At 49.8% G+C, this 137,455-nt stretch overlaps 14 protein-coding genes across 16 annotated transcripts; 6 read left to right on the top strand and 8 right to left on the bottom strand.

Annotated features, from left to right (window-relative positions):
- Positions 1-27,972: 27,972 nt before the first annotated feature.
- LOC112876568 (late embryogenesis abundant protein D-34-like) lies at positions 27,973-29,353 on the bottom strand. Its single transcript, XM_025940703.1, has 3 exons — positions 28,922-29,353; positions 28,485-28,829; positions 27,973-28,387 (listed from the first exon to the last, which is right to left on the bottom strand). The coding sequence occupies exons 1-3, from the start codon at positions 29,270-29,272 to the stop codon at positions 28,214-28,216; spliced, it is 870 nt and encodes a 289-aa protein (XP_025796488.1). The 5' UTR covers positions 29,273-29,353; the 3' UTR covers positions 27,973-28,213.
- A 328-nt stretch (positions 29,354-29,681) lies between these two features.
- On the top strand, positions 29,682-32,688 carry LOC112875871 (pentatricopeptide repeat-containing protein At2g30780-like). 2 transcript variants are annotated; one of them, XR_003225234.1, is made up of 3 exons: positions 29,682-29,979; positions 30,335-31,690; positions 32,633-32,688. XR_003225234.1 is itself a non-coding variant. In XM_025939872.1 (2 exons), exons 1-2 carry the CDS (start codon positions 29,743-29,745, stop codon positions 31,328-31,330), a joined length of 1,233 nt encoding a protein of 410 aa, XP_025795657.1. In that variant the 5' UTR covers positions 29,682-29,742; the 3' UTR covers positions 31,331-31,773. The 2 variants fall into 2 exon arrangements, 1 of the variants encoding a protein (XP_025795657.1); XM_025939872.1 differs by lacking the exon at positions 32,633-32,688 and having other exon boundaries at positions 30,335-31,773.
- A 1,179-nt stretch (positions 32,689-33,867) lies between these two features.
- Positions 33,868-34,912, bottom strand: LOC112875870. The gene has a single exon (XM_025939871.1). The coding sequence runs from the start codon at positions 34,575-34,577 to the stop codon at positions 34,107-34,109; it is 471 nt and encodes a 156-aa protein (XP_025795656.1). The 5' UTR covers positions 34,578-34,912; the 3' UTR covers positions 33,868-34,106.
- Positions 34,913-37,849: 2,937 nt separating this feature from the next.
- LOC112876134 (serine/threonine-protein kinase EDR1-like) lies at positions 37,850-44,988 on the top strand. Its single transcript, XM_025940185.1, has 13 exons — positions 37,850-38,281; positions 39,844-40,266; positions 40,423-40,529; positions 40,738-41,969; positions 42,197-42,237; positions 42,381-42,449; positions 42,569-42,669; positions 42,928-43,006; positions 43,082-43,180; positions 43,260-43,328; positions 43,415-43,464; positions 43,911-44,087; positions 44,205-44,988. The coding sequence occupies exons 1-13, from the start codon at positions 37,850-37,852 to the stop codon at positions 44,338-44,340; spliced, it is 3,015 nt and encodes a 1,004-aa protein (XP_025795970.1). The 3' UTR covers positions 44,341-44,988.
- Positions 44,989-45,812: 824 nt separating this feature from the next.
- LOC112876135 (uncharacterized protein C18G6.09c-like) lies at positions 45,813-48,411 on the top strand. The gene is made up of 4 exons (XM_025940186.1): positions 45,813-46,061; positions 46,166-46,285; positions 46,500-48,032; positions 48,124-48,411. Exon 3 carries the CDS (start codon positions 46,540-46,542, stop codon positions 47,113-47,115), a length of 576 nt encoding a protein of 191 aa, XP_025795971.1. The 5' UTR covers positions 45,813-46,061; positions 46,166-46,285; positions 46,500-46,539; the 3' UTR covers positions 47,116-48,032; positions 48,124-48,411.
- Positions 48,412-49,992: 1,581 nt separating this feature from the next.
- On the bottom strand, positions 49,993-50,913 carry LOC112877536. The gene has a single exon (XM_025941858.1). The coding sequence runs from the start codon at positions 50,790-50,792 to the stop codon at positions 50,340-50,342; it is 453 nt and encodes a 150-aa protein (XP_025797643.1). The 5' UTR covers positions 50,793-50,913; the 3' UTR covers positions 49,993-50,339.
- A 1,859-nt stretch (positions 50,914-52,772) lies between these two features.
- On the bottom strand, positions 52,773-58,587 carry LOC112876375 (probable RNA helicase SDE3). Of its 2 annotated transcripts, none has more exons than XM_025940472.1 (5): positions 57,906-58,582; positions 55,413-56,210; positions 55,178-55,339; positions 53,629-55,080; positions 52,773-53,540 (listed from the first exon to the last, which is right to left on the bottom strand). In XM_025940472.1, exons 2-5 carry the CDS (start codon positions 56,193-56,195, stop codon positions 53,058-53,060), a joined length of 2,880 nt encoding a protein of 959 aa, XP_025796257.1. In that variant the 5' UTR covers positions 56,196-56,210; positions 57,906-58,582; the 3' UTR covers positions 52,773-53,057. The 2 variants fall into 2 exon arrangements, with proteins under 2 accessions (XP_025796257.1, XP_025796258.1); XM_025940473.1 differs by having other exon boundaries at positions 53,058-53,540; positions 55,413-56,203; positions 57,906-58,587.
- Positions 58,588-64,735: 6,148 nt separating this feature from the next.
- Positions 64,736-68,970, bottom strand: LOC112875867 (type I inositol polyphosphate 5-phosphatase 4-like). The gene is made up of 14 exons (XM_025939868.1): positions 68,497-68,970; positions 68,285-68,381; positions 67,957-68,031; positions 67,784-67,871; positions 67,597-67,701; positions 67,004-67,504; positions 66,773-66,908; positions 66,452-66,642; positions 66,257-66,365; positions 65,866-66,014; positions 65,474-65,786; positions 65,311-65,370; positions 65,164-65,211; positions 64,736-65,069 (listed from the first exon to the last, which is right to left on the bottom strand). Exons 1-11 carry the CDS (start codon positions 68,530-68,532, stop codon positions 65,540-65,542), a joined length of 1,734 nt encoding a protein of 577 aa, XP_025795653.1. The 5' UTR covers positions 68,533-68,970; the 3' UTR covers positions 64,736-65,069; positions 65,164-65,211; positions 65,311-65,370; positions 65,474-65,539.
- A 7,112-nt stretch (positions 68,971-76,082) lies between these two features.
- Positions 76,083-81,714, bottom strand: LOC112876777 (sulfate transporter 3.1-like). The gene is made up of 11 exons (XM_025940954.1): positions 81,246-81,714; positions 80,902-81,109; positions 80,370-80,541; positions 79,835-79,900; positions 77,981-78,094; positions 77,761-77,877; positions 77,538-77,664; positions 76,962-77,439; positions 76,772-76,857; positions 76,558-76,634; positions 76,083-76,441 (listed from the first exon to the last, which is right to left on the bottom strand). Exons 1-11 carry the CDS (start codon positions 81,583-81,585, stop codon positions 76,253-76,255), a joined length of 1,974 nt encoding a protein of 657 aa, XP_025796739.1. The 5' UTR covers positions 81,586-81,714; the 3' UTR covers positions 76,083-76,252.
- Positions 81,715-88,831: 7,117 nt separating this feature from the next.
- Positions 88,832-90,922, bottom strand: LOC112876513 (cilia- and flagella-associated protein 91-like). Its single transcript, XM_025940642.1, has 5 exons — positions 90,789-90,922; positions 90,239-90,666; positions 89,921-90,154; positions 89,277-89,831; positions 88,832-89,170 (listed from the first exon to the last, which is right to left on the bottom strand). The coding sequence occupies exons 2-5, from the start codon at positions 90,650-90,652 to the stop codon at positions 89,150-89,152; spliced, it is 1,224 nt and encodes a 407-aa protein (XP_025796427.1). The 5' UTR covers positions 90,653-90,666; positions 90,789-90,922; the 3' UTR covers positions 88,832-89,149.
- Positions 90,923-96,938: 6,016 nt separating this feature from the next.
- Positions 96,939-99,603, top strand: LOC112875782 (protein jagged-1-like). The gene is made up of 6 exons (XM_025939754.1): positions 96,939-97,300; positions 97,384-97,530; positions 98,672-98,755; positions 98,870-98,998; positions 99,089-99,208; positions 99,312-99,603. Exons 1-6 carry the CDS (start codon positions 97,156-97,158, stop codon positions 99,380-99,382), a joined length of 696 nt encoding a protein of 231 aa, XP_025795539.1. The 5' UTR covers positions 96,939-97,155; the 3' UTR covers positions 99,383-99,603.
- Positions 99,604-103,174: 3,571 nt separating this feature from the next.
- On the bottom strand, positions 103,175-104,211 carry LOC112877483 (EPIDERMAL PATTERNING FACTOR-like protein 4). Its single transcript, XM_025941795.1, has 2 exons — positions 104,118-104,211; positions 103,175-104,003 (listed from the first exon to the last, which is right to left on the bottom strand). Exons 1-2 carry the CDS (start codon positions 104,209-104,211, stop codon positions 103,756-103,758), a joined length of 342 nt encoding a protein of 113 aa, XP_025797580.1. The 3' UTR covers positions 103,175-103,755.
- A 12,516-nt stretch (positions 104,212-116,727) lies between these two features.
- LOC112873415 lies at positions 116,728-123,213 on the top strand. Its single transcript, XM_025936373.1, has 9 exons — positions 116,728-116,884; positions 118,412-118,523; positions 118,616-118,710; positions 118,817-118,931; positions 119,048-119,172; positions 119,526-119,596; positions 119,727-119,778; positions 120,523-121,494; positions 122,185-123,213. The coding sequence occupies exons 1-9, from the start codon at positions 116,867-116,869 to the stop codon at positions 123,010-123,012; spliced, it is 2,388 nt and encodes a 795-aa protein (XP_025792158.1). The 5' UTR covers positions 116,728-116,866; the 3' UTR covers positions 123,013-123,213.
- Positions 123,214-128,743: 5,530 nt separating this feature from the next.
- On the top strand, positions 128,744-131,151 carry LOC112873414 (probable indole-3-pyruvate monooxygenase YUCCA4). Its single transcript, XM_025936372.1, has 4 exons — positions 128,744-129,430; positions 129,856-130,104; positions 130,709-130,834; positions 130,939-131,151. The coding sequence occupies exons 1-4, from the start codon at positions 128,744-128,746 to the stop codon at positions 131,149-131,151; spliced, it is 1,275 nt and encodes a 424-aa protein (XP_025792157.1).
- The last annotated feature ends 6,304 nt before the right edge of the window (positions 131,152-137,455 follow it).

Genomic DNA, 137,455 nt, shown 5'->3' with positions numbered 1-137,455 from the left:
GAATTTCCCTATCTGTTTAGAAGTCAGCCGAATCTCGAGGACGAGATTCAATTAAGTGGGGTAGATTTGTGACGCCCTGAAAATCCGCCAATTTAAATCGCGTGTATCGTTTGAAAATGCTCATCGTCAAAACCCTAAAACGACCCTTGCCCCGCAGCGCCCAGCAATCCGACGTCCGCGCAAGATCGCTTCCCGCAATCGGCGCCGACGCAATTCATCTCCCCCGCTTTATCGCGCGCGTGGCCGACCGGCCGCGACCGCCGCCGCGATCGGCGCCGACGCCCCCTTCTCTCTCTCTCCCTCTTTTTCCTCTTTCCTATTTCCCCTCTCATTTCCCTTTTTCTTTTCTTTTCTTTCTCTCTTTCCTTTCTTCCTTTTCCTTTATTTTCTTTCCTTTCTCCCCTTTTTCCCTCCTTCTCCCTTTTTTTTTTCCTTTCCTCCTCCTTCCCTCTTCCTCCCTCCTCCCTTGCCGCGCGCCCGAGCACTGCTTGGCCGCGTGCTTGCTCTGCCGTGCCACGCCGCGACGCACGCGCACGCGCAACGCGTGGCCGTGCGCCGCGCCGCGCCGCCCGTCGCCACGTCCTCGCCCTGGCCCGCGCCGAGGCGCGCCGCACGCGCACGGACGCCGCGACACGCGCCGCCGCAGCCCTTTCCCCGCGCGCGCTCGCTGTGCCCCGCCGCTGACGCCGCACTGTGCCCGCGCGTGCCGAGCCGTCGCGTCGTCCCGGCCTCGCCGCCCGCGCCGCCGCTCCACGACACGGGCACCATTAAGGTGCCCCGCACCGCCCGCCTGCCCCTCCTCACCGGCCACCGCCGCCACCCACCTTGGCCGCCTATAAAAGGGGCCGGGGAGCACCCCGGCACCCCCACGACCGCCACCGCCCGCCTAAGCCCTCGCCTCCCCCGCTCCAACGCCGCCCCGACGAGCCGCCCTGCGCCGCCGCTCCTGCCCCCGTGGGCACGCCCTCTCACCGCGCCCCAAGCCGAGGTAAGGACGGGGATGGGTCCCCCGCACCTCCCTCCCCCTTTTCCCCCACCCGCTGGGCCGCCATCGAGCCCGGGCCGCCGGGGACGGCTGGCGCCGGAGCTCCCCTCCCCTCTCCCTTGTTTCCAGTAAGGGGAGGAGGAAGAAGGCGGCTCTTTTATGCAAAACCCCCTGGCCTTCTCTGTTTTTCCGAAAAGAATCCCCTTTTATGTGGCAGGAGCCCCTGCTCTTGGTTATTTAGAAAATAACCCCCCCCCACCGTGTAAACCAATGTCAAATAAACCCCTACGCCTTCCTAACACACCCCAAATAGTCCAGGAAATTACAATCAAGTCCTTTCTATAGCAAAACTAATTACGAACGAGTCCCTGGACCCTGTTTAACTCCTGAAACCACCTTTAACCCGTCATTTTATGTGCGAAACGACCTCCGATCGACCCGAAACTTTACCACTCCGTTTCTAGTATAGTTTTGGCCATGCCATTAAGAAACCACCCAAAGATATCACCCCTAACTCCGTAACTAAATTATTTCCGATTCAAGCCCAACGATAAAAGCTTTTAGTTCTTTCGCTTGATTGTGCGTCTGTTTGTTTGCGTCGTAGGACACGGAGTGAACGACGAGAGTTCCGACCGCGACCAAGCAACTGAGGACCAGTTCTGCGACCCCGAACCCGAAGGACAGTGCTTCGATCAGGACTTCCCGCAAGGGTTTGACGATGGCAAGTTCAATTCCACCCTTTGATGCATGTTTCTGTCCTAGTTTTTATAAACACAACCCAGAGGCCTGTTTTATAAAATTGCATGGTTTTGCTTGCTGAAAATATGGTAGGATAGCCACCCTTGTTTGTGATAACCATACCTTGACCACTTGGTTTTATAAAGAAAATGCGTGTGTTTGGGAAGGGATAAAATGTGGTTTTGAAAAGTGAGTTAGACGGGATGGATGGCAATTCTGTGTGAATTGCCGTTGGTGTGCTCGTACCTGTGTGGTTGAGCGTGGAAGGGAGATATCCATCTTGTCACCCCTAAGGACCGAGTTGATGTGACATCTCACCTAGCTTCTTGTCGTGCGAGCCACTTGACCGTTGTATGGGCAACGGCTTGGCCTAGCCCCACTAGTTAGTCTGATAGCCATCAGGAGAGCTGGGAGCAACGGGTGATCAAGGAGACGGGATAAGCTCTGTGTGACTTATGCCCTGGTTAAACCTCGGTGGTAGGTCGAATGACCCCTTGATAAATCCCGTGGTGGCTAGTAAGGTCTAGCTAAGGTGGGTAAGGGCTTCGATGGGATCTGCACCGGCACTAAGGTGTTCGTGCTGTGGTACCCCACCTGTGGGTAAAGTTGCACACCTCTGCAGAGTTTAAAATCTATTCGAATAGCCGTGCCCACGGTACTGGGCAAGTTACGGTGTGGTCACATAACTAGTGTTTATCTTGGGAATGGATGGGCTAGTGTGAGTTGTTTGGAAAGTGTCCGGCAGTTGTGCCGTGTGCTACGGCGGACGGGGAGTCCGGTAGCAGTTTAAAACTGGGATCCTGTGTGGATCAACATCGTGTGCTCCTTGGTATTGGAAAAACTTGTTTTGAAAAGTGTTTTCAAAATGAACCCCTGCATATAACCGAGTTTTTCCGCAAACAAACCCTAACCGTAACCTTGGATTGTCCTTTGCATTAATTTCTATACCCCCTCCGTGGGTGTGATTGGACTTGCTGAGTACGTTTGTACTCACCCCATTCCTATTTTTACAGTGGAAGACCCAGACTACGTCCCCGAAGACAACGAGTAGGGTTTCGTCCTGCACCCAGTCTTGCCTGTGGGTGAGGTCACCGTTGGAGCTCCGCATGGCGCAAGACTCTGATGATCCCCTGTTCGTAGTTAGTGTAGTAGTATGGGTTTTTGTTGTAATCCTCGCGATAGTGGCGCTTCACTGCCCATTACCGCGAAGAGTTGTACGGTGATGCACCATCTGATGTAATAAAAATGTTATCAGCCTCCTGGGACTGATAAAGTAACACTTTTAAGTCTTCCCTGATGGGGGGACGCTTCACATTCTCCATGTCAAACTTCTTCAACATATCTTTGGTATACTTGGTTTGACAAATAAAGGTTCCTTCCTTGAGTTGCTTGATTTGAAAGCCAAGAAAGAATGTCAACTCTCCCATCATGGACATCTCGAATCTCTTCGTCATGATCCTACTAAAATCCTCGCACCAAGATTGATTAGTAGAACCAAATATAATGTCATCGATATATATTTGGCACACAAAAATTTCTTTGTCAACCTTGCGAGTGAAAAGAGTAGGATCGGCTTTTCCTATCTCAAAGCCTTTCCTTAAGAGAAAATCCTTAAAACATTCATACCATGCTCTAGGAGCTTGCTTAAGCCCATAGAGCGCCTTATGGAGCTTGTAGACGTGATTAGGTAGCTTAAGATCTTCAAAACCTGGTGGTTGCTCAACATATACCAATTCGGAGATTGGTCCATTAAGAAAAGCACTCTTCACATCCATTTGGTATAGCTTGAAATCATGGTGAGTTGCAAAGTCAAGCAAGATACGAATTGACTCAAGCCTAGCTACGGGTGCATAAGTCTCACCAAAATCCAAACCTTCGATTTGTGTGAAGCCTTGAGCAACCAACCTTGCCTTGTTTCTTGTTACCACGCCATGTTCGTCTTGTTTGTTTCGAAAGACCCACTTCGTTCCAATGACGTTTTGCTTGGGTCTTTCTACCAAGGACCAGACTTCATTCCGTGTGAAGTTGTTCAATTCTTCTTGCATGGCCATCACCCAATCCGGATCATCCAGAGCTTCTTCAACCTTAAGTGGTTCCAAAGAAGAAACAAACGAGTAATGTTCACAAAAGGTTGCTAAACGAGAACGAGTAGTTACCCCTTTGTTTATGCTTCCAAGGATGTTATCTACGGGATGATCCTTTTGGATAATTTCATGAATTCTTGGATGAGTAATTTGAGCTTCATGTTGTATAGGCTGGACTTCTCGTTCACCCTGAGGTTGATCTTGATGTGGAGATGACGGTTCATCTTCTGTAACCCGGATACTCCGGCACTCTGTCCGGATACTCCGGATAGGGGATCCGGAGACTCCGGACATATTACCGGAGTTTCCGGGTTGCGCCGCGGAAGTCGATGTAGATGACCCTTTGAACATCAACACATCATCATCGTCTTGATCCTCTTGTTCTTGTGGCTTTATTTCACCAGTGGCAAGCTTCTTGATCACCTTGTTTGGTGATTCTTCCATGCCTACAACATCATCGACTTGCTCTTCTTGAGAGCCATTAGATTCATCAAATGTCACGTCACACGCAACTTCAACACAACCGGAGGTTTTGTTGAAGACACGATATCCATGAGCATTTGAAGCATAACCAAGAAGAAAACCTTCATCAACTTTAGATGCAAATTTAGAGTTCTTGGGTTTCTTATTAAGAATGAAGCACTTACTTCCAAAAACTCTAAAATATGACACGTTAGGCTTTTTACCAAGTAGAAGCTCGTAGGCCGTCTTGTTCAAGATGTTGTGAAGATAAAGACGGTTGATAGCGTGGCATGCCGTGTTGATTGCTTCCACCCAAAATTGATCCGAGACCTTGTATTCATCAAGCATTGTTCTTGCGGCTTCAATGAGAGTTCTATTTTTCCTTTCAACAATTCCATTTTGTTGTGCAGTATATGGAACGGAGCTCATGCCCAATGCCCTCTTCTTCCAAGAATTCTTCAATGTTGGTGTTCTTGAATTCGGTGCCATTGTCACTTCTCACTTTCTTGATCTTGGTCTCGAATTCATTTTGAGCTCTTTTTGCAAATTTCTTGAAGGTCTCTTGCACTGCACTTTTGTCATGCAAAAAGAATACCCAAATGAAACGAGAATAATCATCAACAATGACAAGTCCGTATTTGTTACCACCAATGCTTATATAAGCCACCGGGCCAAAAAGATCCATGTGTAGTAGTTCAAATGGCTTGACGGTGGTGATGATGCTTTTTGACGGATGAGGAACACCAACTTGCTTTCCGGCTTGACAAGCACTACAAATACGATCTTTCTCAAAAGAAACATTTGTTAGTCCTAGAATGTGATCCCCCTTTAGGAGCTTGTTGAGATTTCTCATCCCAACATGAGCTAGTCGGCGATGCCATAACCAACCCAAGCTAGACTTTGCCACCAAGCATGTATCAAGTTGAGCCTTTTCTTGTGAAAAATTCACTAGATAAAGCTTTCCCTTAAGTACACCCTTGAAGGCAACGGAGCCATCGCTTCTCCTAATGACGGTCACACCTTCGTTAGTGAATAAACAATTGAAACCCGATGCACAAAGTTGTGATATGGATAACAAGTTATACCCAAGAGATTCGACTAAGAGAACTTTTGAAAGAGAGAATTTTGAGTTTAGATCAATATTACCGGTACCAAGCACTTTTCCCTTTTGATTTCCGGCAAACGTAATGTAATGATCATCATTTGATTTTTTTCAAACTCTCAAATATGCTTCCTTCTCCGGTCATATGATTTGTGCATCCGCTATCAATCACCCATGTTGATCCACCGGAGAGGTACTCCTACAAAACAAGATTATTCCTTTCTTTTAGGTACCCAACAATACTTGGGTCCTTGAGTGTTAGTCAAAAGCACTTTGGGTACCCACACATGGCTTTTCACCTTAGTGTTCCATGAGCGGTGACCCACAAATCTAGCAACCACTTTACCATGGTGGTTCCTAGTTAAAACATAATCCGCATAAAATGACATTTGAGATAATGTCTTTGGTGTCTTGGGTGCTTGGAATTTGTCTTGCTTCAAAGAGGATGCAATAATTTTGGCACCTTCATCACACGTTGTGCCTCTCTTGATAAACTTGATTTAACTTAACCCTTGTTTCTCACTACTTCTCCTATGGATGGGAGTTGTCATGTTCACTAGGCCTCCTCTTACCCCTAAGGCGGCTTTCTTGTTATTCTTGACATAAGGAATGGTTTGAGAAGTACCATCTTCATTCTTTCCTAGTCCCTTACCTTTCTTAAATCCATATTTGCTTAAGTACCTTGAACCAAACCCCTTGGTATGCTTCTCAAACTCACCTATCCTAGGTAAGGGATTTGTCTTGAGTACTTCCTTGTGAGATGGTGCCTCTTCTTGCACCAATTGGGTGAGTCTACTAATCTCTTTCTTCATAGATTGCACTTCGGCATGGTTAGTCACACAAGTTTGAATATCAACATTAAAGCATCGTGCACAACCATTACTAGTTGAAGGACTAGATGACTTTGATGCCTTACAAGTGTTAGAGGAACTTACTAAGAGAGTGCTAACTTTAACTTCAAGTGCCGTGTTCATGGTTTGCAAGCTTGTTAAACTTTCTTGAAGTTTATCATTGTCTCTCTTTAAGTTAGCATGAGTGTCTTCAACTAAAAAAAGTTCTTTAGTTAAGTCATCCACTTTTCTCCTTTCACTAGTAAATGACTCTTCTACCTCAAGAAGCATGTTATCCTTGGCTTTTAGAGATTCTCCAAGCCTCTTGTTTTCCTTCCTTTTATAGGTAAGGTGCTTTTCAAGAGTTTCGGATTTTTATCTCTCAAGCCTAAACAATTCCTCTTGTGATTCAAGAGTCTCATCTAGATCATCTAGTTTCATTATTAATTTCATTATTCTAGTTGCCGCACTCTTGCCATATTGTTTAATAAGACTAGCAACTTCATCATCATCATCTATTTCATCATCCGATGAGTTCGGAGATATTACCTTTGAGTTCTTTGCCATCAAGCACATACTTAGATCTTGATCTTCATCATCAGTGAGATCTTCAAACAAGCTTGATTGATGTGAAGATAAAGTCTTGAATGCCATGGTTGCAATATCTTCATTGTCGGAGTTGTTTTCTTCATTTGAATCCCATTCTTGACCAAGATGAGCTTCACCAACATGCTTTTTATATCTTGGCTTATCTCTCTTGGATGAACTCTCCTTGGCATTCTTGTTCTTCTTCTTTTCTTCCGGACAATCCGCAATGAAATGCCCGATTTTCTTGCAACCGAAGCATGGCTTGCTTGATCTTCTTCTTGATTCATTCTTGTTCTTGCTAAAGTTTTGAAAGTTGCCCTTCCTTAGAACTCTTCTAAAGTTCTTGATGAAAAAGGCCATTTGCTCATCATCAAGCTCATCATCTTCACTATCACTAGAGTCATCCATCTTTAAGGGTTGGGTTGCTTTTTCCTTGCCTTTCAACTTAGCTTGAAGAGCCAACCCATTATTCTTTGCAGCTTGCTCTTGTAGATCGGCCAAATCTTGATTTATTTTGACTCTCTTCAATTGATCATGATGAGCCTCAATTCTTCCAAGAACATTCTCGGCGGTGAAATGCTTGAAACCCCTTTCCGCTCTTATCAAACTAGGTAATGTGACATCCCTAGCCATGTAGACGGTTAAGAGCTTATCCACTATCTCACGATCACCCCATTTGTCTCCACCAAGAGACTTGATTTGATTGGTGATCTTTTTCATGCGGTTATACATCTCCTTAACGGTTTCATCTTTCTTCATGGAGAATAGACTTAGTTCATCTTCCAAAGTCTTGATTCTTGATTCTCGGACTTTTCTTGACCCTTGATGATTTACTTGGAGTGTGTCCCAAGCATCCTTGGCGGTAGAAGAATCTTCAATTTTGTCAAACTCTTCCGGACTCACGGAAGACTGAAGAATGTTCAATGATTGATAATTTCTTTGTAAGACATATGCTTGAACGGGTGTTGTGGCTTCTCCATCTTCCGGGATCTCACACCCAACTTCAATGATTTTCCAAAGATCCTTGTGAATTGCACTCAAATAACCAAACATTTTGGTCTTCCACTGATTATACCCCGTTCCATCAAAATAAGAGGGCTTTCCCATGTGAATTGAAGCATTGTGATCACTAGGAATTTGAAATGTATAGTCATGACCAACTTGGTGATAGTCGGCTCTTTTCTTCACCTTTGAAGAGCTTGAAGATCTTCTCTTGTAGTCATTGTCCGAGTCATCACTTGACTCGATTATAACTTTAGTGCTTGATTTCTCTTTCTTTCTTTGCAATTTCTTCTTCCTCCTCCAAGCCTTCCATTCTTGAAATGACAACTCATCGTCGGTTGTTTCCAAATCTTCTTCCTCATCTTGTAGCCTGTTCTTTTTCTTATCTTCTGATTTTTCAAATGACTTCTCCTTCTGAACCTCAACCATTGGATCGGCTTGACCCTTGGATGAAGCGTCACTCGACATCTTGACTCTCCAAGCGGTTAAGCTTCAAATATGGAGAACCTCGCTCTGATACCAATTGAAAGGACCTCAAGATGCCTAGAGGGGGGTGAATAGGCTAATCTGAAACTTAAAAACACTCCGAGCACGGTTAGCAACACAAGTGTCCGGATACTCTGGATATATGTCCGGATACTTCGGATACAGTGTCCGGAGTCTCCGGAGATAATGTCCGGACTATCCGGGTATGAAAGAAAATGCTACTAATCATAGATAGAGATGCTGTAAATTGAATCCAATAAATTTAGAGGGACAAGTGGTACCTTTGAAGTGTTTCTCACCAGTTGTCTTACTCCTGAGACTTGTACAATGATAGATCGCACTCAAACCCTAAAAGGTTAGTCTCACAAGCAAACAAATGCAAATGTACACTAAAGTTACGAGAGAGACACAGAATTTGTTTCCCGAAGTTCACTCCCAAAGGAGCTACGTCTCCGTTGAGGAAGAATTCAAGAGACGGTGCTCAAGAACTCCTATGCTTCTCTCCCAAGGGTGAGACCAACGCTCAAACCCTAGGGTCACTTACTATGAATTCCTCGGAGAGGAATGAAGATTACAAACCAGCTGTGATGCTCACAAATCAATCACGCAATCACAAGTGACGCCTAGCCATCTAGGAGCTTGGAGCTCCAAGAGTAATAAACTTGAATCCACAGGCTAGACTTGGATTGATGTGCTCAAGAGATGAAATCAAGGCTTACTTGCACAATCTTAGCTCTTGCAACAATCTCACTTCAAACCCCAAAGAAAATCACTCAAGAATGGAGCAAAAGGGGAGTGAGAGGGCTCTCTTTTGGTTTTCTGCAGTTCTGGTCGAAAAAGAGCAAGAGAGAGAGAGTGAGAGGGGGTATGGGGGTATTTATACCCCCTCTCCTAGAAACTAGCCGTTGGGAGAGCGGTACCCGGAAACTCCGGGTATATGTCCGGATACTCCGGACGTAGGGGTCCGGAGACTCCTGACCAAACTTGTTTTGCAGACCGGAAACAGTAATCCGGACACTCCGGGTATACGTCCGGATACTCCGGACTTTCTGTCCGGACATTCCGGACTTGTACCCGGACACTCCGGGTTAGACACTGAATTTCACATTTAAGTCCCTTTTGAGTGTTGAGATGGTTTCTTATAATTTTTGCGGGTTCTCTTGAGCACAACTACCATGTCTACACTAGTGGATCACAGTTCCCCTTGATAGTACGGCGTTCCTATACTCAATTTCAAAAATAAAATCTAGTCTTTAAGAATACTTGAGGACGCCGTTTTTCATATCCTTTTTGAGGGTTCACGCTTCTCTAAAAGCTTTGCTTAGTCACCATTAGCACCTGCACACATGCTCAATAACACGATTAAATATACATGTGCTTTGTCATATATCACCAAAACCCACTTAGGGGCCTAGATATCTTTCAAGGTGTATGATTCAGGAGCTTATGGGGCTGGGTTTGATTGGGCCTAAGGCGGTGTCTGGACCGTCTGAGTTGAAGCTGGAGCTTGTGCCAAATGATGTGAAGCTAGAAGGCAGCAAGAATTACTTGAGTTGGTCTAGGAAAGTGAGGATACTTCTAGCCGGAAAGGGGGTGGAAGACTATCTGGAGGAGGATTGTGTCGAGCCAGATGACAAACTCAGTTCTGAATGGAGAATTTGGCACACCACTAATTCAATTATAGTGACATGGTTGCTGTCATCTATGTCCTCGTCTGTGAGTAAGATGGTTGAAGCTATGCGTACTGCAGCACAGATTTCGAAGACCTTGAGTAATATGTACTCAAGAAAAGGAAATGTGATGATGATGATGATGGAAATTCAAAATAAGGCAGATGCGGTGAAACAAGCAGGAAGATCTGTTGAGCGGTATGCTAGTGAACTTGAATACTTGTGGGGTGAGCTACATCATTATGCTCCACTTCACATGGAGTGTTCCAGAGATGCTGGGGCTGTTCATAAATGGGTAGAGGATAGGAGAGTAACCCATTTCTTAAAAAATTTGGATCCTTAATTTGAAAGTAGGAGGGCAGCCATCTGCCATCAAGAGAGCCTTCCTACTATGGAGGAGGCCATTTCGGCCATGCTTAATGAGGAAAGTAGACTTAAGGTGATGGTTGGTAATGATCCAATCAAGTCGGCATACAGTGCTGTTGATGATAGAGATTGCTATAACTATGGAGAGAAAGGACACTTGAGCTACAACTATCCTTATCCGAGAGGGAGTGGTGCTCGCGGTGGTGGTGCCCGCGGAGCACGTGGGGGTGCTCGTGGTGGTCATGGTGGTTATGGAGGAGGTCGTGGAAGCCGTGGTGGAGGACGTGGTAGAGGTTGTGGTGGCCCTAGAGCCAATGTGGCTGTTGCAGTAGAAACACCATCTGTCACTTTGACTGGAGAACAAGCTAAGATGTGGGAACAGTGGCAGAAGAGCAAAGAGTCAGAGAACTCAGCTAGTACTCCACCTGATTCTACTGCAACCACTACCGTTCAACACTTCGGTAACTTCGCCAACTACGCCCACTCGGGCGAAGGTACTCAGACGCAGGCACTTGCATCCTCATATAGAAATCATGTAGACTGGGTCATAGATTCAAGGAAATCAAGACATGTCACAGGCTTATCTCATACCTTTAAGACATACATCCCACATGCTCATTCTGAAACTGTTCAAATTGCTGATGGCACCTCACAACGCATTCATGGTGTAGGGTCCGTAGAATGCACACCATCTATTAGGTTATCATCTGTTTTGCATGTTCCCTCTTTCCCAGTCAATCTCCTTTCTGTTAGCTCCATCATTGATCAATTCAAATGCATAGTAATATTTGATGAACAATATTGTGTGTTTCAGGAGAAGAGCACTGGGAGGAGGATTGGGACTGGAGTCAGGCATAATGGACTGTGGTTCATTAGTCATGAGGAGGCAGCACTAGCAGCAACAACGGAAGGAGATGAGAAAGCAATCATTTTGCTCCACCGCCGGTTAGGCCCATATACCTTTTGAGAACCTAAACAAGTTGTATCCCGAAGTGTTTAAGAGTCTAGATAAGAGTAAACTCGTATGTGATGCTTGTGAACTTGCTAAGCATACAAGAGCAACTTATTCTAGTATTGGTCTTCGGAGTTGTGAACCTTTTATGCTTATACATTCAGATGTTTGGGGCCCTTGTTCAACTACTTCTGTGAGTGGTTTTAAGTGGTTTGTTACCTTTATTGATTGTCACACCCGCATGACATGGATTTATATGCTTAAGCACAAGGGTGAGGTTCTTCATTGTTTCAAAGATTTTCATAAAATGGTCACTAATCAATTTGGTGCCAAGGTTAAGATCATCCGGAGTGATAATGGGACAGAGTATGTGAACAATGAGTTTGCCTCATATTGTTCTGATCAAGGGATCATTCATCAGACAACATGTCCTGGTACACCACCACAGAATGGTGTAGCTGAGAGGAAGAATAGACATTTGTTGGAGGTAGCAAGGTCCTTGATGTTTCAAATGAACGTGCCTAAGTATCTTTGGAGTGAGGCGGTCATGACGGTTGCATATCTGATTAATCGCATGCCATCCAGAATACTTGGTATGAAATCACCAGCTGAATTACTGTTGGGGCAAAGGGATTTTAAATTTGCACCTAAAGTGTTTGGTTGTGTGTGCTTTGTGTGGATCCACAAGCCATTAAATGTGTATTTGTTGGTTATGCTTCTACACAGAAGGGATACAAGTGTTGGGATCCTATTGGAAGGAGATTGTTTGTGAGTATGGATGTCACATTTAGAGAATTTGAACCATACTACAAAGCACGAGGTGATCTTGACCAATTCTTGGAAGAGTTCTCTTCAGTCACCGATGGTGACAGTAGAGAGGGGGAGAATGCTGATGTGATAACTAATGATAGTAGAAAGGGGGAGGAGAATGGTAAAGAAGAAGTGATTATTGGAACAATTCCGTGTCAAGTTGGAGTGAAGCATGATGATGAGATTGGAAGAAATAATTGTCAAGGAGATGCAGAAACAAATGATGAGATTGGAGCACATGGGGATCATGAGAATAATGAAGAGGACAATGATGATGATGAAGTGGTGGTTGTCGGAACGATTCCATGTCCAAGGGTGGATAAGACACCAATTGTGTATCAAAGAAGGAGGCTTAAAAGACAGGGGGAGCAAGTCAAGCAACCACAGTCACAGCAGTCTGAATCTCCAGTCCCAGACCCTTCTTCAGGCTCCTCTCCATCAAGCTCCTTGCCTTCTCCAGAGATAAGTAATTATATCCCTCATACTTTTGATCATATAGAGTTGTCCCTTGCACAATGTAGAGAGCCTAGAATTAATGCTGGAAAACCTCCTTCTCGTTATAGCTATGAGCATGATATTGCTAACTTCATTTTATATGCACATGTCTCTCCTGCATATAGAACATTCATTACATCTCTACGGACAGTGCCTATTCCGAAGGATTGGAGGTGTGCAAAACAGCATCCTAGGTGGAAAGAGGCTATGAAAGAAGATATGCATGCTCTCATGCTCTAGAAAAGAACAAAACTTGGGAGCTTGTCCAACTCCCAGAAGGGAAGAAAGCGGTTGGCTGTAAGTGGATCTTCACTGTGAAGCACACCCCTGAAGGAAAGGTAGAAAGGTACAAGGCAAGATTGGTTGCAAAAGGATACAGTCAGACGTATGGAATTGACTATGATGAGACCTTTGCTCCTGTTGCAAAGATGGGAACAGTTAGAACTTTAATCTCTTGTGCAGTCAATTTCGGATGGACTTTTCATCAATTAGATGTGAAGAATGCATTTCTTCATGGTGATCTACAAGAAGAAGTTTATATGGAGATCCCACATGGATTTGAAAACAGTCTGACTGTTGGGAAGGTGTGTAGGTTGAAGAAGTCACTATATGGTTTGAAACAATCACCACGTGCATGGTTTGATAGATTTCGACGTGCTGTGTGTGATATGGGTTACTCTCAATGCAATGCGGACCACACAGTCTTCTTCAAACATAGAGAGTCATCCATCACTATATTGGCTGTTTATGTTGATGATATTGTAATCACAGGAGATGATATAGAGGAGATCAAGTGTCTGAAGGAGAAGCTTGGGAAAGCATTTGAGGTAAAGGATCTTGGACCACTTCGTTACTTCCTAGGGATTGAGATTGCTCGGTCATCGAGAGGGATTGTTCTCTCTCGAAGGAAGTATGTCCTTGATCTGCTAACGGAAACAGGAATGCTTGGGTGTCGACCTTGCAACTCACCTATTGACAAGAATCATCAAATATGTGCTGTCGGAGGAATTCTCCAGCCGGGTGGCGGAAAGCACCCGCCTAATCCTAGTTAAGGATGGGTTTGGAGGAGACTAGGAGCGCTCGATCGGCGAACAGATGAACGCAGGAAGGCCACAGAGATTTAGAGTGGTTCGGGCCGCCGAAGCGTAACACCCTACGTCCACTTTGGTGTTGTTTTGCTTGAAGAAGCCTGGATGAAGCCTAGCATACAGCTTGTGCTTATGCAACCTGGAACTTAGAACGTCTAGCGTGAGTGTTTTTGATCCCGTGTTCTAACGAGTGCATTCTCCCTTTTATAGTCCAAGGGGGATGCTTACACTGAGCGGGACCCCGACATGTGGGTCCGGCCAACAGGAGCTTGCTCTAAGAGAGATATGGAGATCTTCATCTCCAGCTCCTCTCCGTAGTCCTCTCGTTCGGGGAGTTGATGTGCGTATCCATAGTCGGGATACGGCCGTGTACAGCCTTGTCTTGTACAGTGTTCGGTGTCAGCGTTGCCCAACAGTGTAGCCGTGCTGTCACTGTTGGGATGGAACCTCCAGTCAGGGGGTGAGCCAGCGCTGACTCGTGCCATGCGCACTGTTACAGCGCAAGCCTTAGCACGCCTATTACAGACCATCATCACACGCGCAGCGCCGTGACGGGACTGCACACAGTCCGCGCACTGTGCGCGGTGATACGACGCGCCGCCTTCAGATCAGGCGGGCTTACCGTGGTGTCAGCTTACCTGCCCCGTGTTTCAGTGGCAGGCCGCACCTTTTGACCTTGGCGCGCCCAACTCACCTACCGCATTGAATGCTGGTAGGTGGAGAGGCGACCCGTAAGGGGCCTCCGGCCGCAGGCACGCGGCGGGGTCAGCCCCGCTCCTCCCGCCGGGCAGCACATGGCGGCACCGGACCCCTTCCCGGGGGAAAGAGGGGTCCGGGGCCCCCGTGGCCGGCCGGAGCGGGCTGACCTGTGATGGTCTGGCCATCACATGCGGCGGCCCCGGACCTCCCAGGGGAGGCCGGGTCCGCAGGGGTTACCCGAGAGCTCTCCCGCCCACATGGGTGTGCAACGGCCCCGGACCTCACGGAGCTCGGGGAGAGTCCGGAGACCGTGGTCCCAGCAGTCAGGCCCGGAGGCCGTATGCCACGTGGCCCAGAGGCGAGGGGGAGCGTGGATTATGAGAAGTACCAGGGCCTGGACACCCTAGCAGAAGGTACCCCTATCTGTATGTACCGACAGAGGCCCCCGGGCCCACCTCGGGAGAGGGATGAACCCGCAGGTGGGGCCAAATCCCAGCATCGCGCCGGGTGTACAGCTCGTTCCCGCCAGGCGAGGGCACGGATGTCCTTTCGCCCGTAGCGGGAACCCCGAGGGACCCGTCCTCCGCGCGCATCGTGCGCGTCAGACGGTTCAGATTCTTGTCTCATTCGAACCCGCCGCGCGGCTCGGGCGGTTCGGATTCCGCCCTTCCCACGATCCTCCAGCGCCCACGCCAATGACTGGTAGACCCGAGCCCACCGGTCATTGAGTGTGAGGGTAGGGGAAGGCGGCGCTGGCGACCGCTCGGCTTCCCCTCGGTCGCCGCGGGACACAAAGGGAGGAGCAGTCTTTTGCATAAAAGGTATGCGCCGAAGGGAACGGCTACCTTTTCGCTCTCGCCAACAACAGACGCCGTAGCGCTCCTTCGTCTCCGCATCCCTTCTCGCGATCAGCTTCCTTGCGCCCGGCACCTCTCTCTACCCTGCTCCTTCGCGATCCACCCCAACAATTTCCATGGCTTCACTTCCTTTCCCGCGCCGCTTCCAGACCCAGGATCAGCTGGACGCGGTGCGGTGCCTTCTAGGGTGGACCGCGCCGGCGAATGTCGGGAAGGTCAAGGCCGGCGAGGTCCCCCTCCGCGAGCTTGCCGTGGGGGAGTTCGTCCTCTTCAACTCGTACATTATGTGCGGGTTGGTTCCTCCGATCTCCTCCTTCTTCCTCCTGCTCCTGGAGGAGTTCGGCCTCCAACTTCATCATCTCACCCCCCACTCCGTTCTCCTCGCGGCGGTCTTCGCCCATTTCATGGAGATGTTCGTGGGGGTGCGCCCCTGCACCACCATCTTCAAGCACTTCTACTCCCTGGTCGGGACCGGGAAGAAGCGCGGCGAGATCGGCGCTTACTACTTCCAACTCCGGCACGGGATGTCGGGCGCCTACATCGCCGCCTTCTCCAGCTCCAAGTGGGAGGACTGGCGTGAAGGCTGGGTCATTGTGGTGACGGACCCCCACGACCGCCTAGAACTGCCGGAAGGGGGCCCCCAGAGCGACCGGAGCACCTGGAAGGCCAGGCCGTCAATTCCGGTAGAGCTCGACCCAGTCCTGAACCGGATCAAGAAGCTGGCAAGGAGCGGCCTGACTTCTATGATGGTGCTGGGCGACTTCCTGAAGCGACGAATCGCCCCCTGCAGCATCGGTCCCGGATGGCCTACGTGTACACGGGGCTAAACGACTGCTGCAGGATCGCGCGGGGGCCCGGCGGCGACTTCACCCGGGCGGAGCTGGAGGCGGCGATCCGGGCGATGACCGGCGAGGCGTTCGTTCCAGAGTCCCTGGTCCTCCCGAGTGGGGTGAAAGCCCTGTGCGAGGACCAGGCTCTGCGGTCAACGGTCCTGGCGTCGATGCCGACCCTGGAAGAGGGCGGCCTGGCGGTCCGGCAACTGGGGGGGACCCCAACCGCGGGCTCCAGATCCCTGGCGCCACACCGGACCGCCAGCAACGCCCCAGCGGAGGTGCCGGGGAGCCGGGACCCAGAGGTCCGGCCCCCGGCGAGAAGGGAAAAGAGAAAGCGCCGGTGCCAGAGCACCGGCAGAAAGACTGTGCGGGTGCTGCCCCGGCCCAAAGGAGCGGCGAGGCTCAGGGGGCGGCACCCGAGCGGCGCAGCCAAGCCGAAGGGAGCAAGTCCCGGAGGCTCCAGCGAGGCGACGGCTCCTTGGTGGGGGAGCCGGCGCCCAAGCGCCAGAAAACCACGGGAGTGGAGGAGCAGAGCGGTGCTGTTCCTCCTCTCCCACAGCACCGGCCTCCACCGGGACGACAGACTCCACCGCCACCACCACCAGGGCCGCGCCCAGCGACACCACCGCCGCCGCCCGAGAACAGACCTCCGTCCCCAACGCCGCCGCCAGGAGGTTCGAAGGCCGGGGACGGCCCCCAAAGGTCCGGGGGGTCCTCGGCAGGGAGGAAGGTCCCCCCGGCCGCCCGGGGCAGATGGGAGTGGTACGACTTCCCGTAAGTGGTCTTATCAAGGTTTTTCATTTTCTTCCTCAGCTTCTGGTGCTTAACCAAACAGGTGGTACGGCAGGCCGCAACCTTCAAATGCTTCAACTGGGGGACCCGGCCCCCAGCCAGCGGGAGTCCTCGGCATCGGCTCCAGCAGGGCCTCCGCCAGGAGCAGCCCCAGAAGCCTCCGGACCCAGTGGTCCGGAGCTGGAGGCTACCATGCCGCCATGTCCAGAAGCCGCCCCCCAGGAGGAGGCGATCAGGCCCACTGCGACGGCAGAGGCCCCGGCCACAGCGCCGGGCGCCGAGGTCGGGCCTTCCCCAGCCGAACCGGCAGCTGAGGGGGTCGCTGCTACGGCGGAGGCTGCTAGGCCAGAGGCAGCGGCGACGGCGGCACCGGAGGCAGCGGAGGTGGCGGCTCCGGAGGCAGCAGAGGCTGCGGCTCCGGAGGCCGCCGAAGTCGCCAGTAGCGCCGCCCCACCAGCGGAGGAGGAGGAACCGGAGGTGGTGCTGGGGAGGCCTCTCCTCCCGAGCACAGCGGAGGTCCCACTCCCCCGGCTCATAGCCAAATGCCAACAAGCTCAACTGGAGCTAGAGGCTGGCATGCGACGGGAGTGGGAGAAGCTGGAGGCGGAGCGCCAGCGGCTCTCCGACTGGGAGGTCCGCCTGGGGGACCGCATCAACACTGTCTCCGCCCGCTACGCCGAAGAGCGCGCCAAGCTCGCACAGGGACGCGAGCTCCTGCGGGAGCAGCTGGAGCAGGCGCGCTATCGAGAGGCAGCAGCGCTCGAGCGGGAGAAAGTAGCCAACCGGCGGGAAAAGGAGGCCCTCGAGGCGCAAATCGTCGCGGAGAGGCTGAAGGAGGCGGCGACAGCCAGGGAGCGGGCCACCCGGGAGCTGGCGGAGGCGGCGAGGGAGGCGTTTACAACGGCCGAGGCGCAACAGGCCTCCCTCGCAGAACAGGTGGCGGCGGCAGCGAAGAAAGAAGAAGAGATGGCCGCCCGAGAGGCAGAGGAGGTGGCCCGGCTGCAGGAGCTCCAGAAGCGGGAAGAGGCCGTAGAGAAGGAGCTGGCAGCCGGGTACCAGAGGCTCCAGGAGCGCGAGGCAGCGCTCCAGGAGAGGGAGGCCAAGGTGGAGGGGCTCCTGGCAGAGCAGCATGCCGGCGCCAACCGATTAACAAGATGGGTTGGCGCGATGAACCCTCTGCTAGAGGCGCTCGGGGTCAACCCCATCTGGGTACCGGAGGCTCCTTCACCATTCGGCGCCGCACTCCAGATGCTGGACACCACCGCCAGGCGGCTACAGGATGCGAAGGCCGGCCTCCAGGACCTCCTGGAGACAGAGGGACGAGCAGTCGCTCGGGGGGTGGCGGAGTACATCCTCACCAGCTTCCGGAGCCATGATCCTGCCGTCCAGCTGACGCCCGTCCTGGTCGGACCCCTCCGGGCGACAGCGGCCGCCGCGCGAGAAGGGGTCCAGGAAGCGGTGGACATGGTCGCGGCCCGCCTCCGGCGACGTCCCGAACCTTCAGAGAGTGGAAGTGCCTCCGGACCGTCAGAACAGTAGTGCTAGTATTTTTTAGTTATTTCTTTTGTAATATAACTTTTGTTATTGTAAGATAACCTTATAATATTACGCGTATTCAACGCAATTTTTGTGAAAAACTTAGCTGTTTTCCTGTTGTCGGTTTGTAAGGTGTTCTTGTGCATACCGAGGTCCCGTGTGGCCCCCTGGGAGGTAGTCGCGATAGGATGGGACTAGCTGCCATAGAACCGAGGTCCTGCACATAACTTACGATCGACGTTTAGTAGACATCCCCACAGGTTCTCGGTCTGGCCAGCAGAGGCCTCCTAAGTTGCGAAGCGAGTCAGAGCTCTAGGACCCATGTTTAAGGGCTAGAAGGGGTCCCGGTCCCCTGGTACATGGTTCAAGGTGCAACGGCGCTCACCCTAGGAGGGCAGGGCGTGTAGGCTTAGGGTGCGGAACCAGGCTAAGCGGCTACACAGCCCTGGACCCTAGCAAAGGGCGAGCGCGTTTCCCTGGAGCCAGTTAACAGGGATCCGGTTCCTTTTTTCCTTTGAAACAGAGGTCCGGGGCAGGAACGTAGCTACACAACTTAAGAAAGGCCTGGGCTATGACACAGACGCGGAGAACATGTGGGGGGTTAGTGTAATCAAGAAGCGAAAAAATGTAGACTCCAAGGACGCATTCGAGAACAAACTTTCCCTTAATGAATTGGTACAGGAGCGTTGTGCGATGTACGCCAGGGGCCGGGTTTACGAGGGCGGACCTCCACCGCCCCGATCCGCACGTTGATGCTACCAATTACAAAGGGAAAATTCCCACTCAATCGGGTCCTAGGGATAGAACTTACGGAGGTGCTCAATGTTCCACGGGTTGGGCAGTTGCATTCCATCCTCCGCAGCCAAACGAACAGATCCGGGTCGGCACACCTTTGTCACCTTAAAGGGCCCCTCCCAGCTGGGGGAAAGCTTGTGCATGCCCTCTCGGTTCAGGATCCGCCTTAGGACTAGGTCCCCGGCCCGGAGCTCCCTACTACGCACGAACCGTTGGTGGTAGCGCCGGAGCGCTTGGTTGTACCGTGCGTTTCGGACTGCTGCTCGCCATCTGCGCTCGTCGACGAGGTCCACATCTTGACGACGCTCCTGTTCCTGCATTCCCTCATCAAAAGACCGGACTCGCAGAGAGCCCATGGTGATCTCCGGGGGAAGGCACGCCTCGGCCCCGTAAACCAAGAAGAAAGGGGTTTCCCCTGTTGCCCGGCTAGGTGTGGTCCGGTTCCCCCATAACACACTTGGGAGTTCTTCAATCCACCTTGCGCCATGCTTCTCAAGGTCACAGTAGGTCCGGATCTTGAGCCCTCTGAGGATCTCAGCGTTGGCCCGCTCAACCTGGCCATTACTCCTGGGGTGCGCCACTGAGGCGAAACAGAGCTGAATGCCCATATCCTCACAGTACTCCTGGAAGTACTGGCTCGTGAACTGGGTCCCATTGTCTGTGATGACGCGGTTCGGGACCCCGAACCGGCACACAATTGACCTGAGAAAAGCAGTTGCTGACGCCTTGGTGATGTTGACCACTGGGGTTGCCTCCGGCCACTTAGTGAATTTGTCAATGGCAACATAGAGGTACCGGTACCCGCCGACGGCCCTAGGGAAAGGTCCCAAGATATCCAACCCCCATACCGCAAAGGGCCAAGAGGGAGGAATCATCTGCAGAGCTTGAGCTGGAGTGTGTATTTGCTTTGCGTGGAACTGACACGCTTTGCAGGACCTTACCAACTCAGCTGCATCCTGGAGTGCTGTCGGCCAGTAAAAGCCATGCCAGAAAGCTTTACCAACCAGCGTGCGGGATGAAGAATGACTTCCGCACTCGCCTCCATGGATCTCCGCAAGCAAGTCGCGGCCCTCTTCCTGGGTGATGCACCGCATGAGGACGCCGTTGGCGCCACGGTGGTAGAGATCCCCTTCTACCACTGTGTATCGCTTAGCCATCCGGACAATGCGCTCAGCAGATGCTTGATCTTCAGGAAGGTAATTATCTTTCAGGTAGTCCCGGACCTTAGAGATCCATGCATCGGGACCTTTCTGAGAAACTGGGCGTGGCTCCCCGAGGTCTCCGGGACCCTCAAGGGAGCTCACGACCCTTGGCGGGCTCCACGGATGGAGCGCCGCCGGGACCGCCAGCTTCGAGGTGCTAGTCCGACCCCCTTCGCCCAGGTCGGCAGGCTGGGCGGAAGGCTTCAGCAGACGTCTCTGGAAGACGCCCTCAGGCACGGGTGCTTGGGTCGATGCGCTCGCGGAGAGTGCATCAGCTGCTGTGTTGCCTTCGCGTGGAACATGTTGCAGTTCCAGCACAACGAAGTCCTTCTCGAGCCTCTTCACATGAATGAGGTAGGCCGCGAGCTGGGGGTTGTTGCAGCAACACTCCCCCGGACTTGCCTGATGATGAGTTGGGAGTCCCCTTTGACCAGAAGCTCTCGGACCCCCAGGGACAGAGCCGCCGTAAGTCCGAAGATTAAGGCCTCATACTCCGCCATGTTGTTGGTGGCCTCAAAATCAAGGTGCACCATGTACTTTAGCTGCTCGCCACGTGGGTCGATGAGGACCACACCAGCCCCGGCCCTCTTGCTGCGGGCGGACCCGTCAAAGAAGAGGGTCCAGTGAGGCCTGGTGAAGACCGGAGCCCTGTCCTCCGGACGCGGGGGGTCCGTCCCTTGGTCCGGTCCCCCGGAGGCGCTTGGTGCCGGCGTCCATTCCGCGATGAAGTCAGCCAGGATCTGGCTCTTGACGGCGTGACGCGGCTGGAAGTCGAGCTGGAACCCCGCGAGCTCTGCAGCCCACTTGGCAATGTTGCCTGTGGCGCTGGAGTTGTGGAGGATGGCTCTCAATGGATAGGCGGTCACCACCACAATCTTGTGGGCCTGAAAGTAGTGGCGGAGCTTCCTGGACGCAACAAGTATAGCATAAAGGAGCTTATGTGTTTCAGGATACCTGGCCTTTGTCTCATGAAGGACCTCACTGACGTAGTAGACCGGCTTCTGGACGGTACTGACTCTGCCAGGTGGACTGGATCCTTCAATTTGGGCTGGGGACCCTTCGGCCCCCAAGCTGCTCAGTGCTTCTCCGGGTCGGAACCTGGCCGGACCCTCCGAAGCAGAGCCGGTTGCTGGAGTGGAGGAGGCCGGACCTCCTTCTCCCGCAGGGGGTCCACAGGGGCCCCCTGCGAGAGAAACTCGGACCTCTCGGTGACCGGCCCCATGCTGATCACTTCGGTCGTTGCTGCAAGATAAAGAAACAGTGTCTCACCTGGGTCCGGAGCGACCAGGACCGGCAAGGAGGTAAGGTACTGCTTCATCTCTTGGAAGGCACGTTCTGCCTCTTCAGTCCATACAAACGGGCCGGACCCCCTCATCAACTTGAAGAAGGGAAGTGCCCTCTCCGCCAGCCTCGAAATGAAATGGCTGAGGGCTGCAAGGGACCCCGCCAACCTCTGTACATCTTTGAGGCGTGCAGGAGGCCTCATTGCCTCGATCGCCCGGACCTTATCCGGGTTGGCCTCGATCCCCCGGTGGGAGACCAGGAAACCAAGGAGCCTTCCCGCCGATACGCCGAAGACGCACTTCTCGGGGTTAAGCTTGGTGGAAGTCGCCCGTAACTTGTCGAAGACTTGAGCTAAGTTTTCTAAGAGAGAATTCGACTCTCTAGTCTTGACAACGATGTCATCAACATACACCTCGACTATATCTCTAACCAAATCACCTAGAGTGATGTTCATCGCTCGAGCAAAGGTGGGTAGAGCATTAAGCAACCCATAAGGCATCACTATATAACAATAAAGACCATCCACTGTTACAAAAGCTGTATGCCTCCTATCATCACTAGCCATCTTGATTTGATGAAAACCAGAATAGGCATCTATGAAGGACAGCAAATCACACCCGGAGGTGGAGTCCACAATCTGATCTATACGCGGGAGTGGATAAGGGTCTTTTGGACATGCCTTGTTAAGATTGGTGTAGTCGATGCACATCCGAAGCTTCCCGTTGGCCTTTGGGACTACAACCGGGTTGGCCAACCATACAGGATGGTAGACCTCCTCGATGAAGCCAGCCTGCAGCAGCTTGCGGACCTCTTCACGGATGAAGTTTTGCCGCTCGATGGACTGCTTGCGTGGCTTCTGCCGGACCGGCCTGGCGTCAGGGTGGATCCTCAGATGATGCTCAATCACCTCCCTAGGGATCCCGGGCATCTGTGACGGTTCCCAAGCGAACACGTCAACATTTGCCCGGAGGAAGGCGATGAGCGCGCTTTCCTATTTCTCTCCCAGGTTACCACCGATGCGGGTGGTCTGGGAGGTCTCCGCTCCGACCTGGACGGTCTTCACAGGGACATCATCCGTGTCGGACGGACGGACCTTCGGTGCTTTGGCCAGGGCCTTGGCACGTGAGGTCGAGGGGTCGGACCCCTGGGTGCCAGCTGCAGGGGTAAGCCCCGTAGCCAGCGCATGGAGCTTTTCGACCGCTACAACAGCGGCGGCCCGATCGCTTTGGACGGTGAGGACGCCCGCCAGAGAGGGCATCTTTAGGACCAGGTACCCGTAGTGGGCAACGGCCATGAACCGGTACAGGGCCGGTCTGCCGATGATAGCGTTGAAGGGGAGGTTAACTTCCGCGACCTCGAACTGCACGTTCTCGGTACGGAAATTGTCCTCCGTCCCGAATGTAACCGGTAAGGTGATGGTCCCTACCGGGTACACGGGATCGGGGCCCACTCCTGAGAATGGGCGTGATGGAGCCAGCTTGGACTCCGGGATCTGCAGGTGCTTGAACGCCGCATAGCTGATGACGTTGAGGCCGGCGCCTCCGTCGATCAGCACATGGTGAAGGCGTACATTGGCGATGGTGGGTGCCGTGATGAGCGGCAGCACCCCTGCACCCGCCATGTTCTCTGGGCAGTCGGATGGCCCAAAGGAGATGGTGATGCCCTTCCACCGCTGGTGGGGCGCCGCCCTCGGCACCCCTGGTTTCACCGAGAGGACCTCCCGGCGAAGGGCCTTCACGTCCCGTCGGGAGACGAGCTCCGAACTGCCACCGTACATAACGTACAGCTTTTTGCGGCGCTCATCCCCGCCGGACTCGGAATCGGACTGCTGGAACAGTCCCTTGAGGTCTTTATTGGGGGTTTGATACCCCAACTCCCTCTCAGTCGCAGCTGCGTCGGCATCAGAGGCTTTCTCCTTGCCGGACCGCCGCGGAGGGGAGGAGCCTTCCTTGGAGGTTTGGTCACGCCTCTTGCTGAGACGCTCCGCGAGCTTCTGGATCTCGCGGCACTCAGCGGCGCTGTGGCGAGCCCCAGGATGGACAGGGCACGACCCTAGGTCGGTGCGCTGTTGTCGTGGGCGCTTGCCACGGGAGTTCTGGCCCCCGGTCGTCGCGGCTGCAACGGCCGGACCCCCAATCCGTGACTTGTCGAAGCCACGGTTCTTCTTGTTCTTCTTTTTGCCGCTGCCCGGCGCAGCGACACTGGGCCCACTCGTTTGAGCAGGTCCCGCCTGGGTTGCAGAGTGCCATGCACGGCCTTCTGCAGCCCGGGCGCACTTGTCTGCCAGAGCGAACAGGGTGGTGACGGCTTCCACCTGGTGGGTCGCCAGCTTCTCTAGCATCTTCTCGTCTCGGACCCCCTGTCGGAAGGCCGTGATAATAGATGCATCGGAGATACGTGGGATGGTTCCACGTACCTTAGTGAAGCGGGAGATGAAGGCCCGGAGGGTTTCCCCGGGTTGTTGCCTCACGGCGTGGAGGTGGGCCTCCACGCCATGCTGCTGGTACGCACTGGCGAAGTTCGCCGTGAACTGTGCGCAGAGTTCACCCCAGGACTGGATGGATCCCGGGGCAAGGTTCATGAGCCAGGTCCGGGCCGGCCCGGTCAAGGCTACATGAAAGTAACTTGCCATGACGGCTTCGTTACCTCCAGCCGCCGTGATGGCGGTGATGTAGACCTGCAGGAACTCTGACGGGTTGGAGGACCCGTCATATTTTTCCGGCAGGTGAGGCCGAAACTTGGACGGCCAAGCGACCACACGAAGGTGGTCTGCGAGCGCTGCACAGCCCACGCCCGATACCGGTACCTGGGTGAGTCCTTGCGGCCTCACCGTAGCCGCATCGAGCTCAGGGGCAAGGTTCCGACCCTCAATGTTGAGCCGTCGGTTACGTGCTCGCTCGATGGAGATCCTGGCATCCTCTCCCGCATGCCTGCGGTTGAGCTCCGCCCGGAGATCCTCGGTCCGTGCACTCCTCACTGATGGTGAGTGCACAGAACCGGATGCGCCGCCTTGACGACGGCGCTGCCTGGACACAGATCTCCCCGCTGAGCCTGGGGAAGCCTGTGCCAGGTTGAGGAGGCGGTCGACGTCGTCACGCCATTGTCTGTGCGCGTCTGGCGACGCCGCCTCGCCAGGGGGTTGCGGAGCAACTCCCTGGCTGCCATGAGGGGCCCGCTCGGTGGGAGCACCGATTGGGCCACGGAGTCCCGCTCCGCTGCGCGTGGTGGAGCAGCACGCGGAGCCACCCTGGAGGCGTGACGGCGCGAGGCGTGTGGCGCTGTCGACGCCACTTCTTCACCGATCAGGAGGTCATGGTGACCATTTTCCTGCGCCATTGAAGTCGCGAAGGTCGACCGAGCGCAAACCAAACCTAAGCCCCCTACCTGGCGCGCCAAATGTCGGAGGAATTCTCCAGCCGGGTGGCGGAAAGCACCCGCCTAATCCTAGTTAAGGATGGGTTTGGAGGAGACTAGGAGCGCTCGATCGGCGAACAGATGAACGCAGGAAGGCCACAGAGATTTAGAGTGGTTCGGGCCGCCGAAGCGTAACACCCTACGTCCACTTTGGTGTTGTTTTGCTTGAAGAAGCCTGGATGAAGCCTAGCATACAGCTTGTGCTTATGCAACCTGGAACTTAGAACGTCTAGCGTGAGTGTTTTTGATCCCGTGTTCTAACGAGTGCATTCTCCCTTTTATAGTCCAAGGGGGATGCTTACACTGAGCGGGACCCCGACATGTGGGTCCGGCCAACAGGAGCTTGCTCTAAGAGAGATATGGAGATCTTCATCTCCAGCTCCTCTCCGTAGTCCTCTCGTTCGGGGAGTTGATGTGCGTATCCATAGTCGGGATACGGCCGTGTACAGCCTTGTCTTGTACAGTGTTCGGTGTCAGCGTTGCCCAACAGTGTAGCCGTGCTGTCACTGTTGGGATGGAACCTCCAGTCAGGGGGTGAGCCAGCGCTGACTCGTGCCATGCGCACTGTTACAGCGCAAGCCTTAGCACGCCTATTACAGACCATCATCACACGCGCAGCGCCGTGACGGGACTGCACACAGTCCGCGCACTGTGCGCGGTGATACGACGCGCCGCCTTCAGATCAGGCGGGCTTACCGTGGTGTCAGCTTACCTGCCCCGTGTGTCAGTGGCAGGCCGCACCTTTTGACCTTGGCGCGCCCAACTCACCTACCGCATTGAATGCTGGTAGGTGGAGAGGCGACCCGTAAGGGGCCGCCGGCCGCAGGCACGCGGCGGGGTCAGCCCCGCTCCTCCCGCCGAGCAGCACATGGCGGCACCGGACCCCTTCCCGGGGGAAAGAGGGGTCCGGGGCCCCCGTGGCCGGCCGGAGCGGGCTGACCTGTGATGGTCTGGCCATCACATGCGGCGGCCCCGGACCTCCCAGGGGAGGCCGGGTCCGCAGGGGTTACCCGAGAGCTCTCCCGCCCACATGGGTGTGCAACGGCCCCGGACCTCACGGAGCTCGGGGAGGGTCCGGAGACCGTGGTCCCAGCAGTCAGGCCCGGAGGCCGTATGCCACGTGGCCCAGAGGCGAGGGGGAGCGTGGATTATGAGAAGTACCAGGGCCTGGACACCCTAGCAGGAGGTACCCCTATCTGTATGTACCGACATGTGCTGAGTCAGGAGACTCTGTTGATAGAGAGACATATCAAAGGATAGTAGGACGGTTGATATACTTATATCACACAAGACCTGATATTTCTTATGCTGTGAGTGTGGTGAGTAGATATGTGCATGATCCCAGGACCGGACATATGGAGATTGTTTATCGGATCCCAAGGTACTTGAAAGGAACACCTGGAAAGGGGTTATGGTTCAGGAAAAATAGGCATTTGAATCTAGAAGGATACTGTGATGCTGATTGGGCTAGTAGCAGGATGATCGAAGGTCCACATCTGGGTATTGTGTGTTCGTCGGAGGTAATCTTGTCTCTTGGAGAAGCAAGAAGCAAGCGGTGGTGGCTAAGTCTACGGCAGAGGCTGAGTATAGAGCAATGGCATTAAGTCTATGTGAAATGATGTGGTTGAAGCGCTTATTGGGGGAGCTTAAGGTGTTAAGGAATGAGACTAAGAGACTTCACTGCGACAATGTGGCTGCAATAAACATTGCAAACAATCCAGTTCAATTTGACCGCACTAAGCATGTGGAGATTGATCGGTTCTTCATCAAGGAGAAAATAGATAGTGGGGTCTTAAAGTTAGAATATGTGAAGTCTTGTAACCAATTAGCTGATTGCTTCACAAAGAGTTTAGGTCCTAATGAGAATGAGTCGATATGTGTCAAGATGGGCATGATTGATATCTTTCGCCCATCTTGAGGGGGAGTGTTGATATAAATAATGTGTAAGATAGAGATCTGTGTGCATATAGAATGTATGAAAAGAAGATGGGTGTGACCAAGAGAAAACACACACCAGTTTTCCCCCAAATTGCAACACTTTCAGTATTGCATTTTACAGTCTCGTTTCACTTCGCATTTTGCAGTTTCAAAGGATAACCTTTGAAGAAGGCGGTGAGAGCTCTTCACATAGTTTGGAGCAGGAACATGCCTTGACGAAAGCAGATGATGTCGTGGTAATGAGCCTGGGCAGTGGTACTGTGCCGGATGAGAAAATCGAGGAGAGTCGCCATGATTTCTAGCCCTGGAACGGCAGCATCACCAGAGGCAGCCTCACACCTGAGCGCTTGCTTGGAATTGACAAATTATCCTTAGATGATGTTCCTGCTAAACATCACCGGAAGATGGCATCGCTGTACGCACTTCTCTCTGCCTGTGTGGCTCTGTATCACAAGAGGAAGAGGACATGAACTCGTCGACTCCCTTCACCACTCAGGAAGGGTTATCTCGGCATCGCGTTCCTCTTCGGTTGCTAGCATAGCAACATGGCCTGACGTCAAGTGGAACGAAAAGGTTTGCACAAGCTGTTCCTTCTCGATGCAGCAGGGTTACAGTGACTGGTGTAGGATTTCAACAAACAAAATGCCCTGAGATCATCCAACTTCTCGTGTTCGCGTATTTTCGTATAGCTCGAGTTCTTCTGCTCATAGGAGCGATTGCTGCAGGATTTTGTGCTCTAGCTCCAACACAGGTACACTAGTGGATCGATTTGCTGCTATGGCTGCTGCAGCAGGATCTGTCGGGCATCCGGCGCGGCGGCCGCCACCGACGCAGGGCAAGAGCCAAGAGGCCGAACTCGTCGGCGTGGAAGAGGAGCGGAGATGGGCTGGGGAGCAGGCTGAGCGACCACCTGATCGTTCTTTGAGCGGAAGCATCTTGGAACTGACCACTTAACACGCACTGGTTATATTACATTGGTCTTGCATTGACGCGTATCTTGCATCGCACGACACCAGGACTAGGCTTATGTCCAGGCAAGCTCCTTTCGAGAGACGCACACACGACACGGGATACAAGAAACAAACAAAAAAAAACTTTCAGCTGCGCGTGGAGCGAGCTGAGCACAGGGCGAACAAAAGAGACTCTCCATTCGACTGGGCTTGTCTTCCTGGACACGTCCTCAGGGCTGCAGTACGACGCGCGCCTCACTGATCCCAGACCGCCTCGTCACGGTTGAGCCGCGCGGCCGCGGCCATGGACGCGGCCACGCCCCCGGGCCTCGCCGTCCCGTCGCCCTTGTTGCGGTTCTCCGCGCCGGCCACCCTCAGCGCGTCGGCGCTCTCCACCGGCTTGTCCGCCACCAGCTTCGCCGTCGCGTTCTGCATCACCACACGTCAAATCGACTGCTTTATTAACCACGTGCAGACGCAAGAACACAAAGAAACGGAAGCGTTGCGTGCATAACATCCAGCGTACCGCGAGGACATCGCCGAGCGTTGTCTTGTCCTCGTCGCGCGCCGCCCACGCGTTGGCCGCGGCGGCCGACTGCGCCTGCGCGGCCAGGCCGCCGGGGACATTCGCGTCCAGCCCGGTGGCCCTTGCTTCCGCCGCCTGGATGGCGGCCGCGTCGCTGCGCTCCACCGGCTCGTCGCCCGCGGCGAGGGCCGTCGCCTCCAGCGCCTCGCCGATCGTCACCTTCGTGTTATCGACCACGCCAGCAGCGGCGCTGCCTCCTCGCGCTGCACCTCCCGCTCCGGCGCCGGCGCCGGCGCCGCCACCAGCTGTGGCATCATCATCCCGCGCGAGGTACTGGCCAACAGCCTGCGCACAACGCAAGGCTTGCTTATATAATTTGTGCTGCTTGCTTGCACGTGCAAACGGACAGACAGAAAGGCGCGTGCCGAATGTTTTACCTGGCCGGCGACGAACTCGGTGACGATGCGTCCGCCGGGGACGCGGGTCTCGGCGACGGTGACGCCCTGCACGGCGGTGGCGTCCGTGGCCTGGTCGTGCCCGACGACGCCCATCCGCTCGTTGGTGGTGGCCGCGGACTGCATGGCAGCGGCGGGCCCGCCCCTGAGCGTCTGGCCGAACACGAGGTTTTCCGCCGACTGCATCGTGGCCGCGTCTTGCGGCGCGACGGGCTTCTCCGCGAGGCCGCCGCTCACCGCCGGAAAGACGTCGCCGTAGCGGACGGCGCCCTGCTCGCCGCCGCCGCCGGCCGCCTGCTGGCCAGACGGCCTCCTCGGCTGCTCCTGGCTCATTCTCGAACACTCTAGTAGCTACCTAAGAGTTGTCTGTAGTGTATCAATATATCACCAACCGGGAACTAAACTGAGTGACGTGCACCGATGTTTGACGGCGGGTGCATCGGCTCGTCCCGGTTATATGCGGCGGCCGTGCAGCCCGAGGAGGGACATGTGTGCGGAGGCCAGAGACGTGGAGGCGAGCAAGAGGAGGCGCGTCACGGCTGCACGGCCATGTGGCGCGTTCCCAAGGGCTGGCCGGCTCGACGAAGCTCGACGCGTGCCAGGCGGTTAGGCTGCAGTGAGGAATGGCCCAATAGCAGTCGGCTTTTACTAGCGGGCCGAACTGCAGTAGAGTCCTAAGATGGGCTCATCTAGAAGTCGGTTCGGTGGCCTCTCCTCTCTCACTCCCACGGCCATACGAGATTACTGGGCCTGCTTAGTACTACACCCGTCAGGCCCGTCACCCACCACCGCCGACCGCGAGCATGGCTATCGCCGCCGCTCGCCGGCGCCTGTGGCGCGGGATGGGGACTGCGGCCGCCGCGGCGGCAACGGGGACGGACGGAACTCTTCTCGTTCGCCTGGTCTCGGAGCCGGAGTGCCGCGTGAAGGCCACCATGGAGGAGGTTGCTGCTTCCGCCACGCAGCACCGTGACGGCGGCTTCTGGGAGCCCCTCGCCGCCGCGCTCCTCCGCGCGTCCTCTCCGACCAAGGCGCACCTCGTGAGTCGCTTCCCTCCTCCTCACTCCTCGGTGTCTTCAGCCAAGCTAGTTTCGGTTCAATTTAGTGCTCGTTTTTAGTGATGCGGGCCTGCGGCGGAAGGAAATTTCTGTTTGCCCACGGGTCAGGATGCAGTCTGCGATGCGTATCACTAGCATTTTTAGCCTATTATATGCGTGTCACGAAATTTCAATTCACATGGTTATATCATGCAATGGTCGAACTTTTGAAATGCCGATATGATCAGTTGGTTTCGCAAATAGGCCCGTCTGAGATTCTTAAGGGTTTTTTGTGCATCTGGAAACAGAGATATGTAATGCCGCCAAATAATATGGTATGTGGTGAAAATTGTATCAGGTATTGGAATGGAAGCTAGAGAAGCTACTGAAGGAAGAGATTCATGATTGTGAGCCCTACTCAACGATAATCCGATTCTGTGCTCAAACAAGGAATGCAGCACTTGCAATGAGAGTCTTTGAATGCGTGGAGGCGCAGGGAATTCGTCTGAACACTGGGATTTTCAATGCCCTTGTTAACACTTTCTTGTCCGTTGGAGATCTCCTGTCTGCAATGACTTCATATGAGACCATGGAAGGCATTGAAGGTTGCAAGCCTGATTCCACTACATATGATGCATTCATATCTGCATTTTCAGTGCTCGGAAGTGGCCATGCGATGATTACCTGGTATATAGCTGCAAAGAATGCTGGGTTTACTCCAAGTATTCAAGTTTTTGAATCATTGATCACTGGGTTCGTTCGGTTGAACATGCTAGATGATGCCAAAATGGCGTTTGAGGATATGATTTCCTTGGGGGTTAAGCCAAGCTCTGCTATTTTGGAGGCCAATCTTGAGGTGCTTTCTAGAAAAAAGGAGGTCAGCACAGTAAGAGACTTTTTAAAACGTGTGAGTGATGGCAATTGGGAGTTGAACAAAGCTACAGTTGAGAGGTTAATGAGAATGTGCCTAGATAAAGGTGACATCGATGAAATGGAGCAGCTGTTTGCCCTAATACAAAAGGGAACACATCTGAGTTCTGCAGCACAACTGCACCAAGGAATTATCAGGTTCTATGCTAAGGCAGATCGGTTGGCAGATTTGGAGGATGCGATTTGTCGGGTGTTGGACAATGGTGCGATGTTTATGTGCCCTGAGGATGTTGAGGTCATAATCTGTTCTTATTTTCGTCACAAGGAATTTGATAGGTTGGATTTGTTCTTAAATCACATTCGAAGTTTCTTGAAGCTGAACAGGTCTACATATGATATATTGGTTGCTGGATATCGAAAGTTTGATTTACATGAAAGACTTGATTCAACCATAAATGATATGAGGCAAGCTGGGTTTGTATGAGCTCACGGAAAGCTATGTGTACATTTTGACTTTCTGCAACAATATTTTCAGAGGCCTTAAGTGTGTCAAGCCAGGAAAATGAAATCCCGGGTTAAATGTTTTTTTCATGCAGTCCAACTCAAAGTTCTTTGACCAGATCCGCGTTTGACATGGTGAAGATCTCGGATTCAGATGAATTATCTTGTCAGACTATTGATGTTGGATGTGGACGCATGAGAAGCATGAAGTTACTTGGATGTTACGCTTAGTATTGCACAAGACATAAGACTCCACTGATCTTAGAGGCTGCTGAGGTTTCAGAAGTTGTTATTTTAGAAAGATCAATGAGACGATAGTTGTATGTGATGTCTAACCGCACAGGTATTAGCCTTTTTTGTTTTTGTTTTGTTTTGTATGAACCTTTTTTCTCCTCCTATAATGAAATGGTACCCAGTTCTATATAATGAATATATACCTTTTTTCCCTCCTATAATGAAATGATACCCAATTTATATAATGAATGTTTTTGTTTTTGCCATATTCCGGAATATGAATAATTTGCTCCGGAATATGAATAATTTGCTTGCATTCTTCTCAGTCCTGTAACAAAAGTATTCAACAAGTCAAATTAACTCTTTGCAATTTTACTGAAGTCGATAAGATACGGCACACTCTGCTACTGTCAAACCCTCTGATTCGTTGACCTGCTAGGAAGATAAAATGGCCATGAGCTGTATGGCTAATATCAATGAAGCAAATCTTATTTCCCTACTCACTCTCTACATTCGGGATACAATGTGTCAGGAGAGGACACTAATATTCACTTTTGGTTTCGAATTTTGATGTGCTGATGGGCACCTTATTTATTCAGTAGCTGGTCCATTCGGTGAATGATTGTGCCATTTCCATGCTGGCTCCATGTGCATATTTATTCAAACTGGTGGCCAGTAGTCTATGTGAAATTAGAACACGATCCTTGATCCACAATCAGGATCAGGTGTATAGAGATGATTCTCATTTTCTCAACTATGTTTTACAAGAGGAAATGGTACTACTGTTCAATAGATTAACCTGTGTAGCAGATGTTTTAGTATATTAGATTTTAGGACCCAATATGTGGGCATCTCACTGTCACTAATTCTTGATAGATTAGGCTGGTGCTCACAACCTATTAGCCTACTCTCATTTGACACTGGGTTTTGTGTGCCCTTGATTCTTATAGTTAAATTTAAATACCCAAATCCATATTTCTATTAAATTGCTAAGTATAGAAACCAATGTGATTTTTCCCACGGCCCATGCACTGATGTACTGATTGTACAGGTAATTGGTGACCGTTTAATGGATTTCATCCTTCTAGAAAGGATCATTATCCCAAAGCAATGTTCAGTGCTTTAGCTTAATACGGATAGATACATAGTTGTATATATGATGCATTGAGCCATAGACCAAAAGCAACATTATGGGTGGTCCATTTGATCTTGATAAGGTTTGTCCACTCTTGTCCATCATGCTATAGACTCTTTACCAAACTGGGTTTCTCTTTTGTTAGGCAGGATTCTTTGAATTAGTAGCATTGCTTATATTCCTTTCCGCCACCTGTTTGGTGTCCTCTGTATTGCGAAACCGTTCCCTTTATTTGCAACTTGAACTGAAATTTGTGAACACATATAGTATCACCAGTGAAAGAAAGATTTGTCAATTGCAAGAGCCTGGTGTATCCATAATCCTCTTGTGAAACTTTGACTTTTGCAGCATGATCGGTTAGTCAACAGTGCAACATGCATTAACTTGCAATGTTGCAAATATTAAATTCAGTTTTTGAATGAAATGTTGGATTATGTTTTGCCCACAGCTGCATGCTTTATCAAAGTAATTTTGGTGCTTTTTTCATAATTTTGTGTGGGGTCATATTTAAGAATTATTTTTTATGTTTATGTATTATGTTGCACGTTTTTTTAAAGACAATGATTAAAAATGATTTTAACTTTGTGGGAGACCCCTGCCATTCATCCAGAGTATTCTGATATTATTGACTGATTGACCTATCATAATTTAACGGTTCAAGTTGCGGATGAAAGCGAGTGGCGAATGTATTGTGTCTGGAACTTACAGAATATCAGGTGATTACAGAATATCTAGGAATATAATATCATACAGAAGAATCGTTGATAGAAGAGTCTTGAAGCACAGGGGAAAAAAAGCAACACTCTTCTTGAACATGGATCGTCAAGTTACAGTACCTTTGGTGTATCAGCAGTATAAAACATATTTCCTGAAGCCACTGATATTGCCATTCAAATGGCCTTATATAAGAATGATATCTTAGGTAGGACTAAGAGACAGCAGGCTGCAAAGCGTGGGCCATCAAAATGGAGAGATTTGATGAATCCATGTGACATGCAGCACCAACCAAGTGGTCCACTTGGACCTGATCTTCTGGAACAGTAACAGTAGCTGACCAGATGTGGTCTAGCTACACATTATGCTCCACCTTACCTTATCTACCACGATAAAATCCAAGTTGCATCAAGCGGGCACACCAAGACAAGGGTATCTCAGAGTCATAGGTCTATCCAGAATTTACATTTGATTTCAAGGAAAGCAAAGAGAATTTACAATAGCTGCTTCTATATGCCTAAGAACCAGCAGGAAGGTAGCTCATGAAACATCTGTTGCTAAAACCAGGCAAGGGAAGTAACATAATAAACAGCCATCTTCAGGAAAAAAACAAAGATGGCAAGACATTACTAGATAGTAGATTAGATGACGACCAACGGCACTATATTCTCTACTACTACTGTACAACCACCAGTCTTCCACTGATCTTTCCTCCACTGCAGCATCTCCAGGTAGCCTCAACTTGACCGGCATCGGCGCCTTCACCGCCATCACGCCCCTTTGGCACCGTCACAACGAGCTGCCCGTCGACGTACCCAGCCACCGCCATCGCCGGACGACTCGCCTCGGGCAACCGGGACCGCCACCTGTCGAACTCCATGTCATCGGCGCCAGCCTCCTCACCGCCTCCTGCCTGCACCACTACCTTGGTAACCCCGGGGTGGATCCTCACGGTGCGCACCTGCACCACGCCGGCTCCACGCGCACCGGCAGCGACGAAGTGGAAGGCGTCGGGGCCTTCGAACACCTCGACGTCGGTGTCCGCCGGGAGCGGCAGCTCGAGCACCTTGCTGTACACGTGTGGCAGCCGGCGGAGGTCCTTCTTGCCGCCGGCGGGAGCTGCTGCTGCTGCTGGGTGGATCCTCATGTGCTCGCAACAAGCCAAGAACTCCAAAGGTGAAGCTTTTTTCCTCTCTCTCGGGACTCGGGTTCCTTTCGTGGTGTCTCTTCTGCTCTCGCTGGTATTTGGACAGGTGAACAGCGGAGGGGAGGATGGGATTTATAGGGTATCAAGAAGCTAAAGGCTGAGTAGGTGTCACAAGGTTCTTGACGTGGAGGGAAGGAAGATAAGCTCGGGGGAGTGACAAGGAGTCGTCGGAAAAAAGATGGGGGATTGGAGACGTGATCGGAGGAGGGAGACCGGCACGGTGCGCGTGTCTGCTCTCTGCCGGTGCCTGCGCCTGTTTGTTGTCTGATCCCAGTGGCTGCTGGCGCGGGGCGGGTGGGCACGTCACGGCGTGGGCTCCGGCGGCCTCTGAAGATAAGGCCCCGGTATTGGCGTTTCCTGGCGATCCTGGCGACGAAACATGGGGCTGCCTCCAACGGTTTCAGAATTCAGAGGCCAATCGCCCGATCCTCTTTGGTGTCCGTGTGTTCCTTTCCAGACAGGGATTCCGGAGACGTCACTTTGCCATTTTGATTGCCGTGGTTGTTAACCACTCATGACCGGGAGTAATAACAGGTCAGGTCAGGGTCAGGTCAGGCCAGGGTACGCGACGCTGGCACGGAAAGCGGCGTGGAAAATAGCTTCACGCGCCTGCAGTAATCCAATCCACTCCTCCCTTGTGGTGCAGACTGCAGAGCAAGCGACTTGTGGTGCAGGCAACGCTTATCCTGCGTGCATGAAAGGTATTTTTGGAGCGTCAGATACGGCTCAGCGCCTTTGCAGGTCAGGCAAGGCACCTGGTCTGTCATCGCGTATGGTGTCGTTAAGGAATGGTGTCCTGTTCCTGTACCAGCTGAAATACTGGGTACTTTCTTTCAAGAATAAAAAAGAAATACTGGCTGGGTACCGGCTGCTGGACAAGGCTCCCCTGCTCATCAGCTCATGTTTCTTCTTCAGTGTGTTCATGTTTGGATGTGCGTCAGTGCGGCGCAGAGCTTATCTGAAGCGCCGCGCCGTACATTGGGTTTGGTGTCGCGTCAGCTCACACTTGTTTAGCTTATCTAGTCTGGATAATATGCATCCGTAATCGCACGAGCGATAAGCTTGATAAGTTTCTTTTTCTTTCCTGGTTTTATAATAAGAGACTGCAGCTTGTGTTGCTACTGGCTGTTCTCTTGCTAGTACTTTGTGCGTCACCATGTACCAGACTCTGATCTCTGTTGCGGAAGGTTCTTCTTCTTGTTCTTTCCGTTTCATCTTTTGAGCTGTGCTGTAAAAGGGTTGTGCGACTGTCGACTTCAACTTGATTTACTGTCACCTTTCCTTTCGCAGTTACTCCACTGCACCGTAACGTTGGTCCATTGTCCTGTGAAATGAATTCTAACGCATGATTGTGTTGTGTTTTCTTAGGTCGTCTCTCGGCATGTCTCCTGGGAGTACATCCATGCATCGTATCATGACGGTGTGTTAAACTGCCAATTAACCAGGGAAAACTCTCTACATATGTAGATTTCACCATCGCACAATCGTTCCTCAGCCTAGATATTCATGGCTTTCATCTTGTTCGGCTTGGGCTCTGACGCTCTGAGACAGAAGAAAAGGAACAGCGAATATAATTTTTGGCCGCCTCTTTGGCTTTGCTAACATGAGAACACCTGTCTCCCAGGTCGTTTTCTTCCGTCTGAAAACCAAAAAAAGAGAAACAAAAATCCGCTTGCCCGTCGACATGGATGCAGCAGCGTCGAGCCGTTAGCTGAGGCTGTCATGTCAGAGGAGTTTTCTCCGATCAAATCTCTCAGTTTCTTCTATGTTTTAGAGCCTATTTAGTTCCTTAGGACTAGATTTTAATTTTAGTCCCGTCATATTAAATGTCGTATTAAATATGGATAATTACAAAAACTCATTGCATAAATGGAGGATAATTCGCGAGACGAATCCATTAAACCTAATTAGTCCACAATTTGATAATATTATGCTACAGTAAATATATGCTAATGATAAATTAATTAGCTTAATAGATTCATCTTGTGAATTAGTTTCTATTTATATAATTAATTTTATAGTTAGTCTATATTTAATATTTCTAATTAATATCAAATATTCGATACTATCCGAAATGGGCGGTTCGCCTCCTGGGTTGTCTTTCACACCGCGATCAGACTCAGACATCCCGCCGCCCCGCCCGGCACGAAGCTTCCGGCCGTCCCACCGCGATAGCTTCGCCTGAACCACCGCTGGCTCCCCCTGTCTCAGGCTAATCAGAGGCTTGGATTTTCCTGATGATGGCCGGATCGCGAAGATCCGGCTGCAGAACAATGCACCTGCACCCGACCTGAACCATTCGACCAAAGTGGAAGGTTTCTCAGCTGGGCAGGGCAGATGCGTTAGCAACCCTGTGTAGTAGTGTACGAACTGACCAACACAATTGGCATGGTTGAAGATTGAAACGCAGGAACTTTAATTTAAGTGCATCAGACTCCGACATGAAGTGCGAAAAGGTTTCCGATTTCTGAACGTCGTCTGATGTTTCCTTGGGCATCATACTCTGGTCAGGCAGCCATCTTATCTAGTACTCGGCCCCATTTTAAGACCCAAATCAAAGCTGACAGAAGCCTGGTATGCAATAAATCCGAGGAAACCGTACCGATCTGACGAAGTAAATGGCACCTAATGAGGGAGACTTGTACGTGGATCGCGAAAGGGAAAGCAGGCCGTCATCTCGCAATCTCTGTGACATTTATTGGATTGAACGTATTAGCAGTTCAATATTTAGCTCTTAAACTTGATTCGAACTGTCGAATTCTCGGGCGAGGCGCGACAGGCCGCGTGCCTTGGAGGACGAGCTGCTGCAGCCCGGCAGCCCCGCCGGGCCCTACCCACGATCGGCGCTCAGTCATCCCCCGCATCCGCGTAAACTAATCCGGTGGTTCCTTCGGTAATTAACACCAAACCCCAGCCCCTTGATTAAACATCACTAGCCCAGCAGCACCGCAGGCCAGGCCGCAAAGGCACGCACTGACCCGACGCGCAGCCCGCAGCCGCGCCGTTTTTGCGGTCACACCCCTCGGCGACTTCACCCTCTTCTCTTCTCTCCTCCTCTTCCCGTTCCCCAGTCCCCACCGGCTCGCCTCCCCCGTTGCTTCCTCGTCACGAGTCGTCGTCTCCTCCTCGCCGACCACACCGCCCGGCACGCGGGAACGCGAACCCTAGATAGCCGGGATCGCGGGGAGCGGGGAGGGTTCGGGGGCGGAGCGATGAAGAACCTGTTCAAGAGCAAGATCAGGTGGCAGCACCGGTCCAACGACCCCGCGTCGTCCTCGGCGGGGCAGCCGCAGCAGGCGCAGACGCAGGGGCAGGGGCAAGGGCAGCCGCCGCCGTCGCCGTCGCCCTCGAGCTCCCCGTCGGGGACGGGGGCGGCGCCGGCGCTCTCGGTCTCGACGGCCTCCTCCTCGCCCCCTTCCGCGGCGGCGACGCCCACGGGGGCGGGAGGAGGGGAGGACTACATATCGTCGGAGGAGGAGTTCCAGATGCAGCTGGCGATGGCGCTCTCGGCGTCCTCCAACGGCGATTGCGTGGGGGACCTGGACGGGGAGCAGATCAGGAAGGCCAAGCTCATGAGCCTCGACCGCTTCGCCGCCCGCCGGGACGAGGGCCACACCGCGGACTCGCTCTCCCGGCGATACTGGGTGAGCCTTCCTCTCGGGATGATGAATAGTATAATACTTGAGTTGAAGCCGTCTCTGCTACACCGAACAACTGTCTAGACTTAGTGTGGACCAAGGATCACAATATCAGTTCATTCTTACCAATTGGGCAATCATCTTCTACCATCCGATTTCTCTATTCATGCACATTTAAATTCTACTAGTTGGTTTCATTAGCTTTTGTGACTCTCTAGTTTGCAATTGAGCTTCACTTCATCTCAAAGCATGGCAAATAATACATTGTGAAGAAATGCTAAGTACCACATTTAAGCTTCATGCTTGCTTCTGAGCATTGGAATTAGAAGATACTTTGTTCTAGGTCGAGCCTTTTGGCTTTGACAATCAATGTCTAAGTTGCACATAGATTGTCAGCACAGGATTGGAGCTTCTAGGTTCATCATAAAAAGTACTCCCTCCGTTCCAAATTATAGGTTGTTTTGGCTTTTCTAGATACATATCATTTGCTATGCACCTAGATACATGTTATGTCTAGATACATACGAAAGAGTATGTATCTAGAAAAGCTAAAATGACCTTTAATTTGGAACGGAGGGAGTACTTTTGTAATATATAGCTCTCTCTATTTAAGATAATATATTTTTGTAGATATCGCAATTAAAGTGTCATATTGGAGACCATGTAGATGTCCTAATGGACTTTTGCAATCAGATAAGTGCTCCTATTTTGTAGGCCATAGAAATATAATGGTCCAGGTTGAGGCTGCTGTGGAAGCCAGCAATTACAGGCTCCATCTCTCATACGTGCTATGTTGATGCCGTTAAAATACTTATTTTCTGAATCATTGCTGATTGCTCTGTATTGTGTGTGCTTGAATGAAGTCATTGTGTTGGGGTAGTACCTTGTGTCTTATTTGCTATTATGATTCACCTCAGTCAAGGACTCCGGAATGATATACGAAGAAATGAAAATGCTACTTACTATTCAGAGGCTGTACGCATGCATGCAAAAAATATTGATGTATTTGGCACAGTGATAAAGGATCGGTTCCTGGTGTGCCAACTACTAGGAAAGAGAGGAATTGTTCCCAGCACCACACTGCTAAAGAAAAAAAAATGGATAACAAAATAAAAGGCATTTTTTCCTGAGAAATGTATGCAAAAAATAGACAGCCTTGTAGGCATGGCCAGGGTGTGAAAAAACTAGGTATATAAAAAGAAAGAAGCTGCATGCTTGCTAGTGTAGCATGGAGGTGGAATATAGTTAGCCAAGAAGGAGATGATCAGGTAGCGGTATTTTATTTTCAGTAAATATAGGGTTGCTTGATCATACCATGTTGTCAAGTTTTGTATGGTGTGTTTAGGCTGGTCAAATATCTGGTGAGCCAATGCAAATCCCTATTTATTGGAGCTCCTCTTGGACATGGAAGACCAGTATTTTTGTTCTGTTGTTTTGTCTTGTTAGCTCGAATACCAATCCTAATACTATACACTGGGCAATTTATCACTGCATGCGAGGGTGGAAGACTGGGGGCTTTCTTTTAACATTCATACTCCATTCTGACTTATGTTTTTAACTTCTTTCAGGACTATAACTTTCTTGATTATCATGAGAAAGTTATTGATGGTTTCTATGACATCGTTGGCTCCTCTATGGAATCCTCTAGGCAGGGGAAGATGCCGTCACTAGCTGATCTCCAAACAGGCATAGGGGACCTGGGCTTTGAAGTCATTGTAATCAACCGTGCCATTGATACTACCTTGCAGGAGATGGAGCAAGTGGCACAGTGCATCCTGTTGGACTTCCCAGTTGCCAATATTACACTCTTAGTGCAAAGAATCGCTGAGCTTGTTACAGATAATATGGGTGGACCTGTAAAAGATGCCAATGACATGCTCACAAGGTGGCTGGAGAAGAGTACTGAGCTGAGAACCTCACTACAAACAAGTTTGTTGCCTATTGGCTGCATCAAGATAGGGCTATCACGTCACCGTGCCCTGCTTTTCAAGGTTCCCTTCCTCAATCCCTCTCCCTTTCCCATGCACATGATGCATGAATGCAAGCAAGAAAGCTAGCTAGGACGTTTCTGAAAAAGTATTGTATTGTTAATTGTTGAGCTGAGAAGCACACACTGATGCAGCTATGTCCTGTATCTCTTCGTGCAGATCCTTGCCGATAGTGTTGGCATTCCATGCAAACTCGTCAAAGGGAGCAATTATACTGGTGGCGATGATGATGATGCTATAAATATAATTAAGATGGACCATGAAAGGTATTTATGTTTTGATCGTTGCACTTTGCTCGTAGCATGGTGCATGGATACTTAGTGAAAGTTACTTCCAAGTGTGTTATCTATGTGCTATTGCTGTAAGTTACTTCCAAGTGTGTTATCTATGTGCTATTGCTGTTTACTGTGTTTCAATTTATTTGTTGCTACTCTATGTTTGCTAAGTAGTTTTATTATTGCGATTTTTCTGTAGGGAGTTTTTGGTTGATCTGATGGCTGCTCCTGGTGCTCTTATTCCAGCAGATATCTTAAGTTGGAAGGGCAATTCATTAAATTCTAATAGAAAACTCGGTCTGAATCAGGCCGCTGGATCATCAAATTCCATTGATGCTAATCTTGATCCTAGTGCATTGCCTCCTGAACCTAAAGGTGGCCAACTGCCTTTGTTTAGCAGTGGTGATTGGATATCAGATAGCAAATCTGGATATGAGACAGATGCAGCAGCAGCATCTTCTCAAACCTCTTCGAGTGGCATATCATCTGTTCCTGCTGGAAGTGTTTTTGACAGTTCATGGACGCTGGTGTCTCATGAGCAATCAGATGGACCTTCAACTTCTGCTGGTACATCATCCCAGCAGAAAGTTGTACTTCAAGGGGAACATCCACAGAATTTAAATCGGCTTCAAGATATGCATGAAAATCCAGAGTCAAGGAACCTTTTTGCTGACCTCAATCCTTTTGGAGGTATTGAGTCCAAGAAAACTTCAGTAGCATTCAAAGGGCCAGATAATAGAAACAATGAGCTGCAAAAGCGCAGAGAGAACGTAGCGCCTAGTGCTGGAAGGCCACAGCAGCGGTTAGTTATGAAGAACTGGTCTCCTTACAATGATGTTTCCAACAACAAACAGTACAATTATGTTCAGGATTCATTTGCACGTAGAAATGTTGGCAATAACGCTGCATCATCATCATCATCCCAGATGCCACGTCCAACCACAAAGAATGCTAATCTTAATGCTGGATTGCGTAATGATACATCATATGCGGCGCAGCCTCATAATCATGGTAACATTATGGTTGGTACCCCTGCCATGAAGATTACTTCTACAGCTGAGACTGGGAAGGTTCCTGAAAGGGTTGTCCATGGTGATTTGGACAAAGCTCTTACAAATTCTAGGTTGGACGATCAGCATGGCCTAGTTCAACCACCACAGGAAAGATTTCCATGGGGTAATCCTGCAGAAGGAAGAGTTCCAATGAATAGAGTTCAGAATCAAGCAAAGCAACGCACGGAAAACCTTGATGTAAAGCAGGAAAATAAGAAATTACTCCCTGACCCAAAAAAATCTCCCCTCGACAGATTCATGGACACGTCAACACCATCAAGAAATATGGATGTCAGGTCACAGAGGCTTGATTTTGATGATGTGTCTGAATGTGAAATTCCTTGGGAAGATCTTGTGATTGGTGAAAGGATTGGCTTAGGTACGTTTTTGCTACCAAGTTTTGATATATGATCTGCTGCCTTTGAACTAACAATCAGGGCTTGTTTTGGAAACTAATCTTAAACATGTTAGACTGTATTTCAAGTTGTTAGCATTGGTGGGTTCTATGCCTTTTCATTGATTGAGTAGGAGTGAGCTGGTTGCAGGAACTTGCATCTTTGTGTTTTCTGTGGGAAAACAATTAATTTAATTGCTTCCTTCCAATAGGTTCATATGGAGAGGTTTACCGCGCTGACTGGAATGGAACAGTAAGCAGTTCATTCCCCCATTTATTGTTTGTATCTTGAGCTTGGCCATTTGTCCAAGATGTTCTGTGAATGAAGTCACAAAGAAACTTTAGATAAGAGAACAAAATATGTTTTAATGCAGTGAAATTTCTGTTTTTTTGCAGGAAGTAGCTGTAAAAAAATTCTTGGATCAAGATTTTTATGGTGATGCTCTGGATGAGTTTAGGAGTGAAGTAGGTGAACTTTTATCTGTTTCTATCTTGGAGTTTACTAAATACACCATTCAATTTTCATATTTACTCAGTCCGCCGCTGCACTGTTTGATAATACTTATGTACTTTTTTTTGACAAGGTACGAATTATGCGTCGGCTGCGCCATCCAAATATTGTTCTCTTTATGGGTGCTGTTACACGTCCGCCGAACTTATCTATTGTATCTGAATATCTTCCAAGGTATATTACTTGGCATTACTATGCAAAGGTGTTTATATTGTGGAATGTGTGAATTAAATATCCTGGTCTAGACAACATGAAAGTTCTTTTAGCAATTTATAATTCTACAGTTGTACATGGTATTAGATGTGAAGGTTCTTGCAATACTGGAGTTGCTAAATTCTACATAATCTTACTCATCCAGTTGATAAAAAAAAATATCTAAAGAGGTTCATGTTTGACGATTCATTGTTGTTTCATGATCATGTCCTTGCTCAGGGGAAGCTTGTATAAGATCCTTCACCGCCCCAATTGCCTTATTGATGAAAAACGGAGGATCAAGATGGCCCTTGATGTGGTATGGATGAATCTCGCATATTTGGTTGATATGTTTGTTCTTCACTGCTCATTCAAATGACTATTTTTTCTTAAGGCCAAAGGCATGAATTGCCTGCACACTAGTGTACCTACAATAGTTCATCGAGATCTGAAATCCCCAAACTTGCTGGTTGACAATAATTGGAATGTAAAGGTATGCGCTCTTGCTCACAATTGATAGTTTAATACTTAGCCACCAATAATCCTTCATATCAATGCATGCAATAAATCAGGTTTGCGACTTTGGACTTTCACGGTTGAAGCACAGTACATTTTTGTCATCCAAATCCACTGCTGGAACAGTAAGTAGCTAGCATCTGGATGCCACAATCATGCTTATTTTTTCTTCTTTATTTCTTAATGGATTTTTTTTGGTACCATCTATCAGCCCGAGTGGATGGCACCTGAGGTTTTGCGGAATGAACAATCAAATGAAAAGTGAGTGGTATTCTGATGCTTTCGTTTAACTGTTAGTTTAAGTTCTATCTTTCTCATGCTGGATGTTCTGTGTGAAGTTATACAGCATTTCCATGGATATAGGAGTCTATCTTCCCGTGGAATATTTGTGCTTGTGTTTTTTTTTATTGTGCTCAAAATTTTGACTCCTTGAGTTGACTGTGATATACTGCTTAGAATTTTTCATGTTTTGGGTCCCTGCATCTATCTAGTCAGGCTCTACATGCTCCAAATAATTTATACCTCATATACACACCATTTGCACAACAGACAGGATCTGTTGTGTTGGTTTAAAAATTAATGTCCACTTCTGTTTGTTCTCTATCAAGACTTTTCTATACTTTACAGAGCTGAAGTATGATAGGATCCTCACTGGTCTCCTTAATTAAAATCAGTAACCATCTTAAACTCATCTGAATTTTGTGCAGGTGCGATGTTTACAGCTTTGGTGTCATATTGTGGGAACTGGCAACACTTAGAATGCCATGGAGTGGGATGAATCCAATGCAAGTCGTGGGGGCAGTTGGCTTCCAGGATAGACGGCTTGATATTCCCAAGGAAGTTGATCCTCTGGTAGCAAGGATCATATACGAATGCTGGCAGAAGTGAGTTCTAATAAATCAGAATGTTTTCTGATTGAAAGTCTTGTGTTTTTGTCATGGCAATCAAAATTTGGCTTTTGATGCTAGATGCACACTAATATGTGGTTTGTCTATTGCCAGGGACCCAAATCTGCGCCCTTCATTTTCACAGTTAACAAGTGCTCTGAAGACTGTTCAAAGGCTAGTGAGCCCTTCTCAGCAGGAGACACAGAGCCCCCCTGTTCATCAAGAAATCTCAGTGAATTCTACCCCTTGAGAAGAAGGGGGCCTTCCACTTCCTGTTGTGCGTAGTTTTTGTTCTTGCCGTTTGTGTTTCTCCAAAAGTCTACAAATGTGGGTGCACCTTGTAGATTGAGCGCCCCAGGTGGTAGACGTCCTGCTGCCGCGACAAGGCCTCCGCGGCAGAATATGTATAGAGCCGTCCTGAAATCGAAACTCCCTCCGTTTCAAATTCTAGATCTTTTGGCAAATTTAGATACATAGTTTTTTCTATGTATCTAGATATACACTATATCTGGATATATAGAAAAAAAACTATGCATCTAAATTTGCTAAAATGACCTACAATTTAAAATGGAAAACGGAGGGAGTATGTAACACCTCATTTTTTATATCGGTGTCAATAGTACATCCAACCGGGTGCGAGCCCTCTGGAAAGCAGTGAGAGCTCATTGTGCTGATTGTGAAGTGTCTGACTGCTCAAATGGATTGCTGGCTTGCTGCGCAAAAGGCAGCAATATTTGAAAGTTGGAATTGCTGTAATTCTGTCCGATCAGAACACGTAAATGTAGGATTCATTATTGTACTGGAAGATTTGTGTCTGTACACATGATTAATTAGTTGTTTGTTAGCCCGTTCCTTGATCAACTGAATAAAGCACACTATCTGATTCATTGTTCGTTTATATGGAGCACTTTTCACCCGTGAGATGTAAAAATGATAATCTCAAATTGCAGGTTGTTTTGGTAAATGTAGATACATAATTTTTGCTATATATATATATATAATGTTTATTTAGGTGCATAGTATCTAAATTTGCTAAAACAACCTACAATTTGGAACGAATAGAGTATGAAATTATGTTACAAATATGCCAATGCAACCATTTTATCTGCATGGTGGCTGCTAAAATCATTTGCTCTTTGGAGTGCATGGAATTTCATGTAAAATAATGTAATCCCCGTTTTGTGTTTTATACGTAGCATCCGAGAATTTGAGATTGGGAAGTAGGGCGTTTTTATTTTCTAAGAGTAGGATCGGTTTTTGTTTCACAAAAATGTCAAGTGATTTGATTTCTAAACGCATTCTCCTTTTCTGCAAAGGAGATTCTGAAAGTGCATTTATTTCACGCAAATGTAGTTTATATCATTCTGTAATCACTTGTGAAAAAGTGAAAAAAAAAATCCACACAGCGTCTTTGCATACTACAGTATTTAAGCCCGGCTGTTACCGAGGCCCAGTGGCATCTTCAGTAGATAGATAACCGCAATCCCTCGGCCCATTCTCCCGCTCCGCGCCTCCCTTATCCACAACACACGCAGACGTCATCTCCCCACCACGCGTCCTCCGGATCACCGCCCACCCGCGCCGACAACCAAGATCCAACGGCCGGAGCCCCCCCACCCCGTACAGGCCGGCCCAGTTCACCCGAAAGGAACGTTGCGTGACGCACGACCCGTGCGACGCGCACGGACTCCACCCGGACCCTTTTAAACCCGGCTCTGAGCCGGCCGTTTCGAGTCCGTCGTCGTGTAGCTCTCGTCCATCGTGATAGACTAGATCCTTCCTTCCACACCACTAACCCCAACCACCGCCAACGCCACCAAATCGTCCATCCGCGCTCTGCTTCCCCTGCGCCGCGAGGGCGGTCTCGCCCCAGATCCGCCCGATCGCGCGCGGATCGATCCTTCCGCGACCTCCCTCCGGTCCGGCGGGTGGTTTTCTCGGAGATTCCCACTGGTTGTGGCGGTCGATTTGGTGAGTTGGGGGCTGGAACCCACTCCCGCGCGCTGATTTCAGGATTTTCATTTGGGAGGGGGTTTGATTGATGGGTGGTGGTGGTTTTGGTTCTGTCGATGCAGTGTCTGCTCGCGTTGCGTGCGGATCTGGTTTGGGACTGAGGAGAGAAGCGTATAGGCGATCGTTTGAGGAGGGACGTCATTAGTGCGGTTCGATCTGTTCGTCGGTTCTAGATCTGGAAGGTATGTATCAGTAGATCCATGTTTCTGCTTCGTATGCTTAGATTTGTCGATCTGTGCACTGGAAGCAACCATTTCTGCATTATGATTCACTTTGTTGCTCATTTCATCGTCTGATTTAAATTTCTGCGCAGATTTTTGGTAGTGCTTGCTAGTTCTGTAATTAAAGTGCAGTGTCTGATATGCTTCTGTGTTTGATTTATCCTTTTGGCGCTAGGGCTTAAGCTGTCTCAGTTAGGGAACCTGCACCTCGACCCATGGCGACGCTCGTCATCTCGGAGCAACGCGGCCACCAGCTCCACCACTCCTCTGGTCGCCGGAAGAAGGCATCATCAGCGTCGCCCCATTTCTCCTCGCCACAGCCTGTGCGCGGCTTCCAAGCCGGCAACTGCCGCGCCTTCCACTCCGGCATCACCACCGGCATCCTGCCGTCCCCTCCCGCGCCAGGGGTGGCACGGACTCGCTCCTCCCCTGAGCCTAAGACGCCGAAGCAGCAGGGGCACCATGGGAAAAAGCGCAGCAGAGCAATCTCCATAAGCCCTTCGACATCCCCTCCCTCTCGCCCTGAGCTCTGGGCTGGCCCGGGGTTCTCCAACTCACCACCTCCCAGCTCCCTGCCGATACCCAAGTTCTCCCTCCACCAGAAGCGCAGTGTCTCACTTGAGTTTCCACCTGCTGACCGGTCAGATGATGAAGTGCTGCCTGTGCATGCCAAGTCAGTGCCTTCATCACCGACTGCAGGCTCAGGTGTTAGCTTCTTTAGTGGTAACGATGCTGCCATTGCAACGGAGAATCTGAGGAGGATCCTTCACTTGAAAATTGAGGATCACTGAATGAGGGGGTTGGCAGTTCTGTGTACATAGGTTAACTACAACTAACCCTGGTAGTCTGTATATGGTAGCTGAGAATAGCCACCGTGCATCTGACGGTGGTTCTTCTTCAACAGTACTGTAGGTGGTTAGCAAGCACAGCTAGAAGGTTAGGCAGTATGAAACTGCAGTGAAGGTGTGGTGGTGGTGGAGATTGGTGGAGATGCATGAGGTCGCTGCAGTTTACGGGTCACCTTTACAGCTTACCTTGTAGTCACCTTTTAGTATCCAATGTTCCTTTTAGGTGTTGGTTTTTTAGGCATTAGATAGGTCATTTGCATCCTTGGTAACTATCATTAGCCAGTAGTGCTAGCCTGCATAATCCTTGCTCCTGTAGTTCATGTCAGGAAGGGCATGTAGGTTAGTATTGTTCAAGTTTTAGATAACTTTAGCTTACATCATGCCATGTTTGTAGTCATCTGTAGGATGGCTGCATCTCATGAAACTTGCATTCTGTCTCAAAGTTGCATCCTCCTGACTCACTCATCTCCCTTCATAACATCTCCTTGTGTTCTGCAAAGCTCGCAAGGATCTCCCCTCTCAAGCACTTCTGTTTTTTGGAATGAAGATGCTGAGAGTTGTTGTTATGAAGTCCCAACTCAATGTTCATTCTCCATGTGTCTCAACTAACTCTCTTTTTTTTCTCCGGTTCTTTGCATCCCTTGCATATCAAATTGCATTCCATGCCATCCAATATCAATTTCATATCCTTGCTCTCAGAGTTGCATCTGGTGGTGGCTTTGCCTTCGTCTAGGCATCTTTGGTACTTCCTTGCCTTTGTTCCTGGAGCATGCCCAGGATATACTCTCCTTCATATATTCTCTTAAAGGACTTCATATGTTGGAGATCTGCAAGTGCTCAAACAGTCAAACCTGTATATGGTAATGATCTGTTTCTTGCTCCTTTACCCACTATCATAGATATAATCTCTTGCTGGTGCTAATGTAATGTCTGGCCTTATTTCTGCTGCAGGTTTGCCTGTCCAATGCACTTCATGGTACCCATACTTGGAGTCTAGAATTTATGAAGTGTCCATCACTTAATTATCTGTTTTCTTCACTGCCCAGTATTGTGCTAGACTGTTGTTTTTATGTAATATTTGATGGGCTAGTTGTTTGTGGTACTGTTTTAATTTTGTTACGCATATATGCCGTCAGTGTATTTCCATGTGGATGCTGTGGCATTCTGTTGCTTTCTTCTTAACAAAACTTTGTTATACCATCATGATAATTTTGGTCCTGTTTCTGTGACTTGTCTGAAGATTTATGTTATGGCTTGGTATTTCCTACAAGAACTGGTGTGAAGATGGATCCATCCTGTTTCTTATGGTCTACCAGTAGATCATTGAGTCACAATGGTGTCCTTTTGAGGATTTATCTGCATTGGGATGCTTGGTGACGTCACTTTGTGTTGGAAAGACAATTGATTTTGATCGTACAAGGAAGAACTTTTTGCTGCCGCTATATTCTGTGGTCTGTTTTCGATGTTTGTAGCTGCTCAAGAACTTTTAGTTGCATATACACGATTGCGGTTTGATTGCTCTGGAGAGAACAAATGTATGTCAGTATCGTTGACGTCGTTAGGCGTTACCTGAGGAGCTGTTAGTCTGTGTTTCTGTAATTTTGTGCTGGCTATTATGGCTAGCTGCTCTCTGCGGGCTGCGTGCTCTCCATTTTCCGTACCTGCCAACATGTTTGATTCAACTAGTGATCCGGCTGTGCTATGCATGACCCTTGGCTGGACGCTCGTCGTCTTGTGCAAGTTGGGCTTGCCGATGGGAACGCCAGCTCTGCGTGTTGCATTTTTGAATTCCCATTTACATTAGCGAGCATTAGGTTATCATCACATGGCACTCTTCGTGTTCTGGAATGACAATACGAAGGTGCCAAAAAAATTTTTTGTCAGGCATGAATTACAATGCGAAACGTATGCAAAACTAGGTGCAAGCGAGATAGCCCACGGATTTGCTACTGCTTGAAGCCCTGAGCTCATCACGAATGGCATCCGGAGAGGTGATGATGAATTGTCACAATGCACGAGCCGCAACAGTGAAGGTAGTTGAGCGTGAATTTCAACTGGTCAGGGGTGCTTGGTCGCTAGGAGCATAGCATCTCAAATTCCCAACTGTTCTAGGCCCTCAGCTGTCGCTGCAGCCAGCAGTGTCCAACATGATGTCGATTAGTTACAATCATGGGACTGCCCAACCGAATCATTCATCGGGTGACGCCAAGCTAACAACCAGCCAGGAATCCTGCTCGACAGGCACCTCTCGCGGTTCGCTCGGCTTATCATTTCCGAGCAAAAGCATCTTCCACCGTACATGCTGGTACTTGGCATATCATATAGGCTGGAGAGCCAGCATGATCATAGGCCCGTCGAAACGAACCCATGCGTATGGTTCTAGAACGGAGTAGTAAGCTGAGCCTAACAACTGCTGTGACCAAGATTAGTATAGCGATGGTCACTGATCAGTGCTCTGTGTGGTCAGTGTAGCAGCTAGTAGGCCTGAGAGGATGCAAAAGACAGAGAGCAGCAGAACAGGTGCAGCTAGCAGCGTAGCAACGGGCAAGCCTGCACTGTAGCCTGAAATAGACGCGTCCATCCTCCATTCCTCCGTTGTTGCTCTCGAAGATTGCGACTAAGCATGAGGCACCTTTGAGGAGGTCGTCACTCCAAGAGCCGAGGCCACAAGGAACGAGGTTGGTTTGATTTCAGAAACAAGTGGTAAGTTCACACTCGCCAGATAGGAGAACGAGAGCCAGAAATGGTCCTCTCACTGTTGCATCTTCACCTTCTCTCACTGAAAGAAATACGCATCGCAGAATCATACACGTAGGACCGTAGTTTAGTAGGTTTCCTTATTGATGAAACAGCTTTGTAGTCTGAAGACCTGAAGAAGTAATGTAGGAACCTTCCAAGCCTAAGACTCCAACTGCTAATGGCACTGATGACTAGTAGCTAAGAAGTAGCAGCGTCCTAGCTTACCCTATAGTACAACGCCTACGAGCCCCTGAATTTAACAGAGATCACTAACACGCCGAACCTGACGTGCCCTTTCGTTCCACAGAATGCTAGCTTACTGCACAGATAATACAATGGCGCGGTGCTCATCTTGTTCGTCTTCTTCAAGACTTGCTAGACGACGCTGACCGGATCGACGGCGCGTCATGCGGTGCGACGCGACGCCGTCACTTGGAGCACCTCCGCAGCATCTGCCGCATGCCGTCGGCGACCCGGAACGCGGGGCTCCGCCTGCACTTGCCGCAGAAGGCCATGTGGTCCCTGAGCGCCTCCTCCAGCCGCGCCGCGGCTGCTGCGGCGGCAGGGCCCCTCTGCTTCGTCGTCGTGCCCCTGGCCGCCTCGTCCCGCACCGCCTCCGAGCAGAGCCCGCAGAGCCACCGCCCGCCGAAGGTGGCGCGCACGCCCAGGATGTAGTCCTGAGTGCAGTCCTCTACCAGCCCGCAGCACTCGCACTTGGCGCACTCTACGGCCGCCTCCATGGCCGCCGAGGTGAGGTGCAGCTGGAACTGGAACTGGAAGAGAGCTTGATCAGAAGCAGAGGTGCAGGTGGAGCTGTGGTTAGCGTGTGGGAGACCGGGTGCTGTATTTAAGCAGTGGAGTCTGTGAGGTTCGCACTGCATGTTGATGCTGCAGTGAGACACACGGTGAGGAACCAGGGGACGGTGTTGTCTGTTTGCATTGTGCAGGGGCTTTAGAGATTACAGCTCTGAAATTTTACTGTGACGCTGATGCGTCAGTTAAAACGTGTCATTTTGTGCTTCAGATGAGAGTGAGCTTAGTGAAGTTTACTTGGAGGTGCTACTGTACTATTGTTCATTCTGTGGATTACACCTAATCTTTGGCTTGGCATCTGAAGAAAACGTTGATCATTATGATTAGCTCAACTGTGGAAATTCTTGCAGAGGTAATCTGACGAATGATGCATTCTGTGAGCTTTGAGAGGTAGCGATGTTACTTATGGACGGTATATTTGGCACTCCGAAGAGATAAGAAAAGGACTGACATGCTAGGATCTTATCACTAAGGATCTTATCTTGGTGATTCTTGGTCTCTACAAGCTCTATAAACTTTTGAACGGAAATCTTATACAACAGCTTAGCTACTGTCGACCTAGGACCACCCGGCAGAATCTCTTCGTCGTTTCTGCTAGATTTCAGTCACTGTTCATGATACGACACACCTGGCCTTGTCGGATCGATCGGTTGTTACGTGGTCGACTCACACTAATGACCCCGTGATTCAGTTGGTCACGAACACAGAATTGCTCGATCAACTGCTACCGCACCAAGTGTTCTCGGGCAGGATCAGTTCCTCTTGGACCTGCACGCATCAGCTGCTATACAACAACACAACACAGAGGCCAGGCCAACTCAACCCAAGTGCCTCGTTTGCATGCTTGCCATTAGTGTAGGACCCTACCATCCGTGCCAAGTGCTGCAATTTTTTTTTTGGGTGACCCTTCTTGGACCGTGCGACTTAACCACGCACATCACACATATATGCCACTTGGTCTAGGGTTTCAAGTGTATATGACAAATGCAAGTCTGTACTCAGCTACTGATTTATGAGCAGCAAAGGTTGGTGATTCCAACTTATTGATCCAAAACCCTTCTCTGTTGCCCACATGTACAGCTGGGGTGTTTGGTCCATGGATGGGAAAAATGGGAGCACCAGCTGTCATACGTGTACAACCATTGCTTATTGTCCTAGGATCAAGAAGCACTTGTACCGTGGAGAAGTACAATAAAGCACACAGACCAAGCCTAGTGCCTCTTCTTTCTCTACAGCGCTCCCTCCCCCTTTTGTCTCTTCCTCATGTCGTAGCCCAACAGTGCATTGAGCTCGTGGTGAACAGTTCTAAATAAGGCTCAGCATGTTTTAAGTGAAGTTTCATGGCATACGTCCCATTCTCATTCAGAGCTTCATTTTGCTCGTTCTCATCCAAACTATGAAGTGGCAGAAATGAATGCGAGAAAGAACAGAGGAGCCCCAAAACTGTGAAGTGCTATTCATTGCCGAGGACCCCCACCTTACAAATCTGCCCCTTCTGAGCTCTGGAGCACCCATACTACTAATAACAAGACAATTCTTGATAAGCTGACATGATATTCTCTTACCATTATGAAACTGTCTGGAGACGGGCGATGGACACGCCTCAATTATGTTGTTTACAAGCGAGTGTCTGTTGCCAGTCCTCCATCAGAACACAACCCATGGAGGCCAAGTTCTTCCGGATACTGATTGCGCTGCGATCCTCCCACATGATCGCCACATGCACCTGTCCGGTTATATCCACCCCCCCCCCCCCCCCGGTGAGTTACTACTTCAGTGAGCCGGCTGCTCGTTTGTGAATGAGACGAAGACACATTAGTCTGTTGGTCAGTTATCGACATCGAACAGACACTAGAAACCTGAGTGAAATGATCAAACTGATGCTAATTTGCTGTGTTAATTTTTCGTTTCTGTGTTTACCGAGCCAACAACCTTACTAGGCCGAGAAAGTTCTTCTGGGCCTTACAAAAGAGCTCCGGCGTGTATGCCATGGCGCCAGCCACCGAAGGCACGAAGCAGGCTGCTGAAGAGGCAATAACACAATAATAGCGCACCGAATGACACCAGCAAATTAACCAACCAAACCATATTGCATGCAGTAAGACAAGTCGAACAGGACACAGGGTCCTCCCATGTTGCCAAAATCAGGTAGACGACGGCCTAAACACATAGATGCATATGCAGCTCACTCACTACAACAATTGTCCAGTGGTGAGTCGACCGAAGGCTTGATGCAAAGGGATACCCTGCCTCTGCCTGGGAGCTAGTTTCACAGGGTCACCAGCCTCCGTTATTCTGTGAATGGCCCCTAGGGCGGGCGGTTGCAGGTCTGATCAGTCGTCCCAGCCAGATGCTGGGATGGCTGAAACGTCGCACCAACCAGGAGGGAAGGTGAACTTCGCAGGGCACTCATCATGTACCTGGTCGTCGCTGGTCCAGCACTTGTTGGGCTGCACATCTCCCTGCTCAACCTGTTCCTCGATGTGCTGCTTCGGCATCTCCTCAGGGTCTACTTCGGCGTTGTTGGATGCCAGGTTCTCATCCTCAGGCAACTCCTCGGACCATTTTGTTCCGTTGTTGGTAGCAGCAGATTGAGCACCACTGCCACGTCTGAGACCGAAGTCAGATGGTTCTTGGTTGTAATTGTAATTGGTAGCTTCTTCTTCTTGGTTGTAGCCCCACCCAGCAGGTCCACCTTGGTCTTTGTTGTACTTGGTTTCATCTGAATAAGAATGAGACTCAGGTGGTGGAAGTGGGCATCCTTGGTAAGAGCCATTATCAGCACAGTATCGCAGGAGCCTGTCCCAGTGCCGATCCTACATTACAGTTGTTGGTTAGGCAAATAATACAAAAATAGTGGATGATATGGGACTACAGGAGGATAAAATGATGCAGCAGCACTACCTTTGTGACAATGTGAGGGTTTCCAACAATTACAAGCAGCGATTTCGCGCGAGTGATTGCAACATTGAACCTTTGATAGTTGCTCAAGAATCCAAGGTTAAAGAATTTGTCAAACTCGTTATGCTTTACAGTTGACCTGACTGTAGAGATGATTATTACTTCCCTCTCTTGGCCCTGGAATTGTTCGACACTTCCGACTTTCAAGTCCGACATTTCAAATGCCTCTAGGGCTTTCTTTATCTTAGCAACTTGCTGACGGTATGGAGTGATTACTCCTATATCAACTTCACTAACAGCACCACCCTTTGTCAGGTTTCTGATGACACTTACTACTTTGCTGACTTCAATTCTATTGAACCATGATGGATTGGTGCCTTCCCTCTCATCGCATCCTTGGATTCCAACAAAAAGAACAGGGAAGGACTTGTTAGGAAGGCCAATGCAATTGTAGACAGATGGTACCTCATCTTCTTTACAGGCGATCAGTTCACCGCCATAGAAAAGCTCTGACGGTAGCTCTAGGATTGCAGGATGGCACCGATAATTCCTCACAAGCTTTGTCACATAGTTTGGATTCCCTGTTCGGTACTGCTCGAAGTCAAAAAACAGCCTTTGCAGATATGATATCCCCAGACCTTCCTTGTCCGCTTGCTTACAAAAAACCACCGGACCTAATTGATTTGGGTCTCCTGCTAACACAACCACAGTGTCTCTTCCACACAACCCTGACAAAGGAACCATCGCCTCTGGTTCAGAGGCTTGACCAGCCTCATCCAAGAAAATGTGTGTGAAATGCCCTCGGCGAATGCCCTCGGCCTGCAGCAGAGATGAACTCATGTAGGTCGATATAATTATCTTGTACCGCATCAATGCTTGTGATGGAGGGCACTTGAATACCCGATCTTCAAAGAAGCAAAACCGGATAAAATCAGCATTGACATCCTCATATTGACGGCTCGGAGCATTTAGCCTAAAGATATCACTTGGCCGGATCAGATAGCTAGCAAGGAGGAGTTTTTCCAGTACATGGTCAGCTGCAGCATTGGAAGCAGCACAAATGAGAATATTTGCCGTCTTCTTGGCTGTATAAAGCTGCAAAATTGCCTCTATAATTGTCATGGTCTTGCCAGTTCCTGGAGGTCCATATATCACATATGGTGGAACACCTCTGCAGCCAAGTATCATAGCAACAGCATCAGCTTGCTCGGTATTTATATGTGGATTCAGAGGCTTAAATGGACACCTTTTCACAGCTCTACAAGGTGACTGACAAGGAAATAAAATGCCAGGTCCCAAACGTTCTGCTTCATGAATCGATTTGTATAGCCTTCTCATATTCACTCTATTATATGTGAAGCTAACATGGTACTGGTTCCTGTCATGGTGATTAAAGTGGAACTGGTTGTCAAATTTTAAGAATATCTCATCAGCTTCAACCTTGTGAATAAAACCCTGGAGAAAAAACCAACATACCATTACACATTGAGAGCATATGAACGTATATAAGAATGCTAACAAAATATTCAATTGCCAAAGAAAGGGGACTAACTTGGTAAGGCTGAGCATCATTCCTAGCATATCTAGCAACTATAAAGTCTCCTTGGACCAGTGATGGCCTTCTTTCTGCCAAACCAGGGACCTCAAGAGACAAAAAGTTCATACCCCTCCTTCTCATGGAGACACCCTCCATATCATATGCTCTCATCTCCTCCTGCAAATGGGAACCTGAAGTTAGCAAACCAGAACAAAGTTTAAAATTTATACTACTACAAGTGTTGGAATACCTCTAAATTAAGTTCTTCCATGACTAAAAGAGTGCTGAAAAATTGTGCATAGTTTATCATGCTCAACTCTTCGGATAGGACGTCAGGTCTCTGTTTACTTTCAATGAGCTCTCGGATGTCTGCAGGTATTGCAAACTGAGGAAGCTTATATTTGAATCCTTGAGCGTGTTGCCGAGTTGGACGGCAACCTGGCACAATTGGAGCAGGCTCAAATTTCTTATTTTGACCACGTCTCCTGGAATAAGGTTTATCTGAAAATAAGGCCTTAGAGATATTGTCATCTGCCAATAGAAAAGCCACACGCTCAATCTTCTCCTCACCGATATCAACATGCACAATTGATGTATGCAAACCAATATCTTTTGGCATACAAGAAAGCCAAATTGTAAGGGTTTGCCCAGGCATAAGTGTACGGTCTTCCACAGAGGTCAAACCAAGAAAAGCCTGCTTTGCCTCCTCATCAGCATCGTTTAGTGGTGGTCTCATCATTGATAACACATAGCTATCTTCCGGATTTGAAGAGAATATTCTAACACTCCACAAATTTACAGGTTCTGGAGAGGTATTCTCAATGATGATGGTGTCAGCCGATGTTTCTCCAACAAGGACTGATTTTGGTTTGCCATCCTCAAAAGGGAAAGGAACTGTAACAACCACAGGTCCATCTTCAGATGCATAATCTTGAATAGTGTCATCATTTTGGTAATCCATGAATTCAACTTCTGGCTTCTCACCAGCCACTGAAAATTCATCATCTGAATAATTCCTCAGATAGGTCCCCATCTTGAATCCTGAGGGCTAAACAAGTTTTACAACAAATTACAACAAGTTCCATCGACCAAAAGTTAACATTCAGAGTGGAGTTTGAAATGAGGGAAAAAAACATTCTAGACATGTGAAGGACCTTTCCCCATGTACAGTAGGCGTACAAGCATACAAAACGATATTGCAACCAAAGACCAAATACAATTTAATCACTATGACTAACTATGGGAAGAAGGAAAGTGTTCGACAGTTTCATGTTTTACTTTTGGTGGAACATCTGGAAAGAGTGGAACGGACAAGCCTTCCAACAAGTATCAAAGCAACCACGGGATGTGGTCTATCTAATTAAGGAAGACATCCAGCAATATGCCAATATCATCGGGTTTTCAGTACTTCCTAGCGTCCTGGACAGCAGGAAAGTTTTGTTTTTGCACTGACATTTTTTGTCGTTTTCTTTCTATGGTAGCTTTTCCATTTTCAACCCCAATAGTGGTGTATTAACTTGCTCTCCATGCATGAAGATGTTTTCCTGTAGTTGTGGTGCACCTCATGTTGAGGCGAGGGCATAGTCGTTTGTTTGGTTCAGTCTGGTCGAGTCGGAAGTCATTTGTATTCTCTCTCTTTTTTTCTTTTCTCGCTACTAATAAATCTTGCATAAAAGATCTTGATGTCCTTTCGGGAAAAAGAAAAACTATGGGAAGGAGACATGGCAATAATTATTTAGACGTATCAGACTGTCCCTAAAGCAGTCACTCTACATATCCCAAATAGTCCATTACTGATTCCCCAAAAGAAGGAAAAACAGACAGGCAAGATCCTTCACAGGTTGGGAAGTGCTTAGACTCTACTTAACTATTATAAATAACTACGGGAAGCAGACATGACCGGCATCGTGTGGCCATCACCCAGCCACCGGCCGGTAAGCCGGTTCACAGATCAATGCATTTTAAGAGTTGCTGTTTTGTTGAGCCCACTTTAAGTTTCTGCATCCCAAACCTAAAAAAAACAAGTTTCTGGATCCCCAAAATAATAAATAAAAAAAATTCCCCTCACATCAACTATTCAGAGGCAATTTGCTACTATATTGCTTTAATTTCCTTCTTTGCACACGACTTAAATGATGAGACAACAAGCAATTAGACATATCAAAGCTAAAGTAACCATTCTACATATCCCCATTAGTCCATTACTGACTCACCTGAACATGAAAAGAAAAAGGTAATATTTCCCCTTCGCACCAACTACTCAGAGGAAATTTGCCACTACATCACTCCAACTCCCTTCTTTGCACACGACTTAAATGATGAAGCAACTGCGCAATTAGACATATCTGAGCTTAAAGTAACCATTCTACATATCCCCCCCCCATTAGTCCAACCGATTGCCCCTGTTGATGAAAACAAGGCAAGAATTTTTCACAGGTTCGCAAGGCTCAACACTTATCAATCAAGAGAGTACAATATCCAGCCGGCTTGGGTTCCTTTACACTGGCCAAACCCTAACTTTATCCCTTTCCCTCCCTTCTCCTGCCCCCTACCGCAGCATAAAATAGAGTTTACAATGATCGGATCAACAAACGGTAACAGGATCGCAACGAAATTTCTACAGTTCTTCAAAAAGAATTCAACGAATCCCTATGCCTCCCAGGCTTCCACAGTAGTCCCCTCCAAATTCGGAATAAAAACAAATTGCAATGCGGCACTAATCAAGAGGGGAATGAAGCATCACCTGTCTCCCGAGGGAAGCACCAGAGAGGCCCAAGAACCGGGCGCCGGCGAGACGATAAGAGAGGCAGGAATAGCAGACGGATTATCACCGCCCCCACGAAGTTGGCGTTGGGAGGGAGAAAGCCTGGGGGTTTTAGGGGAGGAGCACTGGATGGCTCTCCGATGCGCCTGTTCCGTGCGCCGTTGTCGCCTGGTGCCTATCTTTTTAGAGGAGAAGCCGGGAAGCACGAGGAGGAGGAGGTTGGTGATGGCTCTGATGGAGGGACACCAAGAGAATCAAGGGAGCGAGTACCATCATGAAACTGGCATTGATTCTCTGCCTGTTCTTCCGCGGAAGCTGCAAACTCCAGGATGCGGATCTGTGGGACAGTAAAAGGGTGGATATCGAGCCGGCTCGGCTCGGCTCGGCCGTTTGCTAGCTCGAGCTGCCTCGGTTAGCTCGTGAGCCAGCTCGACAACAGAGCTCTCCATGGCAGCAGCCCGCGAGGAGCGGGAGCTCGAGGCGGCGGCCGGCGGGGCCGTAGGTAGTTCGACCGGAGCTAGGCGCGGCGGGCAGGGTGGCTTGGCGCAGGGGCTGTAGGCCATCGAGCAGCCGGAGCTAGGCGCAGGCGCGCGAGGCGACGGGGCCGTAGGCGGCGCGGGGTGCAGCGGAGGCCGCGGTAAGGCGTGCGACTAGACTAGCGGGATGGGGCTGCGTCGAGGCGCGAGCCGCACGGCGGCCTGCTGCCGGCCAGGCACGGGACTCGCGAGTTAGGAGAGTCGGAGGCGAGGAAGGGGAGGTCGGGAGGCGGGCGAGCGGCGCACGACCGCGTGCCGCGTGGGGAATCGGGAGGATTGGGCTGAATTTACATGGGCCGAGTTTTATTTGGGCTATAGGGTATTCGTTTTGGCTCGCCAGCCAGCTCGAGCTGGCTCGTCAGTGGACCGAGCTAAATACTTGGCTCAGCTTGGTTATATTTTCTAACGAGCCGAGCTACAGATGAGCCGCCGAGCGAGCTAGCCACCTGTTTTTTTTTCCAGCCTTAGTAGGACTTTAACAAAAACGAACTCAGCCGCAGGGTTCGATCTCTGCCGCTTCCGGATCCGACGGTCCTCAAGGTTTGATACGTGAAAAGATCATAAGCGTTGATGGATGCCGTCAAGAGGCAGACACAATCCGTATTACGCGCTGCAACAAATACTACCTCCAGCCATTAATACATTATTAAGTTTCTCCATTACTAACCATAGTCATTGGATCATCATATTTCAAATCCAAGGGGTAGTAGGGAATGAAAACCCTTAGACTCCGTTTGGATCCTTGGAATTGAATTCCATTCTAATAATCATAATTTAAATATAAATTAATTAAGCTTATTATAGTTATATGTGTAATATATTTGTATATTATTTTTATCATACGAGAGATATTTATACACTGCACTTTTGTTAGGGAAGCGAATCGAAGAGTGTGCTATAAATTGTATATTAGAAATATAACATAAAGATCTATAGAGCCAATTTCCATCTTCTACCTCCATGAATTTGAGATAAGCTTTTACATATATATATATGCATATATATATAAAGTTGTGGAATGCTATATTTCAAAACAAATAGCCTACTCTATTAAATAAATTCTAATTCTTTAAAATGAAAGAATCCAAACGGTAGCTTAATGAAATAAGAGAGAGGGGGGTTAGAATTAGAATTTTTGGATTAAAGATACCGAATTTGGGGGGGGGGGAGACAGACTTAGAGCTGTCCACGAGCTACGGCTAGTCGAACGGAGAAGGTGGGTGGACAGGCGAGCGAAAGATGTGGAGGAAAGGTAGCGAGCGTGTCGCGCTAGTAGACGGTGGAGGACCCACCTTCGAGAAGCAGGGGCAGACTAAAGGGGGGATAGCCTCCTATCTCTCTAAAATTAATGGATACCTTCCTAAAGCTTTCTTTTATTTTTTGGAACAAATAATGATGAAGAAAAGAGAAGGAAGAAGAAAAGAAGGGGAGTAAGAAGAAGAGAAGGGAGATGAGCCCCTTTCTCACTTTGCTGCTGGATTCGCCACTGTCAAGAAGTTAAGATAGAGAGGATTGATGTAGCTACGACTTTACTTGCCATTACCTTGCAGCAATATGCGCATTGTGCAAGTGTTACTATAAAAAGATGGACTCATGGTAACATCCTCTACGAAGCTATATTAAACACGAGTTATGGTTGCTTATTTTTTTTTTATTTTCTTGTATATTCTATCTACGGTTTCTATGTAAAAACAGTAAGGTATGAGATAGTAATTTGTAGCATCAAATAATAGTTGAAAGATTGGCCGAAGACAGATCCTGAGGGAGGCGGGTTAAAAAATTAAGACAAACTTAGTATTGTTCATTGTGGATTTTCTTTCTTCTTTCGGAACATTCATTGTGGATTTTCGTTTACCTAAAAATTAAAAATTTGCAAGTATCCTGAAATTTGAGGATAGAGAATGATATAACCTGTGTAGGTAGGATACCAAACGCAGTATATTCATGAACATGAGCTATAATTACAAAGATTTCAACCTGCAAAATCTATAAAGCCAGCACCTGCCGACCTTCTTTTTTTTCAAGAAAATTCTTTTTCTTTAAGCAAATTCACTTGCAATCTTTATTTTCGAGGAAATATACGCACCTTCAGTACCCTACTACTTGTCCGTGCTTGTAATGGGGGCATTGATATACCGGTCTATGAACAATTGTATCATTCTTTGTTCGTGGTGGACTGGTGGTTGTATTCGGCCCAGCGCAGCAGCAGGCCGCAGCGCACGCACGGGCCGACCCACGAACTCGCCGTGCACGTAAGTAAGCCGTTGGGCCGTGGCCCAGTACGCGCAGCTCCAACCCCCCTGGGCCGCTCGGCTCCGTCCGTCGCTGGCTCTCCGCTGGCCCGGGCCGGTGCCGGTTGCATACGGCGGCGGCGTGGAAGCTGCTGCCGCCTGCCGCTTGTCGAGCCCATACGGAGCTCTCAACTGCTGCTCGCTCATGCGATTCAATTCGCATGGGCATGAAAACGGCATCGATCTGCCGGCGATCCAGAGGTGTTCTTTGATTCTTGAAGACAACGTCCCGCACATGCCGAGCCATGACTCCATGACTCGAGAGAGAGAGAGAGAGAGAGAGAGAGAGAGAACACATGGCGAAGCCCCAAGCAAGTGCCGGCAGATCAAGTACACGCATGCTTCTTTGGCCGGCCGGCCTCTGGTCTCTGGAGTCTGGACGATGTGACTGTTGGCGTTATCTTCTTGTTCTGTGTGTGGTTCGATCTGGAAGGTAGCGGTAAAAGACTCCCAACCACCGCCAACAAGGCTGCTGCTGCTCTCTCTCCTCTGCATGCCTATCGCCTCATCTACCGCACTCTTCCTATAGTACCCCCACCCCAACCGCACGCACACACGCCCCTGAACGGACACGGTACTCACGTGTAGGCGACGCCGACCGAGTGACCGACAGCATGAGCGATAGATAAGAGTCCCATGCGATTCATGTCAAGGAGAGAACTGGAGAAGTAGAACGTACATGAGCGATAGATAGCGCACGGTTAGTTCATGCATGCTGCATGGCACTGCCTGCCTGTGTGGAGTGGGCTGTGGATGAGTCAGCATTCAGCAAAGAATGCATGCATGCATGCATGGAAGTGAAAGCGAAGGGACGAGAGAGAGAGAGGGGGAAGCAGTGTAGTGTAGTTCTGGTCTCTCTTTCTGACAGCTTCTGCCCTACGCAAAAATGGCCAAAAGGCAAAGGGGTAGTAGGAGAGAGATTCTCTTCCCCACCAGCAGGCAGCAGCTAGCTAGCTCATTTCCAATCCAACCGTCTTTTCCCCTGCACCTGCAGTCCGGCCGCCTCCTCCTCGCAAAGCCAAAGCTTGCTGTGTTGTGCTCAGCTTCAATGCATGCCGGCCGCTGCGTGCCCCATGCCCAAAGTTCCGCTGCAGCCGGCAGATGCTCTCCCTGCCTCTTCTTCTGCCCATGCATCTTCATTCGTTTCCCCCTGCAGGTTGTGTTGATCGTTGCGTTTCTTCTGAACTTTAAACTCACACGTGTACGGGCTCCAAATTAATTATGAACTAGTAGAAGAATATAATATATACACACACAATGTTCATGGCAGAATGAATGCTGATAATAAGGACGGTGCTATTACGAGTAACTTCACGAGAAAAAAAGGAGCAAAATCAGGGATGTAAAACTAGTTCTGCTAAGTTATAAGTATACATTAATACACTTGATCAATCTGCTAATAAAATAAGGCACGTAATCAATCTTGCCAAGCGGTGCCCTATATATATTAATTGCCTGCATCAATAAACCCTATGCTGTGATCTCCCTCCCTCCCTCCCTCCCTCTCTCTCTCTCTCTACCGTCTTGTCTCTTCATGCATGCATGCTTGGTGGTGTTTGTAGCATTATCTGTCACCCGCACACAACCTGGCATGATTGCAGCACGTACGTAGCAGAAAACATGCATATATAAGTAACCGCCCTTTGCTTGCGTTGCTTGAATGGCACGTATGAGCTAGTAGCTTAGTGCGTGACAAGACAATGCAAGGCCACTCTTTAATCTTCGTTCCATCGTCGTGCCCTGATGCAAGCATCGGTTCGTTCTACGAATGATACCAGCCATCGAGCTTTAGACTTTAAGCATCAGGAACAAACCTGTTTCTGTTTCCCCCATGCACGCGCGCAGAGATAGATTGCTCGAGGCAAAAGTGCAGTGTCCACCCGTTACATACATACACACATACCTCGTCGATCCCTGTTTGATACATCTTTTCTCCTGTATATATTCTCTGTGATCTTTTGTGCAAGAACTAATTACCCATAACATGCTGCAGTAGATCCAGGCAAAGGACGATACGCTGGTAATTAAAACACTAGCTAGGAGGTGATTATGCTCAGCACATGTCGATCATGGAGTAAACAAAAAGGCTGCCCACTCTTTGCTAATTCTGGAGCGAACGAATAAATTGCTAGATCGATGTCGTGACGCACACTCTCCTGCACGGCTGCCCCGGACAGTAGCTAGGTTCAGTAGCAGTGGACAGAGGTGGTGGTGGACATGATGGCCATGGTTTTCTGGGTCCTGGGAGGCGAGGGCCATGACATCAGCCATGCTCCTCGAGATCTGAGCCGCATCAACGGCTGCCGCAGCAGGCAATTGATGCTTCTTGCACGTTGCTGCATGCCACGATGTTGGCAAGGCAACCGCCTCACTTCTCACTTCGCATCCATCCCTGCAGCCCTACCCAGGATTATCCATAGATTTGCTACATATTTTTTCCATCACGTACATCATCTATTGAAGGAAGAACTGGAACTCTCATTTCTTTTTTATGAACACTAGCTAGGTCTTAACATGAACAAAATGAGCTGCGGACATGTATGCACAGACACACTTGCATTGTTGCATGCTGCAAAAAGAGCAGCATGCCGTCTAGTCATGGATGATTCATGAGGCACTGCTGCAGCGGCCGATCCAATGATTAGCCGGGCCGGGACGCAACACAATCACCCCAGGGATGCATGCAGAATCCGATCCTCGTCGAGTGGGAGAAATCCGGCCGGCCGGGATCATGAATGAATCTTGACGACCATTGCATTCTTTGCTTGTGTTGGGCACTTGGGCCCAGGCAAAAACCCTCCTCCTCTTCTAGTCTTCTTCACCAAGAAGGCATGAATGCCTCTAGTGCCAGCGAGGGCCGGCCGGCTCCCACCGTCGTGTCCTCTCATGCATAGCCTATGCTTTTCCACCAATCACCTCAACGCCCAAAGGGCGACGATGGCACAGCCATTTTGCTCCATGCTCATGGAGATTCTTTTATTCCCGGCCCGGACCTCAATTGTTACATTCACCCGGCACATGCACACACATGCATGGACGTGGCCCACAGAAACAAAAAGTTTATACTACGTGGCCAGCACATTTGTTTACTGAAATGAAAGCTAAGACAGGTCATGCAGGTAACTTCGATGGTTAGCAGTTCCTACATCTTGATAGTAGATTCAGCTTAGGTTTAGTGAAATTTTACAGTTGTTTCAGACCCACAATGCGGCACAAAAGAAGGTGAAAGATGGCTGTCATTTCCTCCCAACTCGCTCTCCTTTTGAGGCGCTTTCAGGGTTCGCTTGGTTTATCCTCTTAAGGGCTAGGCTAACACACAAATCAAGAATAACTTGTGAAAAGCGATCAGGTTCTTCGGCAGGAAATGAGGTTAAAGCAGCCTAGAACTCTGCATCTTCCCTGTCGAAACACTGGGGTCAGAACGCCGTGATCTGCTAGTTACTAGTTGTCAACCATCACACTTTCTCAGTGGACAAAGATTTGCTTAAGAAAGAGCAATATATGTTAATATAAAATGATTGCATCTTCAGTAACTCAGCAGCTACAACAGTGCCTGAAACCTGAGTTCCTCTGCAGTTCAACAGTTGGTGCCAAAGACTGAATCACCCTACATGCGAGGCCCAATGGGAACGGTCTGCACCACTGATGCATGTTCAGGCTGCACTCAATCTGACCATCATGCGGTGGACACCAACTAGTAGACAAATCATTCCACGCTAGACCTCATCACGGCGTGCTCTTGCACTTGCAAAGTTGCAGCACAAACGAAAAAGAATATCACAGGTGTCTCTGCAGGTTCCAGCAGCATTTTTTTTACCCATAGCCCCTGCCAGGAACAGTGAAAAGAGGGGGGTAGAACACATTTCCCTGCAGGGCGACGGCTGGTGAAAATGTGACAGGTAGCCTTTTTGTCAGCTCAACTGATCCAGACGATGCTCATGAAACAAAAACATGGCAATGATGGCCTACACACCCTTTTTCCATCCATGGAAATGATCATACGAGCAATGCAGGCGTTCATGGGCCTTTTTTACAGCTTTAATACAACCACAGAGAAGTAAACTATGCAAAGGACTGCTTGTCGTTATTGTCTGAAAAATGTTGCCCTACAATGTACAGGTAAAAATATATATATATCTGGTGCACGCTTGCCGTTGGTGTCAGTAGTATCTTTGCTGTGACCAAAGTCTTCTGAGCTTATGATTGAATATCGTACTGTCTGCCCCAAAAACGAACGGTTTTGCTGCAAGTCAGTGAACCACGCCCCTTGCTGCAGTATGTAACTTTCCTCAGAGTTCAGAGAACATGGCCCTCATCTGCAAAAGAGAGGAAATAGGGTTGAGTGACTCGTCAGACCTCTCATGCACCAGAGATGTAGCTCCGCTAACACGATACTGGTCATACTCGTACCTTGTCCCATTTACTTAAATCTTGCATACCATCCGAGCACTTCTGAAGCTGTCCAATGCGCAGATATGCAACGTTACTAAATTTAGCCAGTTCTCAAGTGCTGAGTGAATCAGCTGTATTGACAAATTATACACGAATGGCGCTTACCAACTATCAGAAGCTGAAGCTTAGGTCCGATAATGTTTTGATCTTCATCAACAATACAACCTGACATTGGAAATTATCAGTGCATCTTTTTTATGAAATTATCAGTGCATTAATTCAACATATAAATTTCAAATAAGAATCAAAGTCACTCTCCAAGACCTACCATTTCATCACTACTTATAGGATTCAACATTCAAAGGATGCTGAAGACTGAAATCCTTGAACTCTTTCAGTAGAAGTTTAGGTCAGTGTATCCGTACGGGTTAATGTCAGTGTATCCATATGAGTAAGGCAGCAGTTCTTCGATGTCCAGTTGAGAACTTGAGCAACTCATCTTTTGGATCCGGCTATGATTGATTGATTCCACTTCTGCACTGAAGACGCTGTAGACCGGCCTATGGTCCGAAAAGCGAGATTCACCTCGTACGTATGACAGTTGACCAAGGCCTCTTCCATACCATAAAATACGGTCACACCTGCATCACAAGATTACTGAATTTACTTGACTGTACAAAATTTGACAAAAAAAGGCACTAAATTCTGCAGCTAAAATACCATGCAGGAGTTCTCCTCTTCTCCTTCTGATTCATGTCATCTCCAGCGTACTTGTCAGAATTGTTCGAGTACTTGTATGTCGGGGGAAAATATATATTCCCCTCATTCCACCCAACAAATACTCGTCCACCTCTCTGCTCAATCCTTAGCTGAAAGTGTCAAGTTTTCATGTCTTTCAGACCACAGATTATTTCAAAATCATTTTTATAATGAAAACAATAGCTCTTTTGCTTTTGCCAAGCTACCAGAAATCTCGTAACATGATAAAGTAAAAGAATGACAAGACTAAAGGTTCTGAGTTGCCTGTGGCACAAGAATTTTACTGCTTTCTAGAGCTTCAACGCTACACACACGCACACATTGTGCTCAAGAAGGGTTACCAAGCTCTCACCTGATCTTTCTCCAGCAAAGCTTTCCAATTGCGCATCTCCACGAGGGCCTTCACTGACCGATAGGAAAGCGCGATTCGGTAGTTTAGGTCCCCGAGCCAGATGATTCGACTGCAACGAAAGGCAAAACAAGGGACCCAAAGTCAGAACAAATGCATATGGAGTTTCATAAGTCCACTGTAAGGTTCTTTGCTTACTCATGCTCTAAGATTGTTTCTGGTGATCGCTCATACTGCCCATAGACCATTGGAAACCTGGTCTTTCTGATGATTTCCAGTACATCGGAGTTCCTCCGCAGCTCATCACCTTCCTTCTGTCCTGAAGTCAGGTGGCTGCAGACGAAGCAGAAGCTTGTTTGGTGCAGTGACATGCTAATCGAAATTGAACCCTGGAAAACAAATTTTTTACCATCGAATATTTAAGCTAGCAAGATTCTTGTTTGTTATCAAGTCATATAGGTAGACTGGAAAAGCGATAAAACTAACGTGATTAGGTAGCATTAGAACACTATGACTAACCTTATTCCCGAGGTAGCCCATCAGTCCTCTCCCAACACAAGAAACCTTCAGATTTCTTATGTCATCCCTTATGTCTTTCCGAGCCCAGATCATCAAAAATAATCCCACCATTTGTTTGCTTGCCACCAGACAGTATCTGAACATCCAGCCACCACAAAAATAATTAACTAAATACCATAAATATAGGATTGACTAAGCTTCAGGAATGAAAACTTCCAACTTAAAACTTACCTAGTATGACCAGCTCGTCTCTGACTATCTTCCAGAGATGATGCATTACCATATCCATATGACATTGGTGAATAAATCGTACTCGGAGACTCTCCAGTATTATTCTCATCATCTGATGATCCACCCCACCTGCAGGTGTTTTCATAGTCGCTAGGCCTACGGCCATAGATTGCTCGGTCACAGACACTATACCGACGTTCCAGCCTTGGCTGGGGAGCAAGAATGTCACCCTCCATTCTCAAACTCCGGCTAAGCCCGGCCTGGAAAGACCGACGATGAAAGAATGGTGCATTGTTCTGCCTCGATGACAAACCCTCAAAGTCATCATCTATCTCCACCACTGGGTTAGGTGCCGGAGACGGTGTCCGGAAGCTCCCATTGCCACTAGTGCCTGGCCAATTGTTCAGTGTCCTCCTGACCAGAGACACCCATCTCCTTGCTGGGCCATTGTCCTCTGTCCCAAGAACGTTCCCAGCATTCAGCGGGACGATTTCTTGAAACCTAAACACAACAGCATTGACAAAGTCAGTATTATCTTACCTGTAATCACTGTCACAAGAATTCAGATACTAAAACAGAGGTGTATCAAGTACCCGAGGACGTAGATGTCAGCAGGAGGTGCAGCATGGAGCCAGTCCTCAAGACTCATGTTGTTTGGTGGGGAACGGCCACCAACATTCCATGTAGCAACAAATATCCTACTTCAAGAACAAGAAGAGTTATTTACAGTCCAAATATGCGATTGGGTATGAGCACTAACATTGCAATGCAGAAGTATACCTGTAGTCCAATGTAACTGTAGCTTCAGCGGCGTCAAGGTCAATTTTTCCTCGCCTCGAGTGCCCATTGCTCCTCCTTGAGGACCTCTCTGAATCAACATGCCACGGCAAAGGGAATTATTCAGAAATGTGTCCGTCGAGATAACAACGATGAAGCCTTTGCTAGTTGCTCACCTGTCTTGCTCTTCTTGACTGTGCTAGGCTCCCTCCTGGTGAAGCTGCTGCCCCTCCACTCATCATCGGCCCCTCCTGCAATCGAAGCAGGAAACCGTCGGTCAGGGCAAATAGCTAGTAACAAGAGATTGGGAAAACTGGAAGGTTGGGAGCTTTCTGCGAGTGGCAAGAAAAGAGAAACAAGACAAGGACGGAGGAGAAGCTGAAGAAACAACAAAACTGATCTTCAGGAGACAGAGAAAGATATGGCAAGCTCACTGTTGGAGCAATGGGGAGCAATCAGGCCCACTGATAGAAACACACACAGCGAACTCACTGAAATACGCACCTGTCCTCCCAACCGCAGCTACATCGTCGGCATGGAAGTCACGGGCCTTGCTCCTGATGTTGAACCACTTCCTCACCAAGCTCTTGGACCACGAGAGCTGCAAGTCACAGCAACACATCAAGGAACGCCGCCACATTGAAGCACGGAGAAACAAAACAAAACAATTAATTTCAGAATGCATAGCTCAGTGAAGGTCCAGGGATGGAAGATACCTTGCTCTTCTTGGTGGTGTTGCTGCCATCCCTCATTGTTGCTCCGGGGAACACTCATGCAGCCGAAGAGACTGTTGCTTGCTGCAAAAATGGACGGCCGATGCAGGTAGAAGAAGCCAAGCAGAGGCAGAGACAACTGTTTGTTTTCTATAAACAAAGCTTGTGATTTGATGGAAAGAGAGAGGGAGGGAGTCAGGGAGAGAGAATTGAGGATGAGAACAAAATCTGGATTCTGTTTGGAGGAAAGAGCCCGGTAACACCAATGTCCTAACTGGCTCCTGAAGCAAAGGAAGAACAACAAAATGTGATGCTACTATGCTACCACTAGTCTACAGCCTCACAGGGCTTCTTGTGTGTATGTGTATGTTTGTGTGAGCATGTGTGTGTGGTGACTGGTGGGAGAGCTAGAACAAGGTAAAGTTGGAGGAAGGAAGGAAGGAAGGAAGGAAGGAAGGGAGACTGGACTGGAAGGCTCTGTCTATCTCCTTCAAAAACCTGGGTCTTTGAAGGTAAAATTGTGTGAGTAGCCTAAGTACGTGTGAGGCAGGGAGAGCATAAAGTGTGGAGGAATCTTCTTGCAAAACCAAGAAGGGAAATACGTAGAACTGTAGAATGGCAAACAATGCATACAGGCACAGTAGCCTTCCAGGGAAAAGTACTGCAGTATTTAGCATGTGACGACTCCTTGAAGCAAAAAGGACCACTTACTCAACCACCTTGCTATTGGGCTATTGGCATACTGTGCTGCAGTCATTTAACTCCCAAATTCTACACCAAATACGTACACGATTTTTTTAAAAAAAATCTTCAATGTGTTCTGACACTATTTTATATAAAATATTTATTTTATTTCTCCAAAAGGATATAAGAAATCCTACAGCAGTGCATGTAATGCCAGCTATTTCAAATATTTGGTATCACTTATAGTATTCTGGAGGCTCACCCTAAAAAGGATATCGTGTGCACCAGTGTACTAGTACTGCAGTGCTGGCGTGTACCTTTGATCCCTCCCTCCACTGGCCGCTCACTCGTCAGGCACCACAGCAGAGAAAGAAACCAAGAGCAGTTGAGGTCTTGGGGAGGAGCAGAAAAGATAAAGTCGGAGAGGAGAGACTGCTCACCCTTCACAGAGACCCTTCCTGCTTTTCTCCCTTCCAAGGCGTTTCTCCCTGTGTTTTTCGGCAGCCGATATGATACGGCCCCCTATTTCGTTTGTTTTTCTTTCTTCCTTTCTTTTGATATGCTTTGGTACTTCGGCTCGAGGTGATTGGGTCTTTCCCTCTTTGGCCTGCTGGATTTTGTGTCCCTCACTCCCTTGTACGGCAAGGAGAGTGTGAGTTGGAATTCGAGATGCTTTCATTCAGAGTGCTGTTCTAGACAACTCACATGGAAATTTTTTGTTATCTCAGTGCGAATAAATGGGCAGCATTAACCTGGATCTTCACGGGTACAAGTGTCGTGAGGCTACTTGGAATGGAGCTACCAGTCACAGCCACAGGGATGTGGGAGAAGGACTCTTGTTCCGCGAGTACCTGGGTCACCGGGTGCGTGCCTTTTCAGTTTTGAGAGCGACCCTGGAATCTGAATGGAGGTGATTGCACATTAGTCCCTACTTCCTAGATTTCACTGGGAATGTTGGGCTTGTCAGCACCTTCAGTCCAAGCGATTCGCTCTTCTTTTCATGTGCTCAAGAATCAAGTGCAGATCGTCTTGGTAAAAGGAGAGAGCTTAATTTCTTTTCTGATCCTTCCTTTTCTTTTTTCCTAAGAACCGGTGACCAACCAAATCAGATCGAGATCGAAAGAAATGAACTGAATAAGATACAGCCCTCTTGATGCAAAATCGCCACACCTATATGCTACATCTGTTTGGAGTAGTACCATCTTTGTAAAAATGTTAGCACTATAGTCGTGGTACTTGCAAGGAGATAACACTTGGGACCAACTTTCCACCGGGTAATAAGTCAGCTGCAAAGTACTTACGAAAGGACGCAGACCGGGGGCTCTCAGTACGGACATAGAAATAAGGGAGCTGATCTCAGCAGTAAAACAGCCAGAGGTTGATTCTTCTGCGCCCATTTTGACTGACAAGGTTCGGGTGTCACCTTGGACAGAAGTTACTTACCCCATTCACATGTGCTTTCTTCGTACACTGCCAAAACAGTCATTAGATTGTTTCTGTGTAAATAGTAGCAGTCGCAGTGAGGCTTTCTTGTAGAAAAAACAAAGAGCATTCAGGACAGTGCATGGGCATGAATCATGAATTTTGACAAAGCAGCAATTCTTTACAACTTTGTTCGTAAACATGGTACTATCAAATTTAGCACAGTAGTTTCTTCAAAACTGAGCATGAGATCAACCAGTAATTGGATACAACAAAATAAATGGCAAGAATTATCTTGAGAAGAGGACAGCAAAACCTTTGTGCCAATCACGTGACATCCATTTTCAATGATCATCTGCTCAGATAGTAGGACGGTCTTACCAGAAGTGGCCAATCCGTCTGAACTCTGATCCAGCCAATAATTAACAATTAGCATCATAATCCTGGACCAAGAGATTACGACCAGGGTTACCTCCGTCAAAAGTTGTGCAAAGCCCCATCCTTTCTGATTAGTTTATCCCAGAATTCCCACGGGTGTATGGCAGCTCAGAGAAAGTATACCTGAGTGGAGCAGATTCGTTATTTATCTCTCCATTCCAAGTACATACTGATCATGAGTTAAATAGCATGCTGCCAACAGGATACTTACTGCCCCAATCATGGCGAAGCAAACAACTTTTGTCTTTAACAACTGCGTACACACTAGATTCATATGCACAATACAAACCATATATTATGCGGTGTAGTATATACCAATGCTACATCTACATGCCAGGTATATATGGCATACTGAATGTCTGAATTCATGGTCCCACTGTCATAGAAGATATTGCACGAGTGGGTGGAAAAGATGGTCAGTTTTTAAATGGTCACTTAGTACAGCCCTAAGCATGGGTATAATCTGTGATTAGACTAGTGACTAGGTTGATTAATCAATCAAAAAGTACATCCTTGGCTAGTTGTTGAGCATATTTGCTCCCTTCCCCAAGACAGGGCCAATCTTCTTGAGTTGAGAGCAGACTTGACCAAGAATAAGAACATGGGAACTACTAGCCCTGCAAGCTGTGCAACTGATTGGTAGCCCCACTCAGCAAATTTTATTGTTAGAGAACTCCATAGAGCCTTGTGTAACTTGAAACAGCACAAGAGGGCACTTACACTAACCTATCTAGGAGATTAGGGGCATTAAGCTTGAAATGATTGACTGCATAGAGTACATGTGTCAGGATAATGACAGGGCAAAGCAAGTTTCAGGGTCTAGATTAGCTATAAAGGCCATCTTGGGCACGCATGCTCTTCCCTAATCTCCAGAAATGGGAATCCCTACATCTTCCTTATTCATCGCTGAGGCATTCACATTGGTTTAACTCAGAAAGAATGCAGTAATTCTATCAAGATTTCTGCTCTCACAATATAACTAGGTCATCTAACAATCCGTATACTCACTATATTTGTATAAAACAATGAAAATTCCAAACTGTTTCCCTCAAAAAAAAAATCCAAACTGAATGCTTAATAGGTTACCAATACAGATAATGATTTTACATATGACAGCCAAGTTTTAAATTCTAGTATGTTTTTAGGAGTACTAAACTGTAGTTTATGAGCACGACTCTTGATAATGGATGGTAGAATTGAATAAAATCTAGAAAATTGGGGAAGCAGAAATAGCACCGCTGCAGAACTTGCTTAAACCTCAAAGGAAGTACTCCATACTAATCTAAAGCGCCCTAAATTGCTGAAATAGAAATCAAGAAATGGGAAGGTGTCCCCTGTGAACTGTGGAGTCAGTCGAAACAGGATCCTCGTTCCATGCTTTGGCCAAAGTGCTCCTCTTTGGCTTTTGCTTTTTCAGCTTTGCAGGCCCTCATTTAGTTCTACCCCCCCCCCCCCCCCCCTCCACTCTCTCTCTGGCCAACGGTAACAGAGGAAGTCAGTAAGGTTTGGGCAACATGCTTCAAAAGATTGACATACTGCTGTGAACCTGTTATATTCTTTGCACAAAAGTGCACGCCATTTCTTCCGCAGCTAAGCTAGCAAGATTTAAGTGTCGAAGATCTCCCTTTCAATCTCTCCCTAACACACTTCCCTCGTGTCATAGTCTGAAAGCCTCTAGTTGATAGGGATGTACACGGAGGACAACTCCAAAGCCTCTTTGAAGTGAGGATAGTTGCCGACTTGCTGTTGTTCATCAATCTACCACATACGCTGTCTCTCTCCATTAAACCCAAGCAAGTCATGCACACTATCACTCTCTTTGTCAGCATCCTTTTCCCATGCACACACAGTCGCACACTCTGTCACTCTCTGCTGCCATTCCAACCTTTTGTCCCAATCCCTACAGCTCCATTTCTCTCTCTACCTCTGCATTACCCTGCATACACCGTTTCTGTTGTCGTAAAAGTATCTCTCTCTCTCCAACTGGACCCCCCAGTGGCCCAGTATTGATAAACGCATCAAATGACCATCATTGACAAAACCTTGGAATCTGGCTCACAGTTCATGGCGACATGAGCGTGCCATGAAAGCCCAAAGTGTAGCATGTAGTATGCCCTTTACAACATGTATACTCTCATCACCCCATTTAATTCTAACAGTAAAACAACATGATATTTCAATACATAATAACTAGCAGACCTTATAGAAGTCCGTTCCTACAGTTATGGTGCTGCATAAAACCTACGGGATTTGTAAGCCACATAAGCTAGAATCGCTTACACAGAAAGAATAAAAACTGTTATATGAACTCTATTGAGTCTGCCTATGAATATGATTGCAATTGGCAACCGTAAACTATCAGCACACCTGGTAAGGCCCATACCATATGAACACAGTAGAAATTGTCCTAGCAAATTATCAAGCTGCTGCAACAACGAGAAGAACTTAAACCAAAAACTAAAGATGCAAAATCTGAGCAACGTAGCAAGAGGCCAGGCGACAGTCTTTCCTCACTTAAAGTGCTTCTGCATACGTACAGCCACGCGAGGGCTGGATTCTTGCCATCTCTGAACCTTCCAAAGAAAAACGTCTCGAGTGGTCCATCCAACTTCTGCAGTTGCCATGCTCCTGCTTAAAAGAGAAAACCAAGCCTGCAACAAGCAATGTACGCAAGGACTAGTTACATATGTCGCGCGTGATCAAGATCCAGGACCACATGAATAGTATAGCATTGTAACAAACCTGACCTGTTATAGCATGGACAACTGACCAGAAATCATGTCTCTGAACCGCAGCGATCTTGTGAAAGAGAGTGGGAAGATTTGATTCCCAAACGCGCAACAAGGATTTGTCATCTTTGAATCTTGCGATAACCTGATTTCATCATAAAATGAACTGTTGTCATTCACAATTTTTAACATCACTACAACAGTAGTCAGGACACTAAAAGTAGGTTAAACTAAAAAACAGACTATCTAACATAACATGGGGATCTATGATACTGGGAGATATTTCATTGTGAATCTGTGCTAATGAGATATGAGCACAGTCTTGCCTTAAAAAAACTAGATGCCAATAAAAAATATTCTGTGAGCAGAAGGCCAGATGCCCACCCTCACTGTCAACCATCAGATCGGCCCCGGAGGGCTGAGATTGGTCCAAGGCAGACGTCAAACCTCCAATTTGTTTTTCCAAAACAGAGATAAGCCAAGCAACTGTCCTCACAGAAGGTGCTGAGAGTCCTGTGGATACGGATGATGCTTCTTAAAGAAAAATCCAAGAGATCCATAAGACAAATGACAATTGTTGACCTCTGAAGTTGTACATGAATAATGTACTTTCTAAGCAATAATCTTCTGTTCACAATAATTTGTCCTGTATCGTAGCTAATATTCACTGATATATGATGAAGTACAAGATTGTTGACAGTTGGAAGGGAATAGCAGCATATCTCCCAGGCACACACTTCACTCAGACTGACAAAGTGGTTAGTGAATAACATAGTTGGACCAAATGCAAAATTTATTGAGGAGTATATAATCTTCAAATTTGAGAGGCAGGATGAGTAGATTCAAGGAAATAATGCATTTGGAGAGCTTATCGCACCCTATCAAATGTTGTATGCAAAGATCAGAAAGCTCCCAGCAGCAGTCCTAACTTAAAGAACAATAAGAGCCGGTCCAATAAAATGTAAAGCGACTTGGTCAATTTGCTGACACAAAATTTCTGAGTATACGAGCTTGTCTGCAGGGGACAGAAATAAGAAATCATCGTGTAATCACTTGATTGGTGCTGTCCTTGATACTCACTTGGGCACTGAAAAATAACCATGAATAGGACACCGCTTTACTAACCGTGATCCCTATAGAAGACTAGGCGTTGTTGAATTTTGAGACGTCATATAGAACAGCATGGAAGACCAAGCTAACTTGCTCTTACAATACGATGAATTTCCTAGTTCCTACATTCAGAGATGAAAAAAAAAACTAGAATTTAAGGAAATTATATAAATGCATTTTCCTCCCTGCATGAAAAATACCGCCCTCTGCAGACAAAGCAATTAAACTCCAGAAGAAGAGCTATGGAGAATTACCAATTAGAGTTCAGCAGCAGCAACAATTATCATTTTCGCTACTCAAACTCAAGGCCTGTTGAATGTCTAACAAAGCTATTTCCTCAACGTGACATGTATACCAATCAATGCGAGAAGCATATGGGAGATGAGATGAGTAAACCAGCCGCTGCCATTTACCGTCCAGTAATACTACCATAGCAAGCATCAATCCACCCGCTGCTTGGCGAAATAATTAAATATTTGTCTTGACTTCCACTTCCACCTTGAGAAGACTAATTGGAATGCAGGCCGCTACCGATTCTGCAACCAGCTCCTAGGGCGAGGGAGGCGACGCGCGTGGCAAGTGATGGCGCTGCCGGTCCCCGTTGAGGGGGGGTGTGGAGACACGAGAGGCGTTGCAAGGCCGGGCCAGCGACGGCAAACCCTCGCCGCCGCCCGCCATTGGACTCCTCCAATTTTGTCTCGGCTGACTGCCCTTTCGGCCGAAGAAACGGATCACATGGACCTAGATCGGACTGAGGGCTCTATTGGGCCTCTCTGAAGATCAGAGACGAATTGATACAGTAGGCGCGTGGAGGCCCATTGACAATTCATCCTTTACTATCGCTCTCCTGCTAACTGAAATCTGATGTTCTCAACAATGAGTGCTTTTGCGATGAACTGACATGTGACATGTGATGATCCTACATCCTGCCATGCAGATCAATCATGCAATGCAACATACCCACATCAGGAGATCATTCAGTTTTGGTAGTCACGAAAGATGTCTGTTATCGCTGCCACATAACTGACCGTAGGTCAGCAGCGTGCAGATTATCAGGTAGCAACTACCCTGCGTCTACGCAGGCCAGGCCCAAATGGATTTTTGCGTCAATCTCATCGACAATGCACTCGCATTTGAATTCCTCTCCTGAGTTTGCGTTTGAATTCCTCCTGATTTCGCGTTTGAATTCCTCCAGCGGCCAGCCAGTAGTGAGAATGGATTTGATTGGATTTCTGTGGTTTCCTTGGCAATGCACCAGTACAATACTCGAGATGCTGGTATATATTTATATCTCGGCTTGCTTGCTGACAGCTCGTGTCGTCAGACTCACTCAACTATTACATCTGCACACACCGTGTCGCCGTCGTCCTTCCCGTTCAGACCATGCTCTCGCGGGCGGCCGCACTGTCCATGACCACGCCGGGCTTGTGCGAGTGCAGCACGTAGTCGCACGACGACACGGCCTCCCCCACCGTCGGGAAGATCCACTCGTGGCCGATCAGCTCGAGCACCTTGGAGCTGTCCAGCTTCTTCATGATCTCGCTGCCAGGGTTCGCCAGCACGATCTGAAAAGGGCACGGCGGAAACGAAGAGGACTGAATCAGCCAAGGTTCATGCCATGACATCTCAGAGCTCGCTTCAAGTTCAGAACAAGGCGCGGTGTTACTGCTTTTGCTCTTACCTGCATGCCCCTTCGTTCCAATTTCTTCTTGAGTTCATCCAGCATGCTTGTCCCGCTCGTGTCGATGCTACCGACGGCTGCAGTAACAAGAAAGACAGATACGTGTATCATCAGGCCATGCTCCATGCCACGCATTCGCAGAAAGATGCAATGCTCAGGTGTTTGTTTCTGATGCAGAGTTTCAGAGTTCATCAGACAAAAGGCGACAACTCACCACCCATGTCAAGGACAACGTACTGCACGCCCATCTCGCCCTTGCCCTGGGTGCGCTCTTCCTCCTCGTCGATCCACCGCGAGATCCTGACCATCAGAACACGAGTTTTAGTAAGGTCACCGGATCGTCCTTGTCATCCGTTCTGAGCCGCCTTTTAACTTCTTCAGTTCATCAATCAGTTGCTTATTACCTCTCTCGCAGGTAGCTGGCGTTGGTGAAGTAGATGGGCGCGTCGATACGCAGCACCAGGACGCCGGGCACCGTCTGCGCCGTGGTGTACTGGTCCATCCTCCGGTAGGTCATCGTGTTGGGGACGTTGCCGAGCACCGTCGTCCTCGGCCGCGCGATGAACAGCATCACCCGGAGGATGGATATGGAGACCGCGACGACCAGGCCGATCTCGACGCTGCCGAAGACGACGCCGAGATAGGCGCCCATGCAGACGCAGAAGTCCACCTTGTCGACCTGCCACAGGTGGATGGCGCCCTGGTAGTCGATCAGCCCCAGCATCGCCGAGATGATGATCGCCGACAGCACCACCAGCGGGGTGTAGTGGAACAGCGGGGTCAGGAACAGCAGCGTGAGCATCACCGCCAGCGACATGACCACGTTCGACATGGCCGTCTTGCACCCGGCGTTGTAGTTCACGGCGGACCGCGAGAACGGGCCTGGCATGCACATCATGCAAATGATTTTATTAGCAACAAGGTATTCTGAATCCTGTACTTGTTTCATAATCTGACTGAATCTAGCACCGGAAAATTACCGGTGGTGAGGTAGCAGGATGTGAATGATCCGACGACGTTCATCGTTCCGATGGCGATCATCTCCTTGTTGCCATCAATGTTGTAGTTCTTGAACATTGCGAAGCTCCTCCCTACTGCAATGCCTTCCTGCATTTGACAGTACGAGCAAACCACTGTAAGTACTTGGGCTATCAATGAAACTTCTGAGACATGTAACTAGTGAGACAGGGATAGTAGCCCTACAGCGAGGGCAATGACTCCGGTGATGATCCCGGTCTTCAGCGCGAGCATCATGTAAGGTGGCGAGAACTGCAGGCTTGTCACTGATGGTGGGTTCAGACCCTTCTTCAGGTAACCAATCTAGGAAAAAGGAATCATACATCAGTAACTATTTCTACTGAATGTTCATTTTTTGTTTACGATGCCATGCTTGTATCCGACAGAATTCGGAAGTTGTGCTCACCACTTGGATGCCATGGTTTTCAGCATGAGTGAGGTACACCAGGACACTCCCAAGGACGACCGAAGTCAGTGGCGCCGCCGCGGATATCCAGAACAGTTTGGGCCGCCTCTTGCTCTGTCAAAACAAGATCACATTAACCTTCGCAACTTTACACTTGGAAGTCCTGTGTTAAAATACGCAATAATTTTTAAAATTTAATAAATAATTATTAATCACGCCAAGGAACAAGACGATTGGGAAACTTGGACTAATTAATCAGCCGATATTACACCACTTTTAAGAACAACTTCTGCTTGCGACAATATAGAGGGGTCCAATGTTCTCCAGTGCGGCTTTTCCCTGACGGTTCTTATATGAAAAAGTTGCTACACTAAAAAATGCAGTTTCGCTGGTGGACATTGGCCTTTTGCAATTATTGCTCATTCTTTTCACTACCCATGAACATGAACCTGGATCTTTGAAACTGATGCACACGGAAGTCAAAAGCTTTTTCTAGCAAAAGCTGCTGCGTATGTCTCATGCAATCATGCAACGGCCCCACTGAAGCCGCACGGACAGGGATCCTAATTCCTAAGTTGTACGTTCTAAGCCTGAGTCAAACTCTGTGCCTCCTCTATCATTAGTATCTTGACACGACACGGGTTGTTCTTGTTTTTCAGGCGCAAAGGCAAGCGATAAAAAGAGGTCAAATTGGATTATGCAGGCTAATCTTTTCATTTGGGGGGAAAAAAAGGATGTGCGGGATAGGGAGATGTCCGATAGAAGAAGCCAAACTTGGGCAGATTATCGCGTCGGCGATGCATCTGCACGCTGCTATCCAAAAGGGCCTGATGGAGTGACGGATCGATTCCATTGTCGCCCCCCAGAATCAGGTCACGAGATGGCGTCCTTATGTCAGTCATGTGTGCATGTGGCTCCAAGTCATGACATGACAAACTCCTCTTTGTTGCATCTCTAGCACACGGGCTGTGGCTGTGAGGCAGTGACCACGGCTATACCTGCAGACTGCAGTAGCAGTCACGGATTCACCAGGCTAGAGTCTCGCTTGACTACTCGGACGTTGCTATCTACTCTTTCTGAAACCACACGATTATTTGTTTCTCAATTATTGCTGTGGATGGGATATTTGTTTCTTCAAAACATTGCATAGATTACCAAGCATTTTGTCTGGACAGCTACTTTGTCCTAATAAGGCAAACCGAGCTTATAGCATCTCAACTATCATGTTAGAGGATTTTGAATAAAAAAAGTACTCCAACATATCCTTTTCTTTTTCCAATAATTATTAGGACAAACCAATGCAGTAATCCATCTCAACTCTACCCAAGAGCTGGAGTTGAATATCTAGTTGGATTGGGATGCGTTATTTGAAAATTGTAAAAGCAACTCCCCAAATACCATCAAGCCGGCTATCTCGAGTCACGATCTTGGTACAAAGGGAGGTATTACGTCATGGTCAATTATACATAAAGTAAGGAAAAGAAAAAAAAAGATTCTTTTTTTTTTGAAAGACCATTAGAGACCACCTCAATTATACTAAATGATTCTCCCATGAGAGGCCATTTCAAGTATACGTCATCGCAGTTTCCTCCTACGATTCGTCGATTCTCTCTTGTGGTCCTCCTATAGTGCTGCTTTTAGTATGATTGGACCAGGCATTTCCCAAGGGCTGTCATGCCTAACCTTTCCTACCAAGCAGTTAATGCTAGTATACCCCTCACACTACTTCAGGGGGGAAATTAGGAGGGACTTGAACTCTTCATCTCGAGCAAGAACGGACCACGCAGTTGGGAAAAGGTGCGTGAGGTCTGCTCCATAATAGAGAAAAATGGGAGCTATTACTCCAGCACTTACGATGAAGCGGGTGACGAGGAGGAAGAAGAGGAAGCCGCTGCCGAGCACGACGCTCTCCCACCGCCACTGCAAAACAAAACCCATCGAACAAACCGTCAGGGACACGGAAATTAGTAGGTGAATTGAATTAGCATCCCGATAGCGACGGGGATCAGATCGATTTCGTGTCGCCCGTGTCACTGATGATGAGCTAGCCCTGCCGCAAGCGAGCAAGCGCGGTGACCGGCCAGGAGCGACCCACTGACCGGGGTCATTCATGTCCCTGTCTCCGCCGCAGGGCCCTCTGCAGAGACCTTGCCGGACATGCACGCCACGGCAACGCAACCTTTCTGCAGGGCTAGCTCCAGAGGCTCGTGCGCCGCCGCCGTCGCCGTCGCCGTCGCCGGCGTGTCGTGCACATGGCCACACACGCATGGTGCGTGGTCCATCCGTGTACCGTGCGTGCTTAATTGTCCAGCTGCTTAATTGTCTGGGAGCTGGTTGCTTGATAAGCTAGGCGATCGTCGATCGGCTAGCAGCGGCGTGTGGTAAGTACCTGGTGTGTCTGGGAGAAGACGGAGTCCATGACGGAGACGACGTCGGTGGAGGTGGTGAAGCGCTCGAGGCCCAGGATGCCCTTGAGCTGCTGGAGGCACACCACCGTCGCCGCACCGCCCATGAACCCCACGATCGTCGCGTGCGACAGGAAGTCCACGATGAAGCCCAACCTGTTGTTGCAAGCCCATCACGCGCATGCGTGCAAAGATTAATTAGTCTGCAGTTGTTTGGTTTCACCTAAAAGCTTATTAGCACGCCCTAAATTTCTAATCTTGCCTAAGAACCTACCATACCATCAGTTAACTAACTATAGTTTACTCTGTGCTAGAGACAGAGTGAGTGGTATACTAGAATGGTTACTCTAGAAACTGACTCTGTCTGAACAAGGTAGCTACTGCACTTTTAATTTTTGCCGCGCCTTTCTTTTTACCAATTGCACTAGGAGGTGAGCTAGAGAGGCTGGCGTAATAAGCTTAATCGTCCAGGCCATGAGATGCAGTACAGTACGCTATGTTGTCGTAGTAACATACCTGAGGAGGCCGAGCGAGGCCTGGAAGACGCCGGCGAAGAAGGTGGCGGTTAAGGCGAGGTGCAGGTACAGCGCCGGGTTCTCCGTCGGGGACACCTCGCTGCTGAGCATGGAGCCGATGAGCAGCGACGCCACCGCCACGGTCCCCACGGCCAGGTCCTTGGAGCTCCCCATCAGCGCGTACACCAGCGGCGGCACGAAGCTCGAGTCTGTAACAGCGAAAGCAAGCAGTGGCCGGTCGTCAGCGCTCGCGTCGTCCGATTCGTGTGTGTAGCTCGATGCGGCCGTGCATTCACGAACACTAATCAAATCAATGGCGGCCGAGGAATGGCAGCAGCTGCTTACAGAGCCCGAGGATGGGCGGCAGGTTGGCGAGCTTGGCGTAGCTGATGCCCTGCGGGATGGCGAGGCTGGCGATGGTGATGCCGGCGATGAGGTCGGCCTTGAAGGCGCCCAGCGTGTACGCCGGCGCCCACTCGAAGAACGGGAAGAAGTAGCGCAGCGCGGCCAGCGTCCGCCGCGCGGCCCCGCGCTCCCGCACCACGGAGCGGAACGGGTCGTCCGGGAAGAAGGTCTCCTTGAGGTTCGCCCGGAAAGTGTCCAGGAACGGCCGCGCCGGCGGCACCGGCACCCGCGCCCCCGCCGCCGACCCTCCGCCGTTCGCCTCCGCGCTGCCGCCGCCCATGGCTAGCGGATCGGAACTCGCGCGGGAGAGGTAGGTAGGCAGACCCTTTCGAGCAGAGCGCGGAGCTTTCTCCTTCAGGGGAAGCAGAGCGCCGCGGAGCTCAACTGCTTGCTGTCTGCCCGTTCGGTGGCGATGTCTCGGCGAGGCGTTTGGGGCGGGCTAGGCTATATATAGCGGGCTCAGGATTAGGCGATGAGCTCGGGATCCAGGCGCGATGTGGTGGGTGGTCCCGCCCGGCTGCCGCGTCACCCGATCGCGGGCGTGTTCGGCGCTGGTGGCGGGGCCGGGTCGCGTCGGGCCCCGCTCGCCGGCGAGACGGGGAGGGGGTTGTTTCGTACACGTGGGCGGGGCGCGCACGTGGAGCGCGGCGAGGTGGGCCGGCCGTGACACGGCGGCGCAGGGGGGCGAATCGCCTCGTCTGGTGCGGGTTGGCGGAGGCGGAGGGCTCGGCTCGTGTCGCCGGCGCCGCTGCGGGAACAGTGCCGCTGCTAGCTGGCCGATCGATCGGCCGCCGATTCGTCGACGAGTTCTTGGGTGAAACGCGCGTGCGCGAGGTGCTCCTCCGGCCGTGGCATTTCCGGATTTAGGAAGTAACCGCAGCTAGCCTACCAGCTAGTTGATCCCGTGCTCTTGGAACCGTGACAGTGTGACATTCACCTAAAAAACGAGGCGCGACGAGATTTTTTTTAGCTTGTCGTGACGTCAGGTTTTGTTCTACTTTTTTCTTTTGCGGGTGCGTGACGTCAGGTTTTCTTCCCGCGAGAACTACTTGCATGCACGCTTATGTACGTGAGGGTGAGGCGTTGCCTATTTCTTGCTTGGAGGCATACTCTCACGTGGCACGGCTTTTAGCCGAGATGCGCGCAATACATTACATCTTTTTTTTCTTTTGGTAGACAACGGTACATATGGATTCGTCTACGCTTTAGAACTGACGACGATTTTACGCCATTGATGAGTGATCAAGCCCATTTAGCCGGAGCTGAAAAGAACTAAGGTGGTAGTTACGATGACTAAACACCAGCCAAAGAGAGGAGCAGGCGAGCAAAGATGCGCGTCAACGTCACTTTGACAGCAACCAATTTGCGTGTGCACGAGCATCAACACGTGTTCACCGTTCTGAAACTATGGCACCCCTGGCTGAGTGGCTGAGGGGCTGCTACCCCACCATGCCTCTCCGGATCCTACCACCTCACAGCTCACACACTCGTTCAACGAACGATTCGTAACTTGCTTGGACGCGCGTGATCTGGCTCGATCAGATCGACGGGAAAATCTAGCTATTGGGTAGCTAGCCAGCTGATGCTGATCTGATTTGATCGTCGTCGCGCCGACAACCGACGGATCCGATCATCACTAGCTAGAGCGAGGCGGTCACTGTGCGGACTGGCTAGTGGCTACAGTCGCCGGCCGCACTTGGCCTTGCAGGCGGCCTTGTCTGGACCTCTCACGGATTCATCATAGACCACACGCGCAGTTCCCCGCGTCCTGATCAAATCATTGACCACGCATGCTGCATGCCTCTTGCATTCTGTGTGTGCCCCGTGGGCCCAAGCTACGAAATAATTGAGGGCTGACGACCCGTCTACAGCGCCCATACAGCATCACTGCACGTAGGCGTATGCATGTACAGAAATACGTCGTTTTCGATGTGCTCAGGTGTGGAGCGTCTAGCTTATTCTGCAAGCCACACGCGACGGCGATGTTGATTTAATTTGCGTGAAGGGAGGCGAGATGCCGGCGATGTTGATCGCCCCCTCCCGTCACCGAGAGTAGATGCAGCCAGCGCGTACGCCACCGAGAGGTCATTAGACGCGTATCAGCTTATCAGCGGGGCAAAGATGCACTCAGCCGTTGACCTCTCATTAGTACGAGATGAGTGTGATGCGCACGTGCCATGTCCCATGTGTGCCGGGAACACGCACAGCACCAGTCGCTGCAGATTGAGTCTGAATGTCTGATGCATCCACCACCAAGCAGCAGGCAGTATTATTGATTTGCATTGCTACTTCACCGGGTAAAAACTAGCCAGAATTACAGTTTGGAGAGTAATATAATTGTGCGTCCAGGGTTCACGAGGCTCGGATCAGAGTGGTGTTTTGACAGAGATGTGTGGGTCTTGAGTCTGACTGGTCTTACAGGACCTGCTGCTTAATCACCTAACCAAATGATCTTCCTCCCTGTACAGATTTGGAAGTTTCCCTGCCAACCCTGTCTGACTCTCACCTTCCATTATGCGCTAACTTTCGGCTCGGTACAAATAAAATCTGATGCACGGATGGATGATCAGTGCATGGACGAAGATTCCTGAACTGCTCGTACAGCGACGGGAGACACGGCATCGGTTCAAGGCCGGAGGCTTCCAGAATCCTGATCGGGATGCTACGACGCTACAAGTGCGTCTGCTTGATGGGACGTGCGCATAACAGTGCCGGTGCCGCCACAACGGCAGCCTTGCCAGAAGCAGCGGGGCACTAGTGATGTAGTGATCCAGCTTTGCTTGCCGTGTGGTTAGCTAGGGGTGTACAAGTGCGCGACGGCTTTGCACGCGACTACCGACTGACTCCAGGCCAGCAGATCGAAACGCCGAGTCCAAGTTCCTCTTCAAACCTGCAATCATTCATAGCTGGTGATCGAATTCGGTTCTAATCTTCCTTCTTCTTCTTAATGAAATGCTTGCCCAGGCAAGTTCTTGAAAAGAATTCGGTTTTAATCTCTCCTTCATCAGAGTTCAAACTGCCGGAACCTGACACGCCGTGCGAGCTGAACAAGTGTCCACTTTGACTTGGACCATCTCAGGGAGTAGTACCAGCTGGACGAGCTGCGAGGTGAGCAAGCACGCCAAAACTGTGTTGTGGACTGGAGTCTGCTGCGTTTCTGGCCTCAGAAAATTCAGAGTTTTCCCTGACAAGCAAAAAAAAAATAGGCCATCTTTCTTTGGTCCAATCTCTTCATGCTCCAGATGGATCGGAGTATTAACACATGGTTTCCCCATCATTTTCGACCGATCCTATCTATCCACGAGGCCCACAAGATATTCTCCTCCATGCAAATTCGGACAAGGAGCGCTCCGAGCTGAGATGGATGCATCTCTCGGACGAACAGAAATGGCGCGAAAAAAGTGGCGCGTTATTCAAGCATATCTGGATCGGAATTTCGCGGCCGTTCTTAAACAAGTGCAGGTTCACGTCTCCACGGAGGAGTGGGAACGAGCATGAGGAGGTGATTGTTCAGAAGAATCGAGCCACAGCGATCTATCCGCAAGCACATCAGGGGACTTTATACACACACACACACACACACGATATATCTCCGCTTTCATTCGCTTTACGGATCGACGAGGATTGTTGGGCTGCTATCGCGTCTCTCGGCTTTATTTTGCTGGACGATCATGTGCTCCTGGTGTTGTGGCTTTCAGGTTAACTTCAGAAACATTTTCGCCGGATGCGTTAGGCACGGTGCGCAGATTGGATTCTTTCAATCCCCGGCCGTGCTGCGAGCAGATGTCAGTTTCCAGGGAGAATGCGAATCGTTTGAGATGTTGTCTTGAGTGGCAGAAAAAAAAATGCAAAGGGAGGAACAGTTCTGGCTTCCTGAACGAAAGGAAAAATGGAACACTTTCACTTCGGAGATGTACTTTTGCGTGTACGAATTGCTCCTTGCCACATGTAGGGACAAAACTGTTAGCGTCGCATGAATTTTAGTGTGGACATCCTTTTGAATTTCTGCTCAGATCGTACTATCCTAATACCGGAGTAAGTAGCACAGCGTGGCTATTTCATTTTCACCATGTTGACTTGGCGTGCTATTCTGATTTTTTGTCATGAAAAGTGTCTTGGTACCAAGTGTCGTATTAAAGGTTAAGCATTTTCATCATTTCGTGGCTAACTAGTGGCTACCGCATCTTCAGTTTATCTCTGAGAAAATATCAGCCTGATTGTGAACAATGCATGCAGTTCTGCATATCCATCTTGGCCAGGTACAACCTGCCTCAGACAGATTGTTATGCGGATAAAATACTTCTAGTAAGGACATGTCATCTCAATTATCCTGATCTACATTAAAGCTGCTCCTTAAATAACATCCTCAAGGTGCATGTGTCCCTTCAGACGAAAAGAGCCATCAACGACCAGCCAATGGAGTATTCCTTCACCTACTACAGGCTCAAATTCTACATCGGTTGGCAATGCATGACTCGAGGAGATAAAGGTTATGCCACTGCAAATTTGAGGTCACTATGTGGACAAAATGTTGTCTCCTTCAAACGAAACCATCAACTTTACTTGAATGTTCCATAATGGAAAAGTGAAAGATAGACAGGGAAGTGTTGGAGTAGTAACTAATGAGTGTATAGCCTTCCCCGGATATGCTTGTTGAATGGGAGCGGTTTTCCTTGAAAGTTCAAAAATAAAGGAAACAAAGGAACAAGAGCAGTGACAAAGATGCAGGTTACAATATTTAGTTGAAAAAGAAAAGCAGACATATGCATAGCAATGAGTAGGTGTTTGACATTCATGCAAAAGTGATATTGCTCTGAATATGATTGTTCAGAACTCTAGGACTTGAAACAATGTCAACGTTGTTATTGGCAACCTACAATGCTTGCTCATATGAAGTAAATCAGATAGAGGCTAGCTCTTTTGTTCACTGTATTTAGCAGTGTTCTTCTGAGAACTGAAAGTATTTCCAAACATTCTTGATGTGTTCAGCTGAAATATGTAAGGATTTTAGTTCAGATACGCTGTGCAGCATATCATCAGTGAAGCAACACCTAGTGTCCCGATATTCAGATACGTCTTGAGGAATAAATCTCTGTTTTGGGCTGCATTATTGCAGTTGCCTGCGGATCGTGCCACTGAAAGTGGTTTCTAGCGCAGAGGACGTTCTTCTACAGATTCAGTGGCTCACCAGATTATTCAGAGGTCAGCCCTATAGGAGAAATGGAGAATAGGTCATATCATGCAGTTGCGAAACAGGATCTGGACACTGGGCTCCGGACACAAATAAGCATACCTGGATCGCCTGCAATTGCGTTTGTCGGCTGCATAATTGAGCGAGAAATGATGGATAATCGCTCAGTGGCTACTCCTGTAGCCCCATGCTTTGCGTCAGCACAAGGCGAACGGTTACCTGTTCATCTGGGCCTGAGCGAGTGAGCAACCTGCAGCCTGTGGCAGAGATCTGCACCTCTTTTCTCCACCACTAGAATCTCGTCACTGTTCATCGCGACGGCCATCATTCTTCATCCACGTCTCTGTGCTGCGAATTGGAGCACCTACCATGGACTGAAAATGATACGACATGTGTGCACAGAACAGCTCACAGGTCATTTTCGAGATATAAGCATTGCGATGGAACTTCTCCTTCTGAAATCAAAGTATGTTAAAATCGCAGTAGCATCACAGCAAACATCCATCGATCTTGTTCTTGAGATGGACTAGCAGGCAAGACTGTCACTGGCCCTACGGAAAGAGGAAACTCATGGGCTGTTGTCTGATTATGCAAAACAGTCGAATGCAATGCCTCTCTCTTCAAATTCAGAATCCCTTCCATTTTTGTCAGAACTAGGGAGAAGCAGTGGCGATGGGTTTCTTTGCATTCTAGAGGCAGGAACAGATTCTCCTGCATCCACTCCAAGAGCTTGCGCTAGAGCTCCTGTCACGAAAAAGGGCTGGGGCCTCTTCCCCCGCGTCTGGCTGGCTCAGGTAGGTCCAAGCGGCTGCTACTGAAATCCACAATCAAACAGCTTACGCCACACCGTCGCTGCGTCCTCCGCCACACCAACGCTAGGCCCTGAGCCGCACCGTGGAAAACACATCGGAGCTCATCAGAGCCACATGGACGACGGCGGGGCGTTCTTGACCGCAGCGCCCCGAGGACGAAGACGGACAGACGGGGCAAGCATGTACGTGCAGTCGTGCAGACGTGGCGACGCTGGGAAACTAGAGGCGCGGATCAACATCGCACGCCGAACGCACTCGGCACTGTAGTGTATGGTGGTGGCCGGTGCGCGAGTGGGCGTTGGCACTGTGCCACATGGGAACGACGGCAAACGACTCACCTCCTGAAAGGCTGAAACATCATGGCAACTGTGGCAAGTTTGTTGACTTATGCTGTCAGAAACTAGCCCGGATGATGCCCGGAGGAGGTATCAGAGATGGGCTCTGAGAATCTCTTTCGTCTTCCCAATGGCGGGTCCGGCAGTGACTGATCATTAATCCCACTAGGGCCTGAATTATTGCCCAAAAGGCGTAACGATGCAAGGTCGTCTTCTTCCTTTCAGCTCCTGTTTGCTTGTTCTCACTGAAACTGAAACATCCCGAGTTTGAGGATGGCTATGCAATAGCACTACTGCACTGTGCCGTGGTCCGTGTTGCAGCAGAATGGAGACAATGGCATGATGCGGTTGGCTTGGGAAGAAAAAGGATGGGTTAGTGATCGAGTGGCTGATGCCTATGGAACTTGACTCTTTTCTTTTTTTTTTGCGATGTTTCAGTGGTGATGAAGAATCTTGTAGAGTGTTGGGGCTCAGGCCTTATTTGCATGATTTTTTTTGGGGGGGGGGAGCCTTTATAATAAAACAAAAATTCTCCCATGAGTTGTTTGGTTGTGTCTAAATGTCCAAATCAAGCCACAAGAATGTACAGAAATACTCGCGAAAAATAAACAGAAATGGAAATGGAGGTTCCTGCAATGTGTGCTCGTCCAGACTCCAAACGCTCTTGGAAGCCGGTCCGCTAGGCCCAAGAGTGCGGCCCAACTCTGGCCACCCGGGCCCAGATTGTGCTTTCGGCCGCCGGGAAGACAAACCCACCTCCCCGTCCAAAGGCCCATACCCCCGTATCACACGCCACTGTTTCTGTCTCTGGCTTGCGGAGCCGGAGGAGGGGTCGGGTCCGCCGGGTCGGGCGTCGGGGAGACACCCCAGAACCCTCGCCGAGCCGTCTCCGGCGAACTGCGCCGGCCGTTTCCGCTAATCCTCTCCTTCCTCCCCAACTCCTCCGTTCGTTTACCCTAGGGAATCTCACCAGTTTCTTCTCACTAATCCTGTTAGGGCAATTTTAGTGTTTGATGCAGGTTCTTTTGCTAAGGTCTGGACCCATCAAGAAGGTGTTACCTTGGAATAAGTTGCTCCAACGTATAGTATTGTTTAGCACCCAACGTAGGATCCACGCTATTATTTGTTTAGCACCCAGCAAATCGCAGCATGCCCCCCCTGTGTCTGGAGTTAACACTAGTGAACTCATTTCACATCTAAACAATACTGTATCTTCCACGAGGGTTTGCAATCAAACCTTATTACATTGTGTGTCGTGGTATCCGTTCATACCACCCAATACCATGCAAAACATCACAAGTGGGCTACAAAAATATACAGTTTGAAATTTTACTATGTACTGCTCTGAACCAGCCACGTTCGTTGCTCTCTTGGCACACTGACGAGAGTAATTGCAAACTGATCACAAGCGTCTGCTTGGAGCTCCCGAGGAGGCACCCTGGATCATTGGAAGACCTGAACTCCTGAAGCCACCCCTCCATGGCACACACCAGGGACAGCGAGAGCTCAGTACAGGCCACGTCGCACCTGGAGAAGGAACAGAGGGAAGAAGGCTCTGTCAAGATTACATGGCACGATCGATGATGATCTACACGGGCGCTACGGGACGGGAATCTTGCGATTTTGTTCTCACCTCGAAGCCGACGAGCGACCGTGTCCGGCTGTACACGGTGGCCGCGGTGAGCACGGAGCTGGTGGACCCGCACTCGCTGCCCTTGAGCGACGCGCTCGACGCGTCCAGCCTCAGGCCCGCCGACCACGGCGACGACTGGCCGCCCCCTCGCGGCGCCCCGCCGGCCACCGACGAGGACCGCTGCATCTTGGCGCCCCTCGGTGGGGTCCCCTTCCTCCGGCTCGACTGCAGCTCCAGCGCGTCGGTGCGCTGGCGGGGCGCGCTCTGGGACCGCGCCTTGGCGCGGGACGACTCCGTGTTGGCCATGTAGCTCGGGCACGCCTCCGAGGCCGCCGACCCGTGCTGCGGGCTGCTCCGCGCCGTCGCCACCGAGAGCTCGTCGAAGTGGCCGCTGTACGCCCTCGGGCTCAGCTCCGTCACCGCCGATGGCGCCGGCGAGCACCGGCCGTGGTGCTCGAGGAGGAGATGCCTGTCCTTGGCCGCGTCTCGCCGCGCCGGCTCGCCGATGTCCATCTCCACGATCTTGGCGTTCTCCTCGCACGACCTATCCATCTCCTGGGTTTCCATGCACACCGCGATTAGCCATTGCCAGGGATGAGAGGTGTTGCAGGTGCTGTGTGGCAGTGTCGGTGAAACCAACTTACATAGGATCGGCGGTGCCTCGGGTGCTGCGGCGAGTGCCGTGGCCTGGGCGGCGGCGGCGCCAGGTGGTAGTGCTCCTGGAGGACGCGCATGCGCTGCGCCCGCAGGTGGGACTGCGCCGTGAGCAGCGCCTGCATGCACCGGAGCGTGGCGTTCGCCTGCTTCCTCACCAGCTGGCCCCGCACCAGAGCTTGTAGCTTCACGATGCCCCTCAGCGCGCACAGCGCCGTCCTCGCCTGCCACGCAAGATGAGCTGAATCAATGGTCGAGTTACATTATCCAAATCCTGCCGCGCGCGGTCCTGAGCTGCGGACGCGTACCAGGTAGCCTCTGAAGTTGGCCTGGATCCTGACCGCCGCCCCGTCCTCGATGAGGCTCGCCGGCAGGCGCGCCCTGCGAGAGGACAGGCGCGCCACCGCCGCTGCCGCGTGCGCCGCGGCCACCGCGGCGTCGGCGGCCGCCGCGGTCGCCACCGCGACCGCCACGGCGTGCTTCTTCTGATCGAACTCGATGTCCGTCGCCGACAGGCCGAGGCCCTCGTCCGGCCCGCTGCGCCTCGCCGCCGGGGTCATCGCGGCGGCCTTCCCTTCCTGCCCCGGCCGCCTGAAGCTCCACCGCTTGTCCTTGGGTGCCCCCGTAGCAGGAGGCGTCGCCGCCACGGCCATCGCCTCGGCGCGCGGCCTGTCCTTCTTCCCGGACAGGAAGCTCTTGAGCCACCTCCCCGCCTTCCCCATCGCTCGCTCGATCCCTGCAAGCACCACCACACGAAGACACGATGATCCCACCGCACCGCACGTTCACATCATCTTCAGACTCGCCTACTATACGCATCGTATTTCACGGCGTAGATTATCTACGGTAAGTACCAACCGGAGCGGACGCGACGCGAGTGCGGACGACGCCAGCGGCCAACCACCCCGCGCGGCGACGACCGGCTCAACGCTCCGGTCAACCGCGGCGAGCCGATCCAGCGGCCGGCCACGTGAAGCGGGTGGCCGCCGCGGCCACGGACACGATGGATCCTAGCTAGCAACAGCGCCGCCGCGCGAGCTCTCGGTTGTCAGAATCTTTTTAATACGGGAGCGCAGCGGCATTATTGCAACTGCGGGCGGGGTCCGTCCGTGCCAATCATTCGCCGATCGGTTGCGTTCCGTCCGTCCCCCTGACAATGGCGAAACGTGAGCTGTGCGCGCGCGGTCCATGGCCCTTCCCTGCCTGTCAGCCCGTCCTTTCTGTCCATTGTTCAGGGCTCTCATCTCTGAACCTGAACTTGAATGTTCTCTTCTCGATTCGTTCTGACACTGGTGCTTTGCTGCGCCTGCAAGTTTGACGTGCCGGAGACTGTCAGAGACTCCCTGCAAATGAGCACAAGAAATGATTCCGGGATGATTGACCGCGCCTGGTTTTCAGATTTGGACGCGTCAGATTCGGATTCGATGCGATTACACCCGCTGGCGCCAAGAACTCACATGCTCTGGTCGCCTCTCAGTCAGAGACGCTTTGTTTTCCACTGCGCTTGCGACCCCTGTGCTGGACTGTGACCTGCGAATCCGAGACGGTGACAGGGCACCTGTGCGCGGTACGGCCGGGCCCGGATCCTCCCTGTTCAATTCAAGCCCCGAGCCTCCTGCCTGCCTGCTGCCCCGTCATCAGCTGCAGTTCATCGATGCATCCATCCACCGATCACCTGCCTAGCTGTTGGTGCCAGTGACCGTGACGTGGACATACTGTCCCGTACCGGCGTCCCAGCTGGATGGGGAGCGGCATGATGCCGCATGGATCGCCGCCATGTGGCTTGCCCTGCTCGCCTTTAATAACCGCACGGGTGTGGATTGTGGAGGCTCCTTGCACGCGCACCTGGTCCTCCTGGCGTCGGTCGGTCGGTGCTCGGAAATCTGCTCCTCTGCTCATCATTTTCAGACTTCATTCAGAGGGTAAAAAGAAGATGTAAAGCCCTCTTTGGGCTTGCTCCCAAACATTTTTTTAAAAAAAATGGGCCAAGTTCTGGCTCTATCAAAGGCCCTGTTTGTTGGTTGTTGGGATAATGAGTCTGAAGTCTGAACAGAATAGTAGTTCATCTTCATCGCTTCATCATAATCCATTTAGGGTGTGTTCGTTTCTAATTAGAGCCTTCTAAAAAACTTTAGAGTGTTCCCTCACTCTAAAGAATCGCAGTCTTATTAGAGGCCGAATTAGAGGGCTGTTCGGTGCCGGACCTCTAAAGTTTAGATGTTTCGGGTTTTAGAGGGGTGAAACGAACACACCCTTAGCCAGCCAGTCACCGTGGGTGCTGATGCCTGATGCACTAGCGCTACAAATATCTCCCAGCCAGGTCAACGATCACTTGAACAGTTGAACACGAGCACAAACATAGGAGTAACTACCTAAGTCGTTTGCGGAAGAAGATACACCGATGGGTAGAGGTTCTGTCAGTAATGTGTTACTTCAGAGCAACGAGCTCTGATCAGCCCAGTCCCAACCTAGTTCAGGCACACAATGTATCTGCAAGGCTGCAACAAAACTCTTGATTTCTAATGAAGTCCAACGTCAAAGAACTCCCAACGACTGGGAGTCAAGTCGACCACACGATGGATGGATGAAGTCGCCTGTCCTTACGCTGGATTCATCTCACGGGATTTCTTGATGCAGAACAGCAACCCGCACACCTCGAAGAAGCCCACGTCTATCGGTAAAAGATTCCGATGACTGCAAGCAACGGCGGCAGCATCGTCATCGCTGGAATGGAAAGGACGGCAAATCCACCGACACAGACACAAAGAGAGCTGACCGTAGCCCATCCACCGCAGCGCCGGAGCAAAGAGAGCGACGCGCAGGTAGCAGCCGTAGCCGACCACTACCACGGCGTGCCAGCGGACTCTGGAGAGCTTGCGGCCCTGCACCACCACCAAAGCCGGCACCACGAGCGCCGAGTCGTTGATGCATTGCACCGGGAGCACTCCACCGTCGTGCGGTCGCCCGCGCATTGGCTCCCGAGCGCCGCCGCCGTTCATGTAGAACCAGCCGCGGAACGCGTCCTCGCGGGCGGATGACGTGTTGGTGTCCGCGTAGGACAGGAGGCACACGGCTCTCCAGGCGGCGGCGCGGCGGCTGCCGCGGCACCCGCGGGCGACGTCCTGGGCGGCGTCGGATAGGCACGCGAGGCAATCGCCAGGGAGGAGAAAGGGAGTATATTGAAAAAATTCGGATCAACATTTTACAAATACACCCCCATTTCGGATCGCGACTATTAATTGCGATCCAATTTAGGGGGTATATCGAAAAACTACGATTCGATATTTTACACATATACCCCTATTTCGGATCGCGACTATTAATCGCGATCCAAATTAGGGGGTATATTGCAAAATTTTCCCCAAAAATTTATAGATGAGTCCTCTTCTTTTGTAATGTCCTCCGGCGATCCGCCGTTGCCGGCGGCCTCCGTCAGCGCCAGCGCAAGATCCAACCTATCCGCCTCCGTGCCCGGGAAGTCGCCGAGGGAGGAGAAAGGGGAGCCGCGCCCAGCGCCGAGGCCGAAGCAGGGGCCGCGCGCGAAGGCGCTGTTGCGGCAGCCGTACGGCGTGGCGGCGAAGCCTGTGGGCGCGGCGGCGGCGGCGGCGGAGGGGAGCGCAGCGAGGAGCAACAGCACGTTGGCCCGGAACGCACTGTCGTCATCGTTCCTGGAGAGCGCCGGGGCGCAGTCGAGCAGAGCGGGAAGTGGCTGCTAGTACCGTCCGGCTCCAACTTCAAGGCGACGACGATCCCTGGTCCCGCCGTGACGAGGACGAGCATGAGCAGGGACGAATGGCCGGAGGGCTTCCGGGACGCCATGAGAAGGATTCGACAAGGTTATCAATAAGAAATCGAGAAGAGAATCCGGAGGATTGCACCCTCGATTAGTACTCCGGCCTATCTGCATTACGGCTGAACTTTCAGCGATCTTCCGTGACGACTGCCTTTTGGATGGAGCCGAATTCACACAGTGCGCAAAGAAAACAAGGCTTCAGATGCGGTATGTGTCAGCTTGATTCCAAAGGCTTGCGCAATTGCAGCGCACACGCTGGGATAAGAAGTGCTTAGCGTTTGTTAACCAGCTGATTCTATCCAAGGACGATGGATGTATTGCATATTTCGTGTTTGTTGACATCTATGACGGTAACTGCTCACTGGCTTTCAGACTGCAGCTGAACTCTTGACTGTAATGAAGCCCAATGCTAAACAACCTGCAACCACTGGGAGTCAAGTCATTATGCTTTTGCTGATGGATGGATGAAGCCGCCTGTCCTCACGTTGGATTCATCTCAGACAATCGGCAGCAGCCCTGGAAGAACTCGAGGTCGTGCGGGATATCACTGCCAGAACGCAGCTCACTGAGTCGCCAGATCGCCCGGATAGTCCGCTAATGACAGCGACCCGAGTTCCAGTGCTGCCTTTGCTTGGCGCAACAGAGCCCCGCCACGGGTACAGTTCTTCGCCTGGCTACTCCTCAATGACCGCATACAGTGCAAGGCCCACCTCTACAAGAAGAAGATCGTCACCGACGCAGCATGTGAAACTCACATCATGTTCCACTACTGCCCCTACGCCAAGGCTCAGCAATTAGGGTACTAATCCCTTCCTGACCAATTGGTGGATGATCTCCAACAAATACCGAGACCGGCACTCGTGCATGCCGAACACTCTGACTGCTTCACCATCCTATGCTGCTGGATGTTGTGGAAGCGCAGGAATGGAGTCGTTTTCAAGGACGAACACAAGGACCTGCGCACCCTGCTTCAGAATTGCCGTGACGAAGCTCGCCTATGGGGTTGCAGACTGCCGCGCTCAGCAGTGGGAATTTGTGATGCTTAGTGCTCTACTTTTGTAACCGCTAGTAGTAAGTGCAAGATCCATAACCTGCAAACGCGAAATTCAGTCAGATAACCTGCAACCGGCTGGAGATGGTTGTTCCATGGAGATCCAAATGAACCACGTTATCGCAAGAATGCATCAGCTGCTGGAGAAGATGGACTTGGAAAAAAAATGTTCATTCTCTTAAGAAGATCATTTGCCCAGTTCTAACTTCTAGATGAGTATACTCTTCGAAATTTTAACATTTCTTTGACTCTATCCTTCAAACTTCCTGTACAGGGATGTGACTGCTTGGGCTTCATTAAATATTTTGGTGCACATTTCACAAACTTCACTGGTGGTGTGGAGACGAACTGTATTTGTTTGCATGAGGAGGATCATGGAATCCTTTGCAAACACTATTGGAGATATACGCCTTTCTAGCGCAAGGTATATGTATTGGTGACATTCGTGGAGCACGTCAGCAGTATCACGAGATCTACTCAAAAATAGATCCAGGCTCACTTGAAGCTGCAGAAGCACATGCAAATTTTGAGCGCATATTGGTATGTGGGGGGGAATCAGTTTCTTACTATTTTTTCTTTGTCAATATTCAAGACCTTGGCTTATTTCTCTCGTTTCAGGGTCATCAGTTTATGATTTATGAAGATGCTATAACTGCTGATAGAAAAATGGGCAAAGTCTCAGGTTTGCCTGCTTTGCTTGTCCAGTATGCATCCTTTGGATATGGGGTAGGTCTTTGTGCTCATCTTTTGTTGGGGTTCCAATACATGGTGGTAGTGCGGTTGAATTGGGAAGGAAGAGATGAGTAGCTTGTGGTGAGGGAAATTTAGAAGAACAGCCGCCCATCATCCATGGACCATGCCATACTTTGGGGGGCTCCATGGGATACATGGGGTAGGGGGCTCCCCCCACCCACCAACGCCGGATCCTTTGGCGGCAAAGCGATTTCCGCCATGTCCGTTTACTCGTCTCGCCATGTTCCTTCCGTGATGTGGACGATTCGCTACAGCTAACTCATGGCATGGCCCCCTTCTAGTACTAGTACATTGTGCTTATTTCCGTGGGCGCCAGAAATGTTCGTCATTGGGCATCCATCCTCTCTGGGAATTAAGCATGCTCGTCAATTTTTTTTTTTTTTTGATTTTTGATGTGAAGCATGTTCATCATTTCTGGGTGTTAAGAAATCCGGCTCAGAGCGGCAATGGATGACGAACAGCATGTCTGGGCTTGCTCCCAACGGTTAGAAAAGGGCCCACTCCAGACTTGCCTGATGGGTCCTGTTTAGGCTAGATACCGTGGGCTGTGACAATGCATGCACTGTGGTGATGTAGCCCAATACGAAATTTCATATTTTGCTTGGCTCCTGGATATCAGTTCTGGCGTACTGCATTCATTCCACCAACACGAAACAGAGGAGAGCCCTGAATTTTTTCAGAGGAGAATAATGTCTACTGTATCCCCGTTCTACTTTCGCTCAGGCTAAATCCTCACTAAGTTGACTCACCAACACAAATCCCACGGTACTTAGGCGACGCCTGGCACGTTTCCAGGACATGATCCATCGTTTCACAGAGAGAGAGAGACACGCACGACGAGCAATCAAAAAAAAAAAGAAAAAGAAAAAAACCGTGTACAAGCCGTGTGAAAGAGCACGGAGGCTCCTACGCCGCTTGCATTATCCGACATTCTTTTTTCTTCTACGAGTCGTCCGTCTCAGAGGATGATGCGGCCATGGAGGGCACCGATTCGAGCGTCTTCTCCTTTTCTGGCAGATGAACACTGGCCATTTTATTGTCAACGTCCATTTTCAGGGCGTGCAGGTGGCGACGGTTGGATCAATCGAACACGGGCGCGTTGCTTTCGTGTTTGAAATTGTGGTTCTCCCGGGACGCGCTTAGGGTTCGTTGAGAGGATAAGCATCGCCGTCCGTCGCCTTCCCCGCGGATGCATGAACGCATGAATGTTCGGGGTCCTCGCAACACGTCAAGCAGCGCCTGGCTCGTGAACTTGATTCAGTGAAGAGACAAAAGGAAGGAGCCTTTGCTGGACGCTTGAGTGGAAAAGAAGAAAGCGAGAGGTAGTTCAACATAGTCGCAGTCCAAATTTCTGAATGGTTTCGAATCACTTAAGTATCGTGTTTGAAATTTGTTCACGGGCGGGCGCCATTCCGGAATGCGCTTTGACTTCGCCCGCAGCTGAGCGAGTCAATCCTGGAAGGCCCGCTCCCATAAAAGCCCATCGCCGCCTGCCCCTCAGCCCCTGCCACCCAACTGCCTCGCCCACTTAAACGCAACCGCCGCCCACACGCGGAAAAGTGACGACGAGCGCCACCGCCGCCTCGCGTGCGCGGAGATCGAAGTGCCCGAGGAACCAACCAGAAAAGATGGAGCTCGCGGCAGGGAGGCGAGGGGTCTCCCCGCGCGGCGCGGCGCTCGTGGCGCTCCTCTTCGCCGTCGCCGCCACCGCCGGGGCGTCCGGCGCCGACGACTTCTTTTCCCCTCTCGCCCCGATCTTCGCCCCCGTCATCAGTAAGCCCGCTTTCCGACAGATCCTCTGCCGACGCGTTGGCCGTCATCGGTGTCCCCTGACGATCCGGTACGATCCCGAGCAGACTCGATCTGCAGCACGGTGACCTGCGGGAAGGGGAACTGCACGGTGGCGCCGGGGACGCTGGGCTACCGGTGCGAGTGCGACCCGGGCTGGACGCAGCTCCACGTCGGCGACCACCTCAGGTTCCTGCCATGCGTCATCCCCAACTGTAAGTAAGCCATTCCATCGCTGCTGCTGCTACTTCTTCTTCTTCTTCTTCTTCAATCAGGATAGCAATTTAAATTTAAATTCAAATATGAGTTCCGCTTTGCCAGTGTTCACTGTCGCGTGTTGCGCTGCGTAGTTCGGCAGGTTCACGGGTCGCGGATACCACCCGCCCGTTGCTTGCTTGTCGCGTCAGATTTCGCGCATAACTGCCTGCCTGCCAGCTCCTTTTATCTGGGACACCACTTGATCAACAACTTCGCTTTAGGATATGTGGAATTCAGTATGGTTGTTAGGATACCATCATTGTGCTCCCTGATGGTCTGGGTGCGTACGGGTACTGGGAGTGTGGTAGGCGCTCATTCACTGATCAACAGCAAGGCTAAGACCACACTGTGTATCAAAATTTCCTCATGTACTACTTCTGCCAGCTCAAAGGTTGTTCAGAGTGATTGTCTGAATTTCGGATAGGAAGACTAAATTCCAGGACATAAGACACACTTTAGAAAGCCTGACGCGTGGGACTGTACTAGCACTCTTCATGCATTGTGTGCGTCCAGATGTATTGCGTGGAAACTCTCAAGACTACTGATGTTCTGCAAGTCTTGTTTAGTCAGCTTTTGAAATTATTTTTAGGCAAATATGCAGGAAAAGTCCGAATGCATATAAACTTAATTGGAACGGCTCTACGCTCGTGGCGTTTCAGTTTTGTTGTCAGTCTACTACCCCCTCCACTAGAAGAGAAGACAGTTTCGTGAATTCAGGGCGCGTCTCAATCGGATAGAAAAAGTTTGTTCTTTACTAGGTATTATATAATTTCTTTAGAGTGTTTGGGTCTAGTATCGTTTTCAGAGTTGCTTTATGCTTTTTACGCCACAAGAAACACTGCTGAAAATTATATAATGCATTTATTAGGTTATTCAAACCTGAATACACTAAAATCAGTTTGTAGCTTCATCTGACTTCAGGAGGAATTTTCTGCTGCTTCCTCTGTCTTCCATCCCCACATACATATTTAACCAGATGTCACTTGCAACAATATTCATCAATATGCTTCGAGCAACACTTCTTTTTGCGCTGGCAACAACTCTATCAATATGTGCTCACATCGTTTCAAATGACCGAATAATAATATTTCCTTTCAGGTTCCATTGACAGTTCGTGTTCCAATGGTTCGCCAGCACCCGCACCGACGCCTTTGCCACCACCTAAAAACTTCTCGCTCGACCGTAATTGCCACATCTTGCCATTCCTGAAATCTATATGTTTTTGTTGTAGGCATGATATTTCCATGCCATATGTGTTATTCAATTAATTCTTCCTCTACCATTTTGTTCCTATAGCTTGTGAATTAGCATACTGTGGCACCGGAGGCACATGCAGGAACGGTTCTGGTCTCAGCTACCACTGTGAGTGCAAGGAGGGTTACAGCAACCTTCTCAACATGACCACAATGCCTTGCTTTCATAACTGTAAGATCAAACGCTCCAAGCAATTTACCTTCCAAACACAGACGCTGCCGGATCAATTCCCATAACGGCTAACTCACGGCACCCTTGCAGGCTCCATCGGTGCAGATTGCTCAAGAATTGGGATCCTCCCCTTCTCAAACTCTTCCAGCAAGTCCCCTGCACCACCTGGCTCGGAAAGCATTTCTAACAATGGCAATGTAGCAGCACCAGGTACAAAGTTCTTTTCAGATGTCAAAAAAATGAGGGTAGTCATGTGTGTTTTCATGCAAAGTTTCAGATAACTGATCTACTGGCGTTGCCTATAACTATGCAGGATCCATTTCACAGAGAATTCTACTGCCACTGCTGGTGGTGGTCTCACTGGCCGTCGGTCAGGCAATATAGATCGAGGATTGAGCATCTCACGGTAGCTCTAGACTGTTTTTATCCACGGGACAGGATTGAGTTGATAGCCTGTTACTGTTAGAGATACGCTCTTGGAATGTGCTATACTGGCATACTGCTGCATGGTTACATTTGATAGTTGATTTCCATTGTAGGAGATTTAGAGACTTCATCAGTTTCTGTCGATATGGAATAAAAGTTTCTGTGAATAATGTAGTAAATTGCCTGCTAATGGGATGACTGCATTACTGCGCCTAGCCTGGTCCTGAACATCTCTGATCAGATTCAGATGAGATACTAATCTCTGATCACCTATCCTATTACCTCTCCAGATAATTGTTCTTTAAACAAAAACGAGCATTATAAGCATTATTCACTAGGTTTATTTTTTAAAAAAATTTCTCGCTAGGTGACAGGTCCGAGACCTAGGGTTCCAGCGGGCCCACTTACTGCTGGAACTCTGGAGGCCCAGCGGGCCCACCTGGAACTCTGGATGGCCTAAAACCATGCGTGGATCAAACGGGCGCCCTCCTAGGCAGTGATTTTCTTCAGCCCGTCCAGGCCCACGGTCCTGACCGGTCAGAACCGGTCGGTTGGAGCCTCGGGACGACCAAGGCCTAGATCCGTACTATGGCACTGATCTAAGACGCCAACCGAACTCCGCCACGCACGTATCACTTTCCCCGAGTGACGAGGTCAGGGGTTGGCCGGGCCTCGCACGCTGACCGTCCCCGGGGCTAGATGCTGAGGATAAAGATGGACACACCGGAGTTAACTTGCCGTACATGCCAACCACCCCCTCCATGGGGGTTATGCCATAGTGGGGGGATACTATTCCACCTGCCCGTCCTTGTGAAGGAATGGGACGCAACGTCATCACGACACGGCGGACACGCCTCCATCACAATGGATTGACGATAATGGATTGACGGCACGTAGCACCAAGGATGGAGCGTGATTACCGTACCGTACTTATTGTCGCACGCTCACCCCCAACCGACGGAGCATGATGCATAGGGACAAAATAAGACGGCCACCCCACGACTTAGAACTTGGACGGTGGTCATCGGCAGTCTCGACTGATAGAGCTGGCGACTTCGACCGGCAAAACAAGAACACTCTCTTTCTACCTTACTCTTTCTACCTTTGGTTCCTCTGCAACGAAGACCCCCCTTTGGACTCTAAAAGGGAGGGTCATCCGCCTAAAAAAAGACATCTCGACTGATCTCAATCATACCATATCATCCACTCGCAAGCGTGTAACCCCCTCACTCTCACGAGCACCTCGGATCAACCAATACAACCGACTGACCCCGACTGGACGTAGGGCACGATTGTCTGAACTAGTATAAATCTTGAGTTATTGTGTGCCAGATCACCTCCATCACGATACGCGATACACATTTCGAGTTGGTTTAACTGCCGGCCATTTCCGAAACCGACCCTAGGCTTACTCGGAACTCCTTTGAAGATTTTCTTTTAAAAAAAAAATACAAAATCCCTCCCCGAATCCCGATGTTCCCAGAAGCGAAACACCAAACGGGCCATGGAAAGCTCTTTTTATGGGCCAAGAGCCCAAGAAGGACTAGGCCTGCCTCGTGGTGGGTCCGCTTGTCATGGAATCCCTTCCTTGGGCCACTGTGGCTTTTTACGACCGTCCTTGGGCCTCCGTCCGCTAGATGCTCTTTTTGGGTATGTGTATTTGTTGATAAACAGAATTCAGGAGAAGAAATCATGGATAAATGCTGGGTGACAAGAGGCAATTGGAAGTGGCGAGCAAAAGTTAGGTTAGGCAGCTAAGTTTCAGTGCCTGCCGCAGCTGTTGCATATATTGTGAGGAAAACAATTCTATGAAATGGGTTGCATAATCAAGAAACTGCTAATGTTTATGTTCACCCAACAAGCTGAAATCTTAGGCACAGTTCTAACTTGTAGGCCCAGAAGTAAAGACTCAACGAATGCAAAAGAAAAGGAAAATATCCACAACCCTACTGTTTGCTTTCATCCACTATGAACAATTTTGCACAGTGCGACTGACAATGCTAACACCTGAGTAGTTGCTGTCCATCATGCCATCATGGTTCTCCAAACAGTAGGGCATTCCAGTGCACATTGCACTCCAAGACACGCAGATCACTCCCCTTGTTTCCCAGCTACAGAGGCTCGCCTGTATCACACTCCCCTGTTGACAAAGAAAGATGCTCGATTCTGTTTCTGTGTTACCAGCACTTGGTTCTGTCAGATTGTTACTGCTCCGTGTTCTTGTTCCTTGGTTCTGCGTGGAGGGAATCAGGGAAGTGGTTGCACTACTCAGGAACAGCGTGAGAGCGTTGCTGTGAGAGCAAGCAACCTCACTCCCAAGAACACTGTTAGAAAGAGAACAGGTGAAGCTTTGGCAGGTGCGCCGGCGCAAACTGCGAAGGTGCCCACGCCCTTTTCGTTTCGAGAGAAAAAACTTAGGACCGGCTATAGAACTATGAAGCACTTCCAAGAACACCATTTTTCAGGGGAGCATCATCAGCTGCTCAACCACGGAGATTTTGCTCTCCTACTACTCAGCATAACATCTTTTATTTACCTTCGTAAAAGAGCACCAATTTCAGTAAACCACCCAACACAACTCTTTGTTCTTGTTCCCTCGCAAAAAAGAAAAAGAAAAGAAAAACTCTTTGTTATTGTAATCCATCAGCAACTGTACCCTAGCTGCGAAATGAGAGTGACGCATTAGTACTTGAAGCAAGAGGGCTGTAAGCTTTTTGGTGTCGTAAGCTGTAACCCTTTTTAGGACTCTTGTACCATCCCCGGCCAGCTTCACAGTAGGCTTTTAAAAATGCCCAAGGACAAGCCTCAGCGTCAACCACTGACAGAGTAACCATGCCCAGAAAAATTTTCTTACCCCCTTTCCGATCGGAACCCCAAGAATTATTTAATACATATATAATATTTTCACCAATTTGGCCGCTCGCTAGCCCCAAGCTTGAAGCGTTTTTTTTTCCGAACAAAATACTTGAAGCGTCCAGGGGGAGCAACGAGCAAGTGTCCAAGACGAGGAAGAAAGCCACCATTTTCGCAAAGCTGCGGCTGCTGGCCTCATGGTGCGTGCCTGAATGACACAAAATGCAGGCAGCCTAGCCCTGCGACGGGAGGATTATAATGGAAAGATGATTGAACTAGCTTGCCCTAGGCCTGCAGATAAGCCTAGCTCATGTAAACAAATGCTGTATTCAGAATGCAGCAAAAACAAAAGCATTGGCATCTAAAGTATTTTTTTTTCTCTCGAGCCAGGCCAGGCCTCTCTAGGGAACTTATGCTGATTTGACGTGAGTAAAGCAGGAGCAGCAGTGGCAGTAACATAAATTAGTGCCACTGCCAGAGAAGAGGAAAAGACCAGCGTAGCTCACTGTTCCTTGACAGTGTGTATGCACACAGGCTCGCCTGCCTTTATCTCTAGCCTCTGTAAAAGCTGGGTTCGAGGACTGTATGTCTACAACCTCCTGCTATCCGAGCCACTGTTTCACCTTCTCATCTTTGGGGGGGTTGGCTCGAGCTGCTTTCTGTGGGTTTCTGCGCACTCTCAGATGCTACCTCAATCGATCTCTGCAGCAAACCACATATTCTGTCATGCATCTGCTCCAAAGTTTTGGGTTTTTCATTCGATGGGGAAATTTCAGTGAACTAAAGTTTGTTTGAGTGCTGCCTGACTGCACGGATGCACCGACCACAAGAACACTGATGACAGAGGCAAGAACCTGAACGAAGAAGTGGTTTTCAGGTCTCATCCCCTCAATCCAGAGCAACGAGATGACAGAATTCAGAACAATTTGAGTACAAGATGATCAACGTTATGTCCGGGGGACCAAGGAGTTCACGGCACAGCTGATAATCGCAGGGGAATCACTAGCTAATATCCCAAGAACCGAAAGGAAGTCAAGAACAAACAGCCGCAGGAAGCAAAAGGCGCAAAAGGAAGAACAAAAATGGCGACATCGGCATCGCTCTCTTTGTACACACAACAGACAACCGGTTACTTACAACGGATTACACTCGTATGCATCCAAGAACTCAGCTCAGCGATGTTCTTTCAATCACTAGCTGATAGAATCGAAGCCTCCATCCGCGAGTTGTTTCCCGGGCAAATCTCCTCGTCTCGTCTCCCCTTCTAACCATGTCGCTTCATTCTTCCTTGCTTGCCGTGATCTCTTCCATGTCTCTCTCTCCTCCAGTAGTAGTACTACAGCTAGCTCACATGCGTGCGGTGCAGCCACCAGCCATGGCGACGCAGCAGCCGCCTTGGCGAGCTAGCTAGCTAGCTTCAGTGAGCGAGCGAAGCATTAGGGTTCAGCATGCGCGTAGGAAGAGCTTGGGGCGGTGGGTCAGGGCATGAAGAGCTTGTTGCCGCACTTGCAGCGCCAGGCCTCCGGGTAGTACTCGAGCGGGAAGCTCCGGCCGGGCTGAATGGCCACGTGCACCGGCCGGCACGGGTGGCAGCCCCCGCACCGGCTGCGGCACGTCGGCGGCGACGACCCGGGCCCCACCAGCCCCCGCCGCGCCGCGGCCGTCCCCGGGTCCCACGAGTACCCCTCCTCCGGCGCCACCCGACCCCTCGCCGACGTGCACGTCCCTGCAGAACGCGAGAAAAGACACGCATGTGAGCTGGTAACAATAATGCAAAGAACGCCCGCGGCAGGCGAACGGCCGTAAGGCTCGGCTTCAATGTGCTGTGGGAGTGCAGTACCGAGAGCGGAGAAGTTGAGGAGGAGAAGCAGAAGCAGCAGCACGGTGGCGGAGAGGCCCCGACACCGGCACCGGCCGCTGCCCGGCCAGCCCATGGACGCCGCCCGCGCGCCGGAGAATGCTCGACCAGGACCAGATCTCGCGCGCGCCGCCCGCCGCGCCGGGCTCGGAGCCGGAAGGAGGCACTGTAGCTGACAAGCAAGGCGGCGGGAGAGCTAATGATGGAGAAGAGAGAGCGAGCGGCGTGTGTGCGCGAGTCAATTCGCAGGCATGGACCGTGCCGTGCGTGCACGCACTGAGGGATCCAGAGAGAGAGGCCGAGGCTGGCTGCGGCGCGGCGGGGTGGTGTCTGGGGGCGCGGCGGGCGGGCGTGGTGGCCGCGCTTGCTATTTGGAGCAGCTAGCGTGAGCTGCTGGGCGGAGGAGCAGGAGGGTGTGCTGGGAGGTCTGGCGTGCTGGGAGGGAAGGTCTGCTTTGGTTTTGGTGGCGCTCGGGCGTCGCGGCGTGCGGGCAGGGCTCCCCGCGCCCCCTCGTGCGCCTGGCCTTGGGGCAGCAGGAGGCGCAGCAATTCGGCTCGCGGACTGGGGCGGGTCGGTGGGGTCGCGCGCGGCGCTCGGCCTCGCGATTCGTGAGGGTCCGGACGGCCCGGGGCCTGGCACGGCGTGCTGGCCGGTGCCGTTGCCGTGCCGTGTGCACCGCCTGATCGGTACGTGCGTGCTCAGACTCCCTGGCCAGGCCGGCTTTTTCCAGAACTGAAATATGAGGCCAGTCATGCTGTACATGTAAGATACAGTCGCAGCTGAACTTACGCTGAGTATTGTCGTTACGGTCTAGTCGAGTACATTAAGCACACGTGATCAATGTTATAGGTTGGCTTATATGATGTCATGTACCATTTTTAATTACATGGAGAAGAGGTTTCGCAAAAAGAGAGAGAGAGAGAGAAAAGAGAGAATAAGGTTGTCGTATACTAGTACTATAAATTTTGGAACGAGTACGTAGTTGACCACCCCTATATTGAAACAGTTGTTTGTTAGCATCCAAATAATAAAGTTATTCTTTTCATACACAAACAATAGAGGGATTATAAAGTTACGATCCGTCAATGACACGAATGGATTTGTCCATTTGGATAAAGAGACAAAGGCAAGCACAAACTAGACTAAGATCTCGTTTGGATCCAAATTCTAATAGGTAAAAATACTATATTTTTTACTGGCTCATCCAAACAGAATTACAAATAGTATAAAATAAAATTTAGCTAAAACTTAAAATGTTTAGCATGAGTGCTAATATATATACTTAAAGTTTAGCATTGTACTTCGGACTATCCAAATAGACCTTTAGCCTGAGCATGGTTTGAAAAGCATTTTTACTTGTCCTAATCCCGCTTAGCACCGGCAGCTGGATCTACTACGGAACTGTACCCTCTCCGTCTCAACTCTCCATTTCCGACAAGTTAAAGCTGGAGGAGCACGGGCCATCTACAGTGGCCGGCGATCATCATCCCGAGCTCGCGTTACCCGGATGGAGAAGGACATTTATAGGCTTTACCTAGATTCCTCCTAGCTGCGAAAGCCATCACATCCAAACGCCTCAACCCTCTCCATGCATTCATGTCCGGCGATCGATCGATCGATCGATCGATCCCGCTGGGTTGCCCCAGTGGCGGCTTTCCCCGCGATTAATAAATTCGAAACCTATTAGAGGACAAAGTACACTCACTTGGTGGCACATGCGCGGCTCTGACACCCAGCGTGCCGGCGGTCAGTCCGCAAAGTTGACAACAAGTACTGCTGTTTTCACCTGTAGCCTTTGCGAGACTTTATTTGGGCACAGTTCTGGAGGAAAACAAACGGGGTTTAGCTGACTCGGATTTTAGCTGAGCTGGAGGAAAAAAGAAACAACCAAAACATCCGCGCTAGCGAGTATTCTCTCGCTAGCTCATGGCGCGGCACCCGAGCCACCAGTGGAACCACGCAGGAGTCGAGGTGAAGCTCCTCTCTGCCGCACACCACTCATCCGGACCATGGATGGAGTAAAAAATGCCTAGCAGTGGGTCCCGAGAAAGCGTGAAAATAATTAGACCTGCAGGATTGCGGTGACGTGGAGCTGCCATGTAATTCTAAGAGCCAGCAACCGGCGATAACTGTTGGACATGGCCTAAGATGTTTTCGGACGTTCATGATCATCAGTATAAAAACAGTTTGACTAGCAACAGTTCGTTGTAGATACCGATTTATGTCTTCTTCGATCAGAGATATAGCAGACAGTAGAGAAACTAATGCAGATTAATTTCGAATTCTTCTGTTGTCTCTTCAAATCGTGTGCACGGTGACATGTTTATTACTTCAAATACTTCCCCGTTTCTGCACGCGAGGCTGCAGCCAACCTGAATCATGTATAGAACCGAAAGGCTGGCTGCGTGCATCGATGGGCGATCGATCGGGCCTGATCGAGCGCAGAGCGGGGGGCGCCGTCCTCTGCTGGTGCACGCCGCCGTACGTACGACGTCCTCCGAGACGGGAGCCGTCAGATCAGCTGCCGTGACGCGTCCTAACAACGGCGCCCGGGCCGCAACGTTTTAGGTGAGCCAATCAATGCGCGCGGGCGCCTTGGAAAGGCCAGGTCAGGCCAGGGCCACCATGCTCGCGCACACGGACGATCACCTGTCCGCCCGGCCGGTTGCTCGTCGATCGATCCGAGCCAGGCAACAAGTAGATTCGGTGGTGGTCGAGTAGGACTTTGTAGCTAATCGAAGGTGGCGCCGGTCGACCTCCGTTAGCGAAAGGCGTATGTGAGACATCACGTATGTCGACGCCGCCTGTAGCTACGAAAAAAGCACGGTGCAAAAGGTAATCTTTCAGTTTTTCTTCCTCCTCTCAGGATGATTTGGCTGCTGATATCGGATTCTTTATTAGAATACGCAGCGGAATCTGACCCGACCTGCTACATTCACGAGCCAGCCGTATACCAAGCCTAAGGCCCACCAGAGCCTAACCTACTAAGATCTCTGACCTAACTCAATCCAAAAGACCAGCCTGATGGGTGAGCACTACACCGCCTTATATGTTATACTCCTCCACCATCAATTTCTGATGTGTGACTAAATCTAACTGTCTTGATTCTGGAACTCTTAAAAAGAACATGCATGACACATATATGACGTGATCGTATGCAAATAAAAGGTGAGAAATGGTATCGCATTCTTAAACTCGTGTCGGCTCTTATATATTCGAAGAACGTAGGAACAAACGCGACCTGAGATTAACCTATTTGTACTACAACAACTTGTGAATTTAACGGGTCCCAGCCGGCCGGCCGGCCGGCAATCGGCTCCCATCCGACGGGGGCAACCACCGGTCACATCGGAACAATCAAAGGCAACCATGCATTACGAAACCGCGGCACATGCATGGATCGGTCGCCCTAGCCCTTAGCTACCTGTTGCATCGGGCCAGAAGAGGGGTCAAGCGACCCGTGCCGCGCCGCACGGTTCCCGCCGCAGCCACCGATGGACGGATCGATCGCACACATTGGACGAAGATCCTGGGCTCACCCGGCGGCCCTGCACGTACGAGACCCCGCCGGGCCGGACGTGCACCGGGGGGAGGGGCCAGTGGCCATGCATGATGCGAGCAGTGGAGAGCTAGGGCTCTAGCTTATAGCAGAGCAGCTAGCTAGGCTGTGATTAGAAATAGTGCCCCCCTACTGCGACGTGGGACTAGACTGCCCCTGGGCCCCGCGCCTGCATGCATGCACACACACGCACCCACGTACTGGTGCGTGGGCCCCGCCGTGCGTTGATCGAGTGGCTGTGGATCGGACGGCGCTGTTGGCCCCGTCGCTTGGTGTGATGGACGACGGGACTCGGTGTACGTGCGTGAAGTGTCCGATCCCGCCCACTCCGTCCGTCTGATCCTATCTGTATCGACCGGATCGCTCCTCCGATGCATCCGCCTTTCGCGGCTGCTTTCCTATGCAACCGCAGCCAAATCAACAGCCACAGACGTTTGGTGCTGCCACGTGGCAGTAGCTCCACTTATCACGCGTGGAAGTGTGTGTGCGCGCGTGCCGTGTGCGCTTGGTTCTCCAAGTCGGTCAAGTCAAGCGCGTGTGGTTTCCGATAACGAGTGTGTTGAGCGAGCGACCATCATCTGCTCGTCTTCAGTTAATTCTTCCTACTTCGACGTTGCCGGTTGGATCGGAGGGCCTGAAGTGCTTGGTCTCCAGGAGGGCCGGGCCACGCAGCCACTCCCTTCATTGCAGGATCTTGGTCGCGGGGCCATTAAGGGTTTGTTTAGGACCGCTTCATCTCACCAAATTCGACTTCACTTCGCGAAACTGTAGCCAAACACCATCAGCTTCACCAGCTCAGCATCACCAAAAAATGTGAAGTTGGCCCCAATTTCACGAAATCCATGAAGCAGCCAAAAAGTTACTTCACGAGTAGTCGTTTTGAACTCCATCGTGAAGTTGGGGGAAAATTACCCACCAATACCACTGATTACACACCTGAAACGTTTTTCTTCTATCTCTCCCGTACCCGCGTCCCCCCTCTTCCTCCCTCTGTTCGCTCCCATCCTCTGTCCGCTCCCATCCCTCAAAACCCTAGCTGCAGGCATGACCACGGGCGGCGCGGGGCACGGCGCGGGCGGCACGGTCGTCGCGGCGGGCCACGGCGCGGCGGGCGCGGGTGGTGCGGTCCACGGCGCGGGCGGCGCGGCGGGCCCGGGGGGCGCGGTCCACGGCGCGGGCGGCGCGGCGGGTGACGGCGCGGGCGGCGCGGCCGGCAGGGGCGGCGCGGCCGGCAGGGGCGGCGTGGCCCAGGGCGCGGCCGGCGCGGGAGGAAGCAGGGGAGGCGCTGGGAGGGGCGGCGCAGGAGGCAGTAGGGGTCATGCTCGCATCTCCAGTCTTCCGAAATCGGTATAATTTCTTCGCTCGATTTCTTCTATGGCTGCTGGTCAATTCCATTGCTAGTCAATTACATAATTTGTCTTGTCATGTGTGCTTCAAAATATTGCTCCACATAATTGTTGATTAGGGTGATTCTATGGAATGGACGGATGATTATAATCGCATTGTATGTGAGTTATTCGCTGAACAAGTAAGGAGATGGAATAGGCCAAATATACATTTGAACACTTTAGGTTACACTGAAGTGTCGGGAAGATTTTACCAAATGACCGGAATCGAGTTATCAAAGACACAAATCAAGAACAAGTGGGATAGATTGAAGAATGATTGGTCAATTTGGCAAAAGTTATTGCAGAATCAAACCGGAACCAGTTGGGACAATACAAGAGGAGTAATTAACATGGACAATGAATGGTGGAAAAAAATGAAAGTGGTAAGTATTGTTTTGTTCACAAATTTTAGCTATTCATCTATGTTCACAATACCTTCTTGGGGTTCTGATTACCTTCCTTGTTCAGGATGTGCCGGGTTCTAGAAAATTCAAGAAGAAGGCGCTGCAAAATGAAGACTTTCTTAGAGAAATGTTTGGTGACATTTCTAATGATGAAACTGATCATTGGAACCCGATGAGTGACAATCCTGTTATACCTGAAAGCCAAAAAGACACTGAAAACATAGATGAAGCGGGAGAGGAGGAAGAGGAGGATAATGTGTTGCATGATTGGTCATATAGAGAGGAAGAGGATGAGGAGGTTCAGGAAGTATCTCCTGCTAATGGAAATAAAAAAAGAAGAGCTCGTGTTGTTCTAGAGGTTCTTAAAAAGCAAAAGTCAAGTACAGCTCTTATAATTCAAGAACAAATTACAAAGATTGTTGATTCGGCCGAGTCGTTTACATCAAAAAAGCAAGCTGAAGTCGTTTCTATCAAAGAAGTGATGGATGTTGTCTTGGATTATGAGGCACAATATGGTAGCAATGAGCATGATATTGCTACCCAATTGTTTGTGAAAAAGGAACAAAAAAAATATTCTTGACCCTTCCTACTAGAGAAATTCGTTTGAATTGGCTTACAAGGAGGTACAACGACAAGTATGGGAATTGAAGGCTTCGAGAAATATTTTTGAGTGCTTTTTTTCAGTAGTGCTATTTTTTTATTTTATTTTAGTTTTCAGATTGCTGCTAGGGAGTACCTTGTTGTTGACTACCTGTAATCATGACATTATTACTACTACTACTTGTATCTATGACATCGTTACTATTGCTACTTGTTATTATTTTCAGATGTATGAAAGTGAGAGTGATGGTTCGGAGGAGTCAGATGATGATAGCGCTGAGTTTTGGAACTTGATTTTGTGTGGTGCTAAAGTGGCAGAGAAATATGTTGATCTCTACCTTAACAAAAATCCACCAAGGATAGCGGAACAAAATGGCATGGGCTGGTTACAATATATCTTCAGAACTCCAGATGAATGCCATTCTCAGTTGCGCATGAGCACGGAAATATTCATGGATTTGCATAATTTATTGGTGCCAAAGTATGGACTGCAACCATCTATGCACATGAACACCTATGAGGCTCTTGCAATTTTCTTGTTCATATGTTCTGGAAATGAGTCCAATACGAAATGTCAAAATCGTTTCATTCACTCTGGTGAAACTATTAGTAGCAAATTTACTGAGGTTCTAGAATCTTTGATGGAAATGGAAAAATATTTTATTGTTCCAAAAGACGCAAACTTTGGTACCGTCCACAAAAAGATAGCAGATGATAGAAGGGCATTTCCACACTTCAAAGATTGCATTGGTGCTTTAGATGGGACACACATTAGGGTATCTCTACCCCCTAGTGAACAACTAAGGTATATTGAAAAAATAGGGATACCGACTCAAAATATCCTAGCAATTTGCGACTTTGACATGAGATTCACTTATATTTCTGTGGGGCAGTCGGGTTCTGTGCATGACACCACTGTGTTGTATAATGCAATGAAGTTGGATCGAGAGTTCTTCCCACACCCTCCCAAGGGCAGGTAATTTATAGCTGGTTTCTACATTTCCTATTTTGCAACTCTACTTTTTTATTATTTAAATATACCATATACTTTTTATTTGTAGGTAAGTATTATGTTGTTGATGCCGGATATCCTAATAGACCGAGATACCTAGCACCATACAAGGGTGACAGGTATCACCTACCCAAATGGCATAGAGGTGTAGAACCAAGGTCTTGTAAGGAAAAGTTCAATCGTATTCATGCACGAGTTCGTAGTGTTATTGAGAGGTCATTTGGAGTCTTCAAAATGAAGTGGCAAATTCTCTATAAAATGCCGATGTATCCATTATGGAATCAAAAGATGATACCGATAGGACTCATGGTCATCCATAATTTCATCCGTGAGCATAATAGTGGTGATTTAGTCTTTGAACGTGTGGAGCGTGATGAAAATTATGAGCCTACAATACCGGAAAGGTATAACAAGTATGTAGTGGCCTCGGATGGATCATCTCCAGTACCCAATGCGCCTACTATGGATGTTTTTCGTGATGCATTAGCAACGGCTATTTCTCAAAGTTGGATGTAGTATGAGTAGTAGATTATTAAGACTTGATATGTAATGGAATTATTTTGAAATATTTGTACTTTATTGTCTATTTATTATCTATTTATAATGTACTGTTATTTTTTAATTAAGCGTTTAGATGAAAAATCATAAATGAAATCCTCTCATACATCGTTCAAGGGTACAAGGGACTTTTCCAATCCAAATCTGTTTTTTCTGAAGCTGAAGTTGGTCTGCTAGCCAAACACTTTCAAAAACTCTGCAACTTCAAAGCTGAGCTGCTCTGCTGTAAAGTTTATGAAGCTGAGCTGCGAGTTATGAAGCAGAGCAGTGCTCTGCTGTGAAGTTCATAAAACTGAGCTGTGAGTTGTGAAGCAGAGCAGTCCCAAGCAGACCAAGTACTCCCAGGCCAAATGCATGGATCGCGCCGTGGATCCAGGCCCGGTCGGTCCTGCGCGCCGCGTAGCGTAGCACTACTAGTAGTGTACAGGAGAGGAGAGGACGGGCAGGAGGACGCACTCGTAGTTGCAGGTGCAGTGGTGCCGCCAAAAGGGGCGATGGGTATCCGTGCGGCGGGAGAGAAAACTGAAAAGGGCAAAGGAGCGCTGCGCCCTGCTTTCTCGTGAAAAAAAGGGGGACCCCGCGGGGCCTCGCTGCCACACGTGCAAACCCGCACGGGAGCTCTGCAAGATGTCTGACACGTGCGGGACCATCCAACCCACGCACGCTTTAGACTTTAGCTCCAGCTGCTACTGTAGCTGGCTGCTGTGGCCGTCATCTGCTCGTCTGCACTGTACCTGTTATGTTGGAGTTGATCCTAGCATTATTGTATTGCATTTGTCCCTAACCTGAGCTTCAGTGAGATAGAATCTAGCATTGTGCGCTAGCCATAGGATTATTGATCCCAGCAGGTTAACTGATGGACACGGACGAGAGCAGTGCCGTGACGATGAACTTGCCATCACTATAGTAGACCAGGTCATCGTTTGTGCCCAACACATGCACGCAATGAGATTCCTTTTACACTAATAGTAGTAGGCCACTAGTCATGGGATTTGGACCCTTGCGACCTCGGCGTTTAGCCGAACTGATTCAGGCTAACTCGGTGTGCACGAAGATGTACAGTGATGATGACCTCGTCCAATGTTTTAGCTCAGCTCTGTCAATGTGCAGTAATTCGGTCCAGTTCGCTCTGCATCCTACACGCCCAGATTAAAGGCCAACACAACTGCCCGTACCTAGCAAAGTACAGTACCCTAGCTAGCTAGCAACATTGTTCCTGCCGATCAACCGGCAAACTCAAAAGTGAAAATGCTCTGCTTTATGACCACATACCGCTGCCCAACGCATCATTCTCTGGTGAAACGCTACAGTAGCTGCGGGCTTCTCCTCCCGACTCCCAGGGTCACGTGAGGCGAGCATGGTGTGCGCGTGGAAGCAACAGGTGTGCGTGCACCCATACCCGCTCGTTTCCTTCACTTTTCCAGTGCGTGATTTCGTCCGGGGTGCGGTGAGCTCTCGGAAGGTCGATGGCGCTGGCGCATGCCATGGCCCAACGCCGGAGCTTAGCTGGGGACGACGGTGGAAATGGAGCGCACCGCGCCACCGGCGCCGGCATGCGTTGGACCGGTCAACCGTGAACGGTGATGTGTCCGCCAATCTGACTTTCTCGCGGGACCCACCGGCCACCGGGGAGCCTAGCAGCGGGCCCGGTAGGTACACGTGCGGCACTCCCAAATCCCCCAACTGGGAGCTGGCCACCACCGAGCTCTCCCTCCGCCTCCCATGCAGCAGCCATGCTGACCGACCGTTGACTACAGCATCCAAACCATTCGAGGCCGGTAGCGCTTCGTGGACCGGGTCTATGGATGTGCCGCAGGTACGGCTAGGCCCCGGCCTGATGGCACCGATGGGGGCCCATGAGCGGTCTTGACCGGGCCGAGCGTGCGGTCGCAGGGGGTCCACCACCAGCCAGGCCTGCCCCGGGGACCAGCCCCAGCTGCCCCCGCGCGAGAGCGAGAATCGTCCCCGACACGTGGGCCCTCCATGTGCGTGCCCGGGTCGTTTCCATCACCTCGGCATGGGCCGCACGAGGGGCCGCGCGGCCTCCAGCTGCACCCCTGCCGCGGCGTGGGCCCTGCGCTCGGCGCGCGCCAATCAGCGAGCTCGGTAGACCTCCTCCCCGTGCTCCGCCCAATGGACACCGACTCGCGCCGCGCGGTCCCGTGCGGGGCCCAGCCGTCAGAGCGCGCACGTACGCGCATGCATCTCCGCCGTGTCCGTCCGACCGTCCCTCCCCCGCGCGCCAATCAACGCGCGCGACCCGGTCGGGCCACCGAGCCGCGCGTCGTCGGACGCGTTCAAGCTGGAGTAGAGCCATGGGCGTCTTTCGCGGGACGTGACAAGTTCATGGCCCGATTTGGCCTGGCCGCGCGTGCGCGCGCGCGCGGTGCATGGAAAGACCTGTGCGCGTGTCTCGTACTCTCACGCATCAACTCAAAGCACAGTGCAGCAGGGAGCACAAAGGGGTACAACACTTGGCGCTGGTTTTTGTCACGCTCGCACACAGTGGGAAACCTATTTGGAGCCACGCCCAATAATATCGCCTCCTTGGCCGGTGAGTTCATCGGCGGCGTACGACGCACGGCAAGACGCAGTGCACATCATGATGAGCGGCCACCATACGTACGTGCACACCAGCTAGCTACAAAGTACAAATACGTACGGGAAACAAACAGTAGAACTGTACGCGAGGCACGTGCGCGCGTACACACATACTACTGCAACTTTCGAGGTGACGCGACGGTACAAGTTTGGCCGCCGGCCTTGCCGCCGCGCGGACGCATAGTGCACGGCACTGTACATACGTGCTATACATACTCCAGTCCACGGTCGCAGCGAGCTAGCTACTAGCTTGTTCACCCTCACAGCTTGCTTGCTCGCGCGTGCGTGGCTGTAGCATAGATCGGCTCGGACACGCCACACCGGGCGGGCGCCGTGGTCGGTCAAGTCCCAGCTATGCATCCGCCGCCTCCATCGATGGATCGACGGGTCGATCCTGACAAGAACTGTTGGAGCACTCCGGTGGCGTCGTCGGCTGGATCGACACGCAGGTACTTGAATTGCCTGTGCCGCCACGCCTTCCGGCACCGCTACTCCGATCCATCTTGCTGCCGCTTGCTTCAACCAATGAGTGCGCGCGTGCGTGCCTCCGATCCAGCAAGCGGCTATACAATTACTGAGCTGCAACCACCGCGCCACGGCCGGCCATGCGCGCCTTAATTTCCTCCTCCTTTGCCTGATGCCGGCCCGGCCGGCCAGATGGTCCACACCGCCGGCCGGCGCCTAGGAAGAGAGGAGAAGGGCAAGGCAGGCGCCTGACCGAGTCCTGACGCACGGGCGGAGCGTCTGCGTGCATGCCGGCTGCTCACCGAGTTGCCCGGAATTCATGAGCTTGTCGATCGACGACCCAACACAAATGCAAGAGCAAGCGAGTCAAGCAACTGACCAGGACGGTGCTGCGTGTGCAAGCTTCGAATGAACACACATGCATCCATCAGTAACATAACGGCCGTTCTTCCCGGTCCGTGATATCCCAAGCATGCGTACCGCACGAGTATTCATGAACGTGCCGGGAATAATGTCCGATCCGATCCGTGCGTAGGAGAAAAGGCCGGGTCGGAAAGCGTATGTACATCGTCCGACCTTTTCTTTTTCCTTTTTTTTTAAAAAAAGAATGCACGTTGAGTTGTTAATCCTGCTGCATTCCTCGCAAGCAGTAATAATTGTGCCGATCCTCTGCTCATCACGACGATCCACTGCGCTGGCCTTCACTACAGGCTACAGGCCGCGCCGCGCGAAATCTTACCGGAGATCACCTTGTCAGCGGCAGTGAATCGCCCGCCTGTCCTCTGGGAAGCAAACCTGCATGGCGCAGCCCCAGGCTCGCAGGCACCCGGATCACGCCGCGCGCTCCGACGACGGGGACTGGTCACGCACGCGCGCGCCCCGCCCGGCCGTTCCCGTGTAAGGGCGGCGCTCAGCGGTGGCGGTGTCGGGCGAGGCATTGGCTGGCGGTGCGCTGCTGCCTGCTGCAGGTCTGCAGCCACGGCCAGCCAGGTCGGGTCACCTTCGTTGCCGCCGCATTCAGCGCGCAGCTGCTGCGGTGCCTCTGCGTTTCCATTCACCGACCGGGCACGCACGCGTAGCCGGTTGCCATGGATGTCGGGGAGCCGATTCCGGAAAAAGAACCAAGGGCGCCTGGATTCTCGCATGCGTGCAGGTGGCCTGACTTGCGCCAAGAAAGGCAACCATTTGGGGACCTGCACTTTCTCCGGGCCTAGTAGAGTAGAGTAGCATGGGGGGGCCTATGACGCAGGAGGCCTCCGGAGAACCTGCAGGTGAAGGCCTTTTTTTTTCAGAAAGGCCCGCTAAAAGCCTGCAGCACTGAGATGTTTGGGCTTTTTATCTGGCCCGCTGGGCTGAAAATTTGGAGCTGATGGCGGCGACAGATTTTGCAATGCGCACACGTCACCATTGAATGCATCATGTGACCTCGTGAATCATGGCGAGCGCACCTGCGCTGCACCCATTTTGTATCTTTGTTCAATGTTTGAAAACTTTTGTCTTTACGCATTGAACGCGACAATGATGCCAGCACATCGTCATGGTATTTTTGGGGCATCATGGTTCATGCTGCTAATTAAAATTAGACGCATTTCAATCGTACCCCTGATGCAAACAACAATTGCAGTCATACCCTCTCAGAACCATCCGACTCGAATTGGCGAACTTCGTCATCTGATGATATTGCCAAGACGATACTGACATCTCATGCCGTAATCTCAAACCCGTTCAACGGGTAAAGAACTGTACACAACTACAATTCGAAAATCTGCAGTATCCGATTTAAGTTGGCCAACATTTGGAAATGTTCATTTAAAGTTAGTACGACAACGGTTGGAAATGCCTTTTTTGAAACATGCAAGAAAATCAGGAAAATAGCGTTACGGTATCAAAACACAGTAAACTCATCCGTAAGAGGCAACGTGCACCGAATTCGCATGTCAAATATGAAGACAAGCCAAGCCTAAAAGGGCTTATCCATATAAACTGAAGAACTGCGGGGGCCAATCTACAAAAGTGCGGGTTTGCGTTCAGTCCAAGCTGATCATAACAAACGCAGGCCCCTCGTTTCAGATTCCAGGCTTTCAGGAGGATTCGAGAAGGCGAAGGCAAGGAGCAAGCTGTACTGCTGCGTACAGACTTCGGATATGGAGGACCAGTTCCAGGTACCGGCAATCCTCTCTTCTCTTCGACTAGTCCCTTGGGTGTTCTTGGTCCTGTCCTGAGATGGTGAGAAATTGGGCCACCAGGAAAGACCATATCCTCTTGTCCAGCGAATGTTTCGTCAAGGTTGCTGTTGATGTTGATTGCCCCTGGTTCAAGATTTGGGTGGGAAGAAATCCGCCGGTTTTAATCGGAGCCCGGATAGATGGGACTTGGAATCACTCCCAAATTATTCGAGATGGCTTCGATAGAGTTCAGGACGGAAAGACTATCCGTGTGAAATTAAGTTTAGATTTGATATATCCATTTCAATTAACGGCTTCGCTGATTAGGGCTTTGAGCTTTGCGCCTATGCCAAAGTGGGATCATGGAACAATACTTACCCTTGAATACGGTGTTCTCACCCTGTCTGAGAAATTGTGAAGCAACCCTAAACTTAAATTTATAGTTGTTGCAGTGGTACCTTAGTAAATTAAATGGTCAGAGTAATTGAGATCGTGACAAGTTGTAATTTGTTTACCAGACAAAGCTTTGCACTGTCATCATCATACCCACACGAGTCCTATTTCAGGTACTTCGGTAGCGTCTCTGTTTTCTTCAGTAGAGTCCAGAGCCCCCCTTCCTAGTGTGTTGCCGGCATACTTGATGTAAGTCTTATATAATTAAAAAGTTGTACATAGGTGCTGATTCTATCTTTTTTTTTCTTTTGGCCGTCCAGTTGCTGTGGAACTATGTTTGTTGGGTCCAATTCACACTAGGCTTGTCAAGATCGTAACCATAAATTCTGGACATCAATTCTAAGAGATTAAGGTCCTCTGGCCTCACCTTGGATGAATATATGAATTCTAATCTTGAGTAATGCAAAGATAGTAGTTCAATAAGTTTCAGTGGGATCTTTCTTTAGCCTGTGAGAATATGAGATGACCATTTGGGTCTTAGCATACAACAGCTTTTTAGCATACAACTACTAGAGTGCGCCATGCCACTGTGTGTTGGCACATAAAAGATTCTGAATTGTCACTAAGCTTATTTTCTTTTATAATTCATCGGTTTCTGCATTGATTCTGAATTATGATGCATACAAAAATCCAAAAAGGTGATACGGTGATTAAATATTGCTAGATCATAGCTCTCTTTTTTTACATCTAGTTATTGCAGAACTTTTTGTTGGGTCCAATGCAGAGTCTGTTTGTGCAGATAGTAGAAATAAATCACTAAGATCAACAAGCATAGTTCAATACGTTCTTTTTTAAGTCTTTCTTAAACTTCTGAGAATGTTAGACACCATATGAGTCGTAGCGCGCAATATGAACTGCGTTAGGTGTTTGGTTGATTCACGCTTGCACTAAGCTGGACATAGCCTCATTTGTTTATATACACAAGTCATAATTCTGCACTGGTTATGAATTATGATGCATATATTCTACATGGTGATTGGGTAATCTAAGTCATGGTTCCGTTCTCTGAACATGCCTGTGCTTTCAGACTATGCATCCTAACTAAATGATATTATTTGAATACCAACATAGGATGGCAAGGAGGAGGTCATCCAAGCATGGTACATGGATGACAGCGAAGAGGACCAGAGGCTTCCTCATCATCGCGAGCCCAAAGAGTTCATTCCTCTAGACAAACTCTCAGGTTTGTGCAAGTCCTGCTCTAACCCTGAACCCTTATGACATGCTGATAGACTTACTAATGCTGAAATTTTACTTACCATCTTGGACACCCAGAGCTAGGAATATTAAGCTGGCGCCTAAATGCTGATGACTGGGAGAATGATGAGAACCTCAAGAAAATTCGTGAAGCCAGGGGTTACTCCTACATGGTTTGCCTATAAATTTTTCTTTTGCCACCTGTTGTTTTGTTATTCTACCTTGAGTAGCAATGTCAATACCTATTCAAACAAGTTGATAAACATTTTCCTTGTGCAGGACATTTGTGATGTGTGTCCAGAGAAGTTGCCAAACTACGAGGCTAAGATAAAGAATTTCTTTGAAGAACACTTGCATACCGATGAAGAGATACGCTATTGTCTTGAGGGTAGCGGTAGGTGCCTTTGTTTGCATTTAGAGCATTTTTCTAAAACTAGTAACAATCAACAGATTTCCTTTCTATAATTCTATCTGATTTACATGTTCAACTTTTTTTCTTATGTTCTCAAGGCTACTTCGACGTGAGGGACCAAAATGATCAGTGGATCCGTATAGCAGTGAAGAAAGGGGGCATGATTGTCTTGCCTGCAGGAATGTATCACCGCTTTACATTGGATACAGACAACTACATCAAGGTATCTTTGACTTGTTCCCTGTTCCCACTACGGGTTTTGGTCTTCTTAACTGTCTAGATTGATTAGACAATGACATTTCTTCATGAGCCTGTGTATGTTATTCACTCTTGTAGTAGTCAGTTAGGTACAATTATTTTAAGTGGAAGAAAGTGCCTATGTAATTCCAGAGGGCCAATTTTCTTGTTTATGATATGAATTCTGTGTGTTATGCCGTTGCTGCAAATTTTCAACATCCAGCCGTACTCTTATTTTCCTGACCGCATCTTAAATCCTACATAGCTAGATCAAATAACGAACATTGGTGAATACGTTCTCCTATGGAATTTTTCATATTATGTTTGTGGCTTCTGCAGGCAATGCGTCTCTTTGTGGGAGAGCCTGTCTGGACGCCATACAATCGTCCCCATGATCATCTCCCTGCTAGGTACCTATGCTGAATTCTGAAGCTTCAGCATTGTTTATGTTCCATGCGCCCTTTCTCGGATTCTCGTCTGCCCTTTCATGGCCTATTATCTTGTTCCCATTGACTTGATGGAACTTTCTCATGGATTCAGGAAGGAGTATGTCGAGAGAATCATCAGCCGAGGTGGAAACCAAGTTGTTGAAGCTCGTTGAGTGTATACTAGCATCTCTGCATGTTTGCTGTCGAGTCTGCCTGTTGCGCTACACCCTAGAAGTACTGCTGAATAAGATCTTCTTCTACCACAACACAATCAGCTCACGCCGCCATCATACTCGTGTGCGAGTCAATATTTTGCACAAAACCTAGAGATTTGTAACATGAATAATGTGAAATTCGATGGATGATGAAGATCCCTTTGCCGACCTCAAATATCTGAATTCCTCGTAGCAACTCTCCTCTCGGCCTGGCATGGTTCAACTGCTGACCAACAGTTTTTGTCTGCACCCGGTCAAGAGGAGTAACTCCAGTCATTCTCAAGAGTAGCACGACCAGATCTCCGAAATGATAATCACAGTACAGTCCGTGCAGATTGATGACACCCCTGGAATGAATGCCAGGTCCGTAGTCCGTACAGTAGGCCTCTTCCAGCCTAGAAAATGTGTGCTAACAAAGGTGAACACGTTTTATGCCTGCCGCCTGGTCACTTTGCGAGCATTGGTCGGCAGCCGATCACCAGCCAAGAACGCTTGTGATGCCGGTGAGTTACTTATGTGTGCTACTACAAGGCCACACAAAAATCTTCAAGTATTGTTCATGCGTGCCTTCTTTTTCGACTGAAAACTAGGAGAATCAATCATATGATCAAACTGATCATGATTCCTGCTCACAGCTAACTCCAAACATCTCCAGATGCATTTCGTAGTAGCGACAACGGACACGAGGAGTAGGGTGATGCCGAACACCTTTCGAGAGGCCAAAAAGATCAGATCGCAGAAGCGAAGTTTTGGGGATTGGGAGAAAAAACCGAAGAAAAAGGAACGTCCTTTTCGCCGCGAACGCGGCGTATCTCGCCGGCGGTCGGCGGATCGGCGCGGCAAGTTGCAGCCAATCACGAGCTCGGCACCACATCCCGGCCCGCGCGCAGCCCACAGGCGATCAGGAAAAAAACTGGCCACGAGCTGTCGCCGTCGTCGTCCTCCCTGTCGGCGCCGGTCGATTCGGGAGGCGCTCGCCCCACTTGCGCCGGGCGCGCCAACCTCAGCCACACCCCGCGGCGTCCAGAACCTTCCGAGCCCCGCCCAGTCACGAACGCGCCCCGCGCTCTAGAACGTTCCATTCCCCTCCTGGCCAGTCTCGTACAGAGGTCAAGCTGGTATTTAGCGCCGCCGCCCCGCCACTCTCCCGAGGATAGCAGGGCTCCTCTTCCCGCGCGCGCGCGCCACTGTAGCAGCGAGCGACGACTCTTCCTGGTTCTCGGGATCGCCAGCGCTCTGGATTCGACGATCGCAGCGGAATTCGCCTGGGGATCGTTGCTTGGCTGCGGCTCCTGGCGTAGAAAGTCTCGGCGCTTGGGTTGGTTGGTGGGTGGCAGTGGCACGATGGACCCGCTGCTGCCGGGGATGGTGACCGTGAAGGAGGAGTGGCCGCCGAGCTCGCCGCCGCCGGAGGAGGAGGTGGAGGACATGGACGCAGCGGAGGCGCCGCGGCCGATGGAGGGGCTGCACGAGGTCGGCCCGCCGCCGTTTCTGACCAAGACGTTCGACCTGGTGGCCGACCCGGCCACCGACCAGGTCGTCTCGTGGGGGCGCACCGGCACCAGCTTCGTCGTGTGGGATCCTCATGTCTTCGCCGCCGTGCTGCTCCCCAGGTTCTTCAAGCACAACAACTTCTCCAGCTTCGTCCGCCAGCTCAACACCTATGTGAGTCTCCTGTCCTGGCTTTTGCCGAATCCTTGGGTTTTTCAATTGTTCTTGAGTGCTCGTGAGCTGCTGTTTTTGCAATTCGTTTCTTGCATTGTGGAGTGCAGTAGCATGAGTGATCAATCACCGAGTCTACTTTAAACATTCATGAATTGTGTCAATATACAGAGTCTGAATTTCCTGAACAAGATCACATTTCCTGGCGATGTTAAATTATCTGTTCAATTTGGATTTTAGAATGAGTCGAGCTGATGGAATCGTAATTTTCTAGTGACACTTGTGGCGAATAAAACCGAAAAAAATACGCAAATGTTTTTGAATAATTCAGAAGCAGGACGGTGACAGGAGATGGCTGCTAAACCTGCATTCCATGACAAGCTGTTAAATTTCTGACACGTTCTCTGTTCAACTTGTTACTGTGTAGCTAGATGGATCAAGACACCATACCGGATGAAGCAACAAGAAAGAAACTGCTTGTTTGTCCTACAAGACCCACTCCTTTGATCACCACCAAGCAATATTACCGTAGTATACTTCCACTGCCTGTAAATTCCATCGCAAAACTATGTGAAACCTGCAGTTTTACGTACTTTGTGAAATATAATAATTTGCATCTACCGCCATTAATTTGTACTTTTTTCTGGACTTGGACTAATCAGATCGCTCTGTTCGTTGTCTTGTGATCTGCAGGGTTTCAGAAAGATCGATCCAGACAGATGGGAGTTCGCGAACGAAGGTTTCCTGAGGGGCCAGAGGCAGCTCCTGCGGCTGATCAAGCGGCGGCGGGCGCCGTCCTACCTCCCCGGGTCCCAGCAGCAGGCCCTGGGCTCCTGCCTGGAGGTCGGCCAGTTCGGCAGCCTGGACGAGGAGATGGACCGGCTGAAGCGCGACAAGAGCATCCTGCTGGCGGAGGTGGTGAAGCTGCGTCAGGAGCAGCAGAGCACGCGGGCGGAGATGCGGGCCATGGAGGAGCGGCTGCAGCACGCGGAGCACAAGCAGGTGCAGATGATGGGGTTCCTGGCGCGGGCGCTGCAGAGCCCGGACTTCTTCCAGCAGCTGGCCCAGCACCAGGAGCGGCGGAGGGAGCTGGAGGACGCCTTCTCGAGGAAGCGGCGGCGGCCCATCGACGCCGCGCCGTTCGAGGAGGCCGGCGGCCGCGTGCAGCCGCAGCAGGACGTCGAGCCGCCGCCGCCGCCGCCGCCGCTGTCCCGGGCGGGCGGCGGGTTCGAGGCGGAGCTGGGCGGCGAGCCGGGGACCTCGGAGCTGGAGAACCTGGCGCTCAACATCCAGGGCCTCGGGAAGCGGCGGCAGGACGAGAAGCAGGCCCCGGGCGGCGAGACGGCGGAGCTGACCGACGACTTCTGGGAGGAGCTGCTGAGCGAAGGGATGATGGGCGGGGGTGCTGGGGCGACGGTGCCGGTGCTGCCGGAGCTGGAGATGAGGAGGCAGCGGCCGGGGCGGTACGTGGACGCGCTGGCGCAGAAGCTGAGCTCCATGAGCAATACCGCGGCGAGGTAGGCGGCGCTCGTGCCTCGTGGTTAAAAAAAAAAAAAGTTGACCCTCCGATTCGTACATTGCTGTGGTAGTGTTACTGTAAATACATTGTAGTATTTCGGAGCCGCCGGACCTTGCTTCTTGTAGTAACGCGCTGCGCTTACATGATGAGCCACGATTCTTAATGGTGATTACTGATTAGTAGTAGCAATTCTTTTAGCTCTAGTTACCTGTGTTTGGAACTAGTTCACGTGGATACCATTGATGGTTTTCTGGGATTTTATAATGTTATGCCACTCTAGCTTATTTTTCTCTCCTAAATTAATTACTTACTTAAAACATCATTCTTAATTTATTTTATTAATTATTGGGTCGATCCAAATTATTTGTGACGGTGCTAATCTCTTGGTGCTCGGGTGATGTCCGTAGCTGAGACCCTGGAACTCGCAGTCCCCGGCGGCACGGCACCAGGCAGGGATCGCTGCGTGGAGCAAGCAACCAGCGACTACTGTCCCGGCCCAGCACGGCGCGCACACACCCACACACACACTTGAGAGGGCTCCCGGCCCAAACGAGAAACGCCAACCCATGCCATGTGCCGCGGGGTCCCGGCCCAGAACAAGACTCGGCCCACAAGCTTCTTTCATGGCCCGGAAACAATTCTGTACCAGCCCAGAATGGATCTACTATTCTGTACTCGCTAGCTCCTAGATGCATGCATCTCGATCGATGGATGGCATTCGACGAGAGCCTCGCGCGCTCCACGGATATGAATTAATGATGCTCGCAGCCGATGGAGAGAGCGACACGTGTACCTCGGGCGCACGCGAGTTTCACGCCTAATTAAAGAGCAAAGCAGAGAATCATCTCCAATCCAGCCTTTTTCAAAAAAAAAAATCATCTCCAATCCAGATTTAGGTGTGGAGATGCATGCTTGAAAGGGCCTCGATGGATCCTCAAGTGCAGTGCAGGCTTGTCTTTTCGAGAGCCCGGTCCCACCCTAGCTTTAGTTTGCATTGGTTAATAATAATAAAAGGGAAAAGAAAACTAACCTTTAATCTGGCATGCCAAGTTCTACTTTCCTTGCATCTTCCTTGTCGTCCATCGGGACCACGTACTGCCACTCATCCTCTCTCCGCTCGCCTTACTTTGCATTATTCTTCTTCCCAGCGCATCAGCTTTCGGAGATAGTACAAACAAGCAAACTAACTAGCTAGCAAAAGATTAGCTCGAAAAGGACTCCATAAAAGGCCCTAGATGATCCCACGCCATCAACCCGCACGCCACTTCCTGCTCCTCTCTCCCCTCTCTCCCTACTTCCATCTCTCTCTCTCTCTCTCTCTCTCTCTCTCTCTCTCTACTTAGTATGGCAGATAGGTGAGGGAGGCCCGGGTTCGGTGAGGCGTGCTTCACTCAGTTTAGTTAGTCTGTGCAGCACAAGAAGATGAAGCTGCCAGCATGATCTGAAAGCGGATTTGCGTTCTCCGTGATCGTGTCTAGAGAAGGACTGCACAGGAAACAGCAGGCGACCAGATCATCTAGCAGTTTCATTCTCTTGTGGCAGCACACGCCTACTTGTGCTGAAACCCTAGAGGCAGGTAGGCAACCTGCTAGCTGTTCTTCTTCCACGGCGAGAACTACAACGGCGACGGTAAGGCCAAGCCAAGGATTTCACGCATATATACATGTAAGTTCTGTACCACTTCACACGCAGCTTTTTAATTTGCTCCCGATGGAACGGCCGGCGGGTAGGGTAGGGTTTTCAGGCGAAGAAGCATCGCATCTGCAGATGGATGACAATCATCGATCTCGAGATTATATCCCAGAATGTTAATCACTAGCTTCATGCGTTATTAGTTATTCTTGGTTGCTGATTTCGTTCCTGCAAGTTGTGTCTACAATCCTTTTTTTGATATTTTCTACCAAATTAACTGGAGAGTAGTTTCTTTTACGGCATTTGGACCCAGGATGGCATGTCCTATCATTTAGACAGACACCAGAAGCGTCAATATATCAATATATGTTTTCAATATACCAATCTAGACCTGCTGTATGGCTACATCAATATATGTATGCAAACTCACATGAACAAAATTTAGATGTGATTCTGGCTCAAAATGAAAAATAGCACTAATTTTCAGAGCAACTATGATCAGGTTTCAACAGTTGCATTTGATTATTCTGTATGACGTTACAGGTCAATCGCTGTTCAGTTAACTCATCTGATAAACCATATGTTACAGGTCACTCACTGCTTAGTTAACTCATTTGATACTATTGCATCATTCTGAATATCAAAAGTTCCTCTACCAATATTTGACACTACATGATGCTAGATACAGTATATCGTCGAACATGAACCTGGCAGTACTTGATGTTCCATCTGGAAATTAAAGGACACGTGCATTAACTAGAAGTGTGAATCAACATATAACAGTCTCCGGGATATAACTGTCCTCCAAAAATTTCCAAGGATATCGAGTTCTAGTACACACAGGTAAGTTTTTCACTCGTTTGTATAATCTGTATTCTACTTAATATTTGTCAAATTGCTCGACACTTCAACCTATGATTCAACAGGTGTCATCACGAATATACTACCCGTTTTGTCTTCTAAATCAACTTGCGACAATATATACACTTCCCGGTCTGCGACTGAATGTCTGAATATATGTTCTTATCTGCATATCAGACTGCATCAGGAATTCAGAACACAAGGTGTCTGAAGTTTATGCAAATAATTAATCGCCACTTCTCAGCAGCTCCTCTCTAGTGTATTTCCTCACATTCTCGCAAATCCTTGTATGCCTTGAACCTTGCATATTAATACACGTTCAGGTCGGCAATTTGCCTGCCGTAGTTCCCTCAAAGAAGTTTATTTCCTCACATCATCTCTGCACCTAACTTGTAACTCAGGCTAATTCAGGAATGGTACTAATCAACCTTTGATCGTGAGACATCTTGATTCAGAATACTCAGTCGTTGACCTCATCAAACCGAGACGTCGCTGCTACTTGCAGCTAGCACTTCCGTTCCAATTCCACCGAACAATCCTTTCGGTGCTTTACGCTGCATTGCAACAAGTACACAAAGACAAAAGGACTTTGCAAGCATAACCGCGGCGAAGTGGACTTCCAATAATTTGCATGGAACGGCTGACCACGGAATAGATGCACTACACCATCCTGCGGCAGGCAACAAATTGCCTGTCTATTCACACAGTGTAGTAAATAAAAGACAGGCAAAAGCCAAGAATGGTAAAAGAATTTGTTCTATTCTTTTCACACACCAGTGTAAACAATTGATGGACTGTCTGATTTGGGCATGAAGAACATAAATACAAGACTTTGGTTATGGCAAGTAATTATGCATGAGGCTAAGAACAGTTGCACTTGTCATCAGTGAAAGATGCAGCACTAGAAGTAGAATTGCGAGGAAAGTTCCAGATCTGAAAAGCTCATGTTTATCTTGAACCTTGATCCTTACATTAATTCCTACTAGGAATATGATGAATACTACTCCAGCAGCGAAGCAAGGCATATTCATCTCGATAACATTTTTACATACTATTCCTAGCACCGGATAAGGTCCTCACTCGCCCAGCATAACGTCTGCATTATTGGGTTTTTATTCCTTGATCTCTTTTGACATAAAAGGGCATAAAAACTTTACGCATGTCGTAGCTGCACTACCAGCCTTCGCACTAGTAGCGTATTCCCTTGAAATGTTTTCAGAACACAAAGATGTACTTGGGAGAACCTCGCCTAGTCGCCTTTAAAACAGTCTCCCGTCAAACCTTTGTTAACCCGTGTTCTAGAGTGGAAAGCGTATTCCTTCGAGGTAGGTAACCTTATCAATCTGTCATGTCGCCCGACTCTTTCTGCTGGGCAGGGGCGGCGGAGCCCTGCTTGCCGCGTGGCGATCTCGCAGAATGGCAGGAAAATTCTTGTATGTGAGGTGAATTTTAGACACATCTTATAATGTACTCTATTATCTGAAAGTGTAAGTCCATCTATGATGTTCACTGTTTTGACCAATCTTGCTGAAATATGTTTGATTAATTGACATTCATGTTCACATTGTGTTTAAAGGCTGAGGTTTAGTTTGACAAGAGTTCTCTATGTTCCTGACTTTATTACCTGGAAAGTCATTCATATCAGCAGTCTGATGCTGCAACTTCATCATGGTATCCATGTTTGCCAAGCATCTTCAAGAAAAAGAATAATATCTGACTTCTTCATTATTCCATTCTCCTTTTCTTTTCTTTATGAGTTGAACTGAAAGCACCATTATCCAACTATGCACAACCTCCAAACAGAACAGCTAATATTTCACTAATAAGATGGTGCAGCAGCCCCTTTTGTTATTGAATTCCTGCACATCATGCAACGTGTTCAATTTGAACATCCATGTGCTGCTGGCATCTCTGAGTAGCTGTAGTGTCCTCAACCTTTCGATCAACATTGTAGAGTTCGTCACCATATCAACTTCTTGATTACAGAATTTTGTTAATTGGTCAATGTCACACTTAGTGGAGACAAGGGAGCTAAACCGGACAGAGCATCTGATGAATCTGTAGATTTTGATCACTCGCGTCAGAAGATTCAGTACTATGCGTTGGTTACTTCTTACTTATCTGACGACACAAATGAGAGCCAATTGAGAAGTAAAACCATTAGAAATTTCAATAATGAGTCCTGGTCTCTGCCTCTCTGCTCTGTCCTTCCTCCCTGCTTCCTATTCCACTAAGATGGTTCATTAGTCCAAATGTGAAATTAGTTTGCAATTAGTAGGTCCTAAGTAGCTAGGTGATAGACTGCTAATAAAGTAAGCTCTGAAGATCTTCTGGATCTTATTTTTAAGCAAAAGGGTTGACCTAGGCTGCCTGTCAAAGTACAGCAGAATGTCCCAATTCAGGGCTTCCTACTTGCCAACCATTTTCTGGAGTTGTGCAATGCCACGGATATGGCGGCAGTACCCATGCTTATTATAGTTCAGAGAACAAGGAAGTTAATGATTGGTTGGATGAACACAAACCAAGGACCACTTTGAACGATTCATCTTAAGATCCGCGGAAGCGACACAGGAAACAATGTTCATGCATATGCTGGCGATGGCGCCTACACGATTAGCCTGTCAAAATGCACTGCATTGCATGACAGGATCTCATATCAGATTTGATGATCTCCGATCGAGTTCTAGGAGTTCCTGTAGAGAAACATATATCTTCTTGGGGGAAAATGAAAATGATAAAATAGGAGACAAAAGAATGATTTCTTTGCCCTGAAAAGATTGGTGGCAATCATTCCAACAGTGGTGGTAGAAATGGGCCAGTACAATGTAAGCAGTCCTTTTACCTTAGCTTTCACCTCTCCTTATATATAGGGGAGAGGGACCCTCAGCCTGAGCTCTCACTACTCCACCTTTTCACCTTTTCATTTTTCAACCCCCCCTCTCCATGCTTACACTGTCACTGTAGTGCATGCAAGAGTAGTGGTAAAAAGACGTTGCCCGTAGCAGCTTAGGACGGTGTGGTGTGGCTGCCTACACCTTCAGCTACCTCACCTAGCTCCCCTCTCATCCATCAGAGCGAGACAGGGAGTGAGTGTGTGATACGGATGATGTGCTCCGTCCTTTCCTAGGAGAAGAAGCTAGCGTCGTCGTCGCTCCCATTGCATCATCAGCTGCTTCCGTTGCTAGATAGCCATCTAGCTCTTGCTCATTGGTTCTTGGCTTGTTGCGCCGGCCGGTCGCCATGCAGGAGCAATCTGCCGACGCTGCAGGTAATAGTAGCCCTAGGCAGGAGCGGGAGAGTTCGGGCGGGTGCTGCTTGGTGCGTGGCCCCATCATCGTCGGCGCCGGGCCGTCCGGCCTCGCCGTGGCGGCCACGCTGAGCCGGCACGCGGTGCCCTTCACGGTGCTGGAGCGCTCCGACGGCATCGCCGACCTGTGGACGAACCGCACGTACGACCGCCTCCGCCTGCACCTCCCCAAGGTCTTCTGCGAGCTCCCGCACGTCGGCTTCCCGGCCGACTTCCCCACGTACCCGACCAAGCACGACTTCCTCCGGTACCTCCGCTCCTACGCCGCGCGGTTCGCCGTGTCGCCGCTGTTCGGGCGCACGGTGACGCGCGCGCGGTTCGACGCCGCGGCGTCGCTGTGGCGGGTGACGGCGGTCTCGGCCGCGGACGGCGGCCGGGCGACCGAGTACGCGTCGCCGTGGCTGGTGGTGGCCAGCGGCGAGAACGCGGAGGTGGTGGAGCCCAAGGTGAAGGGGAGGGAGAGGTTCGCCGGGGAGGTGCTGCACTCCAGCGCGTACAGAAGCGGCGAGAGGTTCAAGGGCATGAGGGTGCTGGTCGTCGGCTGCGGTAACTCCGGGATGGAGATGTGTTTGGATCTGTGCGAGCATGGTGCAATGCCCTTCATGTCCGTCAGGAGCGGGGTAAGCCCTTTCTCCTCCTAGCTGCTTGCTGCTATCTGCCATATATGTGGACGACACTTTGGTATTAAGATTAATTCATGTACTTCTACTTGATCGTCATACCGTATCTCATTTTTTTACAGTACTAATCTAAAGTTCTCTCTAAAAATTACTTTGGTAACATACTCCACATATATGTAGCATTTTGTTAGCCGTTCCATCAACAAGAGAGTTTTATGCATGTATGGTTTTTACTTGTTATTTTTGCAACCGTGCCTGAGCACGTTTTTCACTAAGAGAGGAGGTTTTTACTTGTTCTGTCAAGCCTTTTCTTTTGTGATGCTATCTTTTTTTTTCCTTGCATCGGTCATCATTAATGTTCTTGAGTATGTATCTTATTCGGCAGCTATCATCTTCTAATATGCATGTCGGAATGTATGAAGCAGGTGCACGTCCTCCCAAGAGAGATGTTTGGGACCTCCACTTTCGGCATCGCCATGAAACTGCTCAAGTGGCTGCCCATCAAGCTGGTGGATAGGTTCCTGCTCCTCGTGGCGAAGATGGTCCTGGGGGACACGGAGAGGCACGGGCTGCGCCGCCCCAAGCTGGGCCCGCTGGAGATCAAGAACGTCACCGGCAAGAGCCCTGTTCTCGACGTGGGAGCATGGTCGCTGATCAAATCTGGAAACATCAAGGTGAGGGCCGCGAGAAAGAGTGGCTGCTGGTGCTCGATGTCTCCTTCCTTCCTTAGCTTTCCTTTTCCTTTCGCATGTCATGCCAACGCTAGCTTTCGCTTCTGGGGTCTCCGCAACATTCCCCTTTGTTGGTGCGTGAGGCGAGCTGATTTTTTACAGTTTTATCTAGCTCCCTGGTTTTTCAATGCTTTTTTACCCCTTGGGTTGGGTCTGCTGGCCTGCCTCTGCCTGGTGCATCAGGGCAGGCGTCTGTACTTGGGGGTCGTCGCAGATACGTAGCTGTCATCTTGCTCACAGTTGCTGAGGCGTACATATCGTGCATGAAAACAAAATAACTGCCAGCTGAACCAAAAATAGCATCTTCATGGACCAGTCCCCAATGTGCAGCAGTATCTAGCAACTTTGTGCAATGGTCTCACTTATAAGTACTAGCTTGTTATTACCTCGCAATTAGCTTGTGATCGGTGTCGTATAGCAACGTTCGTTCATGTCTACATGTAGTAGTAGTGTGCACATTCCATTTGACCTGAAACCATTCTGTCCATACATCTGTCTGCATGTGCGCTTCTGACGCCTTGTGTGCTACCCCTGCAACGGGATGCAGATCGTGCCAGAGGTCGAGTCGTTCACCGGCGGCAGCGGGGTGCGATTCGTGGACGGCAACGAGATGGCCTTCGACGCCGTCATCTTCGCCACCGGCTACAGAAGCAACGTCCCTTCCTGGCTCAAGGTGCGTGCGTGGCCAACAGTGCTAGCTTACTGCTTAACCAAACACCAACGCGACACCCCGGGCGCTGGCTGTTGCTGATCAATAATACGTGTGCGTGGCGACAGGACGGCGACCTGTTCACGGAGGACGGCAAGCCAAGGGCGGCTCAGGAGCCGAGCAGCAACTGGAGGGGTCCCGACGGGCTGTACTGCGTGGGATTCTCCGGCCGGGGCCTGCTCGGCGCTGGCGCGGATGCGCTGAGGGCCGCCGCCGACATCGCCGGGAGGTGGCAGGCGGCGGCAGCGACCGGCGCCAAGATCTCCTCCTCGTCGGTGTAGTCCGTCCACAGGGCGCGCATGCATGGTGGTGTTGCGCCTGCCTTAGCTTAGCTTGTCCTGGCGACGACGAGCAAGCTGCCGCTGCGGCTATGTGCCTATGTGTATTGTAGCAGGAGGGAGACTGGTGACTGGGCGAGGAGCAGCAGGCAGGGTGCCCCGGTGGCGCTGTGCGCTGCCGCGTGCTGAAACAGCAGCGGCAGCAGCAGGCTGCGCGCTCTCCGATCCAGTCCTGGTGCTGCACACAGATCACAGGTGATGGGGAGGAGAGGACGACGGAGGAGGAGGAAGAGGCCGCCGGGTGACCGGCCGGTGGCCTGTCCGTGCATGGTGTAGCGTGTGCAGGGGGCCGGGGCCGTGACAAAATTTTGCATAGGACGTCGTTTGTCTCATGTACCCGTGCATGCACATAGGGAGGAAATAGTGCAGGCGTCTTTTTTTGTCCAAGGATGCAGTGCAGGCCGTGGTGTCGTCCGCATTACGTCCCTAAATTCCAACAACGCTATGGCTCGTTGTTTGCCCCCACTCTCTTCTATTCTCACTGGTCCAGCGTGATGTCATTTCTTCCAGAAACACTTCTTCTTCGTCACAAGACGTTTGCACAAACAGTACATCTTGCCATTACTTAAACCATGGCCAATGTCTGGTTAGCTACCACACATTTTGGCGAGTCAAGCTTTCATCTTAATTAACTCGATACACATGTTAGTGATGCATTTTCTAGCCACACTTCGCTAGAGTTGTGGTGGACGATGTATGGCCACCACAAAACCATGATGTGCTAGGCCTGTGGAAAGAAAGTGTGCTAAAATATGGCAATAATGAACCAACCTAGTCCGCATCCTCCTCCTCTAACATCATGACCTAGAGGGACAATAGATAGGTCACATTTTTTTTAAAATGCCGGCACCAACAGTCTCGTATTTTCCTAATTTAAAACAAATTACTTATAATTTTTTAGTTCAAACTTGAATATATTTTATTTTCACAAATTGAAAAAAAACCACCTTTCAAACTACTCGAAGAGCTAAATTTATTCTGTTTCGACAGTTGAATGGTCTTAGATATCCGATTTTGTAGTTAAAAGTTGAAAATCGGACTATTATGCCGGTTTGAGTGTGGAAATTAGATTTTTTTCCTAAAAATTTTATTACCTCCTGATGTTAAACTGAAAGCACAAGCTGGGTCGATGACTAGTACCGATAACCAGTTTCAGATCAAGGCGAGACTACTGAAGACGATGGATTGTTTCGCCACATGGTGTTGACAGAGTTTTGAACCCAGGCGTACTACACAGTGACCTGACCATGGTGCTATACAGGTTCATATACACATGTACACTGTAGACTACTCAGGTCGACCTGTTCCGGTAGACTGTATGAGCAACTGCTAACGGACAGGCCACCCTACTGTACCATGATACGTCACTGCCTTGTCAAACATGTACATCGAGCAGTCCATTTCTCCTGAATTTTCTCGATCGGATCCTCTCTTCTGCAAACTATTTAAATCACTTCGTACATAGTTACAACTAGCTCGTCTCTGCGCCGTCTGATCTGATCTGAGGTAGCGGCTGCACTCTTTTGTTCCATCTACTAAGTCGACGTATGACACTTTTCATCGGCAGGCCAGCCATGCACACACACGCGGCCGGTCAGAGACCTGAAGAAGGTGTAGCTAGCAAACAAACGCTCCGATTCCAATCCTCGCGTACGCATCCATGGATCGATCCGCCTCGTTGAGTGGTGCTTGTCTCCTTGCTCTCCTCGGAGGGTTTTTCGGCTGCCAGGTCTGACGAGCCCCCTTTGTCCTCTTCTTCCTCATCTCTGCCGCCGTCTCTTTGATCGATCAGGCACCAGCACCATCAGGCGCCGCGCCCGCCATGAAAGCACGTACACAAATACGCTCGGTTCGACCGATCAGGTTTTCAGCTTGCTAGAACAACAACTCCAAGTGCAAGCTTTGAAATACTAGCTACAACTGTAAGTGAGGGATGTTTCAATCAAAAGTTAATTTTTAATCCGGATCATATCGGATGTTTGATACCAAATAAAGAGATTAAATATAAACTAACTATAAAACTAACTGTATAAGCCGGTGCTAATTCACAAGATGAATATATTAAGTCTAATTAATCTATTTTTAGCCCATGTTTACAATATGGTCAAATCATGGATTGATTAGATTTACTGGATTCATCTCACTGATTAGTCTCTATTTATGCAATTTGTTTTTAATAAAATTGGTTGCTGGACATTGAAAAAAAAAAGTAGATTTCGTAAAAAAAAGAAGTTTTTGCCGGTAGACACTAAAATCTAATGTCAAATGTTAATTTGCTGCTGGACATTATAACCATTTTAATAATATATCCTCGTAAAAAAGGTATAAATACACTTGTAAAAGATAAGCATACCCTACCTCTTCGAATCAACATACACACAGCAGCCAATTTTGCCAATTTTACCTCTTCAAATCAACAGATCTTTGATCAGAGGTGGATCATCTGATGTTTCAGCAAGCAGGTCACGAAGACAAATTTCAGCAAGTAGGAACATTTAGGATCCATCATACACACATAGCAGCCGATTTTGCCAATGAAAAAAAAGGATATGATCTACAAAGAGAAGCAGAATCGAGCCTACAGTTAGCTCTAACCCAAGGGGAAATGGCAGGAACCTTACACATCAGGAACCCATAAAAGACCAGCATGGTTCTCGGGAAAAATCTCTCAAGAATGGAGGCTCGATTTGCATCTCCATCTTCAGGAGCAGTTGCCGCCGGCCTACCTGCAGCAGACCTCGCGAAGGGGTCGACCCCTCGGCACCGGCCGTGCGCCGCTCGGCGCCGCCTCCGGCGCGCTGCTGGGCGCCGCCTCGGGCACGCCGCCTTGAGCGCGCCGCTCGGCGCCGCCCAGGACGGGCACACCCCTTGGCGCCGGCCCCTGCGCCGCGGACGGGAGCGCACCACCCCGTGCGGTCGGCCACAGCCATCTGCGCCGCCCCCTGCTTCCGGGATGGGTCGCCGGAGCTAGAGAGAGGCGGACGCCGGGGATCACTGGACCAGGGGCGGCCGCTGGGGTTGTGCGTGCGGCTCGATTTGGGGGGTGTCGGGAGAGCCTGGTGGATTCGATTTGGGTCAGCCAGGAAAGGAGATCCAGGGGTACATCGTCATTCGTTGCTTCCTATTATTAAATATGAGTATAATATTATCTTCGACGTCTTTAACCTAATTACCATAGATTTATAGTGTATTCTGTTAAAGATATTTTTCTTATCTATAGCAAAAATTATATCTTAATATTATCCAAAGATCAATTTTATCTTAATTTTTAAATTAAACTATATTTAATAATTCTAACTGGTATCAAACATTTAAATTAAAATTTTCAGTCGGAGCCAAACAGATCATAATTAGCGCCGTCACCGCCTCACCGGAACGCCGCACGCGTGTCAGGGAAGGCGTAGTCGCGTAAGCGCCCGCGGTCTCTCTCTCTCTCTCGCCCCCTCTCTCCTATTCGAACAGGAGCAAGGCGTAGCTATACGTCAGCTGCGGGTAAGAGTGACGACATCGCCAAAGCCTCAAGGGAATGGTTGGCCGGCCAGCACTGTAACATTGAGTCAGTGATCGAGGCCCTCGGCCCTGGCCCTGGAGGACGTGTACGTTCACAATCCCTTGGCAGGGAAACGGTGCACTACTCCCTAGGGCTACAATATGCATGCGCATGATCTACTGATCTATCGTTGCGTGTGACGACGCTGACAGCTATACTATACACATGGGATGGCAGTCCATCGCCAGGCTACTACGCTATCTACAGGCCTCTTCCAATGGTAGGAGCTAGCACCTAGCTCTAGCTCTAAAGGCAGTGCCAATGCTCCTACTAGGATAGTTTCTATTGTATAGCATTGATAAGACTGCCACATAAATAAGTAATTTGGTGACATAGCAAGTGAGTTAACGAGGAAAGAGATGAGAAAAAGAGGCAAACGGTTTCTTGATCGACAAACCGTGTCCACACGCCCTCCGATGCCCGACGAAACCGCTATTTCGGCGTTGGGGGCGAGCACCCTGTTTCCATTTGTAGGGCCACGGTCCACAATCGTCGCCGCCGGCATGCGAGCTGCCAGCAGTCGTAGCTGCTCGCTGCCCATGCCCCAGCGGCCGCCGCGTCCATTCACCGCCCGCTGCTGCGTCCATGGCAAGCCGCTGTCCGTTGTAGCCGCTCGCCGCCCGTATCCCCTTCGTCCGTGCGCAACCCTACCACTGCATCCACAGTGAGTGGCCTGGTCGTCGGCCGATTGCTGTCAACATCGCATCCGCCGGCCTCTTTCGCATGCAGTCGTCCGGCCCCCTCACCAAAACTAGCAAGCAGTAGCAACTCAGGCGTCCACTGATCTAGCTCAAGCACAGCAATTCCTCTAGCACCCCATCCATCTCAGATTTTCCACTTACTCCAGCAATCCAAGCCGCTCTTCAATTTGAATCCCTGTGAGATGCAAGCAAGCAGTACCTGCTCCTCTCATATTCTTTACGGAAGCAAGAACAAGCTGAGCTCCACCACATCAAACTCAAGCATCAGCGCTTCCTTTTTCTGCTTCGGATGCAAATCGAGCTGAAGTGGCAATCGCGCCGTTGAAAGCAGGAGGAGAAGAATGGAGAGAGAAGATGACGGGAAAGAAACCATGCGAAGAAACGGCAACATTTATTACAGATCCATATGAAGAAACCATGCGTTGGGCAGCTTAGTTTCTTAATAGAGTTTCTTGCTGACATGGTTGCTATAGAAACTAGTTTGCAGTTTTAGGGTTGGGACTGGCCTAAACACTACAACCCTTCTAGTGATTTAACTCTTAGAGCATAGAATGACCTCCACGCTACTCACGTAATCTTGAAATGCGTGTACGAGATTATCTCTTGATTAAAAGATACCTCTTGTCTCTAATATTAAAATATGAGAAAATATTGTATAAGCTAACTCATATGTAATCGTTGGAGGAGGCCTGAGAAGACGAGCATCTATCTACGGTGTGTGTACTCCTGAATCTGCTGCCTGGTCTCCAATGCAAGGGGGGAGTCATCAATGATCGTCACGATGCGTATGTGTGCCAGCTTCAGTTACATCAGGCTGCTGCTGGCCCCTACTGCTACAAGCATGCATGCGTGCCTGTCAAGCCATTGAATACACCATGCATCCTAGCTAGGGCTGCGAACTGAAATGCCCAACCACCATCGGTTTCCTTTCTATGTCGTACATCGGCCATTTGCAATCTGCATTTGAGAGTTGAGAGACTGTATTATACTAGTATATATACCACTTTCAAATTCATACGAGAGACTGTATCTGCACTGTATCAGGGGTAGCAGAGACAAAAAGAGGTCGGTTTAACGATTGCGGAGCAAGCCGGCCGGGTCCAGTGCTCCAGCGCAGCTCAAAGCAGGAAGGCGCAGGACGCTACATGACGATGCTCTCGTCACCACTATTCCACATACAGCTACGACTGGCCTCTCCTGCAGTACCTGCGCGCGCTACATTCTGTAGCTGCAATGCTGGGGCCCATCTCGTTCTTGTGCGTAGTCTCCACACTCTCACTCAGAAGCGTTCTTTTTTCGTTTTTACTTTGTACTTCCTTATTTTCAAAAAAAAATGCTTATGGCTAGTTCTGAACATAACTGATCCAGCTCCTGCGAACTTGTTGCTGTTGGTCCACCAAATGGCTTGGACTTGGGCGCCGCTCTCAGATCCGGCTGCTGCCTGAGTCGCTGTAGCCCTGTGTGTGTCAGAGCAGCAGAGAAGTTGAGAGTTGTGGAGGACTGAAGCTAGGTTCACGTGAACGATAGGAGCTAGATCACTCAGTGCATACGGCGTACAGGCCATTGACGGGATCTTTTAGCTTAGTGCAGGCCAGTGACGCGTGAGATGACCTCAGGATGGAAGAATGTGAGCATGTGTCCACGCACATGGATCTTTCTTGGAACACATGAACAATCCCTTTTGCATGGCCCAGCTCACAGCTTTGCTTAATGCCTATGGATCGGAGTTGTAGTAGCTCGCTCGCTCGTGGTATGGCTCATATCATATATTTCATTCCATGACACACACACACACACACACACACACACACACACAGAGAGAGAGAGAGAGAGAGAGAGAGAGAGAGAGAGATGCTGGCCACTGAGGCGTCTGCGTCGGTCCCCAGCTGCCTGCGATGAGAGCCGCTGCAGGGAGCTAGGTTGGTTCCCCAGTCGAAACCGACGGATGATCCGGCAGAATCTTTAATTTGCATGGCGCCAAGCACCGATGGATGGA

Source organism: Panicum hallii, chromosome 9 (genome assembly GCF_002211085.1).
Source record: "Panicum hallii strain FIL2 chromosome 9, PHallii_v3.1, whole genome shotgun sequence".
NCBI classification, from domain to species: domain Eukaryota; kingdom Viridiplantae; phylum Streptophyta; class Magnoliopsida; order Poales; family Poaceae; genus Panicum; species Panicum hallii.
Note: the sequence above shows the minus strand (reverse complement) of the source record. Positions and strands in the feature narration are given on the sequence as shown.

Excerpts from the sequence above, each read along its gene's own strand:
- LOC112875871 (XM_025939872.1), top strand. The coding sequence starts at position 29,743 with ATGGCTATCGCCGCCGCTCGCCGGCGCCTGTGGCGCGGGATGGGGACT. Across the intron at positions 29,980-30,334 it reads CTCCGACCAAGGCGCACCTC|GTATTGGAATGGAAGCTAGA; the intron begins GTGAGTCGCTTC and ends AAATTGTATCAG.
- LOC112876134 (XM_025940185.1), top strand. The coding sequence starts at position 37,850 with ATGAAGAACCTGTTCAAGAGCAAGATCAGGTGGCAGCACCGGTCCAAC. Across the intron at positions 40,267-40,422 it reads ACCGTGCCCTGCTTTTCAAG|ATCCTTGCCGATAGTGTTGG; the intron begins GTTCCCTTCCTC and ends CTCTTCGTGCAG. Across the intron at positions 42,450-42,568 it reads TGGATGAGTTTAGGAGTGAA|GTACGAATTATGCGTCGGCT; the intron begins GTAGGTGAACTT and ends TTTTTTGACAAG.
- LOC112877483 (XM_025941795.1), bottom strand. The coding sequence starts at position 104,211 with ATGGGCTGGCCGGGCAGCGGCCGGTGCCGGTGTCGGGGCCTCTCCGCC. Across the intron at positions 104,004-104,117 it reads CCTCAACTTCTCCGCTCTCG|GGACGTGCACGTCGGCGAGG; the intron begins GTACTGCACTCC and ends CGCGTTCTGCAG.
- LOC112876568 (XM_025940703.1), bottom strand. The coding sequence starts at position 29,272 with ATGAGCCAGGAGCAGCCGAGGAGGCCGTCTGGCCAGCAGGCGGCCGGC. Across the intron at positions 28,830-28,921 it reads CCGAGTTCGTCGCCGGCCAG|GCTGTTGGCCAGTACCTCGC; the intron begins GTAAAACATTCG and ends CGTTGTGCGCAG. Across the intron at positions 28,388-28,484 it reads CGCTCGGCGATGTCCTCGCG|AACGCGACGGCGAAGCTGGT; the intron begins GTACGCTGGATG and ends GTGGTGATGCAG.
- LOC112876513 (XM_025940642.1), bottom strand. The coding sequence starts at position 90,652 with ATGGGGAAGGCGGGGAGGTGGCTCAAGAGCTTCCTGTCCGGGAAGAAG. Across the intron at positions 90,155-90,238 it reads CCAACTTCAGAGGCTACCTG|GCGAGGACGGCGCTGTGCGC; the intron begins GTACGCGTCCGC and ends CTTGCGTGGCAG. Across the intron at positions 89,832-89,920 it reads CGAGGCACCGCCGATCCTAT|GAGATGGATAGGTCGTGCGA; the intron begins GTAAGTTGGTTT and ends ATGGAAACCCAG.
- LOC112875867 (XM_025939868.1), bottom strand. The coding sequence starts at position 68,532 with ATGAGGGATGGCAGCAACACCACCAAGAAGAGCAAG. Across the intron at positions 66,909-67,003 it reads AGACGAGCTGGTCATACTAG|ATACTGTCTGGTGGCAAGCA; the intron begins GTAAGTTTTAAG and ends CTGGATGTTCAG. Across the intron at positions 66,366-66,451 it reads GAAACAATCTTAGAGCATGA|TCGAATCATCTGGCTCGGGG; the intron begins GTAAGCAAAGAA and ends CTTTCGTTGCAG.
- LOC112877536 (XM_025941858.1), bottom strand. The coding sequence starts at position 50,792 with ATGCAGTGCGAACCTCACAGACTCCACTGCTTAAATACAGCACCCGGT.
- LOC112876375 (XM_025940473.1), bottom strand. The coding sequence starts at position 56,195 with ATGGGGACCTATCTGAGGAATTATTCAGATGATGAATTTTCAGTGGCT. Across the intron at positions 55,340-55,412 it reads TGGAAGAACTTAATTTAGAG|GAGGAGATGAGAGCATATGA; the intron begins GTATTCCAACAC and ends TCCCATTTGCAG. Across the intron at positions 53,541-53,628 it reads ACCCTCACATTGTCACAAAG|GATCGGCACTGGGACAGGCT; the intron begins GTAGTGCTGCTG and ends ACTGTAATGTAG.
- LOC112875870 (XM_025939871.1), bottom strand. The coding sequence starts at position 34,577 with ATGAGGATCCACCCAGCAGCAGCAGCAGCTCCCGCCGGCGGCAAGAAG.
- LOC112876777 (XM_025940954.1), bottom strand. The coding sequence starts at position 81,585 with ATGGGCGGCGGCAGCGCGGAGGCGAACGGCGGAGGGTCGGCGGCGGGG. Across the intron at positions 78,095-79,834 it reads TCCTCGTCACCCGCTTCATC|AGCAAGAGGCGGCCCAAACT; the intron begins GTAAGTGCTGGA and ends TTGTTTTGACAG. Across the intron at positions 77,878-77,980 it reads AAAACCATGGCATCCAAGTG|ATTGGTTACCTGAAGAAGGG; the intron begins GTGAGCACAACT and ends CCTTTTTCCTAG.
- LOC112875782 (XM_025939754.1), top strand. The coding sequence starts at position 97,156 with ATGGAGCTCGCGGCAGGGAGGCGAGGGGTCTCCCCGCGCGGCGCGGCG. Across the intron at positions 97,531-98,671 it reads GCCATGCGTCATCCCCAACT|GTTCCATTGACAGTTCGTGT; the intron begins GTAAGTAAGCCA and ends ATTTCCTTTCAG. Across the intron at positions 98,999-99,088 it reads AATGCCTTGCTTTCATAACT|GCTCCATCGGTGCAGATTGC; the intron begins GTAAGATCAAAC and ends GCACCCTTGCAG.
- LOC112873414 (XM_025936372.1), top strand. The coding sequence starts at position 128,744 with ATGCAGGAGCAATCTGCCGACGCTGCAGGTAATAGTAGCCCTAGGCAG. Across the intron at positions 129,431-129,855 it reads TCATGTCCGTCAGGAGCGGG|GTGCACGTCCTCCCAAGAGA; the intron begins GTAAGCCCTTTC and ends TGTATGAAGCAG. Across the intron at positions 130,835-130,938 it reads ACGTCCCTTCCTGGCTCAAG|GACGGCGACCTGTTCACGGA; the intron begins GTGCGTGCGTGG and ends GCGTGGCGACAG.
- LOC112873415 (XM_025936373.1), top strand. Across the intron at positions 119,173-119,525 it reads ATACAGACAACTACATCAAG|GCAATGCGTCTCTTTGTGGG; the intron begins GTATCTTTGACT and ends TGGCTTCTGCAG. Across the intron at positions 121,495-122,184 it reads TCCGCCAGCTCAACACCTAT|GGTTTCAGAAAGATCGATCC; the intron begins GTGAGTCTCCTG and ends TGTGATCTGCAG.
- LOC112876135 (XM_025940186.1), top strand. The coding sequence starts at position 46,540 with ATGGCGACGCTCGTCATCTCGGAGCAACGCGGCCACCAGCTCCACCAC.